The following is a 113,421-nucleotide window of genomic DNA, read 5'->3' as shown; positions in this document are numbered from 1 at the left end:
GTTACTGGGTTATATGGGCTTGGCTGGTTGCTTGGTATAGTTACTGGGTTATATGGGCTTGGCTGGTTGCTGGGTATAGTAACTGCGTTATATGGGCTTGGCTGGTTGCTGGGTATAGTTACTGGGTTATATGGGCTTGGCTGGTTGCTTGGTATAGTTACTGGGTTATATGGGCTTGGCTGGTTGCTGGGTATAGTAACTGCGTTATATGGGCTTGGCTGGTTGCTGGGTATAGTTATTACGTTATATGGGCTTGGCTGGTTGCTGGGTATAGTTACTGGGTTATATGGGCTTGGCTGGTTGCTGGGTATAGTTACTGCGTTATATGGGCTTGGCTGGTTGCTGGGTATAGTAACTGCGTTATATGGGCTTGGCTGGTTGCTGGGTATAGTTACTGCGTTATATGGGCTTGGCTGGTTGCTGGGTATAGTTACTGGGTTATATGGGCTTGGCTGGTTGCTGGGTATAGTTACTGCGTTATATGGGCTTGGCTGGTTGCTGGGTATAGTTACTGGGTTATATGGGCTTGGCTGGTTGCTGGGTATAGTTACTGCGTTATATGGGCTTGGCTGGTTGCTGGGTATAGTTACTGGGTTATATGGGCTTGGCTGGTTGCTGGGTATAGTTACTGCGTTATATGGGCTTGGCTCAGTGGAATTTTGAGTCACTAGGTTATATGGGCCTACAAAATTGGAAGGTAGAGCCGCTTGGTTATATGGGCTTAGCTGATGCTCAGCTTGGAAAAATACTAAATGGATAAAAATGCTGTATGTATATAGAGGGAAGGCATAGAGTTTTTCTGAAGCAATGTCTGTTTGGCCAATGGATTTAAATAAAATGTGATAGGAGAAAGTTAAGACCCCTTGGACAGACTGCAGCCCACTGAAACCTTGCTAGGACACATCCATTGACAGGTCTCTGCTCTGGGCAGGGTTGTCATCTGTCTGGTTTTAAACTAGTTTTTCAAGGGGTTTTCTGGTTTAGTATCTCCTGCCAGGATTTAGATATGCAACAACTGGACAAACCTAGTCGAACGGCCCGATGCATGCCATCATAGCCCCGCTGTGGCTTTTGTACCAGCAACGTTGGCAACCATAGTTCTAAAGTATCAAAAAATAAACTGCTTTTAAGATTTTTGGGGATAATATAGCAAAAGGTTCAGTTTGCTCCAGTTTTAGTAAAGAAGGTTTCCACGTGTTAAACTTATTTTACTAGCTGGCCGGGGGCAGTGACGCAAGGGGCCAGGCCATGACGTAAATGGGGGTGTAACAAGAGGGTGGTGACCAGGGGGAAATCAAGGAAAGGAAAATGTAGAATTGTAGAAGGCTAAGTGACTGTAGCCAAAGCACACTGCTCACTGACTGGTGAAATAAAATCAGGGGATCGCAGCAAAGGGAAAAAGAAAGGAGGAGGATCTCTCGCCTGTATGTACCCCAGGCTGATGCAATTTTCTGCTAATAGAAGCACCAGCCTGGGGTATCAGGTAAGTGATCCTAATCAGTGGGGGGGTGCCTAACATTTTGGTACCCCCCCCCCTCCCCCCAGTGATTCCACCTTTTCTTCTCCTTTAAAATGGCAGCATGTGAATGTGGGATTACGCAGTGGCACGTACTATTTGAAACATATGGGGCACATCCAACCCGGCCCAAGGAAAGTCTCCCATAGGGCTCAATGGCACTCTGCAGCTCCAACCCGGCCCAAGGAAAGTCTCCCATAGGGCTCAATGGCACTCTGCAGCTCCAACCTGGCCCAAGGAAAGTCTCCCATAGGGCTCAATGGCACTCTGCAGCTCCAACCCGGCCCAAGGAAAGTCTCCCATAGGGCTCAATGGCACTCTGCAGCTCCAACCCAGCCCAAGGAAAGTCTCCCATAGGACTCAATGGCACTCTGCAGCTCCAACCCGACCCAAGGAAAGTCTCCCATAGGGCTCAATGGCACTCTGCAGCTCCAACCCGGCCCAAGGCAAGTCTCCCATAGGGCTCAATGGCACTCTGCAGCTCCAACCCGGCCCAAGGAAAGTCTCCCATAGGGCTCAATGGCACTCTGCAGCTCCAACCCGGCCCAAGGCAAGTCTCCCATAGGACTCAATGGCACTCTGCAGCTCCAACCCGGCCCAAGGAAAGTCTCCCATAGGGCTCAATGGCACTCTGCAGCTCCAACCCGGCCCAAGGCAAGTCTCCCATAGGGCTCAATGGCACTCTGCAGCTCCAACCCGGCCCAAGGAAAGCCTCCCATAGGGCTCAATGGCACTCTGCAGCTCCAACCTGGCCCAAGGAAAGTCTCTCATAGGGCTCAATGGCACTCTGCAGCTCCAACCCGGCCCAAGGAAAGTCTCCCATAGGGCTCAATGGCACTCTGCAGCTCCAACCCGGCCCAAGGAAAGTCTCCCATAGGGCTCAATGGCACTCTGCAGCTCCAACCCGGCCCAAGGAAAGTCTCCCATAGGGCTCAATGGCACTCTGCAGCTCCAACCTGGCCCAAGGAAAGCCTCCCATAGGGCTCAATGGCACTCTGCAGCTCCAACCTGGGGAACCCTTGGGAATCATCTTCTTCCCTGCCTCTTTCTGTCGGGGTTCCTCAAGGCTCTGTCCTGGGCCCCTTACTATTTTCTCTCTATACCTCCTCACTTGGCAAATTAATCAATTCTTTTGGCTGTCAGTACCACCTCTATGCTGACGATACTCAGATCTATCTTTCCTCTCCTGATCTCAACCCAGAGCTTCTAACTCACGTCTCTTCCTGCCTGTCCGCTATCTCCGCTTGGATGTCCTGACGTTACCTTAAATTAAACCTCTCTAAAACTGAACTGGTTCTCTTTCCCCCATCCAACGTCCACATTGTTCCCGAGGTATCTATAACGGTTAACAATTCTACCATCACCCCATCTTCCCAGGCCCGATGCCTTGGGGTTATCCTTGATTCTGCCCTGTCCTTCACTCCTCATATCCAATCACTTATCAAATCATGTCACTTTCACCTAAGAAATATCTCCAAAATCCGATCATTTATCACCCAAGATGCTGCCAAAATTCTTATTCACTCTCTTATAATATCTCGCCTGGACTACTGTAACTCCCTATTAATTGGCCTTCCCCTCCAAAGACTGTCCCCTCTCCAGTCCATAATGAATACTGCTGCCAGGCTCATACACCTCTCCAACCGCTCCTCCTCTGCCGTGCCACTCTGCCAATCCCTGCACTGGCTTCCCCTACCATCCAGGATAAAATTCAAACTAATGACTCTCACATTTAAAGCAGTTCATAACTCTGCCCCACCCTACATCTCTGAACTCATCCCTAGGTACCATCCAACCCGCTTGTTACGCTCCTCTACTGACCTGCTCCTCAACTCCTCTCTCATTCCCTCCTCACACGCTCTCGTTCAAGACTTTGCAAGGGCTGCCCCCCTTCTCTGGAATTCGCTCCCACAAACTGTCAGACTTTCTCCCAATCTCTCTGCCTTCAAGAGATCTCTAAAAACACATTTATTTAGAGAAGCTTACCCTAATCTAATTTAGCAATACCCTGTGCCCCACCTCCCACAACTCTGCTCATGCCCATTCCCACACCTTGTGTCTCAACCCTTTCTCCTTGTAGATTGTAAGCTCTTTTGGGCAGGGCTCTATTCATCTCTTGTATCGGTAACTGATTGCTTTATATGTTACTCTGTATGTCCAATGTATGTAACCCACTTATTGTACAGCGCTGCGGGATATGTTGGCGCTTTATAAATAAATGTTAATGTAATGTAATAAAAAATGGCACTCTGCAGCTCCAACTTGGCCTAAGGAAAGTCTCCCATAGGGCTCAATGGCACCCTGCAGCTCCAACCTGGCCCAAGGAAAGTCTCCCATAGGGCTCAATGGCACTCTGCAGCTCCAACCCGGCCCAAGGAAAGTCTCCCATAGGGCTCAATGGCACTCTGCAGCTCCAACCTGGCCCAAGGAAAGTCTCCCATAGGGCTCAATGGCACTCTGCAGCTCCAACCTGGCCCAAGGAAAGTCTCCCATAGGGCTCAATGGCACTCTGCAGCTCCAACCTGGCCCAAGGAAAGTCTCCCATAGGGCTCAATGGCACTCTGCAGCTCCAACCCGGCCCAAGGAAAGTCTCCCATAGGGCTCAATAGCACTCTGCAGCTCCAACCTGGCCCAAGGAAAGCCTCCCATAGGGCTCAATGGCACTCTGCAGCTCCAACCCGGCCCAAGGAAAGTCTCCCATAGGGCTCAATGGCACTCTGCAGCTCCAACCCGGCCCAAGGAAAGTCTCCCATAGGGCTCAATGGCACTCTGCAGCTCCAACCCGGCCCAAGGAAAGTCTCCCATAGGGCTCAATGGCACTCTGCAGCTCCAACCCGGCCCAAGGAAAGTCTCCCATAGGGCTCAATGGCACTCTGCAGCTCCAACCCGGCCCAAGGAAAGTCTCCCATAGGGCTCAATGGCACTCTGCAGCTCCAACCCGGCCCAAGGAAAGTCTCCCATAGGGCTCAATGGCACTCTGCAGCTCCAACCCGGCCCAAGGAAAGTCACCCATAGGGCTCAATGGCACTCTGCAGCTCCAACCTCGAAAACGGAAAAAATACAAATTTTTTCGTATTAGGAATCAATTGTACTTTGATAAATGTGCCCCATACTGTTTATAAAAATACTTTATATAAAACAGTTAAACATTCATGGTAGCAATGTAGCCTCTGGATAAAAGAACAAAGAAGTGCAATCCGATGGTAACATCGGTGACAGACAAAGGGAGAGACAAATCAGACAGGAGATGACGGGTTCGTGCCCAGTCTGGTTTTTACTGGAAAGGTGAAATATGAGTCTTTCTGATAAAACAACAGGGCTGTGATGTTGGTGCTGCACCAACTTGTATTAGAGAGTTCCCACCCCTTCATGCTATGATGTGATTTCAATTACCAAGATATATTCCAACAAATTGGGAACATAACAGTGCCGGAGGTGTTTGGCAAACTGCCGCGCTATGACTTAAATGGGACAACCCATATAGCTTGCTGAGGCTTACCCTTTCCCATAACAACCACTTTAATATAGGGATTAATAGGGGTGGAGTTTGGTCATTGTTTACCAGAACGGGGACCTTTTGGCTTATTTTCATCAAATCATGTCAGCAAATGTGACCAACCTTTAATCCCATTGGGCCACATTTGCCTGTACATTCACTCCCAGCGTGTATATTTAGCATCAAAATCTGCTTTATACACTGCAGGTCAATACCTGTTGGTATGCATTTGGCCCACCATTCTATCAGCACATATATATCATTATCAGCTGCAAGAATAAATGCAGGGTCTTGTTTATTCATTCAGGCAAATACTGAACTATTTGATCAGGTGCCGTATTGCCCAGTTTGGATACCAGTGGACAACTGGCCAAAATGGTCTAAAGCTGGCCATACACGCACCGATAATATCGTACGAAACCCGGTTTCGTACGATATTCGGTGCGTGTATGGCAAGTCAGCGAGTCGACCGATATCGCAGGAAGCTGCTGATATCGGTTGACTCGCCGATCGGCCAGTTAAAAGATTTTGATCGGGCGCCATAGAAGGCGCCTGAGCAAAATCTGCCGTCAGGGCTGAATCGGCAGAAGGAGGTAGAAATCCTATTGTCTCTACCTCCTTATCTGCCGTTTCGGCCCTGAACGGTTAGTGGACGATTGTACGACCGATGGTCGCACAAAAGATCGGAAATCGCCACGTGTGTGGCCACCTTTACACTTGGTTGTTAGGTAGTGCAGTGGGAACCACTGACCTGCACTTTTAGCCACTTAGACACATTACCCAACTATCAACACATTTACCCAAAACCTGACACTGTCGGAAGCAAAACAAGTAATGTAATTTTAATGTAAACCAAACCCCGAACCAGCTCCCAGTGTTTCCCACAAACTTGGATAATCAGGATTATTTTGACTGCCTTGTGGCACTGTACCTGCACCCAAACTAATGCAAAATTCAGTGTCAATTATATGGAGATAATAGAAAAATTAGTGTTAAGTGCCAAGACAAATGAACGATTTCAAATCACTGACATTCAAGTTGTTCCTCCTTTGCTATTCCACAGAACATTGTATGGATAAGGGGAATGCCACTGCCAGCTTCCCCATTGAGCTCCCTAACTGATCGTGCCGAAGAAATGTAAAATGTACATATGCTTGGGGGAGGGGTTGCGTTGGCAGGGGGCCCTGCACCCCCCAGTCCAACCCTGCTTGTGAGCAACCTGATGCTTGCCACCCCCTTTGATGTTGCTCCCAGTGGCCTCAAAGTAGGTTCCCATTTTTACATTTCTGGCTTGGAGACAAGTTGTGGAAGCAGAGAGAAACAGTTTTACTCCAAGCAGAGCCTCCTGCAGTACACACATGGGGCTACCAAATAGCCAATCACAGCCCTTATTTGGCATCCCGAAGGAACATTTTCATGCTTGTGTGCCTCACCAACACTTTTTTTGTGGCTCTTGAGTAAAAAAACACTAAAACAAAATCTATAAAAAGAGACATTTTTGTCCTAAATGTCATTGTACACAAAGCCATTAACAGCCAAGTGTAACACAGGATAAAGCAGCTGTGTATACAACAGCACGACAACTGAAAACCCACTTCGCTACATACAAACATCTTTGGATTCAGTACTCACATACAGTAAAAGTGTGTGATAATAGTTCATACATATCTAGGACTGCAGGGTCTCCACTACTCCACTATGTATTAATGAAGCATAGTCCCCAAAATAAATAATAAAACCATATAATGAACAGCAGAGTCCCCACTATATAAAGTACAAACATATTATGAACTGTACTCACAAATCATGGGTTGCAGAATCTTCACTGTGAATGTTTTTTGTGGGAAAGGCAGTACTATTCTTATTAGACCTGGTTTCAGGTGACAAGGCGATAACACGGTTAATCTTTTCTGTGTGGGAATTTAAGGAATGTTCTAATAGTGAGCAACTGGCTGGCAATGTCATTTCAATGGCAATGTGCAGGCAAATCTTTTTTGATTTCTGCAATCAGATGTCAACAATCTGGAACCATAAGAATGAATGAATTGTACTGTGCCCCACCAATAACTCTTCTCTCAGTGCCGGAGGTCACGTATTCTTCTAGACATGTTAGTCCAATATCTGGCAGCTGGAGAGTCTACCAAACATTTTCATACATGTTCCCAAACTGTCATGATTTTTATGGGGTACTTTTTATTTCTAAATTACACTGTTTACATAGCAAATGATTCACTCTAACATTTAAAGTTACCGTAGTTGAACTGCTTTCAGCTACCCTATTGTTTCTCCTACTCCCATGTAACTGGAGGGGTCCCAAGCTGGACTTGGATTTCTTACTATTGAGTGCTATTCTGATACCTACTGGGAGCTGCTATCTTGCTCCCTTCCCATTGTTCTGCTGATCGGCTGCTGGGAGGGGGGGGAGGGATATCACTCCAACTTGCAGCGCAGCAGTAAAGTGTTATCAGAACACAAGTCACATGGCTGTGGCACCCTGGGAAATGAAGAATATGGCTAGTCTCACGTGGAATTTCAAAACTAAATGTAAAAAAATCTGTGTTTTTAAAAACAGATTACAATGCAGGATTTTGCTAGAGAAGCTCTATTAACTGACGCATTTTGGAAAAAACATGTTTTCCCTTAACAGCATTGCTTTAAAAAGAGAATATTGCCTAGGCTAGACGTGGCATTTTCTCCACCAGCACCAGTATCAGATCATGCTATTAACTTCAAGGTGCCCAGAAGGTACATTTCAAACCAAAAAAACACTACATTTAGTATTTTCAGGCTGAAATCACCCCCATGTGTATGGGAACAGATGCATGAGGCATGGGTGCTATTGGGTAGTACTGGTGTCTTCATGTTTGTTCTTGTTGTTGAAAAAGCCTTGGGATACCAGCCTAAAGGTTTATGTAATCTGCTCCTGACAGTCAAGATCATGCTCCATGTGGCTTCAACCCCTGTGGGAGGTCCTTGTGACATTGGTAGAATCAGCTGGTGTCTTTACATACTGAATGCTTTCTATCCCTCATGTCACATAATTATATAGTTCACTGGGTTGGGTTGAAAAAACACAAATCCATGTTCAGCCCCTTTCTGACCAGTGTAGTCACATATTTCTGCTCTCTCTCCAACTCACTAATATCCTTGTTATTTACTGGAGGACAAAACTGCACCCCATACTCAAGGTGAGGCCTTACCAGAGACCAATAAAGAGGCCAAATTATGTTTCATTCCCTGAGTTAATGGCTTTTTTTAATATAAGTACTTTATTTGCTTCGTTAGCCAATTAACCACACTGCCTAGAGTTACACAGCTAATTATCCACAAAAAAACCCAGATCCTTCTCAGGCCTTAGGGAGGCCCCAACACAATACCATTTACAGTATAACTTTCATTTATGTTATTTCCACCATGCATAACTTTGCACTTATCAATTGAATCTAACTTGCCAGTTTGCTGCCCAGTTTTTCAATTTACTCAAATCTCTCTGCAAAGTGGCAGCATCCTGCATGGAACTCCACTAACCACACTGGTCAAATTAGAAAATGTTCCATTTTTCACTATTTTCTAATTTATCCTTCAGCCAGTTCTCTTAGTGCAAATATTATGTTCCTTAATTTAAAAAGTAACCTTCTGTGTGGTACTGTACAAAGTGCTTTAGCAAGGTCTAAGTCAGGGACCCCCAACCTTTCTTATTTGTGAGCCACAGTCAAATGAGAAAAGACTTGGAGAGCAACACAAGCACCATAAAAGTTCATGGAGGAGCCAAATAAGGGCTGTGATTGGCTATTAGGCAGCCTCTATGCACCCTATCAGCTTACAGGGGGCTTTATTTGGTAGGAAATCTTGTTTTTATTCAACCAAAACTTGCCCCCAAGTCAGGAATTCAAAAATAACTCCCTGGTTTGGGGGCACTGAGAGCAACATCCAAGGGGTTGGGGAGCAACATGTTGCCCCTGAGCCACTGGTTGGGGATCACTGGTCTAAGTAGATCACAGTAAAATTAGGGATTCTTTCTCATTAGGAGGTTATGGTCCCCCTGGATCATTGAGCACTCTTTTTGTTTATTTCAATTCACAAATTGTCCCACCTGCTATTCTGGATAGTAATTGAGGTCAATGGGAAGTACGGCATCTGCTCCCAGAACTTGTAACCATAGCTCAGAGTTTCCCTGATACAAGCATCATCTACACACATAACAGTAAACAGCCACAGCACAAAATCTGTTGGGTGCATAGTCAACTTGACAAAACCCCTCTTAGCTCTTCCAAAAAACACAGCTTGCGTCAAAGTCTCCTTCTGATTGAAATGGTCATTGCAGATATGGTTCCTAGCTGTCCAATTTCTTCAAATCTGGTCAGAAGTTCACTTCTATTCTACTGTACAGTGCTGAGTACATAAGTAGTGCTTTATAAATAAAGATATACAGTACATACACACATTCTTCTACCAATGACAGTAGAAATTTATTTTGTTCTTTGGCCAATAATAACATAATGAATATTTAGGAGGCAATCACTATGGCTTGGGACAGGATCCCAGGAGGACTTGCCTGATAAGAAGGTTGACGAATCTTCTTCTACTTAGCTGGCCTCCACTGGATTCCTACATAAAGAATTACCAGTACCAGCAAATAAGCAGTTTTATACATCCAGGAACCATCAGCCCTATGGAGGTGCATCTCACCACTGGTGCACCAGAATACCATTTTATGGCATCCGGTTGGTATTAAACAGACAATATAATGTGGCCTATCTGAAGAAACAAGGAGGTACCAAAATACTAGAATATTGTTCTTTGCCTTCCCCCTAGGCTAAAGTCTTGACCAAGTGGGTAGTCAAAGAACAATATTCCAGATATTTAAGCCAGTCATGTTCTGGGAATATTGTATGCTCTTTTAAACAGGACCCTTTTCACCTCTTGTGTACAGAACAATATGTTAATATGTTATAATAATATGTTAATACTAATAATAATATATAAATGGTTTATCTGAGCACTAGGGAATTTTAAGGTAAAGAGAAGCTGAGGGGTGGGTACTTACTAGTTACTGACTAGAATAGCAGCACTTGGTCATTAAATAGCTACCCTGGGCTGCAGTAAGCTGTCACTAAGAAAGTAGCAGACTAAATACATCACAGTCAACTACAGGGCTGTAGTAAATACGTCTGTCTGTACTGTGAAAGTCATAAGGGTCGTATGTCAGCCTCACAGCTCCAGAGTAAAAATAGCCCCTAAAGTGTCCAACACTTGCAGAGTAGAGCAAAGACTCAAAGGGTCAAATATAGTTGTGTGGGTCTGATGAGAGAAGATTTGGGGTTCAGAGTATATCCAAGTATCCCCTCCAGCTGGGATTTACAAGTTACAGTTGACCACGTCTGGACGGCTGCCTGTTGGCCAACATTATGTACATTATGTACAATGTCTAAGAAATGACACTAGATTCACAACTGGAAACCCATTTCAGAGAGATGCTCTGTTGACACATTCCATCATTAGTCTTTGTTTTTATGAATAGGAAGAAAAATAATGCTAAGCTAAAGCAGGGGGAGTACAAGAAAAAGCCAGACAAAAAGGGGTATGGAGAAATTAGTGGTCTCTGTCCCACCCCAATCTAACACTGACTATTACTGGGCTGCAGCATGGGTGCTCCATCTTTTATAATGCAGCAACATTCCCAACAGACCAATCAGGAGTAAGCTATGGCTGACTTAGAAACATAGGTATTAAACTGCATAATTGTAGCTGGGAACATTAACCAATCTCGTCTTTTGCTTCCTAACTCGTAGACCACTGTTCAAAGCTAATTGCTGATTGGTTTCTATTGACAGTTGCACTAGGTACAATTTAGCACCTATGTGAGTCTTGCTCTTTCCATGCCGGAGTCGGACTGGGCTGGCAGGACACTGGGAAAAAACCTGGTGGGACCCATCAACTCAGTCCTGCTCCCTGCCCACTCCAAGCCAAGAGCTCTTTCCCAACCCCCCAATCATGGCCCCTACGGTGGCAGCCCCAGTGGGCCCTGGACACCCCAGTACAACACTACACCCCAGTACAACACTGTACCATTGTACCATGACGTGATGGGTCCATGTAGTTCCCTGGTGTCATTTCTAGCTCACAGCCTAATTGATTCCACACTTGTACCAACCCCTTCCCCTTCTTGAAATGACAATTTTTTATTTAATACACTGTTACCCACAGCAATTGTTGCTGATGGCCCCCACAAACAGCAGGGATCTGTCTCGCAGGCCTTTATTTCATTGTTGGCAGCCCACATTTTCTCTAAGTGGTTGTATTGTAACACAGTATAAACTATTAAGTAACCAAAGCAATAAACAGTTGGAAGAGCTGACTGATGCTCCCCTGGCTTCACTTCAGTATAGCAATCAGTTTAGCAATCAGTTGATTGCTTAGGAACACAGTAAATAAAAGAAAAATAAATTTATTGTAGTTATTCCAAATGACAGTGCTCTGGTTGTGTTCATTAGTAAATGGAAATTATAGTGACCAGTTGCTGATTAGAAACTTTTTATGCGGTTACACTCTTGTCTTCCTAAATAAGACAAAGGCGCTCCCATATCTAAAAGAACTTGGTCCTAAAGGTGTTGCTTGGCAAAGTCATTGGGATACCCCATATGGATAAGATTACTTCAATAGCAATTATGGCTTGCCTCACTGATATAAATAACCAATAGATATGTTGATTAAAAAGTTCCCTGTACAGAAAACCCTATGTATAAGCATTTACAGGAAAACAAAATGAACTCAATCCCTACTATGAAAAGGGGTATGTTGTTCATGGCCCCTGTACCCCTTATACCCCTATGCCTTAGGGAAACACCAGAGGATTAGAGGTCAAAGCTCTGCATTTTAATATGTCCCAATGTATATTAATTCCTTATTCTCCATATCGTTTAGGCAGCCTTTTCAGGCCTGTTCCACCAAGTCAGAGTATGCAATATGGCCTCATACATGCAAATATAAAGGCTGTAGAGAGTTAGTTAGATAGATAGATGATACATTCATAGATAGATAGATAGATAGATAGATAGATAGATAGATAGATAGATAGATAGATAGATGATAGATAGATAGATGATAGATAGATAGATAGATAAATGATACATTGATAGATAGATAGATAGATAGATAGATAGATAGATAGATAGATAGATAAATGATACATTCATATATAGATAGATAGATAGATAAATGATACATTCATAGATAGATAGATAGATAGATAGACAAATAGATAGATAGATAGATAGATAATAGATTGACAGACAGATAGATTGATAGATAAATAGATGGATAGATAGATAGATAGATAGATAGATAGATAGACAAATAGATAGATAGATAGATTGACAGACAGATAGATTGATAGATAGATAAATAGATGGATATATAGATAGATAGACAGATAGATGATAGATAGATAGATAGATAGATAGATAGATAGATAGATTGATAGATAAATTGATGGATAGGTAGATAGATAGATAGATAGATAGATAGATAGACAAACAGACAGATAGATAGATGATAGATTGATAGACAAATAGATAGATAGATAGATGATAGATAGATAGATAGATAGATAGATAGATAGATAGATAGATTAATAGATAGATATAGCCAAACAGATAGATAGATAGATAGATAGATAGACAGACAGACAGACAGACAGACAGACAGACAGACAGATAGATAGATAGATAGACAGACAGATAGCATGTTCATATTAGCATTTCAAATAAGTATCCTTTAAAACACAAGATCTATTAAGGAGCTAGAGGGAAATGTATCAGACACCGATAATATGTGTCAAGTCCTATCAGTTTTGACTGCAAGATGGGTTTGGCCTCCGACACTTCCCTGCTCTGTGTGATGTCCCTGGAACTGAATGCTCTCAGTGATGCTGGAGGATGGCCAAACTCTTAGCCTAACACAATCTTACACATGATATTGCCTATAAGAACCATCAGCCTGCTCTCCCTGGCCCCAGGGTATCCTGATATACATAGCAAGGCACATCCTGTACCATCAGCTGATAGAGGTGTTTGCACATTTACCAACCTCTCTCTGTTTGTATTGCAGGGCTGTCAATCGCTAAGGTTTGTGGGTAAGTGGCTATGTGTACCGTCATGTGCCAACGATCATTATTGTTAAGGAAATAGGGATTAACTCTGAACCTCCACTTGTTACACTTAGGTGTTACATAAACTGGAGGGTCCAAAACAGTGGATAGGATGCAGGTTTTGTATTATCTGGGGTGAATGCTTATAGATTACCTTGGATATTAATTCCCAGTTCTATAGTTGGGTCACCAAAAAGGTGTACTAGGCTGATAAGATGGGGAGGTCCCATTACAATGAAGGCCATGGGGGAACCATGAGAGCAGCTATGCAAGGTATATTTTTTAAGAGATGTCCCATTTTCTGGTAAAAAACTGCCAGCACAAAATGAGGGCAGAGGATGATAAAGTGCTGACTGATAGGTTACACTGACTGTGCCGCTGACTGTATTGTGTGCCTGTATTTGTTGTAAGTTACACAGCCAGCAATGATGCAGCGTTGAGCTAGGTCTCCTAGGTCCCACAAGGACCAGACTCATTCTAACAATTTGATGGAAATAGTACTATTGTCCTTGGTTGGGACCTACTGGGAGATCTTCTGGTACTCTGGCTGGTCAGTCTGACCTTGACATAATCTGCTTTCTAATATCTATTCCTCATCTTTTGATTTGTCCATGGTGCCTGGCCTAATTGGGTAGATCCACACAAAACCCATAACCACAAGGATCCACAAACACCATTTTTACCTGCTTGGACCCACTACCAGGTACAACCCATAAACAGTTTTTGCACTACATCCTGGTTACCATAAAGCCAATATTGAAGTCATCCTAAGACCCACTGTCAGGTAAGGCAAACCCAAATCCCCATTAGGTCCCAGTCTAGATGTGCTCTAAAATCACAAGGCAAACTTATAAACAGGAACAAGCCGGGGTCAAAATTCAGTGGAATATTCTGCGCACCAGTGACCATATTAATAACAGCTGAAGACCATGCAGACCAAGACCTGAAAACTCAAGGTCCCTGGTTTAAATCCATGTTACACCTGCCAGCCCACTCTGCTACCTGCATGCCCACTTATCTGCCCGCAACCTGCCCAACATCTCAATTGTTTGTGCGTACATGCAGAAAATTATAGATGGATTTTGCGGGCTGAGAATCCACTCTGAGCTAATATCCTGTTGAAATAAATCCATTTGACTGAGTAGACGTGGAACTTGGCTAGTTTCCGGGCACAACTTGCTTTCAGGCATAAAAGCACCACTTTCACGAATCAAAAACTGAAGCCATTAATCTGACCATGCAGTTTGCTGTAAACTCTTATTTTTCCATTCTGACTGCTAATGAGTCAGTTTAAAGTCTTCTCTGTGTTCTCTGGTATTTTCCATTTGAACTTTACCACTTCCAACTCTTCTGATTTAATACATTGACCTGTGAATTCCCATTTGCTCCAGAAGACATACAATGCCCAGTTTGGAGCTGTCACCAAGTTGCTGTTATACATTGCTGCCACCTCTTGCACTATCTAATGATACTCTTGCAAACATTGCAGAATGTACGAAAAGGGCTTCAGTGAAATAAAATGGCTTATCAGCAATAACCCTTCAATAAACACACCATGTTCTACCCAAGGTTATACAAATTAAATTCCCTGCAAATGGTCATTGTGCCTCTATGGTAGTGATTGTTGGAATGTTTCATCTGAAGTTCCCCTTGGATGTGCAGCCTTTTATACAGGGCCCCCCTTAAGCTCATATACAGGCTGGTATATCCATTCCATGAATATCTAGGACAACAAATGTATTTTTACCAAAATCTTACCCTAACTGACCTTCAAGTTGAATTTTCAGGAATATCTAATATAGCTAGTAATTTCTTCTTAACTGGCCTTCAGGCTAAGCCCGTGGGACCACTGGGAATTAACCTGATGGGTCCTGCTGACCCAGACCTGCTCCCTGCCAGAAGCTATTGGCACGCCACCTGACCTCCCCCTGATCTTGGCCTCAGTGGATAAGTATATAGTATGGGCCGGAAGGAGGTCAAAAGAGTTGCAGCATAAGCTCCCAACTGGAGCAGGGGGCCCTGAGGTGGCAATTTCTGTGGGCCCCACACACCCCAGTCCAATTCTGGGCTGACCCCAAAGGTTGGTAACCACTGGTCTTTGGGACGAACCTGTAGAGGCTTTTAGAACTTACACCAGTGGGTTTCTAAGGTGACAAACATGTAAAAAAAAATAATTGTTACCCCCAACAGTTTTTAGGCATTTCCAGGACAGTATGTAAAAAATATACCCCCCAGACTGTACACATGTTGGACTCACGAACACACCCATCCACCCAGTGTTTTGAGCTCTCTTAGGGAACACAGAGTACTGCAAAAAATGGATTCAATGGCAAGTAAAACTGGTATATTTGAAAATTAAATGTTTTGACCCAACAACTATTTCTCTATATTTTCATTCATGTTTGACCCTATTTCTATTACCAGTGTTCTTGTTCTGTATATTTCTCTCCTAATTCCTAAACCCTTTTCTTCTCTTCTTCCGTCTCTCACCTCCAATCTATTTTCTCTTCCTTCCAAATATACCAAGGGATTAAGCATCAGGGCAGTGTGGGCAGAAGAATGCAGAGACCCTCCCTGACACACACAAGCACAGGCTCTCTGGCAGTGGCAAAGTCTATGGCCAAATATTTGGGCATTGTGTTCATCGGGAAATGTTAGGCTGCTGAGTACAATGCAAAACCATGAATATCAAATATCAATAAAACAATCCAGCAAGGTCCTTGGAGATCACGTTACTGGTATATTTGCTACTACAAAGGATCTGCAGTACTTTTGTGCCTTGTACTCTAGCTCGGTGCAACCAAACTGACACTGCCCAGGTGTTGGCTGGCATTGAGAACAGGGCATATGTGCACCTTCTTACATTCAAACAATACTGGGGTACTATGTTGAACTGACCCCAGAACTCAGTAGACCCCTACCTTCTAGATGCACCATGGGGACCAATGCCCTATATTAGGACCCCAGAATGCAAGGCACCATTTTATTTTATTATTACTATTATTATTATTATTATCAGGTATTTCTAAAGTGTCAACATATTAACATTAATGGGTATATTTACTGAACATACAGGTTTACATAGAAAAAAGACGATAAGTGATACAAGGGGTAAAGAGGGCCCTGCAAAAAAACATTAGCCCATCTTTAGTTAATTGCTGTTAATAACGAATAAAAACATGTTATATAATTATAGCTTGCAGCAAATAAATGTTCAACTTACTAGCTCACTGGTAACCTCGGCCCCCTGGGTTTTATTTGCGTCTTTCCAAAATGTTAAGGGGCCCCAATGTAAAAATTGATGTCAACACCCCTAATTCACCAATACCCAACAATTCTAATACTCCACCCATGATTCACACAAACCACTCCCACTTCCATACCAGCTCCTCTCCTTCTGTGACCCACAACCCTGACTACAGGCCCCTCCTGTATTGCCCTGATGGCAGCCCTACCTATCACAACTATCCCAAGGTTGGTGACATATAGACATACTGAACCAACAAACAGCAAACCGACAAGTCACCTCAGCTAAACAGAGCTACATCAAGAAATGTCAGGAGGTAATTGTACTTCCAAAACCAATATTCTGGAATTTGTGTAAGATGCACTTGTCTCTTGCATTTATATTTTTCCATCTATCTTTTCTTAACACTTCATCCGTCCTTGTATGGGACTTAGAGCTGTGCCTAAAAATCTTGAAATCAGATCACACTCGGTATATAACAAGTATTTTAAATCTTTGGCTAACGCAGTCCTTGGCATTCTGCGGGGCACTCAGGGTAGGGATGGGCAGAGTGGCACACAGAGAGAGGAAAGACCTGCCACATCCTCAGGAATACACTGAAACCCGCTAAACTGAGAGGTGTCAAAAGAGCAACCTTCCCAAAAAAATACATTTTGTTATGCTTGGATGAAGCCAAGCATCTTTCTACTTATCCCCCTGTCCTACAGCCAAAGGGCCATCTGGGCACAAATAATAAACTGGATATTAGGAGCTTTCGCAAAAGCACAGCCAGTCTGTTCTTTTCAAGCTGTAGCTAGGAGAATCCAGTGTCCAAGGGAGGATCCTGGGACTTGTAGTTCTGTTGCAACTAGAGCAGAGACATACAGGCTGGCCATTTCAGATTTGTCCACTCATAAAATTCTCTTATGGCTTCATTCGTTCAACAGTAATTAAAATGTTACGTAGGGTAAGCAAGGTAGGTGTGCTGATGGCTGCAACGTTATGTGCCCACTGTGTAGTACATCCCTCCGGTATACTGAGCTGCCAGTTGAAGGCAGTGTTGGCAAGAGAGCCATTCACTTTGGGCTCACCCCAAACTCTTGCAGGCTGTACCCTATTTCTGAGAAACTTCTTTTTAAAACCAGAAATTTAGGAGGTACCCTAAAAAAACTGACAGATGTTAGGTATGACTAGCTTAATGTGGCATTGGAATAGCTTCGAATAGTGTGACTGTGTGACTGACTACAAAGCAGAACTGCCGTAGTGTCCCACAAAAGATAATTTTGCACCTACTGCCTCCAATGATAATATATCACAGGAATGCCCCCCAAATATTCTGCCACTAAACCACTGCCCATCATTACTACTTAGTCAGGTGTTTTCAAAACCTAAGCATGCAGCAAAATTAACAGATCTGCCCAAATGCCAAGGCTCTTAGTTCCATCTGGACCAGGCAGAACCCTTTGCATGTCACTAAGTGAATGTCAGCCTTATATATCTGTAATCTTATAGGGCGATCACTCAAAAGTGTTGAAATACAGACAATCATTGGCTAGGATTGAACCTTGAAAGTTCAGTTATACGTGGGAAAAAATAGGATGGAGATTCCGTTGCCAAAATACCACAACGCAAATCTATGGTTTTAGCATATGCCTATAAAACGTTTTGGATCAGCACAAGAACAGGACCCATACAGAACCACTGACATCCTCTCAGGCTACATATCAAAGCGGTGATGTAACAATACTAAATGTAAGGGCTGCAAATATTATAAGTTCCACTCGGGTGGTCCTAACCCGGCTCCTCCTTCTACTGTGCATAAATGGTACTTGGAAAGTACTAGATGGCTATGGCTCCTCCTGTTGCAGAAAGAGAATGTCTAAACTTAAATAGCACAAAGTCTAAATTAATTTGATTAAACTCAACAAGGGCCGCTTTATTCTTTGAGTTTTACAAAAGAAGAGTTTCATAACGCTGGGTTATGGCTTTAAGACAAATGTCACCCTAACTGGCATTCAGTCTGAGCATTTACCTCAAATGCCACCCTAACTGGCCCCCTCCAGGACAATTTATGCATCCCTATTAGGGCTTCCCAATGTAAAGTGACCTCTGCTCTAAGGGGAAGGAGGTGGATCCCAGAGAGCAGGAGGGAGGTGCACCCGTTTCATTCTGGTGCCTCCCCAAAACTGAAGGAATCCAAAACAATTTTATCCACTGTGACCCCAGCAACATGTACAAGAGCAGAAAAACAGGGTGATCATTTATCAACAGTGGGCAAATGTGCCCATAAACAGTGACCCATGGCAACCAATCACATAGTTGCATTCATTGTTCTACCTGCAGCTGGCTGAAAAAAGCCAGTCTTTGATTGGTTTCTATGGGTTCTTGTCCATGGGCAGCAACTGATAAATGTGCTCCAGTGAGTGCAATACATACTTGTACTGAGGTTAAGGAGAACACCAGCTCACAAGAGCTAACAATCCTGATATTACAGTTCTGCAGACTGTGGGTTATATGCTTCATCATAACATATTCTTAGGTTATTACCCCCGTCATTTAAGGACCCAGTCTCTGACCCTTCTGCTGTTTTGGAGCTACAACATCAATCACCTATAGAGAACTGTAGTTCCATGTTAGCTAGAGAAAAGCAGCTTTTATCCAATAATTCTAATTATCAGCAAAATGATTTGCATTACTTCTTATGATCCCCAATCATATCAAGCCCCCATCTCCCGGCACTTGGCCAGAGTTTATGTCACAAAGCAAAAGTTCCAGAGGAATAAACAAAACGCTTTTGTAAATAATTCTTGTAAACAAAACACTAAAATCCATTAAAGATGTCTCCTCAAGGCTCTGAATACAGGATGAAAACTCACTGATGGGGCAGCAGAACTATAAAAGACACACCCTCTTATTTTTATAGGGATAATTTGTTTATGCATTGATCATTTATCATTACCTGCCCCAAAGGAGCTGACAATCTAACAATCTAATTGCAAGAATACTCAAGCAAAGGAAATTCAAGCAAACACAGGAGAAATATACAAACTCCTTGGCTTGGATCCCAGAGTTGCAAGGAAGCAGTTCTAACCAATGCACCACCGTTTCATTATTATTATTATTATTATTATTATTATTATTAACATTTATTTATAAAGTGCCAACATATTCCGCAGCGCTGTACAATAAGTGGGTTTCATACATTGGACATACAGAGTAACATATAAAGCAATCAATAACCGATACAAGAGATGAAGAGCCCTGTCCAAAAGAGCTTCCATCCTATGGTTGCCCAACCTGCTGCCCTCCAGCTGTTGCTGAGGTGCAACTCCCTGCCTACGGCTGGCACGGGGGGGGGGGTTACTGGGAGTGGAGTCTCACAAAGTTTCTGTATCCCTGGATTAATACCAATTGCAAATCTTTACCAAATGAATAAAAGTGAAGAGAAGTGAAAAGCAGAGATTCATTTCCAACGAGCAGACAAGTTAAGCACAGTCTCTTTCCGAGGGAGAATATCCCTTTGGTGGCTTTTGTCGGTATATGGGCAGGGTTTCAGGTTTCCACCTTGGCATCCATCGCTGCCATACCAAGTTCCCAGGGATTGTACTGAAGATTCACAAAGTTGGCGGCAACTGAACGTGTCCCAAGATCAAAGCCACCTACCCTCTCTTAGGGTGGGTCACATAGACAGAATAGAGGGAAAATAAAGAAGGGAACTCACCAGATCCTTTGCTGATTGCAGTCCCTTTCTCTCCCTCTCCGGCTGCCTGTCTGTGCCTTACAGATGATGACTTTTTAGACTTGCCTGCCAGCTAGCTGGGGCTAGAGATGGCCAACAGAGGAGGAGGCAGAAGGGGGAGTAGGAGGGGTAATATTAGACAGTGTCAGATGGGGAAAGCAGCTTCACAAGCAGCCAGAGCTCATGGAAAGAGTGCTATGAAGCCAAATGCCTGCAGATCCAGCCTCAGCACTAAGGCGGGATAATATCATGGAGCTCTGCGTTACATCTGTACATGAAGAGAGACTTCCATACGCTTCCCTGCAGGCTTCCTCTTCCTCTGGGAGCTGTTATTGTTAGGAGCTTTTTTTGTACCACAATGGGCGTATTTATCATCGCAGACAATCCGGCAGAATTCCCCAAAAGAAAAACTCTCTGTCGCTCTGATCTCTAATAGTTCTCTAATAGCCAACTCGTCTATTCAGCCTTTGATATATATATTTTCCCCACTTGTCTGTTCATGCCTTGTAGAAACAGTCGCAGATAAAAAGGAAAAATAAAAAAAGCTAAATTCAGTGCAGCAAAAATAAAGTGCTACTTAGAAAGGAGTCTAAATAATACAATCTGCACAACGGGTTGTAACATGAATATTTATTAAGTATTACAGGACTGCCCTAATAACCCCACTGCAGTCCCAGTTGCAGGCAGAGCAAAGAGGCACTCATATATCAAGTTAAGGTGATAGGTAGCCTGCCCCCTACTGGTAATGCCACAGGCCCAGCCTTATGAGCTCTCAGCCTTCAAACTATGGCTAAATAGCTGATACAGCAATGTACAGTTTATATATATATATATATATATATGTATATATATAACTGCTATAAGGTATGGGGACTAGCAATGCAGCGTAACTATAGAGGAAGCAAACCCTGTGGTTGCAGGGGGCCCAGAACGTGGGGTTTGTTTCCTCTATAGTTGAAAATAAATCTCCCACCCCAGCTGCTCTCCTACCTATGGGCAGGGATCGAAGCAGATGGGAGGGGAGCACAGGTGGGGAGGGGGCAGATGCAAGGCCAGGTGGGAGTCCCTGTACACCAGGCTCGTCCAAAGATTTTTCTTTGGGGGGGCTCATACTAGTTACACCACTGCTTGCCCCTGTCAAAGTGTATATATGTATAACTTTATTTATAAAGCGCCACAAGGGTATGCAGCACTGTACAATCTTACAAAATACAAACTTACACAAAGGGTGGACAAGTGTTATAATAAATAAATACAATAAATATATATAAATGCACAGGGAATAAGTGCCATGTGGTATGAGACACAGTAGGAAGGAGGTCCCTGCCCCATACAGCTTACAATCTAAAGTGCACAAAAGATAAGCACGGGGGTGGCATAGGAGAGACCGCCTCAGGCTACACAAGGAGCAAAATATCCCCTGGTCCTAGGGGCATATTTATCCACAGTTCACCACAGTTCACCAGAGTCAGATTCCACCACTCTTCTTTTCTATTTATCAATGGGTGAAAGTGAAAAATACGGTTTCACCCCAAATTTCACCCTAATTGGTCTTTAGTCTGAGCCCCTCCTGCCACTGCTCCAAGCCCCCCCACCCAGAGTGCCGAGCCCTACAGTTTGGAATCCACTGATCGGGTCGGTGGGGCCCATCAGGTTTTTTTTCCAGTGTCCCGACGACCCAGTCCGACCCTGCTTTCAGAACTCCCGCAACCGTAAGCTCCACTGGAGCAGTGTAAGTGTGGGTAGTTGTTACTGATCTGCCTGGGGCTGAGTGCGCAAACATGCCTGGCACTGCCCAGCTATTTCATACAGCAATTCTAAGACTGCAGTAATAAGGAGTAGATAGAGCCTTTAATTATTCCAAGCATCTTGGCAATGGAGCAAAGAGTTCAGGTATTTTCTATGTTCCCTACACAGAGATACACAATCACTAAATGCAATAACATCTATATGCAGTGAATGAGTAGTGTTCGCAGACATGCACCATAAGGATTGTTTCCAGTAAATCTAAATGCACCGCTATGAATGCAGACCTAGTATCTAACAGTCATTCCAGTAATGGGTTCTGTTTATGTGCTGCCGTGATTGTATGAATATTTCAGCAGACAACCATAAAGAAATGACATAGCCATTACAAACAATAATCTCCTAAGGTCAGGATGCAATTGGCACTTTACTATCCAAGAGGGGATTGTAAAAAAATTATAGAAAATATCCAGCAGGCAAAGAATCATTTTACTTTTCTGCAGTAGGTATCCATCTTGTTTCAGCCTCTCTTTCATCCAGGAGGGGAATTTTGGCTGTTACCTGCACCTCTCAGTGCCAACCAGTCAATTGGGAGCTGTAGTGCCGGAGTATAGGGATACCGAGGTAAAAGTGTTAAATGGGTTGTTTATTTTTAAGTTAACGTTTAGTATGTTGCCATTTGGTCTTTTTTTCATTATTTGTGCTTTTTTTAATTATTTAGCTTAGCGTTCAGCAGCTTGGAATTTAAAGGAACAGTAACACCAAAAAATGAAAGTGTATAAAAGTAACTAAAATATAATGTGCTGCTGCCCTGCACTGGTAAAAGTTGTGTGTTTACTTCAGAAAGTCTACTATAGTTTAAATTAATAAGCTGCTATGTAGCCATGTAGGCAGCCATTCAAAGGAGAAAAGGCACAGGCACATAGCAGATAACAGATAAAACACTATTGTATTCTCCAGATCTTATCCGTTATCTGCTATGTAACCTGTGCCTTTTCTCCTTTTTTCCAGCTTGAATGGCTGCCCCCGTGGCTACACAGCAGTTTATTTATATAAATTATAGTAGTGTTACTGTAGCAAACACACCAGTTTTACCAGTGCAGGGCAACAGTGCATTATATTTTTATTACTTTAAAGCTCTTCCATTTGTTGGTGTTACTGTTCCTTTAAGCAGCTATCCAGTTGCTAGGGTCCAAATTACCCTAGCAACCAGGTAGTGGTTAATATGAAAAACTGGAATATGAATAGGCTAGGAAGCCAATAGGAAAAATAAAAAAACAACAATAAAATTGGAGTAATAGTTTGTTGGCTGCCAGTGTCAGTAACCCTCATATGAAACATAAAAAGACCAACTGAAAAGTTGCAATGAATTGGCAAATCTATAACATGCTAAAAATGAACTTAAAGTTGAACTACTGCTGTGAAATTGTCAAATATGTATGTATTTTCCAGCTTGCATGGCTGAGTATATCACTCCACAGACTTCTAATAGACGCAATTAAGCAAGACTTTCTTACTCTTTAAAGGGGCAATTTCATGTAAAATTAACTTTTATCATGATGTCAACAGTGAGAGTCTCAAACAATTTGCAGTCAGATTTTCATTTATTTCTGTGTGTGGGAGAGGGTTTGAGCTATTTGCGTTTCTCTTTTGTCTCTCTCCAGCCTAAAATTAAAAATGCTAAATGCTGACTCCGGCACCAAGAATGGAGCCTAAAGCTGCCCATACACCTCAGATTATAGTCTTCTTCCGACGAACGTTCGGATATCTATCGTACATTTAAATGGAGCAATCTAAAACTAACATTCACACTGAAATCGTAGGAATAAGCCCAAAAAATTACAAATCAGAGAGGATGCAACAGAATAACACTTTCATTTCCAAACTGGAGCATTAGTGGAGAATAAAGGTGGCCATACACGTAGCAATAAAGATATGGAAGTAGAAACAATAGAAATTCAACCTCCACCTGACGATTCAGCCCTAAACGTAGATTTTGCTTGTGCGCCTTCAACGGCGCCCAATCAAAATCTTTTAACCTGCCCAATTGACTAGACGACCAGTATCTGCAGCCTTTGCAATATCGTCCCTCTCGTCAAGCCTCCATACAAGCACCAAATATGGTACGAAATGAGGTTTCGTAAGATAATATTGGTGTGTGTATGGCCGGCTTTACCTGTACAGTATGTTATCACTAGATTTTTTTCTTTTCAGACAATTACACGGTACTTATTAAAGGACAAGGAAAGGCATAATGATTGGGGGGATGCACATTACAGGCCATTATAATCATTAACCTCATACCATGGGTCAGTGTAGCTTTTCACTGAGCCGGCCTTAGTACTGTTGTAGGGAGCATTGCTCTGTTATTTTGATTCTAGTTTCTGTGCTCCCCCATTGTGCATGCACCCCCCCCAGGGCAGGAGAGACGATTACAGGGACCAGAACCAAAATGGCAGAGCTCCCTAAAATAGTACTCCAGGCTTTGGCAGTTTTGACTGATGAGGAGCACTGTCCCAAGGTCTGAGGCTACTGATCAGGGTCACACTGAGCCAGTGGGACATAGGAAAAAAAGCCCAGTGGGCCCTGGCCTTCATGGCAATGTGGACGCTCCCCATCCTTTTTCATCTGATTAAAGGAAGAAGGAAGGAGGCAAAACTCATGTGCTGGCAGGAGATGAAAGGGGGCACTTGAGGTCAGGGTTGGACTGGGCCAGTGGGGCACAAGGAAAAAAACAGGGTTCCCCAGTCTGACCCCACTCAGGGGTGCCTCATATGGTTAAGTCTTTTTGGGATGCAGATACAAGAAAAGAAAAAGAGAAGGAAGGAAGAAAGAAAGAAAGAAAGAAAGAAAGAAAGAAAGAAAGAAAGAAAGAAAGAAAGAAAGAAAGAAAGAAAGAAAGAAAGAAAGAAAGAAAGAAAGAAAGAAAGGGAATTAAACAAAGGAATGTTAGTGGGCCCCAAAAAGGTCCTTTCCCTTGTGCTCACAGCACAGACACTAACAGGCACACTGTATCTATTCATGTTCCAGCCCTGCACATCTGCTGCTCACAATCATGTGTCTCTGACATGTCAAGGGGAAACTGAGAGTGGTGGATCCTCAGTCCAACTGAGGCTTTTGCTTAGCTTCTGAGCGCTAATTCTTGGCCGGTGACCTGAACATTCCACCAAGCATTTGTTTTTGGAAAGGGTGTGAACAGAGGGGGCTTGATGAAAAAAGGACCTTAGTGCTTTGCTGTCGCATTCCTCCATGCTTTAAATATTCATGGCATGACATGCGCACTGGCACATCGACACCCGGGTGGGGGACACTTGGTGACTGATCCACCACAATCAGGTTCTTCTTTGCAGCGTGCCCGAGGTTACTCAAGGCAACATTCTGCATCAGCAATAAGCTGATTAAAAGTGGTGCTAACCTGTTCCCAAGCCAGACATACCTGCAGTGTACAGCCATTTTTCTAAAACAAAATACAACCTGGGACAACCAATGGCATCAAAGGGGTTACCAGCTAAAGGGTGGACCAGGGTTGGCCATAGACTTTCCCAGTGCAGTCTGGATGCCCCATCAGTCCTAATCCTATTTATAAAGGGCTCCTTGTGGGATAAGAAGGTAGCAGCTTCTTTGACACTGAGGAATCAGTGGATTATGCAAAATGGATAGTGAAAGAGTTCACATTTGGGTCCAGTTTTGCTAAAGTGGATGACATTTTGCTATGCTGCCCAAGCAGCCCAGGTCGGGGTCAACAATATTAACTGAATATCTGCCAATTTGGTAGAGACAGTCACTATAACTGCCCCCCCCCCCAGTGTTGTGTTGTTTGTGGCTGAGCCACCATTCATGCTATTCCATTCATTCTCAGACAGTGAGGGCTTTGCTTCATATGCGATTGACAATTATCAGACCGGTCCTGCTCCTTCAATGTGGTTTGGAAAACTGACATATAAACCTAGTTGTTATTATTATTATTAATAATAATAATAATAAAATGAACATTATTTCAACTTTTCCCATGTGATATTTGTTGTGTACCTTCCAAGTCAGTTTTATTTAAAGGGCACAGATACCCATTCATACAGCCTAATGCACAATTGTTTAGAATGCGCCTCTCAGCATTTTTCAATTTTCCTGGGTTTTTTTTTCTATTCCGGCATTTATTTAGATAATGCAATCAAAAAAGAATACACTTTACATATTATATAACAATAACCTAGATTCTGGTAGATTCGGTAGGTTAAATTTTCCTGATTTTTTAGCAGTTTCACACCGCTAATATCATAAATGTGTGACAGGTGTGCCCCTGTTGTTACGTATGGGCGGATGGACTGAACACCAGAAGCTTCAGCTACTCATTCAAGAAAAATATTGCAAGAAGCACTATGAGCACAGTCGCCACCTTGGCTACCTCATTCTTCTGCTAAGGGGGGGGGGGGGGGCAGAAGGGACTGGGGAGGGGGACTGCCAAACAGAAGACCCTGTGGTCCAGACCCCCTCCCCCTAAGATTTCCAGTAGTCCCCATTTACCAAGGTAAGGCCCCATTTCAGGATCTTTGTCCCTGTGTTTATTTTTCTTTTACAACAATGACAATTACAAACATAAATACAAACAAAAGTTGTGACATTTAGGGCATTTTGCATTTGGTGATCTACCCATGATTTAAAGCCTAATTGGTGTAATATATACTTGATTAATACATTTAAATTGTATAAATCTGTCCCTTGTGGCTATAAGGAAGTCATATATATGGTCAGTTGCTTGTTCCCACTGATCATCATTTAATTGAGGAACTATATTATTCCATTTAGTTTTTGCCTTGTCAAATGGGGAGGGTACCACTTTAAAAATAAGCTTGAATAACTTGGTAAGAAGTTTCTGCCCTCCGGGATCCCATAATCTGGCTTCCCAAGAGGCTAAGCCCATCTCAATTATTAAAGAACCGAATTTTGCCTGGAAGGCGTGTCGTACTTGAAGGTATCTATAGAATTGAAGATTTGGCTTCTGGAAGTAGACTTTTAACATCTTCTGCACAGGTAGAATATGAGGATGATATTAAGGACCAAAAAAGAAATTGAGATGTTTGGTTTCAGCAAGTGAGTGGGGCCTAAATGAGTTTTCCATGGAATAAAGAGTTTTAAGGCAAGCAACAAGGGGACAGAGTGATCTGATTTTGCTGACACCATCTTGATGTGACTATCGAGCATATGAGCTGTGTCATTCCTGCAGCCCTGCGGTTGTTCTGGCAGATGGAGATTGGTTTCATTAAACTGAGGAAGAATGAAAGTGGTTTTTCCTCTGATAAATGTTTTGCTCAAATAAAAGCCACAAATATGGTTGCAATATGGGTGTCGCTGCAGTCACAAGGCTGAAGGCATATGATCGGATAACCAAAGGGTGTACGTTTGATTCTCAGATCAACAAGCAGTTGGGCAGAACGGGCAGATTGGGCAGTTGTCTCCCCGATGGAATGTCTTCAGATATAGGCCATCTCAAAGGGAATATTGTCTGCAGCCACTGCTGTCATGGAGAGGAGCAGCTGCTACTTGGAGCTCCATGGAAATAAGTTCATTTTTATATTGGAACAAAGCAGCAAACAATTACACTTATTCTATTACAGGGAAACAAAAGTAAGCACATCTCAAGTCATTGTATTCAAATCTTTTATTATAGAATACATGCCTTTATTAAAGGGGAGCTAAACCACCCCAAGTGATTTTTTACGCCAAAAAACAATGTTTGACTACAGAGAGGAAAAAAAAACTACACAACCCAAAAAATCAGCTAATAAAGTATAAAGACCTGTGGACTAGCGTTAGCTCCACTACACAAGAGTCTGGGCAGGTTGGGCATAGATGTGTGTGTAGGTGTGTAAATATGAGTACAGGTATAGCAACTGTTATCCAGAATGCTCGGGGTCAAGGGAATTCTGGATAAGGGGTCTTTCTGTAATTTGGATCTCCATACCATAAGTCTACTAACAAATCAATAAAATATTAAATAAACCCAAAAGGATTGTTCTGCCCCAATAAGGGGTAATTATATCTTAGTTGGGATCAAGTACAGGTACTGTTTTATTATTACAGAGAAAAGGGAATCATTTAACCATTAAATAAACCCAATAGGGCTGTTCTGCCCCCAATAAGGGGTAATTATATCTTAGTTGGGATCAAGTACAGGTACTGTTTTATTATTACAGAGAAAAGGGAAGCATTTAACCATGAAATGAACCCAATAGGGCTGTTCTGCCCCCAATAAGGGGTAATTATATCTTAGTTGGGATCAAGTACAGGTACTGTTTTATTATTACAGAGAAAAGGGAATCATTTAACCATTAAATAAACCCAATAGGGCTGTTATGCCCCCAATAAGGGGTAATTATATCTTAGTTGGGATCAAGTACAGGTACTGTTTTATTATTACAGAGAAAAGGGAATCATTTAACCATTAAATAAACCCAATAGGGCTGTTCTGCCCCCAATAAGGGGTAATTATATCTTAGTTGGGATCAAGTACAGGTACTGTTTTATTATTACAGAGAAAATGGAAATCAGTTATAAAAATCTTAATTATTTGATTAAAATGGGGTCTATGGACGATGGGCTTTTCGTAATTCGGAGCTTTCTGTATAACGTGTTTCCGGATAACGGATTACTTACCTGTATAAAACAATAATGCCATGAATGTGGAGAAAAATGTATCCGTATATTTGGTGATTAGTGCACCGATATGACTTTTTCAGCTTGGGTACTACAAGAAATAATGTAAACCTAATGGGGGCATTTACTGTCGGATTTTTTTTTCCAATTTGGATTTTTTAGTGTCACAACTTTTTCGAGAATTACTATGCGTTCCAAGCAGCTAAAAATCTGAATCTGACAATTTGCCAGCTAAAACTTGCTAAGATCATGAAGAAGTCAATGGCAGATGACCCTTCTGTTCCCTGGAGTCTTCTTTTGCTTTGAAACTTTGGAAGTTTCGGCTTTTTGATGCTGTTTTTTTGTGCGACAATTAGAAAAAGTCTGAAGCAGTCTTCACGTGACAAGCTGAAAAATTTATTTTTTTCCCCCTTCAGACTTTTTGTAAATGGAAAGACATTCAAGGAAACAAGTTTATTCAAATTTTTTAAATAAAATAAAATGAGAAATGTTAGAGTTTCAGTAACTCTGCCCCTGTGGCCATATTCATGACCTGTTTCAAACACTGGCACCTTGCCTTGACCATAAAGAATCTGAGCACGAGCTCTGGCTGGAAACCCAGATTCATCACGTTGTTTTCAGTTTGTTTTACTCTGCTTCAGATAAAGGGACAAACGGCTTCCAGAACTACTTGGAAAGTATATGGAAAATCTGTCATGGATTCATTTATGAAGGAGATTCAGATGATGTGAATTTACAGTCTATGAAGGGAAATGTAATAAAAGGTGGAAAGTGTGCTACTGGTCAAGTTACATAAAGCGATGGTAAAATGATAGCGACTGTCTAACCTATTGGTAGTAGGTGAGGCTCTCTTTAGTATTAGCATAACCCATGTCTAAATGGACTATGTGCAGCCCTGGCATTTGTATTTTTACCCTTATATTTATATAGCTTATATAGCAGTAACACATTTAGCTGGAATTGAACTCAGGACCATGGGACTGCAGGGCAGCCGTGCTAATGTATATATCTTATGTCTCTTCAGCTGTTGGTGGATGCTGGGAGTCATATTTGAATGTACAGCATCTGAAGGGTGTTTCGGTAATACTTATAACATATTACTGGCATCAAACTACTATACTATCCCTACCTTGCCCTACTATACTTCCTACCACCCACTCTTCCCACCTGCATGGGCCCTCAATGGGTGACCAGTGGCCGTCACCCCTATTTTGACACTCTAAACACACTAATGTATATCATTTGATATGGCAATACAGTGGTGCAGTCAGGGGGCTTAGAAAATCATTGCACTATGGAGGAGGGAATCAAAACATTTCCTGGGTCCCGCTCGTTTGTGTAAAAATATTGGGGCCACTCCCCCTCTTATTCCAATGCTTATGGGTGCAGTGGCTAGCTTAGCATTTCTGCTTTGGAGCTCTAGGGTCCTAGGTAGAATTACCACCTGTTTGCTTTTTACCCAGACAGCCCAGTTTTCAGAAGGATTTCCAAATTATGATAAGCCAATTGCTGATCAACATATCATAACCCTGCCCCTGACTGCATAGACCAGGGGTCCCCAACCTTTCTTACTCGTGAATCACAGTCAAATGTAAAAAGACTTGGGGAGCAACACAAGCACCATAAAAGTTCATGGAGGAGCCAAATAAGGGCTGTGATTGGCTATTAGGCAGCCTCTATGCACACTATCAGCTTACAGGGGCTTTATTTGGTAGTAAGTCTTGTTTTTATTCAACCAAAACTTGCCCCCAAGTCAGGAATTCAAAAATAACTCCCTGGTTTGGGGGCACTGAGAGCAACATCCAAGGGGTTGGGGAGCAACATGTTGCCCCCGAGCCACTGGTTGGAGATCACTGGCATAGACCAAACCCCAAACCTCCACCCACACTCCTGATGCCATGCACCCGCCCCCTACCCAGACTCCCAAGCCGCAAAAAGCGGCCACCCTAGTCATAGGTTTCACTCCTACCAAGGTGCTATCTACAAGGAGATTGTATGTTCTCCCCATGTTTCTTCCCAAACTCCAAAAACATAAAGGCAGGTTAACTGGCTCCTTAGATTCTAAGAACAGGACCCCCACCCATCTGTATGAATATATAAATATATGTATGTAAAAGACAATGTCCATGTTGGCTCGTTATCAATAATAATATTAATATTGGTTTGGATTGCTGCATTGTTGCTTCACATGCTGACTCCGGGACAAAGAGGCAGGAACAAGTTATTGCGGATCTGCCAGTGAGTCTGTGGGTGACTAGGGGTTGCCAAGGCCCAAGTTTTGAGCAAAGTCGTTCCTACACTCATGGCATTCCAGACGACAGCTGGGAGTGCTAAGAATAAAGTGCGCCCCACCCAGCCCAGGGCAGGGCCTGCCTCATGGTCTCTCTTTGATGGGGCTTGTGGGGATGCAGTGCGGTTTATTTTTGTGTGCGGCTTGTGGGAATCTGGTTTCATAAGCTGTTAAAGGCACAGGGAACCTATGTGTCGCTTTCAGCCTAACTGCTCCTCCTGTAACTTACACAAACGCAATTCCTTTAGTATAGTTTAGATAATTTACACAAACCTTGTGTGATAAAGCTTGGCCACTGGTGCATATTTGGGCAAATTGCAATTACAGTGGCTTGCAAAAGTATTCGGCCCCTTTGAACTTTTCCACATTTTGTCACATTACAGCCACAAACATGAATCAATTTTATTGGAATTCCACGTGAAAGACCAATACAAAGTGGTGTACACGTGAGAAATGGAACGAAAATCATACATGATTCCAAACATTTTTTACAAATAAATAACTGCAAAGTGGGGTGTGCGTAATTATTCAGCCCCCTGAATCAATACTTTGTAGAACCACCATTTGCTGCAATTCCAGCTGCCAGGCTTTTAGGGTATGTCTCTACCAGCTTTGCACATCTACAGACTGAAATCCTTGCCCATTCTTCTTTGCAAAACAGCTCCAGCTCAGTCAGATTAGATGGACAGCGTTTGGGAACAGCAGTTTTCAGATCTTGCCACAGATTCTCCATTGGATTTAGATCTGGACTTTGACTGGGCCATTCTAACACATGGATATGTTTTGGTTTAAACCATTCCATTGTTGCCCTGGCTTTATGTTTAGGGTCGTTGTCCTGCTGGAAGGTGAACCTCCGCCCCAGTCTCAAGTCTTTTGCAGACTCCAAGAGGTTTTCTTCCAAGATTTCCCTGTATTTGGCTCCATCCATCTTCCCATCAACTCTGTCCAGCTTCCCTGTCCCTGCTGAAGAGAAGCACCCCCAGAGCATGATGCTGCCCCCCCATATTTGACAGTGGGGATGGTGTGTTCAGAGTGATGTGCAGTGTTAGTTTTCCGCCACACATAGCGTTTTGCATTTTGGCCAAAAAGTTCCATTTTGGTCTCATCTGACCAGAGCACCTTCTTCCACATGTTTGCTGTGTCCCCCACATGGCTTGTGGCAAACTGCAAACGGGACTTCTTATGGTTTTCTGTTAACAATGGCTTTCTTCTTGCCACTCTTCCATAAAGGCCAACTTTGTGCAGTGCGCGACTAATAGTTGCCTATGGACAGATTCCCCCACCTGAGCTGTAGATCTCTGCAGCTCCCCCAGAGTCACCATGGGCCTCTTGGCTGCATTTCTGATCAGCGCTCTCCTTGTTCGGCCTGTGAGTTTAGGTGGACGGCCTTGTCTTGGTAGGTTTACAGTTGTGCCATACTCCTTCCATTTCTGAATGATCGGTGGAACAGTGCTCCGTGGGATGTTCAAGGCTTTGGAAATCTTTTTGTAGCCTAAGCCTGCTTTAAATTTCTCAATAACTTTATCCCTGACCTGTCTGGTGTGTTCTTTGGACTTCATGGTGTTGTTGCTCCCAATATTCTCTTAGACAACCTCTGAGGCCGTCACAGAGCAGCTGTATTTGTACTGACATTAGATTACACACAGGTGCACTCTATTTAGTCATTAGCACTCATCAGGCAATGTCTATGGGCAACTGACTGCACTCAGACCAAAGGGGGCTGAATAATTACGCACACCCCACTTTGCAGTTATTTATTTGTAAAAAATGTTTGGAATCATGTATGATTTTCGTTCCACTTCTCACGTGTACACCACTTTGTATTGGTCTTTCACGTGGAATTCCAATAAAATTGATTCATGTTTGTGGCTGTTATGTGACAAAATGTGGAAAAGTTCAAGGGGGCCGAATACTTTTGCAAGCCACTGTATTTTGGGCAGAGCTCCTGTACTGGATCACAGTCAGTCTGCCTGGAACCATTATTGGCATTATACAAATAATAGACATTCCAAGCCACTATATTTGTATTTGGGATTTAAAGTGATACTGAAACAAAAAAACTACTTTTCAAAATATTAATGTACATAAAAAGTTACATATAGGTCATGTTCATCATTTTTCACTGATAGGGCTGTTTTTCTTAGTAATTGTTACTTTAAGTCCCCAAACCTGACTGTTTTGCCAGCCTGACTGTCCATTTCCAACCTGTCAGTTACAGCTTCTAATGCTAACGGCCTCCTGCTGCACCAATATGGCCGCCCCCTTATAGGGGAACATGGGGGATCAGATAGGGAAATAATTTTATGGCAAAATTATAAAGATTATGCAAAGACAAACTTGTACCCAGGTTCACCTAAACAACAACTTTTCAACTGGACTTCATTATTTATTTTTTATAGCGTATCAATTATTTGACTTATTCTTCTGACTCTTTCCAACTTTCAAATGGGGGGGTCACTGACCCCAGCAGCCAAAAAAACTTGAGGTTACAATTTTATTGTTTTTGTTACATTTAATTACTTATCTTACTATTCAGGCCCTCTTCTATTCATATTTCTGTCTCGCATTCAATCCACTCCCTGATTGCTAAGGTAATTAGGACCCTAGCAACGTGATAGCTGCTGAAATTTCAAACTGGAGAGCTGCTGAACAAAAAGTGAAATCATTAAAAATAATAAAAAGAGCAATTCCAAATTGTCTCAGAATATTACTCTATACATCATTAACTCCTTTAATACTGCTGTATGTACGCCATCTAGTGAAAACAAACTGTAACTGCAGGAGACTACTCCTCGGTTCACTACTTTCTTTCTCAAATATTTTTATTAGTTTTAAAATAGGCAAGCAAAATTCAATGCAGAGGAACAGAGGCAGCTTCATAATTACAAGTTAATTATGAAGTATAATTATCAGTCAGGTACTATGCAAAAGTATGAAGAGAAAAACTATAACCATAAACAGGTTTCTCTCTGTCCATACACTACTTGCTGGGGATTGCTACATTTCCAGGCTCCCACCTTGCAGCCCACTAATGTAACGTAATGTGGTAATGAAGGCAATTGGTAGGCCATTGTTACCAAACAATATAAACTGGGAGTGAAGGTGGTTTACCAGTCTCTGCAGTCCGTGAATTCAATAAACATTCCTTTCACTTTATAGGGCTCATTTACTATTAGCAAGCACAAGTGTTGAGGCTCAAGGCAGGGGTAATACAAATATCACCTGCACTCAGTACTCAACCACATTGCACCTTGCACTGCTTGGACCTTTAATAGCAAATCTAAGGTGCAGCACCCTGCACTCAAGGGAGGTCCATACTTGGTGCCAGGACTCCCAATGTACATGCAGTCACAGGACTGATAGAGGAGCACCTTCCCTTTGAGGAGCAGTTGAATGTGGTGCAATGGGATCCCTATGGCCTGCCATCTTCATGGCAAGGACCTCCTTCCTACTGTGTCCCATACCACTGGCACTTATATATATATATATATTTATTGTATTTATTTATTATATCACTTGTCCTCCCTGTGTGTAATTTTGTATTCTGTAAGATTGTACAGCGCTGCGTACCCTTGTGGCGCTTTATAAATAAAGTTATACATACATACATATATATATATACACATACAGGGCCGCCATCAGAAATCACGGGGCCCCTCACAACAAAATTTTCTGGGCCCCCCTCTTCCCACGCCCCCCAATGGCCCCTCCCCCAGTGACCCCTCCCATCAGTTTCCAAGCAGCATATGCAATAAAATGTCTCTTTAACACAGAACACAAATGAGTTTTAGATTTGTTAAAGGAGAAGGAAAAGCTAAGTCACTTGGGGGTGGCAAAATGTTAGGCACCCCCAAGTGACTTGAATTGCTTACCTTCTACCCCGGGCTGGTGCCCCTGTACGGAGAGAACAGCCCCAGCCCGGGGTAGCAGCGATCGCTTCCTCCTTCGCATAGTGGAACTTTAGCAGAGAAGTCGGCTTTTCACTCTACAGCGCATGCGCCAGACTCTCAGTCAAGGCTTAATGAAGGCGGAAGTAAGAAGCGCTCGCTACAGGTACTGGTGCTGTTTTCTCCTAACAGGGGCACCAGCCCGGGGTACAAGCTAAGCGATTCAAGTCACTTGGGGGTGCTTAACATTTTAGCACCCCCAAGTGACTTAGCCTTTCCTTCCCCTTTAAATCACATTTATTACTATTATTATTAATACAGTACAGGCACTTAGAGGAAATGCTTTCTTCTGATCCCCCCCCCCATGGTCCACCTGCTTTCTCTAACTCCCCCCCCATTATCCACCTGCTTCCTCCGGCTCCCCCCCAGCATGCTCTGACTCCCCCCCATCGTCCACCAGCATCCTCCTGCTTCCCCCCGCATCCAACTGCATCCACCAACCTACCCCGCGTCCAACTGCATCCACCAACTCCCCCCCCCCGCGTCCAAGTGCATCCACCAACTCCCCCCCCGCGTCCAAGTGCATCCACCAACTCCCCCCCCCGCGTCCAACTGCAACCACCCACTCCCCCCACCCCGGGTCGAACTGCATCCACCTGCTTCCCCCCCCCCGCGTCCAACTGCATCCACCTGCTTCCCCCCCCCACGTCCAACTGCATCCACCTGCTTCCCCCCCGCGTCCAACTGCATCCCCCCCCACATCCAACTGCATCCACCTGCTTCCCCCCCCGCGTCCAACTGCATCCACCTGCTTCCCCCCCCCCCGCGTCCAACTGCATCCACCTGCTTCCCCCCCCGCGTCCAACTGCATCCACCTGCTTCCCCCCCCTGCGTCCAACTGCATCCACCTGCTTCCCCCCCAGCGTCCAACTGCATCCACCTGCTTCCCCCACCCCGCGTCCAACTGCACCCACCTTCTTCCCCCCCCCCCCCCGCGTCCACTAGCTTCATCCTGCTCTCCCCCTGCTCCCTCACTCCGGCTCCCCGCTGTGTACTGACTTGCGTCCCTCAGGCTCCAGGCCCCGCTGCATTCTCCAGCTCACCCACCACTGTATCCTCACTTTTATTACTGGCGTCACACGTACACACGGGGCGCAACCAATCAAATTACCTGCCGACCACCAATGTACCAATGATAGGGCCCGTAATTTTTAAAGGGCTAAAAATACTGTATCACGGCCGGGCCCCCTTTAAAGCGAGAAGTGCCCGGGCCCGGGACAACAGTCCCCCCTGTGCCCCCCTGATGGTGGCCCTGTATATACATATATACATATATATATATATATATAAAAGAGTCCACCTTGAAAAAGTTTCCAAAAGGGACCGAAACGTCGGTCGTACGTGCAATTATAATACACTAATATTTGTTTGAACCACAAGACCCTTGGTGCTGGTTGTGTTTGGTATATATATATATATATATATATATATATATATATATAGTCTATCAACAGGCACTAACCTAAAGGTAATCAAAAATGCCCGGGTGCAGTCCAAAAGGAATGTAATAAGGTAGCAAACATACAAGGTAGCGCACTCGCAGGACTTAAGCAACATCAAAATAATTTATTACAAAATCACATCTAACTGCTGCCATTGCAGCCTTTCTCAAAGACACAGTGAAACAGTGAATGTGCACACATAGACACAAAATGGCGCGAAAATAGTGACGTCATCGTGTGAAGTATATGTATATATATATATATGTATACCAATATAGGTAATTAGTGAGTAAAAACAAGCAGTGAAGTATTAAAAACACATTAAGAACAGTGTAAACGCCCAGGAGACAACTAATGGCGAATGGACAGAGAGTGAAATGTCCGGTGTGCACTGAGGCAGAACTATAACTCACCCTCGCCTGCAGGCCTAAGATGGCGGATACTAGGAAAGCTGATATCAGGTGTCACCTCAGGTATTAAACAGGGCGCTGTGTGCAGGGAAGCTGATTTTCTACACAGGGTGTGCCAGTAGCGAAATAATGTTCTATAAATATATGTCTTTAAATCTACATTTTATTTATATATACCTATATCTATATGTATGTGTATATCTGTATATAGTCTTTCCTCTCAACATGCTACTGCTATCAATCTAACACAGACTGTACAACCAACATTCAGCCTTGGCGCTTTCACATGAAAGACGCCCACACTGCCCCTCAGCCAATCGCTTTCCGCTTTTTAGCGTCAGAGAATCCGGAAGTTCCGGTTAAGTACACGCTTGTGGCTATGAATCCCTAAGCAAAGGAGGGTGAGGTTTCATGTTACCGGAAGCTCCGCTGGGAAATGACTTCCTGTCTCCTCCCCTCACAGCACATGTAGGCTGAGGCGCCACATGGCAGGAGCGCTTAATGGAGGAGGAATGGGAGAGCCGGCCTGCTGCTGCTGTTTCACTACTAGCCATGGGACTGGCTACAGAGATATGTTCAGTGTCACCTTGGGCACATTCATAGGTACGTGTCAGAGGGAACTGGAAGGGGCCAGGCTGCTCATTAGATCACTTTCTGTATATACCAGGAATTTGCAGATTCCAAGATGATGATGCTGCTATGGGAATACTTATACATAAAGGGTGGCAGCTCTGCCGTGCAGCATTGTAACTGCAAACTAAAGCATTTTAGATCCATGTCTAAAGTAAATAAAATTTTAATTGCCACACAGCTGGCTGTTTTAGGGTTTCAGTAGTATACCTCCCAACCATCCTGCTTTCGGCGGGACAGTCCCGGTATTTATAGCACTTCCCGCTGTCCCGGATTCATTGCTAGATGTCTTGCTTCTCGGCATTGCCATTTAATTGGTTGCTGTGCCTGCTCTGCTGGGGAATAAAGTCTGCCCCCTTAACTCTTGAATCTCCCCTGCTACCCCAAGCTCACAGCCTAAAGGCCCCCATACACGATATTGGTCCCTTGGACTGATTCGGCAGCTAATCAGCCCATGTATAGGCAGAAACGAGCGGCCTGGCCAACCAATATCTGGCTTGAAATTGGCCAGATATCGACTGGCCAGCATAGAAAATCCAGTCGGATCAGGGACCGCGTCGGCTCGTTGATGCGGTCCCCGAACCGACTGCCCATGGCCGCAAATGTAATCCGATCGTTTGGCCACAGAGCCAAACGATCGGATTATTTTTTTTTAAAGCAACTTGCTACCCGATATCGCCCACCCGTATCGCTCGTTCATAAAATCTAGCAGACATTTAAAAGGGGCCCTTATAAGTCTGGGAACCTTAGGCCTTGTTAATATGGCTAGAAATTCTAGTGGTACATTAATATTGTTTTGCTTTCAGCTGATTAAGAATGGAAGGAAATAACATAAATTTATGTACCACTGGAATTGGCCCTGTTTATTACTTTGGAAAATGCACGGAACTGTTGGCATGTCTGAAGTTGAATATGCCCTTTATCAGTTTCATTTATTAATTTTACTGGCATGTCTGGGGTTAATATGCCCTTCAATTTAATGTAGTCATACTGCCACCTTTGAAGTTAATATGTCCTTTATTCTTTTTGTTTAGTGATTATACTGGCACATCTGGGGCATGTAAAGTGGGTGTGGCATGTGGAGTGTGGTCACAAAGCAGGCGTGGCCAAAAGATTTTTGCCGCACTACCAGCGTCGTATATTTTTGTTCCTCTTAATGAAATGTTGGGAGGTGTGCAGTAGCATCAGTTTAAAGAATTCACCCTCTGCTTTCCTCCATCAGGTCTGCCACAGGTCCTCCAGCCTCACAGGAATAAAGACTGAGCAGAAATGGGGCCCTGCTGACAGGTGTGAGATTTTATTTTTGATACTTCCTTAAAAGCTCCTGTTCTCCAATAATATAATGAAAAATATAAGGAAGAGGGAAGACCTCCTGGTATACATAAACTACAGACTTGCTTATTACTACCGCATATGCTTCCTGTAGTCTTTATCATGTACCAGTAGCGCCTCATCTTATCTGCTGAGGTTGTGCGGATAGAGCTGCATATATAAATGTAAGCTCTGCAAAAGGGTAGAGCATGACTACTGAAACAGCTGTAATTAAAATTTTATTTTGATAAAGCTGCTGTGTCCTGGGGTTTTCAGAAATGTTACCTCTGACTGATATGCAGTGACTTCTGGTTCAGTGATGTTAGCACTGGGCTCTGAATTGTATGACAGACACTTGTGCCCCTCTGTCCTGACATTCAGAGGGCCTGAGGGCCAGAAGGAAGACTGCACATAAGGAGCTGGCATCCTGTTGCGCCATTCCAGCCCTATTTTACTATTTTACCCCAACAACCTATCAATTCATGTGTGGGAGGTGATATTCAGAGTGACACAAAGTTGTGCATGAGTGTTCAGTTAGACACCATAATGGCATCTCCAGAGAAGGGGGTCCTTTTTAGAGCACCATCAAGAGCAGGACTTGGCAGACACATTGCATACTCTTGCAGTGACATCAATATGAGTACCACCTCTTGTAAGTCATCATAAGTGTTCCTTAAAATATTCAGAATGACAGGGGCCATAAACCATGTTCTACAGAGAAAGGTTATGAAGAATACAAAGGGAACTCTACCCTGTAACTGTGAAAGGAAGCGATAATCTGTTAGTGGAAGGGAGAGATTCCTGTTTATCTTTATTGCACTGAAACCTACCATTTTTGTTTCAGGCTACAGCTAAAGAAAATGGCTGTGCAACCTTGTGTCTGCTTTATCTGGTAAGTTCTTATTTTTATATCTTCGTCAATGAGACCCCTGTCCCTATGATGTCAGCACTGGGCTCTGAAGTCTGAGTGACAACTGTGCCCCACTGTGACTTGACATGCAGTGGGACTGAGGGACAGGTTGTCTTCTCTGGGGTGAGGGGAATTGTCTAGTTATTTTGTAAGAGGAATGTGTCCTTTTCTTTAGCAGTTCTGTTATCTGATGTGTAAAGATTTTATTGTTAGAAACGTATTATTTGGTACAGAATATTGGGTAACTTTGAGATTGTCCTTTCTGTTCTGTTAACTTTTTTTTTCTTTTTTTATCTTACCAGACTTGTACACCATTCTCAGGCACATGTTAAGATGGAGGTATGTAGTCGGAAGGACTGAATGTACTAAAGGTCCAAAAAATTCTGTAGATGTGTAACTTCATAAATGGAAACGATTGCAGAAATGATTGTTTGTTTTAATTTGAGCTTCACCCCATGGAAATAAGAAACATTCTAATTATGATCATTCAAAATTCTATAGCGTTACTGAAATAGGTTACTTGCTCAGGAATTTGTCTCTCCATGCAGGGGTTGGAGTCAGATTTTTCATTTTATAAAAGGTAATGGCAAAAAGTCAGTATCTTTGATCATCCATCTGAATTTGGAGCGAGATTTTGATTGACTAGTTTAATGCATTATTGTGGGGATAGGGCACCTCCATTTGTCTGGATGTTGTATTAGATCTGTTTTCAAAACACCCTCACCAGTAATGTGTTAACCATTGAATCAAAATGTGACTGACTTCTGCATGTAGAGAGACAGATTGCTGGGCGGGGGAAGTAAGTTTATTTTTGAGCCCATTAACAGTGGTTCTGCAAGAAATAAAGTACAAAGTTCTTCTCCCTGAGAGCAGTGTGGAGAATGCTGTGAATGTGGTCATTTATCACCAGCCGGGCTCTTGAGCTGCAGAATTCCACTGTCTCACCCCGAGACTGGTTAGCTGCACATCTGGCTTTACTGGGTAATAGTTAATCCCTATGATGTGAGCACTGGGCTCTGAAGCCTCATTTGCTGATACATGTGCCTCTCTGTGACTTTGACATGCAGAGAGACTGAGGGAATGGTGTGCATATAACTTGACTATGTTTAGAGAACTTACTGAATGGGTAGGCTTGCCCTTGTAATCCTGTTTCTCTTAAAGTAGCAACCATTATACCCTGAAATCTTGTCAATCCAGAGGATGTCACATGTTAGAAACGACCCTTTGCCCTATTGTACTAAAATATTTATTCTTTTAAAGGTGCTGTGACCTTTATGTCAAGATGCCCTCTTAATGGGTGAGTACTCAGATGGAGATTAGTGACAATGCACTACACTTACGGTGACCGTGTACTTCAAATAACTCATTGTTAAAGGTTAAACTCAAGCACACCTCTGCCTGTTGTGTTTTACCTGTTCAGTCTATTACACAAACCTTGATATATGCCAGTGTGCATACTTATACTGATTATAAATCACACATCCAAACATTTATTTGAGAACGGAAAGGAAGAGAGAATGTTACTCCAACCAGTTAACTGTGTACTGAAACCTTCCATTGGTGATTTACGGTACAGGTTACAAGCTGGCTACTCAGACTAATGTCTGCTTTATGTTGTACATTGTTTATACAATTTGTACTGTACATAATGTTAAAGTGGACGAGACCCCTGTCCCTGTGATGTCAGCACTGGGCTCTGAAATCTGAGTGACAACTGTGCCCCACTGTGACTTGACATGCAGTGGGACTGAGGGACAGGTCTACTTTGGGCTGGGGGGTAATAATTTGTAGATCCATGTGAGAAATCAGATGAGTCATTGTGAAACACTCAAGGTGTCAAGATGCAGGTTTAGCATTTCTCATTTGCCCCTTCACTAGTCTTGTGCATTGAATTCTGTTGACTTTTCTTTCTCTTGCAGGTATCTCACTAGCCCTCTCACTATCTCTTAGTACACCATTCTTGGACAAATTGAGATGGAGGTATGTAGAAAGAAAACTGAATATATTACATAGGGGGCTAGTAAAAGGCCAGGGAACAGAATTGCTTTGTAACAGTGACTTAAAGAACTGTAGCATTGCTTCGCCAGGCAGTGAGGCAGCTTTAGTTACAGGAAGCCAAACCAGGGGTTGACCATAGAGGTATGTGCTTGTGTCTTTTGCCTACCCCTAGTTTCAGCAGAGTACAAAGGGAGGTTACTGTCCCTGAGGTCAGTGCTTCTCCTACAACATCAATAAGCAGCTTATGTCATAAAGTTCTCATTTTATTATCTGTAGTCTAATATAATTAGCGTTGGCTTGTCTTGTGTGTGCATTGTATGACACAGACTGGTTAGAGGCACAGCTGGTTTACTAGGTGATAGTTCTCGTCCCTGTGATGTGAGCACTGGGCTCTGAAGCTTCATTTGCTGATACACGTGCCTCTCTGTGACTTTGACATGCAGAGAGACTGAGGGAATGATGTCCTTACTTACTGGGTAGGCCTGCCCTTCTGTTTCTCCTTTACTTAGAGAAGCTACTGTTATACCAATCCAGAGCATGTTGTTAGAAATGACCCTTTGCCCTATTGTACTAAACTATTTGTTCTTTTTAAGGCGCAGTGACCTTCATGTCAAGCTGCCCTGTTAACGGGTGAGTTACTAGGGATGGAGATTAGTGCAAAAACACACCATATACATTTATTTTTAGCTTCAGCAGTCAAATTGACATGGGTTAGGCACAGGTAACTTTTTGTAATTCTCAACTTGTGTGTTAAATGTGTACCGTCCAGTACACAACCTTGTGCCAATGTGCAGTGACTTCTGTTCCAATGATGTTAGCACTGGGCTCTGAATCACATCATATGACAGATACATGTGCCCCTCTGTCCTGACATGCAGAGGGTCTGAGGGCCAGAAACACTACACATCTGTATTAAATATCTTGTGCTCGGCTGCTAAGTTGCAGCCCTTCAGTCTCTTCCCCCCCCCCCCCCTGTTAAGTGGCACACATGAGAAATTGTCCTGTTTTTATTTAGCCCCTGCCTAATTACCCCTTTCCTTCTGCAAGTTGCCTTAAAACACTTCTAAAGCAGGCTGTGAAACATTGTTTTTATATATTATCATGTTAGGGTAAAATAGATGAAGTGGATTTAGGCCAGACTTTGGCATTACTATATGCAGGATTTAAAGGCAGTCTTTCTACTTCTACTACTGTGTTTCTCCCAATCTGTTTTTAAAGCATTGTACCTTGTATAAAACTAAGGATAAAAATCTTGTATTTCAGAATGGGACAACTTACAATCTGATGGCATTTTCTCACGTGCACTTTATACCTAGGTAAGTTGTTGCTTGGTTCTGCTGTGTTGAAGCTGCTAAAAGGGATCAGTCCTGTCCCTGTGATGTCAGCACTGGGCTCTGAAATCTGAGTGACAACTGTGCCCCACTGTGACTTGACATGCAGTGGGACTGAGGGACAGGTCTTCTGCTGGGGTGGAATATTATGCGTATGTGTAGATATCACTATTGTGGATAAATCCTAACTTAGATCATGGTAATGTTACATTAATGCAAATCTTATGTTTAATCATGGCTGACATTGGGGTGGGGGAGGTACTACAGGCAGGGGGCACCAAGACTTGGGAAGTGGGTGAGGTTTGTGTGGATCATGGGTGGAAATAATGGGGGTGTGGCCAGGGTCTTGTAGTATGAGGACTGTATTATATGGTGTAAATATGAAGTATCTAGCCATGGAAAATGTGTAACTACACCTCTTACATGTGATATATTATACATCTTTACATCAGAGCAGATGTTTTTGATTGTCACAACCCAATTACAATTTTTTTCCTTGCAGGTTCGGTATGAGGAGTCAGTGTGTTGAAAAGATCATATGTTAAAACAAATGCTTATTAAAAAGAAACAAATGTTGAACTGAGTGCTGTCTGTTTTGGGCCGACGTTAAAATTGAATCAATACATCGCTTCTTTTAGCATTGGGCAAGGGCTGCACAAAGGGATTGCTTATTTTTGGTAATAACCGTACAGATTCTAAATCTCTAGCCAGTTATGCAGCACTTATGATACAGCACAGTAGATAATGTAGAAACACTAGGCAATCGCAATTTTAAATAGGGGGATTTGTAGTTCTTGAATAAAAGTGCCATTGTGGAAGCCCTAGTCAGCCCCATGACTGCACTAGCTAATTTTATTTCCATGCAAATGGCAACGCATGGATTCTGCTATTTTTATTTACAAATAGCTATTTGGTGGTCTCCCTGGCTGTATTGTACAAGGTTTGTAATGGTCCCTTGTCCATCTTTAACCAGGAAAAGTGAATAATCCTAGGACAAGTGACATACCCTATTGAAACTAGTCCCCTGTATGAGTGAGGCGTACTTTAGCCATAGGGTTACCTTGGTAGAGCCCTACCACACAAAGCTGATAAAGAATGTTGGGGGTAGTAAAGCATTCTGATAAATAGCTTATACTGTAAAAAGTGTCTGCATGGCTGCTGCAGGCCAACTATGTGTCTTGAAGGAGAAATTAAATTCTTCATTCTCAACATGACAGCAGTAAACGACCTACCCAGATTCTAGCTTTAGATTCTGATTTTGACGTAGGAAACCAAATAGGACTTAAAGAACAGTAATGCTAAATATGAAAGTGTATAAAAGTAATTTCAGTATACTGAACTGGTGTGTTTGCCGCAGACTAATATAGTTTATATAAATACCTTGCTGTGTAGCCGTGGGGGCAGCCATTCAAAGGAGAAAAGGCACAGGCTACATAGCAGATAACAGATAAAGCACCATTATATTCCACAAAGCTTATCTGTTGTCTGCTTTGTAACCTGTGCCCCTTTTCCAGCTTGAATGGCTGCCCCCATGGCTACACCGCAGCTTATTTATATAAATTATAGTAGGGTTTTTGAGGCAAACACCCCAGCTGTACCAGTGCAGGAATGGCTGCCCCCAGGGCTACACAGCAGGGTATTTATATAAACTTTAGAGGGTTTTGAGGCAAACACACCAGTTTTACCAGAGCGGGCCAGCAGTAAATTATATTTTAGCTATTTTAAAACTTTTTTTTTGGTGTTAGTGTTCTTTTAAAGCCTCTGGAAACTATAAATAATAAAGCAAGTTCTTGTTGGTGACTAAAGTTGTTTTTAAGGCTCATATCTTCCCACAGGCTGTCTGTGTGTTCTCCAGAGACAGAATAGCATCATTGTTAGTGCCAGTCCAAGGATTCCCACAGTGATGGACAAAGCCAGAACAGAGCTGTTCTCAGAACCATTTCTGTACTGCGTTGATGGTCCATCTGCAGATGCACAGAAAAGGGAGTTTGTTTAAAAAAAAAACAAAAAACGTGTGTATATATAATATATATACTGCTTAAGGTGGCCATACATGGGCCAGTATTAACTGCTGATCTGTCCACCCTAGCCTGAGTCAGTAGGTTTTTTCTTTTTTTTTTTTTGGCTTATGTATGGTGATAATGTAGTGGCCTGGCTGAGGATTGGCCAAATATGTGGTGGGTTTAAAAATCCATTGGGCAGGAACGACATGGGTGGGTTTAACTCCACCAAAGTTTAAATGGTTGGAGTGTGTACTGGTAGAAGGCCAATCAGAAGAGACAAGGGACTGGGCAAGGGGAACATGGGGAGGGGAACTGCTGTAACATGGGGAGTGTTGTGCTGTTGGAGCAGCAGTTGGTGGGGAAGGCAACAAGTGAAAGCCTACTGTGTGATGGGTGAGCAGTGTTATGGTGAAGGTGAAATGATGGCATTCAGTTTTGCTGTGGGGTAATAAAACTTCATGGTAAACTTAGGGTATTTGGCATACATTGTAACTTCACCCTGAAGTGCCAGTGCCAGCACTGACCTTTGCTCAGAATTAGACTTGATGCTAGAAGAACATGTTGTATCAGTATGTTAGATAGGTGTGCTATAGCATATATTTTGTATTAATGAGGGTGGCCCTGATAATAATTTCCCTTGTGATATGATCCTTTAGAAATAACTGAATTATGCTGCACTAATGATTCACTGTTTTACCTGAGGTGCACTCTTTTCTCCAGTCCATCGGAATCATGGGTGCCGTTAGCTGAGTGAAGTTTAGGACTGGGCAGGGGGAGGCACACCCAGGCAGCAGCAGTTCATAAGGTTCCCTGCTGGACTCATTTCGGTAGAACATTCTCACACTGTGGGTACTAGGGCACAAAGAGCAAAATACAGGTATTCCAAGTTAAAATCTGATCTGGATCACAACATAATCTGATCACAAGTAAGGAGTAGAACCTATCCATTTGAGCAGCATAGGGACACTCTCCTTGTGGCAGACATTAGCAATGCAAGGTGGGCAACACTTGCCAGTCTCCACCATAGGCAGGGCAAAACTCAATTGAAATGATGTCCCCTACTGGCTACAGCTTCTTACCAACATTACAGTATTGCTTAATATCCAGCCAAAACAATGTAGCTTTGAGGTAGGAAGTTATTTCCTACAGATGGATTACAGGTTATGCACATGTATTCTTCTGCTCCATCTGTACCTTGGTATTGCAGTAAGCCAGTCAAGATATCATATTTAGGCTAAACTGCTGGCTCACCACTGCCACCTACTGTTGGATGTCCTGCTCTTCTAATAGGCGGGAACATGTTCACCCCAATTTTTTTGTTTTTTAATGAAAATGTTAATAAAGCATTAGATACCCCCCCCCCCCCCCCCAGCCCTTACATTTCACTTACCCATCAACTTCCTTGTAAAATTCAAATATGTGACAGGAAGAATAAGGAGGCTGCAAACCATTGTAAACTTTCAGGGCGCCCTGTAATGCTATGAGGGTGCTGTCATGCTAGGATGGACAAAAGGAAAGAAACTGTAAATATTAAGTCCTACAGAGGACATTGTTTATAGCTTGTTGCAATAAAAAGATAAAGCACATAAAATGTGTTATGTCATCTTAATTATGAAACCTTCAGTTTAAATTTACAAAGCAATGGTAAAAAAAAAAATACACAGATCAGACACCTGTCTCCTGGGTTGACTCCCTGTCTGTAGGGCAAGGTGCAAGGAACCTGTACCGGTGGGGTGACTCTAATACATACTCATCCCATGATGCAATGCCTGGGTTACTTTGCATACAGTGTATGGCAGCAGCAGATCATATTGGCAAGGCTTGGATTCTCACCAGAACAAAGGTTTCATGATTAATAAATATCCACACGGGAGACTGATGACTATCAAAATATGCACCAAATGTATTTACATAGAGAAATATTTATAAAAGTATGTAAAAGCAATATGAAAATCAGTGCCAATGTGTTCTACACTCCCCTACCTACCTTACTAAGGTTTTCAGTATGCTCTAAGTCTGAACTATATGCAGGAGATACCTGAAAGCCTAGGGCAAGATGGCAGCGGCAGAACCAATTGCAAATTGTCTCAGAATATCAGTCTACTTTAGTTAATTTCAAGGTCAACAACCCCTTATAGCTAGACATTAAATGGCAATCTTACTAAAAAGCTAAACCTTATGCAAGTGTAATATACTGACGGCGTTTGAGTGAGGGGCATTTACAGACTCACCGCTGAGTACATGAGCATTTTTAGAGGCAAAGACTTGTGCACCACATCCGAGAAGTTCCTCAGCAGAGCATCCACCAAGATTCCTATGGAAGCACATGTTCTGCAGGTTAAATATCAGTCTAAGGGATTCAGGGAAGAGGGGGACAATTTTGGGGTAAGACAAGGAATTTGCCTTTGGCCTAACAAAAGGTATTGCACAATGTAATGATTTGTTTTGATTATGGAGAAAAGCAGCTGTCAGGCTATTTTTTCCAGTTCAAAACCCCCTTAGAGCACAATAGGTTTACAGGAGGGGTCCCCAACCTTTCTTACTCGTGAGCCACAGTCAAATGTAAGAAGACTTGGAGAGCAACACAAGCACCATACAAGTTCATGGAGGAGCCAAATAAGGGCTGTGATTGGCTATTAGGCAGCCTCTATGCACACTATCAGCTTACAGGGGGCTTTATTTGGTAGGAAATCTTGTTTTTATTCAACCAAAACTTGCCCCCAAGTCAGGATTTCAAAAATAACTACCTGGTTTGGGGGCACTGAGAGCAACATCCAAGGGGTTGGGGAGCAACATGTTGCCCCAGAGCCACTGGTTGGGGACCACTGGGTTACATATATAGGACAAAATTGGTGTTTCAGTCATTCAGCCACATTTCCAAGAATATCTAAGGTAGTAAATAAGTTTTACCCCCAATTTTCACACTAAACTGGGATTACGTGTGTATCTAGAACAGCAAATAGGTATTGTCCCCGAGGGTCCCTCTAACAGGCATTCAGGCTGAGCAATCCCTGTCAGTTTTCTAGCCCACAGTTTGGGAACCGCTGAGGTTATGGAAGTCATTTTTTGAGGGGGTTAACAATAAGCAATACAAATTAACAGCATCTGGGGCATGTAAACTACATATGTAATGCACTTTGTAACATTCTCATGTACATGCAAGACCTGCCAGCACTTACTATATGAATTATGCCATAATAGGGCCAGGAACAGTATTTTTCATCAACAAAAGTCAAGGTGGCCGAACAAACTCAGATAATGAATCCTTCTCTATCAGCACCTATAGAACTTGCTCATGCTTTCCTGTTCTTGTTTAACATAGGTTATTGTCATGATCTTCCGTCTCGCCTATCGTCTTTCCAAATTCTCCCATCCTTGGCTTAAACTCCTTCTTGGAAAGAGCTTTGCCCAAAAGGGTGTCCCTGTTATGTGTCCAGGCATAAATACCATGGGCACGTTAGGCATGATGAGCTCACCTCCTGTCAGACGGGCCTTTTCATTGGTCTTGTGCATCTCCACGTGGCTCTTCACATCAAAGGCAGAGATCTCTTCCAGGGTCTTCATGACATCTGCAGTGGCCCATAAGGGAAGGCTAATGTTGTGGGATTTCTGAAGAGACACAGGACTGAATATAGGAATTGTATCTATACAATTTTCGTACCATGGTGATCAGTCATTTAGTCGATCAGACAGGATAGAAAATTTGGTTGAATAACGATAATATCTGCGCAAGTATTGTGTATCTGACGATATCCTTGAGGGGCCTACAATGCACTTTCAGGAAGTCACTTTCGTATGATTGGTGTGTGACAACTATTTCATGTTCACAAGATCCTCCGATTTGATATTATACTACAATTTCAGTCCTAATGTTAGTTTTCGATTGTTGCATTTAAACATACGATTGATATCTGAATGTTGTTCGGAAGAAGACTAAATTCTGAACGTGTATGGGCAGCTTTAGTTATACAGTAACAATAGATAAATCAATGCTTAAGTACACAGTTGGGATAAAGTCCCTGCCCCAAGGAGCTTACAACATACAGATTTTACCTGACCCAAAATATTTTGTCATGCAGCAGCACAGGATTTTGTGGGATTTGGCAAAATCTGATCCTTGGATCAGATGGTGGGTTTTGTTCATGCACCTACATCCAATGGTCAATGTATTACAATGAGAGAAGAGAATCTTTGAGACGCCATCAGACTTTATTTTGTCTCATGTAATTGCAGCATTCCCTTCTGAAAGGCTTGAAAGCTGGCAAATGTTTTACATCTGGTTTTCACATCAGAATTTTATATCAGTTGCATTATTTTTAGACCCATGCAACTACCTCCGACTTGTAGGATGTGATCAGCTGGGACCTCCATGCCCACACCCTCAATCAGTGCATGTGTAGAAGGAAGTGATGTACTGTGTATGCGCCAATCACCATTCAGGTGCCTCCCTTCCCACTGGCACCCGAGGGTCACCCCCCTGTCCTACTTATCGTCATTTCATATATTGGGGCAGGCCTTGTCAATAAGATCTTATTTAATTATAATCACCTAGCTGGCAGTCACCCAATACAGTCCAGAAGGTAAACCTGACATCATCTTGGTAACACCCTAACCTTCCAGCTATAACAACCTATAAAAGGATATTAGCACTACTTTATATTGCTCTTCACTTTCCAACTCACCTTTAACTGAGAAATGCAGTTTTATTTCCTTTCTACTTATCATAGTAACATTATAATTGAGGTTTGAAGAAGACATAGGTTCATCAGGTTCAACATTTTACATGTTGTAAATCAGTCCGTGTCCCTATTGAGCTTACAATGTTCCCAAAACACAGAAGGTTTAGAATCATCAGGAGCCACTTAAAGGTGTTGTTTACCTTTGAGCTAACTTTTAGTATGATGTGGACAGTAATATTCTGAGACAATTTGCAATTGGTCTTCATTTTTTATTATTTTTCTTAATTATTTCAATTTTTGTTCAGCAACATCCAGTTCAGAGTTTCAACAGTTATCTGGTTGCTAGGGTCCAAATTACCTTGGCAACCAGGGAGTGCTTAGAATGAGAAACTGAAATATGAATAGGAGAAGATCTGAATAGAAAAATAAGCTCGAAAATGTAACAATAACAATGAAACTGTAGCTTCACATAGTAATACTTTTTTTTGGCTTCTGGGGTCAGTGACCCCCTTTTGAAAGCTTCAAAGAGTTTGAAGGAGAAGGCAAATAATTAAAAAACTATAAGAAATAAATAATGAAGACCATTTGAAAAGTTGAGAATAGAATTGTCCACAAAAGTTAAACTATAGGTGAACCACCCCTTTTATCTGCCTTTAAGCTTTTGGGGTGTGGGGGGAAATTGGAGACCCCAGGAGACAAGGATGATGGTCAGAATCAAACTCAGAACCCCAGTACTGCAAAGGTTGTGGGCTTGCCTTGGCACTACCATGGCTGCCAGGTCTCCTTACCTGCATTCTCCTGCCTATAGCTGCAACCCATACAGAAATTACCCAATGCGAATTATTAAGCATCCTCACACAGACTATTATCTGCCTATAGTAGACTATAATATCTTACACTGGGCAGTATTTATGCCAAGGCCAGCCGTGACTGCCCCATGTAGCAGTGAACTCTAACCTGGCAGAAGAGTGTGTCATAGACCTTCCAGACCCAACGAGAGATAGTGGTCTCTGCCCTGTAACCTGTGTAGTTGGCTATCCGTTTCATGATGTCCTGTGTATAAAAGCAAAGTACGTAAGGATAAAAAGAACCAAGAACAAAGAAATGGTCATGTTTAATTGCCCTATTTGCTGGAGTGTACAATCCATTTCCACACACTATATTTCCACACACTATATTCTTGGCTATCCTATTACTATAAACAGTGTGGGGCCAGCTTAAAACCAATATTAGTTTCCAGGGGCATGCAGTATATGAGCAATAATAGTATGGATTTTGGTGCTCATAGAAAATATTCATGTAATACACAACAGCCAAAAATAACTTAAAAAATAGCCTATATAAACATAACTTATAAACAGTGCTTAGTGATGTCACTTTGAAACCAAAAATACATTGTAACTTTTGCTTTAACATGTGAGGATATCAGAAGTCATCCAGACCTGTCTAACTACACCGTCAGCCTTATGTCTTTATAGCATTTTAATATCCTAATCATTTATAGTAGGGGATACGTTCTCTTGTCAAACATGCATTCCCTGTATAACTCAGCCTGCAGCCTTGTGTCTTTATATGGTCACAGAACCCCTCAGTGACTTCTAATATCCTTATCATTTACAGTAGGGGTACATTATCCCTTATAATACACGAGTGATACTCAGAGTTCCCTGTATAAATCAGCCTGCAGCCTTGTGCCTTTATATGGTCACAGAGCCCCTCAGTGACTTCTAATATCCTTATCATTTACAGTAGGGGTACATTATCCCTTATAATACATGAGTGATACTCAGAGTTCCCTGTACAACTCAGCCTTGTGCCTTTATATGGTCACAGAACACCTCAGTAACTTGTAATATCCTTATCATTTACAGTAGGGGGTACATTATCCCTTATAATACATGAGTGATACTCAGAGTTCCCTGTATAACTCAGTCTGCAGCCTTGTGCCTTTATATGGGCACAGAACCCCTCAGTGACTTCTAATATCCTTATCATTTACAGTAGGGGTACATTATCCCTTATAATACACGAGTGATACTCAGAGTTCCCTGTATAAATCAGCCTGCAGCCTTGTGCCTTTATATGGGCACAGAACCCCTCAGTGACTTCTAATATCCTTATCATTTACTGTAGGGGGTGCATTATTCGCTATATCAGCACACACCATAAATGACACCACCAATTTGTCATTAAGTTACCTCATTTTTGCAGCACATCTCAATATTTCGCATTGCTTTTAGGCACAAATCCACAATGGCAGCAAGAGACAGGTGACTCACCTTCCAGCTGTTTACTTTGTCCTGATACTCCGGTTGCTGGATCGTCTCCCTCATTAGCTCATAGTACCTGGGGCAGTCTTTGGAGGGGAATTTCAGGAGCTGGAAGTCAGTACATTAGGTCATGTCAGGCTCGGGTGCTGCTGTTGCAGTTTGTCTGTGGTGGAACAATCTGAAAGCTCTGGGGGAGCAGTTTAATGAACAGCCAGGATTGGCAGAAGCACCAACTGGAAATGTGTAGGAATTCACTAAATTTAGGATTTGCCCAGAGTCACGGGAACTTCGGCAAGATTTCCAGTTGTTACCCCGGTCCATTAAACCTCCTATTAAAAAATCCTTTCATTAAACTAAGGACAGATTTTTGGTCACATTTGAAATGTTAACAATAACAGATACTTTCTGGGCATACATGGGAAGAGCTACTTGTTTAGCAAGTTTGCCTGCAGGTGGCTGTTTGCCCATTCAGCAGCAAAGCAACTCAGCAGCTTCTGTCGGCCAGGGTATGGCCAGGTTAAGACCATGTTCCCACATGTTAATATGCAATTTACAATTCTTTGGGGTGTTTCCATATAATTTATTTAACAAATTAACACAATTCTCAGGGCTATAAAGGGAAACTACACCCCCAAACAATGTAGGTCTCTATAAAAATATATTGCATATACAGCTCATATGTAAAGCCCTGCTTCATCTAAATAAACCATTTTCATAACAATATACTTGTTTAGTAGTATGTGCCATTGGGTAATCCTAAATAGAAAACTGCCATTTTAAGAATTAAGGGCTGCCCGCTGGGATCATAGGATTCCCAGTACACACACAAACAAGCCAAGGCACACATACATGCTAGGCCCCATCAGCCAATGAATGGACAGAGTTCTATATTTTACACTACTTCTTTTTACAGTCAGAGCTGCATTATTTCCTGTCAGCTGATCTCTGAGGGAGCACACAGCCCATCACTAAATGGCGGCTCAAGGGAAAGGATGTAAAAGGGCAATATTTACTGATAGATATATTCCAGTTTGGAGAGATTCTTTAGTTGGTCACTTAACATAGTTAACAATACCTAACTATCTGTTGGTTAAGTATTCATTCAGGGGGTATAGTTTTCCTTTAACTGGTGTCAGTTGACAGTCAGTGGTGCCTCCTATTTAACTGAAAAGCAAGCAGTCTTGGGTGTTTATTGGTGGGTTGATTGCTACTACAAGTAGCGGAGATTGGAATTCTGCTTATGCCATGACCCTTACATAAACTGTATCGGTAGAATGAATGGTTAAGTTCTTCAATGACCCCGGGGTATTTACCTTTAACATTAACTTGGCTTGGCAGCTTAGCCATGCAGACTAACATCAAAAAGCATTTTCAGACATTCAGCAAACAAACGTGAAACGCACCCGATCTTGCGAGACAGGAACTGTGTGAACAGGGATTGGCTGCCAGTGTATCTCTGGGTGCCAGAGCTGGGATCCGTTGGGGGGGTACAGCCCAGCTAAGCTTGCTTGGGCACTCATTAGGGTTCGGTCATAGTCAGTGCTGCGAACATAGATCTGAATAGGGTAAAATAATTAATTGGAAAGAAGTACGAAGATTCTAATGACTACAGTTACAGCAAAATAAATCACACATGTATAAGATCCATGAAGTGCCCACTTGTACTGCAGCCTATTAAACGTATGTGTAATTAAACACTTAGGGGCAGATTTACCAAAACACGAGTTCAAATCCCGAATGGGAAAAATTCGGATTGGAAATGAAAATTTCTGAAGATCGCAAATATCACAAAAATGCTTCCAAAAAAAACGTATTAGTCATGATAATATCGTATTGGCGATTCAAAAGTCATGAAATTTTCATACCAAACGATTGTAAACATACATAAAAATACGAAAAATACGAAAAAGCCGTGCAAGCGCCGAAAAAGTCGTGCAAACGTCTAAAAAGTCACGCAAGGTACGAAAAAGTCGCGGAAAATACGATTGGACCGATCGAGCGAACGAACGGTCGGAGCGTTTGTGGATAAGTAAATGTGCCCCTTAGGGGCCCATTCATGAAAGCACGCTTTTTTTTTTATTTTTGCTAATTTTTAGAACTTTTCGTACTGACCACGATCATGGTTTTTGTAAACTTCCACGAAAAAGTCGTATTTTTCACAAAGACTACGACCATTTCGGAATTCATTCAAGCTTTGGTATCTTGACTTTCCTTGGGCCAGGTTGGATCTGTAGAGTGCCATTGAGTCCTATGGGAGGCTTCCAAAATCATGCATTGAAGTTTCAAAGCCAGAAAGGTTTTTGCGCCGTTTACAATTGTTCGGATCTGAAAATTTCTTGACTTTTGGATCACAACCACAATATTTTTGTACGACCAAGAAAGCGGAGTAACCACTTTATTGTGGTTACTCCGAATTGTTTCCAATCGTGCTTTTAACTAGCGAAAATTTGTGCTTTCATGAATGGGCCCCTCAAAGTGTCACATATACCTATTGCTTGCATTTGTGCCTCTGTAATAAGCAATGCATCCTGGCCATATTAACAGCCCAGAAATAGGGGAAGTAGGCCAGCGTGTGTGAATAGGGCGCAGACAGTTCAGCTACAGACATATGACTCCACTCACTGTCACTGGTTTATGGGTCATGAGTGTTCCTATTTCTGCTTAGCAAATGTCAGCAAGTCTTAAACAGTAAATGTGGTTATTAAAAAGCAAACATAGGAAAAAGGGGGAAAATCAATTTTTACGTTTTTGACTATTGGGTTTTCAGGTTGGAAAGCCAACGGAACTCCCAGCAGGAACGTAAAAGCTACTGCCAGAATATTGGAAAATGTAATTTAGGACATTTAAGGCAAATGCAGATTCAAACCTATGATTACGTACCTTAATGTTTATTATAAAATACTGATTCAGACTTTTTTAATCCAGAGTACAAGCCTTTATTGAAGGAAGATTCCAGGTTCAACCCAGCAGTGTTAATTTTTGCCCAGACATAATGCAACACCGCACAGCATCATTATTTATACACCCATGCCTGGCTTGACCCTTTTTGATGACATCAGAGGAGGCGGGGCAGGTGCAAGTGTATAAATAAGTGACAGTAGACAGAAGGAACAACAATCAGAGTGTGCTGACACCTTGGTGGGTTGGGGCCATGGTCAGAGTTCAACCCGCAACCTGGTGGTTGCACCGTGCAACACTATTTACACTTTTACCTTTTAGATGAGTGGAATAGATAGGGCATGTGCTAAACTGGGACATTAAGGGTTACTCCATGTTTGGTCCTAGCAAGGTATATAAATAGTTTAAAGTGAGTTTGTGATGGATATCTATAACTATAAATAGTTTACCAGTGCACAGATATTCCCCTTGCACATTGAACTCCTAATAACAAAACAGTCACAACAAAGGTTTAAGAGACGGTATCAAAACACAGAGTAGCTTCAGTTCCCCTCTTTAGTTTAAGAGTTAACAAGAAAACATAGATCCTGATTAAAACAATAGGCAAAACCATGTTGAGCACAAGCCCTATTCATTTTATTCACATAGAACAAGGGGATATACTGCCCATTTAATACTGTTTATGATTATGAAGTGGGCCAAGAAGACATTTGTGTAAAGGGCCTCAAAGGGAATAGTGGGCTTCTGATGGTAGCCCTGAGCAAATGTTGAGCTGGGCATCAATGAAGCAGTATGTTTAGATGGTTTTGACGATTTTGGCATTACTACCCAACCATTGTTATAAAAATGAGGCACCAAGTTGACATGAAGGGGGCATCAGCAAATCTGGCAGAGACGGGGGTCACTTTTCTGTCCTGATTCCATCCAGATGTGTGCTAAATCAAACAATATCTGACCATGATGACTTTCAGGAAATTGTTCATATAGCAAAAAAAAAAATACAGCCATATTGTGCTGCCGTATATTTTCCATCAGTGTCGGACTGAGATGTCAGGGCCCACCAGAAAACCCTGGACCATGGGCCCACTCTCAAAACTTTAATTCCTCCTCTCCTCCCTCAAGCTCTTTATTATCCTAGTCTCGTTTATCTACATACTATACTTTATTCTTCCATCAATAAAGCTTTCTTGTTCCCATACAGAATTAGGGAATAGTTAGAAGCAAGAGGCCCACCTGGGCCCACCGGGAGTTTTACTGGTATCCTGGTGAGCCAGTCTGACACTGTTTGCCATATAGGGCAGAATAGTGGCATCTGAGGTGGCATTCATTGCAATATGAACACATACAACTAACTAGTGGTCACTGACTGATGGTGTTTTCTGTTGCAGTCCATGAATTAAACCTTTGCTGAAGCAAGAAACATAAAACAACTCCCATATATATCTACAATTATGCAAGGAAGGAATGTTCAGAGCCTACTATCAGCTACAGACTCATATTTCGTTGCCTACAGGAATATAAGTGGGAGAGTAAGCTCATTTATTAATAGGTATATTTCCATTTACTCGGGAGTAAGCATAGCAAAATAAACATGGCAAAACAAGCCATGCACACATATGTAAATATATGGTAAGGACCAGCACTCTCTTGTATTAGGCTTAAAACAACAATAAAATGTATTTTGTCACATATTGCTTGTGTCCAATGCTTTCGGTCCACGTTAGGACCTTTATCAAGGATAACAAATAAATATATATAATGCAGAGATATGTGCTTTACCTCCTGTCTGTTGTATGTGGAACTCAAGAAATGATCATATCTCCTCCTCAGAAAGCGGCCCAGTTCATATTGTTGCCTCACACCCTCCTACAGGTACAAACACAACAGGTATAGTGTTACCTTTAGTATATATATATACTACTTACTAAAAGCACGAGACAGCTTAATAAAGTCTAGAAGTTCTACACATTTTGGTACTTAATGTGTAGTATTCCCTAGTATACCCTAGGTGACAACCGTTTAGCAGTAAAGATGCCCCAGTCGCTCCCCTTTTCCTTTGCTTCTGATTTACAGAACATACTCTGGGCTGCTGTCAGTTACCTGAGCTAAGGAACTCACAATATGCAGTATACATATGATAAAAAATGAGTGATACAAGGGTAATTAGCATTTACTTCAGGTTTCCATTACATGGATGGCAGCTCAGAAACCAGTGCACTCTGAATTTGTCAGCTTTGTAGCATTGGGTACTATGACAGAGGTACTTCATTTCCTGCTTTATGACTGAGCATGTGCAGTGCCACTGACTCAAGAATGGCCCATCAAGATCCAAGATGGGGAGCTCTTTTGGCCAATATTAAAGGCTTGGTGTATTACTGTTATAGGGCTGCTGAACCACTCAATAAGTTCAGTATAACAGCACGTCAAGCTATACTTATTTTTATCATCATCTCCTGTATCTTTGGACCCAGTGGTGGACCCTGTAAATGTTTTTCAGGTAAAATTTCAGGTTTTATGCGTAGGTTTAAACACTACACGTGATCTCTTTAGGTGTTGGATTCCATTAAAATGCTTCATATAAAAATTTGGTTTATTACATGCCTAAGTAATTGAAACTTATTCTCAAAATACATAGGGTTTTTGATTCTGAATATGTTTTAAAGGGGGTTTCCTCTCGGGTATGCTGAGCAAAGTTTGTTAGGGGTAAAACAAATAATTGTTTGTGATTCTGTGCGACTAGAAATAGTGATTGTGGTTTAAATGGGCAGTTCACCTAAACATTTAGTATGTTATAGAAAGTCCTATTCCTAGCAATAATGCAATTGGTCGTTAGTATTTGTTTTTGTTTTTTTTTTATAGTTTTTGAATTATTTGCATTCCTGTTCTACATCTTCCAAGCTTTCAAAAGGGGGCAGACCAAAAACTATTGCTATTCCTTATCTTTCTGTTCAGGCCCTTTCCTATTCATATTCCAGTAAGCCACGGATAACAGCCCAGCTTGGAGGAGGGGCACCATGACCCAGGCTCATCCCTAGCCGGAGCCCCATAGGTGTTTCAATTTAAGGGGAAGGGTTAAGCCTGGGGGGAGGAGTAGTGGGGCCATCTTTAGAGCTAGGCAAGGGGAACCTGCAACCATTTTGTGGAAGCAGGCAGTAAAGCAAAGATCCCCACCTGCCCTCCCTAGAAGGGGGTGGAATTAAGTAAGGGTTTGTTATTTTTTAGTTGTCACAAATGTGGCCAATGAGGGCTGGGGTACACGAGTTATAGTTAGCTAGTTGAGTTGGGACATAGGTAAATTGGAGGCTTAAATTCAGAAGGATATTCGTCACAGCAAGAGGCGGGCCCTTGTCAGTCTGCCGGGTAAATATTTGGGCCGGTGAGAGAGGCTTACCTTGGTGGGATGGTTTAACCCCTAAGGTGGGTGGCCATTGTTGCAGATGGATTACGGGTGAAATATTAAAAGGTGATGGCGGGGGGCTCCAGGTAAGGTGGAGTCTCTTTTGTAAGTAAGGTTGGCGGCCTATCCTCTGGGCTAGGAGGCTTTACGGCTGGAGGATAGTGCTTCAGGTAAGGAGGGGCAGACTGACAGGGGTTCAAGTTATATGGATGTTACATGATGTTATATGTTATATAATATTTACAATGTTTAATATGTTTTGTTATAAATGATGTAAATTATGATATTGTATTTTACTCAATTGTTATGTGCTTGGAATTGTATTGGAAATTAATAAAGCTGTGGCCAGTATCATTCCAAAGGTGATATTGTCACGCATTTTATTGGTTAGAGAGTGTTAGCGTGAGGATGCTGTGGATGATGCCTCGGTCAAGTCTTTCATTCAAACCACTGCCTGGTTGCTAAGGTTCAAGACCCCAGCGACCAGAGAGCTGCTGAAATTCCTAACTGGTGGGCTCTGGAACAAAAAGCTAAATAAATGAAAAATCACAAAAATCAACACCAATTGTAGATTGTAGAATATCAATGTCTAATACTAAAAGATAATTTAAAGGGGAACACCCCCTTATGGCTGTGGCACACAGGGAGATTAGTCGGCGCACAACAAATCTCCCTTGTCACGGGTGACTAATCTCCCCGAAATGCCATCCCACCGAAAATATAAATCGCCGGTGGGATGGCATACGCGGCGGCACAATTTCCCAAAATCTCGGTAGTTGCCTTTAGAGGAAAGTTGTGGGCGACTAATCTCCCCGTGTGTCACAGCCATTAAATGAAATGTGATTATCGCTGCCCTTAGTATATGAGGGTGCAGCTTTCTGATTAACACAAAGTTGCTCATTATTGCAAACCTCAATTTTCTGTTCTTGTACATACACATTAGGAGAGAGTGGGGTAAAATAAAACTTCCTAAGAGTTTAGCCAGAATTTCTGTAGTAATTTTAGTTTTGCAGACATATCAAAATATCCTTTACCTGGGTCAGTTGTTGGAGTCCATTTGGCCATATCTTTTCCTTGTATGGGTCATTTGGGTATGTATCAATGGGAGCACGGTCTCCATGGCGAAAAACCTGAAATCAGAAAAAAAATTATAATTTTACTAATACAACCAGGATTGGTCATTCCATTATACAAGGAGAGAGGCTAAAAGTTGAGTATTACAGTATAATAAGGAGGTGTCTTACTGCCAAGGGTACAGAATACATGTGAAATGGTGACAAACTATATGTTTACATATATAAATGCTGTATAATTGATGTCTACACAAGTGATGGGCAAATGGTTATCCTCTTCCAAATGCCCTTGTACTACAACCTTGTTTTACATTTAGTTAAAGTATAAAATATTTATAGAAGTATTCTTGCCTAAGCTAGTCTGTGGGAAGAGGAGGTTTATGTTTGTGGCAGACAGCTCCATGCGTGATCCTATCACTTTCTCAGCTCTTTAAGCTTTTTAATACTGATTAATACAGAAGGTATTAATAGAACTTACAGTCGTCCCCAACCTATTTTACCTATGAGCCACACTGGGAAATTGGGAGCAACACAAGCATATAAAGTTCCTGGGGTGCCAAATAGGGACTTGTATCAGCTATTTGGTAGCCTCTATATGGAATGGCAGCCTACAGGAGGTTCTGTTTGTCAGTACACCTGGTTTTTATGGAACCAAAACTTGCCTTCAAGCCAGTAATTCAAAAATAAGCAACTGCTTTGGGGCCCCTGGCAACAACATACAAAGGGTTGCTCATAAACCACTGGTTGGGGATCACTGGTCTAAAAGAAGGGGATATGAGACACAAGGTGTGGGGATGTCTATGAAAGCAAAAAAAAAGCAGGAAAACATAGTATGAAGTGTAATTAAGCCTGTGTATAATCTTAAACAGAATTATAAAATACATTTTACTGTATTGCATAGAATGAAGGTTTGTAGATGAAATGTGCTGTGTATCATTAAATATACTCACCAATGGCTATAAATTGTGGGTAACTGTACACAGCAGTATTATTATTATTATTATTATTAACATTTATTTATAAAGTGCCAACATATTCCGCAGCGCAAAGTAACATATAAAGCAATTAATAACCGATACAAGAGGTGAAGAGAGCCCTGCCCAAAAGAGCTTACAATCTACAAGGAGAAAGGGTGAGACACAAGGTGTGGGAAAGGGACATATTATACCCCCCTTACTTACCAGTGTGATGAATCTTAGTTTTTTGGATGAGAAGCTGGGCTGGAACGCCATGATACACACAATGAATACGAGCCACGTATAAGAGCTGAACATGTTTCCTCTGCATTGAGTTAGCTGGGGGTCACCTTATGAGAAAGCCCCTGGGGGTAATATCACTCTACCCACATCTCAGTATCTCTAGGACTCAACTTGCAGGTAAAGAAGGGATGTGAAGGCATAATCTAAGGATGTTTGCTGATTTAACACACAGTAATGCTGCTGATTACACTGTAGGGCATTTCTCCTTAGAAAGCACATATATGAAGGTACTGATTAACAGAAAAATAAATGGTTATGTCAACTAGATTCCTCATTTAATGTTCTTGAGATGGCTGCTCACAAGCTGCTAATGAGGGATGTGAATCATGGCAATTAGGGGGTACTGAGATTACTGTCTAAATTACATGTGTAAGCAAGATAAACACTACACGGAATGGTCAACAGTCGGGTTAGATCCAGAGCATCCTAAGGGCTCTGCGACAAATCTCCCTGTTCCCGGGCGACTAATCTCCACGAAATGCTGAGATTTGACGCGGGCGACTAACAGTCTTTGTATGCACGTATTTATATATTTCTATTTATATACTGATTGGTTACTTCAAGTTGAGATACACAGGCAACCAGAACACACCCTGCTTTGTTCAGTCACCAAACAAAATTGATATTTGACTGAGGTCTCTCCACTGAGCAATTATAGCCAAAGGGATAGGCTTGGGCACAGTACAAAAGGGGCGCTCTCATCAATACAATATTTTTAGCAAAAGTCGGTTTTCCCCAAGGTCTGTTTTAAAGGTGGACATACACTGTAAGGTCTGCTTGCTTGGTGAGGTTGCCAAGCAAGCAGATCTTCTCCCGATATGCCAATCTATCGAGCCAATGTGGTCCCCGTCCCGACGTAAAAATCAAACCTGCCCTTTCAAGATCTGGTCGATTTCAGGCCAGATGACGGTTGGGGAGGCCCGTTGTTGGTGCCCACATAAGGGCAGATAAGCTGTCTAATCGGTCTAAAGGACCAATATCAGCAGCTAAAATCAGCCCATGTATGGCCACCAGTTGTCCCCAAGGTCTGTTCATCAAATGGCTTCTGTTTCATAGTTTCAAGAGTGAGGGCAAGGCCAGAGAATATAATAGCCAGACAAACACTGCTTTCATTAGCAATTACATTTACAAATAACTGTAAAACCACTGAGAATGTGTAAAGGACACCTATCAATTTTTTTGAGTTGCAGATGACCTTTAATGTATACAGGTATGGGACCTGTTATCCAAAATGCTCAGGTTTTCCAGATAAGGGTTTTTCCTGTAATTAGGATCTCCATACCTCTTCTAAAAAAAATCAGTTAAACATGAAATAAACCCAATAGGATTGTTTTGCCCCCAATAAGGATTAATTATATCTTAGTTGGGATCAAATACAGATAGAGTATTTTCGCTGATTTTTTCGGGCGTCCGGACGACTTTTTCGTATGCCGCACAACTTTTTCGTATGCCGCACGACTTTTTCGGACGCTTGCACAAAAAAATCGGAAAGGTTTTACCACTGTTTACAATTGTTTGGTACGAAAATATCGTGACTTTCGGATCGCCAATACGATATTTTCGTGACTAATACGATTTTTTCGTAAGCATTTTCGTGATATTTGCGATCTTCAGAAATTTTCATTTCCAATCCGATTTTTTCCCATTCGTGATTCGGATTCGTGGATTAGTAAATGTGCCCCTATGAGTCAGCTTCCTGCTGATTGGCTCAGATCCACATTCCTAAGGGGGGAGTGAGTTCTTAGCATTCTTGAAGGAGGGGGGAGCAGGAGAGGGGAGAGAGCAGAAAGCTGTGTGTCTCTGGCACATGAATTACAGACACAAGAAATCTTTTTTCAGAGAAGTCAGTGCAGCGTTTCTGTGAGTGCTTATGGCTGTATTTACATAGACCTGATAAAGCTTACTTAGTTTTTACCTTTCTTTCTCCTTTAAGAATTACATTTTCTTTCATTATGCAAAAAACTGTTTTTGGGTAGAGAGACTGAGATAAGCTTAGCACAATTTTACGGCAGTTTTATGTAACTGAATTAAATGTATCACAAATGGAAATATTTAGTAACATAAAAGCATTAATTAAAAATGCATAAAGTATTTGCCAAGGGTTTAATCTTATTATGTCATTGCCTGTTTCTTTTACAGAAGAGCAGCATTATGGCAATAATAAACTGATAGTATAAAATAAACATAAGGAGGAAAGTGATCCAAAGGGACAAAACGGCTTCCATCTGAGGCCAAATGGGAAATTTTCACTGAAACAAACAGGAAATTTCAGTGTATACACAAAGGCATGATGGGATTATACATTCCCCCAGGCTTGCACGTCAGGAGAGACCAAAAACAGATGGACAGTTAATTAAATGCATGACCTGTTGCACAAGATGCACTTATGGAATAGTCCAACTCTGGCTATGAGGCCAAATAACCAAAACTTTGTCAGGACTGGACAACCTGAATCCCTAAACAGAAGTACAACTCCCAGAACTACCAGCCTGCAAGTGCAAATGATACCTGATTGCTAGGGTCACTGACCCTAGCAACCAAATTGTTGGTCTTTCGCACCTTGTCCTTTTGCTTTTTCATTAAGAAAACTACTGTCTGGATTGTAGGATAATAAAGCTGCAGCAAACAGATTGCAGTTCAAACAGTTTAGAGCTTAACATATAAAAACCCACGTTCTATTCATTCCTATGAAATTATTAGAAGAATATTTAGAAATGGTTGAAAGTTAGAATTCATCAATTGATAAATATGCTTCTTTAAATCCCATAGGTATAAATAGAGCATTGGTGAGGTTTTATGTATTAAGCTTTAAACTCACATTTTGTCCTAAATCTGCCACTAAAAGTAAATAATGAATGTTACATAAAAAAGTGAATATGTTTGTCATGCCTCTCTGCATAAAACAAGTTTACATAATTGTAATAATAGACATCCTGTATATATTGCCAGGAGCATTCAGAGCAGCTACTAATCATTTACCAAACATCTAAACCTATTGTATAATTATATTGTATCAAGCCGTTCAGCTCACTGCAGTGTTGATAACAGCAAAAGTATTTAGTGATGCACTGATATATAGAGTAAAGGTGGCCACACACGTGGCGATCTGCGATGGTCGCACGAAAGATCGTCAGACCCGCCACTAACCTTCAGGGCTGAAACGGCAGATATGGAGGTAGAAACAATATGATTTCTACCTCCTTCTGCCGATTCAGCCCTGACGGGAGATTTCGCTCAGGCGCCTTCTATGGCGCCCGATCAAAATCTTTTGACCTGGCCGAGTTTACCGATATCAGCAGCTTCCTGCAATACCGGTCGACTCGCCGACTTGCCATACACGCACCAAATATCGGATATTATCGGTGCGTGTATGGCCAGCTTTAACCATGGCATCCATAAAAGCTTTTAAAACAGTGCAGTAAAGCTGACTGGCTCTGTTTGTGGATTCTTTTTGCAATGTTATTAATAGAGAAATAAGGACTCTATTAAAATTAAAGTGTATAAAAGTAACTAAAATATAATGTGCTGCTGCCCTGCACTGGTAAAATTTGTGTGTTTACTTCAGAAAGTCTACTATAATTTATATAAATAAGCTGCTATGTAGCCATGGAGGCAGCCATTCAAAAGAGAAAAGGCACAGGCACATAGCAGATAACAGATAAAACACTATTGTATTCTACAGAACTTGTCTGTTATCTGCTATGTAACCTGTGCCTTTTCTCCTTTTTTCCAGCTTGAATGGCTGCCCCCGTGGCTACACAGTAGCTTATTATATAAATTATAGTAGTGTTACTGTAGCAAACACACCAGTTTAACCAGTGCAGGGCAACAGTGCATTCTATTTTTATTACTTTAAAGCTCTTTTATTTTTTGGTGTTACTGTTCCTTTAATGCATTGACAAAATTTTAATTCTAAGAAGGACCACTACCACAAATGGTGGGCTTAAACCCTACACTAGAAGTCACCAAACCTTAAGGGCAAAGACACACAGAGCTATTTAGTAACATCTAGTTGTCACAGCTACTAAATGCAAGAAAATCCCCTGCCTAGACAATACTGAGAATTGCCTCTGCTAAAACAAATGTAGGGGCAATTATCAGTACATTATCAGCATTGTCGTCGTGACAAATAGCTGCTACTAGTAGCTCCCTGTGTCTTCACCCTAATATGTATCATAAAGTCAGAAACCAAAATGTTTTGCAGTCTGCACTTTAGAGCTGCTGATTACTAGTTCTCTCTAATAATAGGCCAGTTAATTGGTGGCTGTGCTTGCTTCGGGCTGTTCTTCTCCACTCAGCGCTTTGCTCACCATTACACTATCCTTGAGGGTGGATTTATTTGTGCATTGCAGATGTTTTTGTGGATACAAACATCATAGAAAATGCTGTCTGGTGATATAATGTTTCTTTGGGGCACCATTTGGAAATCACACAACAGGTGAGGAGCTGAAGACCTAGTGACTGCTGGGGGGCCAAAGGAGTATATGAATGCATGCAAAACAGGTGATAGGCCAGATTCCATTTAGTAAAAATAAAGTTATTCCATGCTTTATCACATGAAAACTTATGGAAAGATTCAATTTGTGATGCAGTTCAATTCAGAAAAACAAATCATGTGTTTATCATGTTCACTAAGGTCCATAGGGTGGCCATAAAAATACTTATTTAAAATATTTACTTGCCGAAGTTGCATTTATAAGGGGCAGATTTACTTATGTTCATATTTTTTTTTTTTTGATTCATGTCTTTTTGCAATAAAACTCAAATTTTCACAGAAAAAACACATTTTTTGCCATTTATTAAGCATAAAGACCACGAAAAACACTAATACAAAACTTTGCCATCTAAAAGGAGAAGGAAAATCTCAATCACTGGGGGTGCCAAAATGTAAGGGCACCCCCCAGAGATTATAATCACATAAGGTAAGATCTGCTCATTTGGTGAGGTCGCCAAACGAGCAAATCCTCTTCTGATATGCCCACCTAAGGGGGGGCGACAATGGCGTGCATAGGTGCCGTCAGACCAAGGATCAAAGAGCCAATGCAGTCCCCGAATCCAACAGGAAAATCAAACCTGCCTGATCAACACCTGGCCCATTTACAGCTACAGTAGACATCAATCAGGTAGGCCCATCGGGGGCCCCATACAGGGGCAGATAAGCTTGCAAAATCAGTCTAAAGGAGAACTGACTACTGCTAAACTATTTCATAAGTTAAATGCACACAAAAGGGATAAACAGATTTTCCTTTCAATAAAAAAATTACCAATAACTTTACAAATACTGAAAAAATATAATTAATGGATATTGGAAAGTTGCTTAGAATTAAAACACAGTTTTGGATGGATATTACCTTTATGTGGGAAGGAAGCAAATGCCAATAAAACTACTCACCACCACAACAAAGGTTAAGTTGTCCATCCTCTGAGAAAGACTTGTCAAGATATAAAGGTTAGTGAACGCCAAGGGAAGCCAGAGGAATTCTGTTTCTCTCTTCATGATGGCAGGATTCTGAGCGTGAGTTTCCTGAATGCACATAGACACATGGACAAACATTCTCATTTTACTCGGCACAACTGCTTATCTCACAGAAGGAAATTGGGATAAATCCCTCCCCCAGTTTTGACACTTGTATCCTGCAATAGTACATTATGTTTTGTTACTGTTTGATAGCATCCTTCCTGACTTTCTACATCTGATTGGCTAATGGATACAGAGCATTTGTCATAAAGCAACCTTCCTGACTGTCTGCATCTGATTGGTTGGATACAGTAAATTTGTCAAATAGTTGCCTTCCTGACTCTCTGTATCTGACTGGTTAGTGGGTATGGGATTTGAGTCATATAGCCTTTATCACTTTCTACGCATGATTTTATCATTTTATGTGCCGATATTATATAGCAGAGTTTGATTGTTTAGTAGATAAAGGGCAGGCATTGTATAGAAGCCTTTGACCCTTATGGAATCTGATTGGCTGATGACTATGAGGCAGATTATAGAGAGACAATAGTTTAAAAGTTGTGATGTTTTGTTAGAGGGCAGTCTCATCTAAGTTCATAATATTAGTTATAGGAGGTTGGATCAAGACATTGATATGGCCTATTACTAACAGGTCTGTACTGGGCTCTACAAGTTTAGATCACTGGGTCAAGAATCAAACAACAGATTTGTCAGATGTCAGTCAGCAACCTGATTGGTCAACTGATTGATTAACAAGTAACCTGGCCTATCAGGGTGATTTAGCAAGGATCAGGAAACTTCTAAACTGATTGTTCCCAGGCTCCATATAACCCTCGATCAAGACTCTAAGCAGTGAAAAAATTGAGTTATGCTCACATGTACCAAGTCTGGGGATAAAAAAGCAGGGCTTAGGGACCATAAGTACCAAGGGACAACACAGGTGTCACATGCATTTTGCAGAGCCCCCTTAACACTTAATATAGTGGTTGCAAAGGGATGGCACTTCCTTTTTGGCCTTCAGTCCTCTCTCCATGTGAATGTGTCTGGGGAGCCTAGAGTCAACAAGGCCCAGTAGAGTTCTGCCCTAGAGGGACAACCTTTCTAGTGAAAGTAGGGGAACAGGAACCCCATGAACAAGGTTTAGTCAGATAACAGGACTAGCTTTTGTTATAGCATAGAGGAAACAGACCCTGTGGTTGCGGGGTTGGCGGGGGCGGACGACAGAGGAGCCGGGAATGTGAGAGTGAGGCAAGGTGGGAGGACTGGGGGGGGGGGCTGGTCTAAGTATGCCTCTGGTATGTTCTAGGAATGTAAGATAGAGAAGAGCAGCATGGGTTCCAAGAATGATTGATAGCTGGAGGTAACTCTCTGCAGTACTGCAGTACTCAGGATGCATTCAGGCTATATTCTACTTCCTGAGCCATTTCTGCTGTAGAGCATCCGGGACACTATTGTTAGCAACCTAGGTGCATCCTTAACCTACCAAGCTAATGTCTACAGTGGTGTCACAAGTCTGCTTTTGATTATACATTTATCAGCTTTACTTTTTCCTGATTTTACACCAGTCAGAAAATGGGGATTCTACTGCAGATCACATCGACTGCAATCCCATAGTCCAACTTCTTACTAACCTCATCATAAATCAAATTTGCATGGCATGACTTGTCCTTCATAAAGCCATTCTGAGTACTGCTCAAAATGCCATTCTCCAGACAATAATTTTGAATGTGATCCCTTAACAAGCACTCAAATAACTTGCCCACAACAGATGTGTGACTTACTGGCCTATAATTGCCAGGCTGAGATCCAGCATTGTCAAGCTCACCATCAGGAGAACACTGAACCAAAGCAGTGTGCATGGCAGGGTTGCAAAGAGAAAGCCACTACTACCCTAAAATAGCATTGTTGTCCATCTACAGCACTACTACATGGATAAGTCAGAAGGCTGTAAGAAGAATGCTTTGTAGACAGATAAGAACAAAAACTTTTTGGCTTAAATAGAAAGTGTTATGTTTGGCAAAAGGCAAACACTGCATTCCAGTATCACAGTTTGGGCCTGCTTTGCTGCCGCTGGAGAAGAACAGCTTGACATTATTGATGCAACTATGAATTCTTAATTGTACCAGCAAATTCTGAAGCAAAACTTTTGGTTATCCGTCTGTAAACTCAAGAAAAAGTGGGTCATGCTGCAAAAAAAACAACCCTAAACACACAAGCTGATCTACCAAAGAATGGTTAAAGCAGAGGAAAGGTAATGCTTAGAAATGGCTGAAAACCTGTTTCAGGCTGAAGAATCTTGGGGTCATCTATCATCAGAGTAATGAAGCCAAACACAAAGCAAAGCAACAATGGAGTTCATCAAGCAGGCCTGGACTGGGATTCAAAGCAGCCCTCGCTGACCTTCTAAATAGTGACTGTCTATGGCAGCCCCTTTGGCATTTACCAAAATCCACAAATTGCCAGTCCAGATATGACCAAAAGGTTATGCAATGGCCCAGCCACAGCCCTGATCTCAATAGAACTAAGAATCTAGGGTCCTGTTTGAAATGCTTAAGTGTTATCCAACTAAAGGTGGCCATACACAAATTTTTGCAGGATAACCCAGTCCACTTCAGGTTGACAGCTCTGAGCAGGGTCATGTCACAAAGCGGGAAGATTATAGTTGTTGGATGGAGCACACAGGACTGCTTAGTCAATAAAAATGTCCTTTATTTCATTTCGATTAAAAACATGTAGAAAAAGCAACCCCCCAGCTTAACGCGTTTCATGGCTCATGCCACTTCATCAGAAGCTACTAAAGGAGTCTCTCACTCACCTATCATTTAAATACCCTTTATTAGCCACTCCCTAATTGACTTTTAATTGACTTTAACCACCCAAGTGCCAAATGAATTAGTATAGTGAGATATATAGAATATTTAGAAACACCATCCACACCTATAGTGTATAAAAACATGTAAAAAATATCTAAATCTGGTTGCTCACCTACTGCATAGTTTAATCAATATAGGATATTTATCAGACATATTGGTCATCCGATAGATAACCACAACCCGTCCCTACCAAGAGATTTTAGAGACTACAAGATTCCAAGAAAATTTGGATAAGAAATTATCTGAGAGAGAAGTATATTGGATTTACCACTTAAGAACTATAGAGTCCTTTGGTGGCCTGAACAGGGAATGGGAGGTCTCTTGTTATTACTGAGGCCAATTATTGTACATCAATTACTCCTTGTTTTCTACCGACCATGGTGGGTCAGATGTTTTGTACCAGTATATGTGCCTCTCTCCCCATCACCCCACCCCTCTTTTTCTTGGAATCTTGTGTATTTAATACTTTTCTTATTGAGACTATTGACTGTATGTTTCTATATTATGGATATTTTGTTAATTAACATGTTTATAGAATATAGTTCCAACCCCTAAGTTTGGAGCGAGACATGGTGTAATGGTTTTATATATAGGATTTTTGACGGTGAGTTTTTTATGCCGATCTGGGCCGTCTCATTGGTGGCCGTGTGATGCTTTTGGGTGTCACTAGTCAGCTGAGGTGTGGACCCTTTATGCACAATTAAGTGAGATGGTGGGGGTTAGATATGTATGTATTCACTATTTAGTCTCTAAAATCTCTTGGTAGGGACGGGTTGTGGTTATCTATCGGATGACCAATATGTCTGATAAATATCCTATATTGATTAAACTATGCAGTAGGTGAGCAACCAGATTTAGATATTTTTTACATGTTTTTATACACTATAGGTGTGGATGGTGTTTCTAAATATTCTATATATCTCACTATACTAATTCATTTGGCACTTGGGTGGTTAAAGTCAATTAAAAGTCAATTAGGGAGTGGCTAATAAAGGGTATTTAAATGATAGGTGAGTGAGAGACTCCTTTAGTAGCTTCTGATGAAGTGGCATGAGCCATGAAACGCGTTAAGCTGGGGGGTTGCTTTTTCTACATGTTTTTAATCGAAATGAAATAAAGGACATTTTTATTGACTAAGCAGTCCTGTGTGCTCCATCCAACAACTATAATCTTCTTGCAACTAACTACGTCTGGATCGGGGGCGTTTCTGGATGTGCATGCACGAGTCACTGCTAGCATTGGGATTAAGCCGGTGAGTGCTCCTTAGCTTCATATAAGTATCATGTCACAAAGCGGAAATGACAAAATGGGGTGGTGCGTTGACATCATAGGGAATCGTGCATGCAATTTGACAGCACTTCTTGTAGTGCCCAAGTGCACTGACCAAACTTCCAGTTAGTGGGGATGGATTTCAGTGCCGGAACAATGAGTGAGCCGGCCAGGAGCTTAACTAAAGGATAACAAATACCAGCCTTGCCAGGTGATTTACTGCTAAACCTGTAAAATACTGGTTGGGGGGCAACCCTAAGAGCGGCACCTGCAGGCCCGGATTTGTGGAAAGGCCACAAAGGCCCAGGCCTAGGGCGGCACAAGTTTAGGGGCGGCATGCCGCCCCGCCGCAACAGAATTTTTAAATTTGGCTCCCATACGGAGCAGTCGGGACCTCTCCCCACTGCTCCGTATGGGAGATTAAATGTGCGATTGCGCATTGATCGCGCATGCGCACTCGGGGGGAGAGGGTGCCGCGCGATTGCGCATGTGCACTTGTGGGGGGCGGCCTCGGGGCGCCAAGAACTTAAATCCGGCCCTGAGCACCTGTAAAGTGCTTTTAGCAAGTATCAAAAGTCAGAACTGACAATTTGTGCCTCTATGTTACCCAACCACTTAGATTGTAAGCTCTATGGGGCTCTATCGGACTGGGCCATCGGGGAAAATCCCGGTGGGCCCCGGCGGTCCAGACCCGACCCTCGCTGGCGCTCCCCCTGCCCGACCGTTCCTCCCGACGCTTCAAATTTACGGGCGCTCAGGGGAGAACGTTGGGTGGGGGGTTTAGGGGGGCCCCTGCGGGGGGGGTTTAGGGGCACTGGCGGGAGCCCCAGTGGGCCCTGCACCCCCAAATCCAACCCTGCCTGTGTATTTATACAAATTTATTGTACAGCGCTCCTATCCTTGTAGCGCTTTATAAAGTTATATCTACATATATACAGCCCAATGCTGGTTAATCATTTATAAAATGCAGTTGTAAAAAAAACCCCCAAAAAACTGGAAGGGTCACAATTAATGACTATTGAAACGTCGCCTAGAATTACTTTGGCTTTAATCGTACAAAAAAGTTCCCCTTTAACGTACAGCTGATTTTTCAGCCACTGGGCCTGTAATTGCAGCTGAGGGGAGGGGGCCTGTTTTCAGTCATATCCCACATTATTAAGGGTTTTAGACAGAACATGGAGTTCCCATACAGCGCTGCCAAATGAGAATTTCCTAGTATCGCTAAGAGAACCGCCACTAGAACGAACAGCACGACGCACACATGGGCGACTAAATAAACCGTGACGCACATTAGCCTAACGCTAAAAGTACAGCGTACTCTAACTACGCCACGCCATTGGCTACTGAGGCTGTCGGTCTCAGAATGGGGCCCGCCTTCTTCTACTTTCCAAAGGGGGTCAATGCCCTGGGATTCTGTGATTGGTTATTAGCGCCTGGGAACTTTTAAGCCTTGTGACAGGGGGGCGGGGCCAGGAGCGGAAGTGTCGCGCTGGTTCGCGGAAGAGAGGTCGAAGTTATTGTGGAAGAGTTTGCGAGCGGATGATGGGACGTGGGTTCGGCCCGGGAGTGTGCAGAGGTATTACTGAGAGGCATGGGGAGCTCTGGGAAGCAAGACTAGGCTTTGCAATAACACTTACAGTGTGTCAGTGACTGTCAGACCCAAGGCCCCCAGCTCTTGGTATTTACAACTCCCTGCACCTTGCGCTGGGGAGAAGTGGAACTGGGTGACACACAGGAGCCGAGAGCTAGTTTAGCCTGCGGGTTTGCGGTGAGAAATTGCTTTAAAATTGTTAGACATTGTGCTCTGATGCCTGTATGTAACCTGTAAGGTATGTTCTTATAAACTTAGTGATGTCATCGGTTATAATCGGTCCATAGTGATGTCATCAGTTATATGCAGTGCTAAGTCACCTGTGTATTGTAAAAAAAATAAAAATAAAGTACCTGCCTATTGTAAACAATTAGGGTATTAGGCATGAAGTTGGGGTATAAATTCCCTCACCCTGCAGCCTCATGCCTTCATATGGTTGGAGCGTACTTTGGTGACTTATATTTTGCAATAAGGGATACATTATTCTTTATACATACACAGGGGTTGCCCAGCTTGCAGCCCTTCAGGTGTAGATGAACTGTAACTTGCAGACTCTGGCCGGTGGGTGATGGTTGTCATGGAGATTCTATGACTTGTAGTTGCCTGAGAATTTTTAGTAGTACCTGGAATCCTTGAGTTCTAAATTCCGCACTGACAATACTTTTAATCTATGAAGATTTTGAATGCTGGGGGTAGCTTTGGATCAGTATCTATATGGCATGTATTATTCATCTATGTGCTATATTAAAGGAACAGTAACACCAAAAAATGAAAGTGTATAAAAGTAACTAAAATATAATGTGCTGCTGCCCTGCACTGGTAAAAGTTGTGTGTTTTCTTCAGAAAGTCTACTATAATTTATATAAATAAGCTGCTATGGGGGCAGCCATTCAAAGGAGAAAAGGCACAGGCACATAGCAGATAACAGATAAAACACTATTGTATTCTACAGAACTTATCTGTTATCTGCTATGTAACCTGTGCCTTTTCTCCTTTTTTCCAACTTGAATGGCTGCCCCCGTGGCTACACAGCAGCTTATTATATAAATTATATATAGATTGTAAGCTCTACGGGGCAGGGACCTCCTTCATCTTGTGTTTCTGACTTTTATTGCAACTGCACTTTGTATTTATTGTATTTATTGTTGTACTTTGTATTTATCCATTATCTTTAACCCCCCTGTCTGTATTAATGAATTCTACTGTACAGCGCTGCGTACATAAGTAGCGCTTTATAAATAAAGATATACATACATACATATAAATTATAGTAGTGTTACTGTAGCAAACACACCAGTTTTACCCATGCAGGGCAACAGTGCATTATATATTTATTACTTTAAAGCTTTCATTTTTTAGTGTTACTGTTCCTTTAATGCTGCTACCCATTTTACATACTTATATTCAGTGATATTATAGGCACCCTCTTACTGTTCAACTACAGCTGCTGACAGCTGTGTTAGTGCTGGGTGTTAAAGATCTTTGACAGATAGCTTGGAAGACTTTGGGCATAGAAGAACTTGTACCTTATGATATGGGGGATGTGGGGCAGAACAGTGATGACTGCATCAAAGAGGTTTGTGCTTCCCCTGAAGGATTCTGAAGGGAGATTGATAAATGACACAATTAAGGGTAACATTTCCTCGGTGTAACAATAATACGGTTTTAGCTTTCTGGGTATTATCCAGCAACAAAGCATACGAATTGGCATTGCCTTTAAAGCATTCTTCTAATTAACATTATTAAGGGAATTGGCACAGGGGTGGTTTGATCCCTGCTGTAAGTCCATGCCCTGGACATGTGGGAATCCAAGAGCAGAATCTGATGTAAGAGTGCTGGTGAGTTGGTTTCTTTTAGTCATAATGTTTCCAGAACACTTTCATCAACTGCTTTACTTGTTATGAGCAGTGGTTGTTATATTACTGCCCCCCAGTGCTCAGTATTATTCAGCTAGATCTCAGCTGGTTTCTCTTTCATTATGTTGTTGGGGACAGCTCCCATGATGCATTATAAAATAGCAGTGTTCTGCTTAGTTGAATGTGTCTTTTAAAGAACTACCCCTTCTGTGAATTTATGGGCACCCCGGGCCGGCATTAGACACTGGGCACCCGGGTCCGGCACTGGGCACCGCACCCCGGGCCGGCATTAGGCACTGGGCACCCCGGGCCGGCATTAGGCACTGGGCACCCAATATAACCAACATAACTAACATAAAGCTTTGTTTACAAAAACTTTATTAGTGCAGCATGGAGTATATCATTTCCTCACACAGATAAGTAAGTCATCTGAGTTTTTTTTATCCCTGCTAATCCCTGTTTTTAACCGTGGGCACAGAGTTGTCGCTAGACCACAACACTCGCCATTCTTCAACATGTAATCCACGGTTAAAGCAAACTGGAAGTTTTAGTCCAGCAACGTCTTGGGACCCAAACTCCTATAGTGTATCTACATGTATACTGAGAACTTCTTTCAAAGTGTGCAGTAAATGGACCATTTGTAACTTTCTGTGAGTCAGAGGATGTTGATTTGGTTACCTCTACAGCTGCAGGGAGTTTGTACAGGCCATTGTGTGGCTCTTTGGGGATGTAAATCATGGGGGAGTATAGCAGCTTGCAGTTGGTGACACACAGGCTACTTTCTGACATTCTTACTTCATCGCTGCTGCAGGGAGTGTCTGGTCTGGTCCACAGATTGAATTCAAATTCAAGTTGTCAGACTTTACTTTTGTAATAACTTATTTTTTTTTGTGGTGCGGTGTCATAGAATGTTGTGCAGGTGCGACACAATGAAGCAAGCTAAAGTGGTTTGGGCTTGTGTTATTCTGATTACATCCTACTTCAGGGATCCCCAACCTTTCTTACTCGTGAGCCACAGTCAAATGTAAAAAGACTTGGGGAGCAACACAAGCACCATACAAGTTCATGGAGGAGCCAAATAAGGGCTGTGATTGGCTATTAGGCAGCCTCTATGCACACTATCAGCTTACAGGGGCTTTATTTGGTAGGAAATCTTGTTTTTATTCAACCAAAACTTGCCCCCAAGTCAGGAATTCAAAAATAACTCCCTGGTTGGGAGCCCTGAGAGCAACACCCAAGGGGTTCACTGAGCCACTGGTTGGGGATCACTGCACTACTTATTTCTAATTGTCACATACTGTGCATCACTGTAAGATAGACCCTGTGCTTATTGTAAGGCTAAAGTTACAAGGGGTGTCCACTGGTGCCTCCTATTAACTAGTACATACCACAAGTACTGGCACCTTTTGGGCTGGAGATGCACACAGCAATGGAGAAAACATCCCTAAGCCTTCAGCCAAGCATATGGCACACATGGTGATTTTTAACTTTAAGGGTGAAGACACACAGAGCTACTACTAGCAGCTACTGCTTGTAGCTACAAAAATAGACAATGCTGATGTGTTTTAGCTGAGGCAATTTTCAGTATAGTCTATGGCAGGGTAGTTTTTGGCATTTAGTAGCCGTGACAAGTGGCTGCTGCTAAGTAGCTCCATGTGTCTTCACCCTAAGCAACACAGTTTCGTAGATGTGAAAAAGTGCTTCACGAGTGGCAGGGCTATTGAACCAAATGTGACTGAGGAGTACAGTTCTAGTGTTTGCGGAGTGCAGCAGCATTTCCAGAGTAAAGAAGTGAAAACATTACTCAGGGCATTGCTTTATTCTGTTGCCAGTTTCCACTTGCCCATCCCTGTAGCTTATTTCCTGTGTTATATTAGTTAAGAATTCATCATTCCATGACTGGGAAATACCCAACTGTCTTTCTTTGGGACTTTAAATATTCCTCCCTTAGTGTCAAAAAGGAGAAAATTATATATATATTTCCCTCCTAACTGTCCTGTTTCACACATTAGCAGGATTAAATTTCAATGTTTGAATCTGTATTTGTAGGTAGGCTGAATAGCAGATTGTATGTAGGTTTGTTCATGTTTCGGGCAGTATATTTGCACCTACAAACCAGAAATACAGCCTATACAGTGGTGTGGCTGGCAGCTGTGTTTATCCTTGCCTGTCCCAGTCAAACAGGTGAGCTGGCATTGAGCCTGCCAGAGAAGTCACTCCCGCTGAGGTATATGTGTGCCCTGTGGCATAGGGCCTGGGGTTGCATTGGCCCCAGTGCTGTAGCGGAACCATACAGCTGCCTCTGTAGCGGAACCATACAGCTGCCTCTGTAGCGGAACCATACAGCTGCCTCTGTAGCGGAACCATACAGCTGCCTCTGTAGCGGAACCATACAGCTGCCTCTGTAGCGGAACCATACAGCTGCCTCTGTAGCGGAACCATACAGCTGCCTCTGTAGCGGAACCATACAGCTGCCTCTGTAGCGGAACCATACAGCTGCCTCTGTAGCGGAACCATACAGCTGCCTCTGTAGCGGAACCATACAGCTGCCTCTGGGTTCCAGCCAAGCTGCACCATCCAGATCAGTCATTTATATGGGCAAAATAGCTTCATTGTACTTCCCATAAAGTCACCCTGATCTTTAGTTTGATCACACAACTTTCTTACTGGGAATATCCCTGGGCACACTCAATGGGCAGTCACTTTACCCTGGTCCCCTTCCAGCCACTCCTTTGCTAAACCATTCAGCTGCTGTATTCCCAGCAATGAATAGGTACATTTTGCTAGTTAATAAACGCAATAGGAAATTATAAAAAAAAGGGAAATGAAAGTCTAATAGTATGTTCAGCATTTTCCAACACAAATACATAGATGGACATGTTACATTATAACCTTCTCTGAGGGAACATTGTTCATGAGAGACTGCCATAAAGTAAATCCTTTTCAGTTCCTTAAAGGAAAACTATACCCCCAGAATAAATACTTAATCGACAGTTTATATGTTAAGTGGCCTATTAAAGAATCTCAAACTGGAATATATATATCAGTAAATATTGTCCCTTTTACATTTTTTTTACTTTTCCTTTAGCCGCCATTTAGTGATGGGCTGTGTGCTCCCTCAGAGATCAGCTGACAGGAAATAATGCAGCTCTAACTAACAGGAAGTAGTGTGGGAGTAAAAAGCAGAACTCTGTCCATTCATTGGCTGATGGGGCCTAGCATGTATGTGTGCCTTGGCTTGTTTGTATGCACTGTGAAACCTATGACCCCAGGGGGCGGCCCTTAATTCTTAAAATGGCAGTTTTCTATTTAGGATTACCCAATGGCACATACTACTAAAAAAGTATATTTTAATGAAAATGGGTTATTTAGATGAAGCAGGGCTTTACATATGAGATGTTTATGCAATGTATTTTTATAGAGACCTACATTGTTTGGGGGTATAGTTTCCTTTAATATACGCAGCTATCTGTTCCCCCATGCTATTGAAGGCTGCAGCATTGTCGTTTTTAGAATGACACATATTTGATTAGTCATTACCCCCACACAGATGAAATCACATTTTACTGGATGTTTGCTCAGTGTTTAATACACAGGGGGGGGCTTTGGGGCTCTGTATGAATCAATCCACTTGTTACTGAAACAATGTGCGTGTTTATTAGCTCTGCAGCGTCACGTTGTGCGTTATTATTTTCTACTACTAATGCCCACACGCAGACCAAAGAGCCTACGTGCCAGATTACCACCGCTGTATATTTAATTAATTTTTTTAGCAAATGAAAAGATGCACACACATAGCAAATAGTAACATATTGTGCCAGTGACTTGAATACACAGAGTTAAAAAGCGCCTCGATAATAAAATCATGTTACCAACACACGAGTGGATGATTGTTGGTGTTATCAGCAAGTTGTCTCCAGCAATTCCACATTTATACCACATCTTATATACTTTGCTCCTATATTTATAGTTCTGTAGTGGGGTGACAGACACCTTGCCACACTGAGCTGTTCTATTGGATTCATATTTATATTATGGATACCCAGTGTGGCTCTTCTGTCTCATTTGGGATATCAAGAGATACCTATTATATATTACCATTTGAATTGCAGAAATTGGGAAATGCTATGGGTCCTGGGAATTTTCTGGTTCACGCTTACTTTTCTATGTACTGACTAAGGTTAAGAACACAGAGGATATTTTGCCCCCAGCACGGGCAGTTTCAGTATCTCAGCATTTTCATACTGTTACACAAAACAACTGGTTTAGACACTAATCCCCATATGTAATAAAAGGCACTAAGTTATCCCAGGAGCAGTAACTAATGAGATGTTTGCTTTTAAACAGGTGACCAGTAAATGCTTCCTGCTGATTGGTTGCTATGGGTTACTGCACCTGGGCAAATTGAGTGTTTTATTACATAACATTTATTACAGATAGAGAACTCAGTGCAGCGTTTCTGTGAGTGCTTATGGCTGTATTTACATAGAACTTTCTGATAAAGCTTACTTAGTTTTTACCTTTCTTTCTAGTTTAAACAAGCGGAGGGAGCTTCTAGGGTTGATTACTCAGGTATGGTAAAGCTTTCTGCAGAATAAATATAGTGTTCTAGGTGGCAGTAATGTTGGGAATCTATTGGCAGTAAAATGGAAAAACGATTTCCCTTCTCCTTTAGGATTTCTTGCACCATCAGAACAAGTATTTTTGGACACTATGTTGTCTGCATTGGAAGCATTTATGGAAGGGTGACAAACGTTGTATATTTTCACATATTATTCTCTGCATTTTGGTCAGACCAGGGATTTTTAAGTATGGTCAGGACTAGTGATGTGCAGGTCAGCCCAAAACCCATGGGTCGGGCAGGTTCAGGCCAACATCCACACAAGATTGGCAGGTTGCGGCAGGTTCGGGTTAAGCTCTTTCTTAATGTATCCATCATCTCTTTGTACAATGAAGATATAAACAATATATAGATACAAAACATAACACTTTATTAAGTCTATATATAGATGGCTCATAGCAGCTAAAATGTCCAGACCCGAGGTGGTAGCCTCATAACTGATGTGAAGCCAGTAATACATTGGTGCAATGACTCCTGGAAGGGGGGTGGGCCTAGCGAGTGGCCCTTTGACTTGCTGTTTGGTAATATCAATGTGTCAAAAAGTCAGTTATTTTTTAGGGTTTCTAGGGATGTAGAAGAGAGCATATATATGGTGTCCATATGGCAAAATAAATTGGGGTATATTGTTCTTCCTTGGTTGTTTCTCCTGTCTGGTCCATATGTATGTATGTATGTATGTATAACTTTATTTTTTGTACAATCTTACAAAATTACACACAGGGAGGACAAGTGATATAATAAATAAATACAATAAATATATATAAATGCACAGGGAATAAGTGCCATGTGGTATGAGACACAGTAGGAAGGAAGTCCCTGCCCTGTAGAGCTTGGAATATTTAATGTCATTTTTGTTTAACCCATATGATAGAGTTGATGTCGGGGGGGACCATTGGTGTGATATTGTCTATCAGGCTGCCACTGCCAATTGTTTCACCAAATGTACTTCAGATTTTGTTAATTGTTCACAGAGGTTGGTATGACTGAATAATGCCTGTGTTATTTGCGCCTGGATGGATCTACCAGCGACATGTTCCCAGTACAAGGTGACCTAAAAATAGTTGAATTTTGGGGAATGTCCAAAAGGTGTGTAAAAGCTTAGCTTTTGCAGCAGTATATCTTAGGCAGGTGTCCGAGGGTAGGGAACCCATTTTAAGAATTACTTAAAGGAAAACTATACCCGTGAAGAATTTTGGTCTCTATAAAAGAATATTGTATAAACAAGCTCATACGTAAAGCCCTGCTTCATCTAACAAAAAAAACATTTTCGTAAAAATATAATATTTTAGTAGTATGTGCCATTGGGTAATCCTAAATAGAAAGTTGCCATTTTATTTACTAAGGGCCGCCCCCTGGGATCATAGAATTCACAGTGCACACAAACAAGCCAAGGCACACATACATGCTAGGCCCCATCAGCCAATGAATGGACAGAGTTCTGCCTTTTGCACTGCAATAGGAAAAGTCATTGGGTCATAAAAAATTGATTGTTTAGGGTGGGTTTCCTAGATACCCTCTTAATACAGAGAAATGTACTCCTACAGCAATACCTTATTCTCCAGATTGCCAAGTTAGTGTGTAGACATACACTGATCCCTATAAGAAATTACTGATTAATACAGCAGACTTTATTTTGGGAAATGGTTAAACCTCCGTGACCTTTATTGGTTATTTGCTTGTATAGGAATCTCTTGGTGGGTGCTGCGGGACTGCACAGGGTCGGACTGGGCCACCGGGACACTGAAAAAACCCAGTGGGCCCCGGCCGCCCAGACCCGACCCTTGCAGGCACTCCCCCGGCCAACCGTTCCTCCCCTGACGTGTTAAACTTCTGAGTACTCAGGGGAGGACATCGGGTGGGGGACCCTGCGGGACGGGGAGGTTCAGGGAGGCTCAGCGGGGCCCTTGCGGAGGGGGGCGTTAGGGCCAATGGGGGCACCTGCAGGGCCCTGCACACCCCAGTCCAACCCTAGGGCTGAATCTACATGAATGTGCCCAAGGAAACCTTGTCTCTGAGTTAAGGTGGTCAAAGTCATTTTTGCTCAGGAAATGGCAAGGGATTGTCCGTGGGGCAGGAAATAACAAAGAGTAGTAAGGATGCACAGGAATAGGCATTGGTGCCATTACTGATGAAAACATAGCAACGTGGAGAAGATTTACAGTCTCGTGTTCACAATGTATTTCATGTCATAGGTAACCTTGTTTATTTAGGAACAGTTCAGTGTAAAAATGAAACCGGGTATAATGGACTCTGCAAAATAAAACATATTTGAAATATAGTTAGTTAGGCAAAAGTGTAATCTATAAAGCTGGAGTGAGCAGATGTCTAACGTAATAGCCAGAACACTACTTCCTGCTTTCAGCTCTCTAACCTCTTAGTCGGTGACTTTTGGGGGGGGGGGGCACATGGGAAATTACTGTCAGTTAGTTTGTGAGCACGCAGGAAAGATTCAAATGCAAACTAACTGACCGTTATGTCCCATATGGAATTTCAGCAGTTATCTCATTGCTAGGGTTCAAAGTGCCTTAGCAACCAGAGAGTGGTTTAAATGAGAGACTGGTATATGAATAGGAGGGGGCCTGAATAGAAAAGAAAGTTACAAAAAGTAACCATAACAATAAAATTGTAGCCTTACAGAGCAATAGTCTTTTTGCTGCCGGGGTCAGTGACCCCCATTTGAAAGTTGGAAAGAGTCAGAAGAAGAAGGCAAATAAATAGATAACTATAACAAATAAATAATAAAGGCCAATTAAAAATTTGCTTTGAGTTAGCCATGCTATAACATACTAATAGTTAGCTTAAAGGTGAACCACCCCAAGGGAAATATATACTGTTAATATGAATTCATTTTGTTACAACAGCGTCACCTGCTGGTCAGTTTCAGACCATGATGTTGGGCCAATCTGATGTTCTTCTGGTTAGGGAAGAAACACCAGACCAACTCTTCTGACAATTTCCTCAACTACATCACGGTCAAAAACTGACCAGCAGGTGGCACTGTTGTAACAAAAGTAATTTATATTAACGGTACCTATTTCCCAAATGTAATATCTTCAAATCTTAAAATTTATAAGTTGCAAAAGTGCTTAGAATATCACACTCATCTGTTTTAAAGGTTTACTTATCCTTTAATGAGCTGTCGTCTCAATCTCTATTACTAGGGAACATGGTAGAATGATTGGTTGCTTTACCAGCTATAATGTGTGGAGCCTCTCTCAGACATAGTAGTTTCCTTCATTTGCTCAGCAAAAGCCGGACAGAAGCTCCATTGTTTATGGAACTGTGAAATGATTTATTTAATGCCCCTTTCGCTTCATTCAAGCCAAAGCCCCATTCTACATGACAATAAAAAAGTTCCTGGAGTAGAAGTGCACTCGGTCACTATAGTTCATGTGCCAGTTGTGCAATAGGAGCCCCGCCCCCTGTGGCAGCGATACATGTCGTTGAACGCTGGAATAGATTGCCCCTTGCTTTTCTGGACTTAGCTCCCTGTCTATCAGATAGGAGGATCGCTGCTAAAGAGACAGCAAAGGGACACTCCCGGAACCATGTCAGCTGAAGGATCCACTCATGCCGTTGGTTTGAGGAAATCTGTGTAGGTTACTATAGGTCAGCGCCATAGGAATTTAATTGTGACCATTACATAGTATGTTGGTAATACTCACTATTGTTTCCTGCAGTATAGATCTTTATGGTACGGTTTTGCCCAATGGACTTGGGTTGCACGTTAGCCCAGCTCACTAGCTTTGCACATATCTCAAGACTTGTGGGTGGCTGACGCAATAAGTGCCGAAATGTTGCAATAATGTTAAGGAATGGAGGCTGCTACCCCCCCCCCTCTATATTTTTAATTTATACATTTTTTTCACTATAATACTTCAAGACTGGAACACAGTGTCCCAAGGTCTGCAGGTTACGGGCATAAGAATTCACTTTGCGATAACATTTGGTTATTTTGGGGATTGCTATGTACTTGGCTTGGATAGGCAGGCGCTGCAGTGTTCCATATGTGCCAAGAAAAAGAATCGAAATCTACATAATAACGAAGACGTGGGCACCTTCAAAATTTGGAATGTGACCAAACTGTCAATATCCGTTCAGAGTATTGTGTGGAGTCTTACTAACCTCACTATATACGTTTCCCAGAAGGAATAGCTTGCCATGTTGCTCCTTATTGTAGCACAGATTCTGCAGCATAATCCTTGGCTTCCTTTCTGGTTACTAAACTAGGAATGGTTAGAAACAAAAAAAGAAAAATAATTGGTTTCATGTGTATAATTTCTTTCTGCAATTATGTTTCCAGGGTGTCACGTCGCAGTTCTGCGGGGCTAAATACTCGTGAGAAGATGGATGTCTGTATGCCATGAGAACCTAAAGAGGGCCGCTGTTTACAAAAAGGTCCCAGTGCTGAACATTGTGGTATGTACAGGAGATTACTGTGAATGTATAGCAATGTATGTTACTGCATTTGCCTTTGACTTTCTGTCTTAAAGGAACAGTAACATCTAAAAATGACAATGTAATGTACTGTTGCCCCGCGCTGGTAAAACTGATGTGTTTGTTCATATAAATAGGCTGCTCTGTAGCCATGGGGGCAGCCATTCAGGCACAGGATACATAATAGATAACAGATAACAGATAAACTGTGTAAAATCCCTTTGTATACAACAGAAGATATCTGTTGTCTGCTATGTAGCATATTTGAATGGCTGCCCCCATGGTGCATCAGCAGATGGAGTAGAGAGGAGCCTCATATTCTCCTCACTTCCTACTGTGACAATTATGTGGGCTGTTTTCCCAAACGAATGCAGCAGTTGAATGTGACCAAGCAGCTCTATGGACAGTTGTACATAATCTGTCTTGGCCCAAGGCAGATAGGTGGGATGATATAGGGCAGGGGTGGGCAAACTACGGCCGTTGGTCTTTTTAATCAAGCCCGCTGACTCCGCAAGTCTCATCACGTGAAACTTGGGGACAGTCTGGGGACTGGAGTCAGGCTAGGCTTGATCAATCGATCGCCGCATAGTTGATGCATCTCCTGATACTTTCCCCGGCATCGCCATATCGCCTTTGTTCAAATGACAGGAAGCCATGTTTTTTACAGGTATTTTCTACTAAAGCATTCAAAATAACAAATTGTTTTCAGGATAGGGCAATTATTGGGGAAGGGTAGAATAGATTTTTTAGTTAAAAATTTTTAGTGTTACTTTTCCTTTAATGGCTACAGGGCAGGATTTAGGAAGCTGTGACTCTAGATTAGCTCTGTGCTCATCAGAAGCTTACATCATCTAATACAAAGCTACAGGAATATTTTCATACCCCAAACATGACTGGTTGTTAAAGTGTTTTCTTTCTTATTTTTTTTTTAAACAGTGTTTGGCCAGAAAATGCCTGGAGACTCCTGACCCAATATGTCAGCCACGGCTGTCGATGGCTCTGATGTTTCTCTTGGTAAGCCTTTCTACAACTGACATTTGAAACAAAAAAAAAATGTGTTGTGCCAAAAAAGAAAATAAGTTTATGCAGTAATGCTTGTGGAATTATACATTTATACTGTTTTAGCACTAATTTCTGTGCTGCCATCCCGAGAGTTACATCCTCTCTGTATACTGAGCATCACAACAATCTTCTCAGTGAATGTAGGGCTCTAGCACGTGTGTTAGGGATTAAGTGGGGTGAGTTCACTGGGGATTGCCTTATCCTTCCTTTACTCTGGGCTCAGGGCTTTGGCATTATATACTGCTTATAATGCTTAGGATTGAATGCCTTACATTTATTCTGATTGCTCTGTGCAATAATTGATAGCTCAGTCTAAAATAGTCCTAAATTAAAGAACATATGATAGAACGTGACTAGGGGATCTAAACCAGGCCTGGACTGGAATTCAAAATACGCCCTGAAATTTCAAGTACTTAATCAGCCCCCCCACCAGCCCAATTAATAGTGACTGTGTATTTGCCAGAAGCCACTGATTGGCAGTCCAGACATGATCAATACCCCAAAATATGAATTGGTGTTGACTTGTTTAGAAGGGTCCCCTGAGCGCCTTTACAATCAATTTACTTTCATTCTCTGTTTTTGGTGGTTTCTGAGATATTTGCAGTTTGATACTGCTAGGTAGCCATGGCTTAACAACTGTGTTTGAAGATACAGAGTCAATGATTCTGTCAACCGTAGGGTTGCTGACTCCCAGTTGAGCCGGAAGGCTGGTATTAGCAGTTAAAAAATTGCAAATATCTCAGAAACTGTAGAAAATGAATGTAAATTGCAAGTGTTTAGAGATGCACCCTTCTTGCAACATAATAAAGGATTGCCAGTTTAAAAATGTAAATCCTAACCAGTGGATGTCTGCCTCTATTAATAGATACAATACGCTAAATCAATTTTAATTTCAATTAATTTTGACAGTTAAGGGCTGTGACACATGGGGAGATTAGTCACCGTTAGTGTGCATTAAACAGTGCTCTGCTGATGGAAGCGGAGGTTATGTAATACACTCCCAGGGGCACTGTGGGTTATGAGATGTACTAAAAGAAAGGTGGGCACTGGTTAGGTGGCATTCTATAGGCACTATGATAGGCCACTGTGTGCTGTATCATAAGGGCTATGACAGACGGGGAGATTAGTCGGCGCGACAAATCTCCCCGAAATGCCATCCCAAAGGCTTGTGAATGTAAATCGCCAGTGGGGTGCGCCAACTAATCTCCCCGTCTGTCACAACCCTGATAGGAGCTCAGTGTAGTCTGGGGAACTGTCCGGCCTGTTTAATGCACTCATGGGGTTGTAGACTGAATGAAGTATTATTCTCTGAGAAGTCAATGACACTGCTAGGGTGGGGTAGCAGGGAGGTTTGAAGCTAAATTAGGAATGGGCTTTGCCTGAGTAGTGATCTTGCTGCACATAAAGCCAGAGTGGTACAGGTATAGGACCCATTATCCAGAATGCAAGGAACCAAGGCTATTCTGGATAAGGGTTCTTTCCGAAATTTGGATCTCCAAATCCAGCCGGTGTAGGTTTCTGCCTGTGCATAAAGAATACTGCTGACACCCCGGCTGGACCTTGAGCCCTGCTCTTCATTATATTCTTTCAATTAACCCCAATAAACCGTTGCTGCTGAAATGGAAAGCACCGCGATTTGTGCACTCAGCTTACTGGGAAAATATAGGGGAAAGTTTAAGCTTTATTATGACTTCTCTGTCACAAGTTCAAATGTTGCAAAATAAGCATATTTGTCATCTGTGTGTTGCACACTAATTCTTTTTTTTTTTTTTTTTTTTCCTATTTTTCTTTAGGAAGTAGTTTTTTTTTGTTTGTTTCTTTTAAGTTTGAAAGGGATCTTTAGCCAAATGGTTTTTTCTTTGCATTTTAAAAGAAATTGTCGTTCTAAGCAACTTGCCAATTAGTTACACAACCCATGGTTTTACAGTTATTTGCATGCTTAATTGCCAGGGCCTATTTACCATAACCCTAAGCAATCAGAATATCATCGATAGACATCAGTGTGCCAAGTGAAAGGGACGCTCCTTTTAGCAAAAGTGTCTGTCTGTCTTTCAAATCCACTATCTTTTTAGGGATTTCTTTGTCATCTTTTTTTGGGAATGATTAGTTAGCCCCCGGAGATTGTATCTGTGCATAGGATGTGTAGATTCTGCCCACACTAAGTTCATTGACTTCTCCTGAGGCAGCTCTGGCTGTGGGTGAAACGCGAGGGGTGCTGCTGGTGTCCGGCCACTTTGCCAGTTTTGCTCTGCTGAAATACTACTTTGTACCCTATGCTGGAAAAGAATATTATCATTTTCCATACTGGTGGCTACTAATGGTCCCTGCCCTACATGTGTTCTAGTTGCTGCTGTGTGAGCACATTGAATTGCAACCTGATTAAGGCAAGCAGGAAATCATGGGCCAATAAGAGTTACAAGTGGACATACCTCTCTCTTGGCAGTCAATGTGATCAGTTTGTCTTTTGATGTAATCCATGCTACATCATTCCCATATATTTATATAATGTGAATAGACATATATGTGTCAGATTAATGCACAGTGTCTACTATGACCGACTGACCAAATAAGATCTGCATATCTGGCTGGTAATACATTTTCCATTATCTCTTACCAGATGAGGATTCCTTCCACTCTGTGGATACAGTGCTGCTGGATTCGGCTAGCTCAGCAAAGCTGCAGATAAAAGAAGAGCGGTCGGAATCTCAAGGAAGTTCCTCCCTGCCAAATGAGAATGAGGTGCCGGGAACTGATGGAGAGGGCTCCTCCCAGAGTGCTGGTAAGCATACGTATTGTTAGACAAAATCTGGCTTATAGTGGCCATACACAGGCAGATTCTAGCTGCTGCTATCGGTCCTTTAGACTGATTCAGTAGCTTATCTGCCACAAACGACTGGTCTGGTCAACTGACATGTTGCCTGAATTTGGCCTGATCTCGATTGGGCAAGTTTGATTTTACGTCGGAATGGGGGACCTAATTGGCCCCAGGGGCAAACGACCGAATTAGCCCAATATTGCCCACCTGTAGGTGGGGATATCAGGAGAACAGCAAGCAAGCAGATCTTATCATGTATGGTCACCTTTATAGATTTATTTGATACAGCTTATCTGCCTGCGTATGAGGCTCTCAGACGGGCCTATCAGACCGATATCTAGGCTTATATCGGTTATAAATGTTGATCGGGTAGGTTCGATTTTCCCTTCTGATCGATGTATCCCATCATTGTGATGTGATTGTTAGGTGGAAAGGCTGGGAAAAGGTCTGCTTATTTAGCCACCTCGCCAAACAAGTTTGAAAAACAGTTTAGAACAGTAAATGGTGCTGTTCTTATAATGTATAGCCAGCTCTAGTCTGATGTAAAAAAAAAAAAAAAGGTAGTTTAGCTTCAGCTCAAGTTGTAGGGTAAATACTCCTGGCATCAAATAGAGGGTGGTAAATGCCAAAAAATATATAACTTGTATGGCGAAGAAAAGGTGGAATCACTGGGGGGGTGACAAAATATTAGGCACCCCCCCAGTGATTCCATCTTTCAGTATTGCCATATTGCCTTTCCTGCTTATGCACCTGAGGAAGGCTGTTAGCCGAAACATGTAGTGCAGTGATATCTCAATAAATTACACTGTTGCACTGAAGAACATGTGTACTCTCCAGATTATTTGTTTTGCCTTTCCTGCTTACATGGTTATATAATTTCTTTTAACAGCAGAGGAGCCAGAGCGGAAACGGAAAAAGGGTCCTGCTCCAAAGATGCTGGGGAATGAAGTTTGCAGTGTGTGCGGGGACAAGGCTTCAGGCTTTCATTACAACGTGCTGAGCTGCGAGGGCTGCAAGGGCTTTTTCCGACGCAGCGTCATAAAGAACGCGCAGTACACGTGCAAGAACAATGGCAAGTGCCAGATGGACATGTACATGCGACGGAAGTGCCAGGAGTGTCGGCTCCGCAAGTGCAGAGAGGCAGGAATGCGAGAGCAGTGTGAGTCTGGGAGATTTGGCTCTGTCGGGCGTCCAGTGCTCCAATGTACATTAAAAGTAACCTATAGGTCATGTAGATCATTTTTTGCTGATAGGGCTGGTAAAAAAATAAAAACCAATTGTCTCAGAATATCAGTATCTACAAAGTTAACCTTTGAAGGAGTAGTTCACCTTAAGTTAAGTAAACCTTAAAAAAATGTAACGTAAAATTGGTGGGCTGTACCAATTCCAGGATTTGCTTCTGGATTCGGACAAATCCCATCACTTTTTTGCATTTGTTTAAATTTTTTTGGGATTGGCCAGATTTTTTTGTGGCAGCTTCTCTATTTGGCCGAATTTAAATAATATGGATGAAAATTTTCCCGTCAGCATTTTTTATAATAGAAGTTATTCTCCCTTTTTTTGGCTTATGGTATATAGGGCTAATTCTCCACTGTGGTTTTAGCCGGTGGGGCAGCATCTGATGGCTGTTCAGCCTGTGAATGTATGGCCAGCTTTAGGGTGAAGACACATGGAGGCACTAGTAGCTGCTACTTGTAGTGGCTACTAAAATAGACAGTGCTGTTCATTTACTGATAACAGTCTCAACATGTGTTTTAGCAGAGGAAATTCTCAGTATTGTCTATGGCAGGGGATTTTCTGGCATTCAGTAGCCATGAAAAAGTAGCTGCTACTAGTAGCTCCGTGTGTCTTAACCCTTAAGGTTCCCATACACGGGACGATTCTGGCTGCCGATATCGGTCCCTTAGACCGATTCGGCAGCTAATCGGCCCCTGTATAGGCACTACCAACGGGCCTGCCCGACCGATATCTGGCCTGAGATCGGGCAGGCTAAAAAATCTTGTCGGATCGGGGACCGCATGACTTTTCCTATACCCGTTCTATAGCCTGGATTCTCCCGATATCGCCCACCCGTAGGTGGGGATATCGGGAGTAGATCCGCTCGCTTGGCGACATCGCCAAGCGAGCGGATCGGCCCGTGTATGGGGACCTTTATTCAGACACCCTGATAATAAGCTGAATGTTTATTTGTCCATTCCTATGCTGCTCTCTAGGTGTCCTTTCTGAAGAGCAGATTCGCAGCAAGAAGATTAAGAAACAACAAGAGGACGATGTAACTCGACCTTCATCTGCCTTGGTGCCGCCAAGCCCCTGCATGCTTTCCCAGGAAGTGGTTCAGCTAACGCCACAGCAGGAAAAGATGATCCAGCAGCTGGTATCTGCGCAGCAGCAGTGCAACAAACGCTCTTTCAGCGATCAGCCCAAAGTAACGGTGTGTACCCTATCTACTAGCATATACTGGCATTGTGGGAACAAAAACATTTTTCTCCCCTTTTTTTTCCCCCTGAAATAATGGCATGTGTGTTTTTAATGAATACTCAAAGAATAATGTGTTTTTTCCTCCACACAGCCATGGCCACTTGGAAGTGACCCAAACAGCAGAGAGGCCCGACAGCAGAGATTTGCCCACTTTACAGAGTTAGCAATCATTTCTGTGCAGGAGATTGTTGACTTTGCCAAACAAATACCTGGCTTCCTAGAACTGTCACGAGAGGATCAGATAGCGCTACTGAAGGCATCAACAATAGAGGTAATAATGACTGGCACTTTTGTACCTTCCTTCCACTCACCTTATTCAACATGAGTTCAGTAAATAGGGCTTATGCGTAACATTCTTTTTTTTGCCTATTGTTTTATCCACATAATACCTATGCTTTTTGGATTTCTTGAGCTAAACATGACAATTGGAGATACTCCATGTTTGGTCCTTGCAAGGTAGATAATTCCCAGCGCATAAGGGTGAAGACGCACAGCTACTAGTAGCAGCTACTTGTCACGGCAACAGAAATAGACAATTCTGATCATTTACTGATAACTGTCTCTACATATGTTTTAGCAGAGGAGATCCCTTAGGGTGAAGACACACAGAGCTACTTAGTAGCAGCTACTTGTATCGGCTACTAAACCCCACAAAATACCCTGCCATAGACAATACTAAGAAATGATCTCCGCTAAAACACACGTAGATACAATTATCAGTAAATGATCAGCATTGTCTATTTTAGTAGCTACGACAAGTAGCTGCTGCTTGTAGCCCCATGTACTTTTTATCTGTAAGGCAAAACAATGGGAGAAAGGAGGAGTTTGTATGCTGGTAATATAAATATCTACCTCGCAAGGTGCTGGGAAATCTGTGGCAGTTCCTATTCAAAAGAATGGTATATAAACATAGGCGGATGGTAATTTTTTTTGTTTGGAGAGGCTAAAATGTTGCGTATCTATATGCAATGACCGTTACCCCACTCATATAGAAAAGCATTTTTTACATGCATTTTCCTGCGCTGGATCTTGCATGTGTTTCAGCGCAGGCAGGGGCGATTCTGGACATATCGCCGCCTGAGGCGGCTCCTGGATGCGGGTCCGGGGGCGGTGAGATCGCTAGTGCAGAGAGCGCAATTGCGCTCTCTGCACTAGAAGAGCCGAATTTCCGGTTTAAAAACCGGAAATTCGGCTCTTAAAGTTACCAGGAGCGAGTTTCTCAACTCGCCTAATGGCAGAAGCGCCCCTGAGCGCAGGGGAACTCAAAAAGAAACGCAGGCCTGTATTTCCTATATGACTGTAGTCACTGTGGCACAGGCAAGCGTGGAATGCAGGTGGAATGCAACTTACTGTGTTAGGAGCTTCCCTGTGCCACACAGAGTACAGCCTAATAGGATATATAGGCCTGCATTTCTTCCTGTGCTGAAACACATGAAAGAGCCAGCACAAGGAAACGCAGGGAAAAACACTGTAAGAGCCATGAACAATTTTTTAAAAATGTTGTCACACACATACATTGACAACTTTAAAATACTGAAGTAAAAATGCAGTTTGGAGCAGTTAGGGTGACAGAGTAAAAACATTAATTTTTTGGTGGCATTGGTCCTTTACAGGTGAATTTTTTTTTTTTTTAACGCTGTCTCTCTAAGAACACTTAATATGAGTTCATATTTCTAGCACCCCAAATCCTTTATCACTCCCTATCATTTCCTAGAAAGATTACTCATAAAAAAAAACCTATTCATCTTCAGACAGGGACTATGCTGCCCTGAGGCAGCCTTTCAGATGCCGCCTCCCTCACAGAGGTGTGAAGAGGGGGCCACATTGCTAGTACTGAGTTGAAAATGCCATTTAAAATCTGAATTTCAGTTCTTAAAGCTACGTAGCTTTTTGCTGCCCATAGTAACTTGCAGGCTTATGGCAGCGGCACCCCAGAATATCCAGCTATTGCTGATCTGCAGCTGCTTTCAGTCTTTTACTGCCATTGGCATTGGTCTGATATCTAGTTAGTTAATATCACAAGCATCAGGAATGTGTATCAATTGACTTCTTATTGCCAGTAGAAAGAAACTGATTTTTCCTGTGATAGTTGCTTTCAGCTGCCATAGACAGCTCAGTTCCACTAACTGTGGCAGGGGCAATCAAGGCAGGCAATTTCATAGCTGGTATTATAAATTATTAGAGGATTGGTAAGGGAAAGGTAAATGTAGCCACTGAAAAAGTAACGGCTCTCAAGCTGCCCGCGCAGCTTGCCTGGCCGGGACATTGGTATGTAGGTTAAGTGACTTGTCCAAGGTCACAAGGTGCACCTAGGGTGGAATCGAACCCGAGTCACAGTGGATCACCACACTGAAGGCCGATTCCCTAACCACTAGGCTATCTGAGTCCTCCCACTTGTAGGAGGATCTTTTTGGTCTGTTGTCTTAGATATGACAGTTGGTGCGCCCTAACTGTGTGAAGGAAACATTCAGGGTTAAAGCCGGCTGCTTGCAGCAAGACCTGTATGAGTAGGGGGGCTGTTAAATAAGTAAGGGGGACTGTAAATAAGTAGAGAGAATGAATCTGGAATCTGTGCTGCACTATTCATAACATAAAAACAGACACAACATCTATTTGAAAAGTGTTTGACCTGAAAGCAGGTGCTTGTATGGCTATCCAAGCTAGACCCAATAAAGCCCTATGTGGGTTATATGAGAGACTTTCCATAGAAGGCTGGCTGGCCACTATTATATCATGTATGTTTCCTGCTTTATAAATGCGTATATTGACATTGGTAGATAGTTTAGAAGCAGGATGGGCAAACAGGAACAGAGCTGCCAATCAGTGGGAAGTTCCATAACATAAGAGACTTTTATCAGGGCTGCCATCAGAAACTTTGGGTTATTTATATGGGTCCCCCCATGAACACAAGGATGGCACTGGGCATTGAGTGTGGCAGTGAGTGACACATGGGGAATGGCATATGGGTGAAAAGCCTGTTAAGATCAGCATTACATGAGGGATATATAGGGATAGGAGAGAGGGTGGGGTTAATATATGAAAATAATGAAGAAGGCAGTAACTGACACATAGTGGTTGGATGAGAGTGACATATAGGGAGAGGAGGTGGCACATGAAACACATGAAAGATCCAGCACAGGGAAACACAGAGAAAACACTTGTCTGTACAATTTTTTTTTTTCAATTTTGTCACACACATACTTTGACAACTTTAAAATACTGAAGTAAAAATGCAGTTTGGAGCAGAAAAAAAAACATTCATGTTTTGGTGGCATTGGTCCTTTACAGCTGAATTTTTTTTTTAACTCTATTCAGTTCTAGAACACTTAATATGAGATTAATTCTAAACCAACAGCTGCCTTACAATCAACTCCCGACATTCATTTTTAAGTTCTACAGATTTTTCTGTCAACTCCCAGCCAGTCCAGCCATTATCAGCTTAATATCTCCAGTTCCAAAACTTAAGCCCCCCGCAATAACCAATTCCAGCTGAACATTTCTCCCCTAAGCCTTAACAGAGTTCATATTTCTAGCACCCCAATCCTTTATCACTCCCTATCATTTCCCAGAAAGGTTAATCTAGATAGCCCCAAAAGAATCAGTTTCCACCTCCGACTTAACTCTTGGGTGTACTTCTAATTTATATGAGCTCAACATTAGATCTATTACAGCTATGTAAAACTTTGCCAGCACTCCTACAGTTCCGATATAGTATAAAAATAAATGATATATAAAGGAATATATGTGTGCTTTTCTTACTAATAAGGTAAAGCAGCACCTTCTCCAGCTCTCTGCATTGCTTTCCCTCAGTAATTTCAGCTCCGTGTAGCCTCTGCTGGGCAGGCTAATGTTACACTGGGAAGGAAGGCAGGGAAGAGTAGCAGACTATGAGCAGAAACTAAGGAAGATTGTACTTAGCCTGAAAGGTGGCATACATTAAGGCTGGATTATTATTTGCACCCCTTCACATCACAACGCTCCTTTCCCCACACAGCCCTGCTAGTGATATGCTGTAGTCTGATCTTAACCTGCAGCCTCTTCCACGTTCCGTTTTCAATTACAAACTTGTACAGCATTATTTTGCAAACAAGTTGAGGTAAATTTACAAAGGACTTAGGTTTGGGGAGGCTTAGACTCCCTAAGCCTTCATTAAAATCCGCCTATGTATATAAACAAGGGTAAGGATCTGTGTTTTGCTGGATCCTGCAAGTTGGGCCAATAGAAGTGTTGTGTGTGCCATAGTCCTTTAGACTCTGCTCTTTTTCTGTCCATTTAAAAAGCAAATATTTATGAAACAAGGGGTGCATATGACAAGTTTGATAAGATCTGGGAAAATTGGTATAATCGAGACAATCTGGACGGACGCACAACCTACCCCTTTACACTAAGTATAATTTAGTAATTTATATAAGTATTTACTAATACACGAACGTCCGAAAAGCGTCCGAATGCGTTTTTTTCGTAATGATCGGTACTTTGCGACTTTTTCGTGAATTGTCGCGACTTTTTCGAGCTCTCAATACGAAAGTTGCGATAATTTGCGAAAGTCGTAATGGCTATGAAAAAGTTGCGATAATTCACGAAACTTATAATGGCAATGAAAAAGTTGCGATAATTCACGAAACTTATAATGGCAATGAAAAAGTCGCGACAATTCTCGAAACTTATAATGGCAATGAAAAAGTCGCGACAATTCTCGAAACTTATAATGGCAATGAAAAGGTCGCGACAATTCTCGAAACTTATAATGGCAATGAAAAGGTCGCGACAATTCTCGAAACTTATAATGGCAATGAAAAAGTTGCGACAATTCGCGCAGGTCGTACCGGTTGCGAAAAATTCGCAACAATTTACAGGAAAGTCGTAACGGCGACGAAAAAAACGCAAAAAATACGACAAAGTCGCAAAATGTTCGTTTTCCAATCTGAATTTTTCGGATTCGTGGATTAGTAAATCAGCCCCTTAGTGTGACTGACCCGACAGAACTAAACACACCCACTTACACTGTGACAACTACAACGCCTAGCAATAGTACCCTTGTCTGTATTGGCCTAAACCTGACTCGACACCATTTCAATTTCAATGTCAATATATTATACACTGTTTTGTATTTTGTTTTCTGATGTTGTAAAACCAATAAAAATTAACCTTTAAAAAAAAAAAAAAAGCAAATATTTCACGTTTTCTGGTTATCAACATGAAACATACTTATTTTATCTTACAGATTATGCTGCTGGAAACAGCCAGGCGTTACAATCATGAGACAGAATGTATCACCTTTCTCAAGGATTTCACATACAGCAAAGATGATTTTCACAGAGCAGGTGAGGGGGGTGATACCAGTCCTTGCTTGATCCATCACAGACTTTTTATTTATCTCTCTTAAAAATGCAGCCATGCAGATAAGTATTAGCTGGGGAGAGTACATCTCTATTAACCTTATAGGATAAGTAAACCTTGAAAAAATTCACTGTCAAATTGCTCAGGGTGTTTTTTAAGCACTTTTGCAATTTACATTCATTATTTTTTTTCAGTTTCAGAGCTATTGAAGTTTTTATTAACTGCCAATATAATGAATTTTGTATCAACAGCGCCACCTGCTGGTCAGTTCCTGTAACTGTACAGACAGAGAGATATCCCTTCAGAAGGAAAACAGGGTTCTGATGTTGCTCTGCTCAGGGATGAGATTAGTCGACACCAATTGAGATAGTTGGAAAATGCCATCACAATTTATGTTCTTCACTGTAAGCCTTGGCTTACATAATTTCTTGCACCTCCCCCCCCCCCCACCCCACAGACATCTGGTCAGCTGTCCATTACATCTTCAACAGATCCTTTAGGGCAGTGATCCCCAACAGGTGGCTCAGGGGCAACATGTTGCTCCCCAACCCCTTGGATGTTGCTCTCAGTGCCCCCAAACCAGGTAGTTATTTTTGAATTCCTGACTTGGGGGCAAGTTTTGGTTGAATAAAAACAAGATTTCCTACCAAATAAAGCCCCCTGTAAGCTGATAGGGTGCATAGAGGCTGTCTAATAGCCAATCACAGCCCTTATTTGGCTCCTCCATGAACTTTTATGGTGCTTGTGTTGCTCTCCAAGTCTTTTTACATTTGACTGTGGCTCAGGAGTAAGAAAGGTTGGGGACCCCTGCTTCAGGAGCTACTTAGTAGTAGCTACTTCTCATGGCTACAAAAATAGACAATGCTGATCATTTATTGATAATTGTCTCTACGTGTGTTTTAGCAGAGGCAATTCTCAGTGTTGTCTATGGCAGGGGATTTTCTGGAGTTTAGTATCTGTGACGAGTAGCTGCTACTAAGTAGCTCAGTGTGTTTTCGCCCTTAAACCTCCAGGTTCTGTGTCCGACCCATTTTGTTTGTGCCCTTAGGATTGCAGGTGGAGTTCATAAATCCCATTTTCGAGTTCTCTCGTGGAATGAGGCAGATGCAGCTGGACGACGCAGAGTACGCCCTTCTCATAGCCATCAACATCTTCTCTGCAGACCGACCAAATGTTCAGAATCACCAGCTGGTGGAAAACCTGCAGCTGCCATACGTGGAAGCCTTGCACTCCTACACCCGGATTAAACGGCCTCAGGTAATCCGAGAACTGACCGCTGACTGACGTATCATTGGGCCTGTGGGGATGAATGTCAGCTCCCTTATCTACTGTGGCTCTGCTCTGATATTTCTTCTCCTTCCACAGGACCACCTGATGTTTCCACGTATGTTGATGAAGCTGGTCAGCCTGCGGACACTTAGTAGTGTGCACTCTGAGCAAGTTTTTGCTCTCCGCCTTCAGGATAAAAAACTGCCCCCATTACTTTCCGAAATCTGGGACGTTCACGAGTAGAGCGGCATGGGTGCCGGATAGACTGTCATGGATAACTAGCTAAGCATGCTCGGCGAGGAAAGTATGATTGGCTGCAGATCCAGCCAGCCGCCCAGCAGGGATCCTGTAGGTCGTTCACCAGTGATAAAGAAGATGATGTTTCTACGGATGATCTAAGCCAACCGTCGGGCTGATGACTTGGGGCTCGGTGTAGCCGTGCTGTTTCGGGTCAGTAGGATACAACCCATGGTAGGGATAGAGCGTTGGCTACATTCCCATCGGGCAGAAAGTTTAACAGTAGAGTTCACAGAAGTAGGCAAGAGTTGGCTTTATCCACCATCACCCTTTATGAAGGTTTAAAGGCATTGGCAAGTGACCAACCAACATTTTGTACAGAGTCTTGGCTATTGGACGTACAGTAGGATTTATACTGAGTGACGTGCAACGTTTGGTATCTCGTGTCATGGACAGAATCTGATTCATGTTGCTGCTTCCGTCACATCAGCGTATAATGGGCCTGCCCAGCCTGGCGCCTTCCCTCTGTGTGGCCTCCATCCACTAAACACTATTCAGGCTCTCCAGCTTCCCTCTTCCTTCCCAGGTCTCGCACTTGTCTGTACATTCAGGTTTCCTTACGTTGCACTTAAATTGTGGTCTCTCTTTTAACTTTCATTTCTAGGTTCTTGTATTTGTACTTTGACACTCAAACCAAGCGATAGCAGAGGGGGTCTAGGTTGGGAAAGAGCGATTTACGGAATCATGAAGGAATGTGTGTCTGAGTTTACAGAAACGTATTCCCACTTACTCGCTGCACAGGTAAACATGCTTCCTACTCAGTCCAGCAACGCACACACCACGGTTAGTAGCCAGCTCCAGTGTTGCTTCAAGCATGCATGGTTCACTCTTCCGCGTGCTTTTGAATGTCAGAAATTCATCAATATTTTTTTATACTCCTCCCCCTGTTTAAAGGGGAAGTAAACCCCCTCCCAGTTTTTAAAGGAGAATGAAATCCTTATCCACTTATGCCACCTGCAGAAGCATTCCTTTGGCACCACACAACCCTCCCATCCTAACTGGGCAGCACTCTCCCATGAAAGAGCGGTGCAGTGGGGTTGTTGGCCTGGAATCAGGGTGGTGTAAAGAAATTTCATTCCCCTTTAACATTTTGGCTCAGTACAAGTTATCTCTCTCCCCTCCCCTCATATCTCTTTGCGTACCCCCAATGAAGAACAGTGCAGTAGGGTGCCATGTTTGGCTGTCCCACTTCTGCTCCCAGTTTAGACTGCTGGACTGTGCCCATTGGGACATATTTCAGTGCCCGTGCTAAGCTAGGCGTGGAAGTGACTCGGCCTAAATGGCGCCCACCAATCCTGCTCTGCATTTGGGTGGGCAATCCTGAATAACAGGAGATGGGAGAAGTGCCCTTGGGGAGAAACTTAGCTAAAGAGTTTAAAACCTAGGTGGTGCTTAAGTTGGCCATACTTATTAGCCCAATTGGGCCACCTATGCACAGGGGCAAATCAGGCTGATTTAGTCTTTGGTTCTCAGTACTTTGGACCTGTAGAGATAACAGTGGGGCGCAGGTTATGGTGTGAGCCCCATACTTCCGCTAGTGTCCGTAGGGGCACAGTCAGTGTCTATTAGTGAACCACGTGTGGCCACCTTTCCTACTTCCATCAATTGTTTTGGCAACCTACTAGCTCATCCCAGTAATTCTACTGGAACTTGGATCTTAACAGTAAAATAAACTGGATCCACCAAGGTAGAGAGTGCAAGCAAACAGCCTCTTTGGCACAGGGGCTGAGCATCACGAGACTATCGCCATCTACAGGCAGGAGGACTCATCCTATTGGGGGGGGGGGAGAGCTACTGTATGTCATACCAACATGACTGTGCAATTTACTGTTATATTTATATACAAAGTGAAAATATAGTTTCAAGAAATTCAATGTTTGGTTTTCTTACCACGACTTCATGTCAAGAGAATGTTTCTCTGAACTGATTGTTAGCGACGAGAGAATAATGGATGTCAATGACTGGGACGGATCACTGTCGCCATAATAACGATTCCTTTTCCTAATTAATCTCTAAATTGGAATAGACAGAAAATTAAAGAAAACCATGCTGACAATCATATGCATACGGATCTTTGTTATTTCTCCTGTTGTGATGGAATCCTGGGAAGGTCTGGTCATGTGACAATAAGGAGTCGCCTCTGGAGTCAGTGGTACGGTGGGGGCTTTATCCAGGAACAGGGGCGGAAATATCTATAGTGAGAACATTTGGGATTACCCGGGTGTGTATGTTAAAAAGATATGCTGTGACCATGTATTTTGTGTATATAAACAATACTGGGGGATATTGCTTTGCTTTGCATTTGTTGAGGGAGCCATGATAGTCTGTCTGACTTCCTTACACTACTTATTCAGCGTTATTTTGGCCCCTCTCTCTCCTTGTTCCGTGATAAGTAAACTTTAGAAAAACAATGTAAAATTGCTCTTTTATTATTTATTTTTTCAGTTCCAGAGTTATATAAGTAATCAACTGCCAATATAATGGATTTTGTACCAACAGCACCACCTGCTGGTCAGTTCCTGCAACTGTACAGAGATATACCTTCAGAAGGGAAACAGAGGTTCTGATGTTGCTCAGCAGGTGGCGCTGTTATAAAATTCATTATATTGGCAGTTAATAAAACATATAACTCTGAAACTTAAAAAAACAATGTAAATTGCAAGAATGTTACATTGGTTTTTTTTTAAGGTTTACTTATGCTTTAAAATGATAGATTCTGAATTCCCTCTGCTTTCCATGGTGGGCAACACACAGATTCTCTGGAAAGCAGATGGACTTTAAATCCCAGAATCCATGACTTCACAGAGGAAGGTGAGTTTGGCCACGCACACACAGGCTGCCCAAATGACCACATACATGTGTATTTACCCTTAATATTTAGCATTGGGGTATCAGAGATTGGGCTGGACTGTGACTTGGAGTGATAAGAGGCAGGACTGGGCCGAGGCAGTGTATCAGAGGGAAAGAACAGAGGCGTTACACCGGGCCGGGGCAGTGTATCAGAGGGCAAGAACAGAGGCGTTACACCGGGCCGGGGCAGTGTATCAGAGGGCAAGAACAGAGGCGTTACACCGGGCCGGGGCAGTGTATCAGGGCAAGAACAGAGGCGTTACGCCAGGGCAGTGTATCAGGGCAAGAACAGAGGCGTTACACCGGGCCGGGGCAGTGTATCAGAGGGCAAGAACAGAGGCGTTACACCGGGCCGGGGCAGTGTATCAGAGGGCAAGAACAGAGGCGTTACACCGGGCCGGGGCAGTGTATCAGGGCAAGAACAGAGGCGTTACACCGGGCCGGGGCAGTGTATCAGAGGGAAAGAACAGAGGCGTTACACCGGGCCGGGGCAGTGTATCAGGGCAAGAACAGAGGCGTTGCACCGGGCCGGGGCAGTGTATCAGGGCAAGAACAGAGGCGTTACGCCAGGGCAGTGTATCAGGGCAAGAACAGAGGCGTTACACCGGGCCGGGGCAGTGTATCAGAGGGCAAGAACAGAGGCGTTACACCGGGCCGGGGCAGTGTATCAGAGGGCAAGAACAGAGGCGTTACACCGGGCCGGGGCAGTGTATCAGGGCAAGAACAGAGGCGTTACACCGGGCCGGGGCAGTGTATCAGAGGGAAAGAACAGAGGCGTTACACCGGGCCGGGGCAGTGTATCAGGGCAAGAACAGAGGCGTTGCACCGGGCCGGGGCAGTGTATCAGGGCAAGAAGAGAGGCGTTACACCGGGCCGGGGCAGTGTATCAGGGCAAGAACAGAGGCGTTACACCGGGCCGGGGCAGTGTATCAGGGCAAGAACAGAGGCGTTACACCGGGCCGGGGCAGTGTATCAGGGCAAGAACAGGCCAAGGACAACAAGCTTGCACTTCATGTGACTGCTGAGTAATCCCATGCACCAGAGCCAGACAGCACTGCTCCCCGGATATCCTGCTGCTTTGCTTGGGTAAACAAAGGTGGGTGCTTGCGGGCTACAAACTCGGCTGTCTGTCTGTATGTATGTGTGAAATACACCTGGTGGCTCTAGTACTGATAAATGCAAGGATATTCCAATGTAGAGTTTTATTTTGGTTTTCTAAAGACCTATTTGTGTGGTCGGCAGGTGCAATCAGAGGAAACTGCCCCAGGGGCCCGGGTGCAGATTGTCTGGGCCTGTACTGAGCAGTAGCCATTAATCTGCACTCTACAGCAGCTCAGGCATTAAATGAGCCCCATCTAGCTAGTGCTACTATTGGGTTATATATCCATATCCTCCTATTCTTCACTCTTGGAGGCCCCCTTGCCCCAGTTGGTATTTCTTTTGAGCCCTTACCCCTGGCTCCCACCATAAGCAAAAGGCTCATCCTTTCCAAACAGGGACCTATATGATGGTCTGACTCATTAGCACAAGTGTTGGATGAACAAAGCACCTCTGCCCTCTTATCTCTTGCAGCCACTATGGAATGCAGGCATTTAAAGGGAAAGTATAGCCCTACAGACTTTTTCAGCCTGTGCCAAATAAATACAAACTTATGCTGAAAAAAACATTACATTAAACATGAAAATGTATTTTCTATTTTTATTATAAAGCAGTAACAGCATTATTTTGCTTTCACACTTCCTATCTTACTATTTTGACTAAACAGAGATAGTGAGCACTGTATAAACAACCCCCTCCCTTCAACCTTATAACTGTTTTGTTAGCAGAAGATGATTATGTGGGCACTGGGAATTTAATTTTCTGCATGGAGACATTGAATTGCTTCAGTTTACCCGTTTAGTTTAAGAAATAACAAAAAACAGTTTTTTTTTTTCTTATCACACTGCCGGCACATTGGGGAAACTGGACTAGTGTTGCTGCCTGCTACGTGCTGTCTGGTTTTATGGGCCGACAGTACAAAATATAGCGTATGACTGGGCAACACTTGCTTTTGGCTTTTTGTTATGGTGTGGGCTCTCAGATTATACTGTGTATGGACACAATATGGTCACTGTCGGTGATGATAGACTGATGCACTTCTGGGGTCAGTGAGGTTTTGAGATATTATGAGGTTAGTGGGTTGCACAGAATCAGTGTCGATGTTAGTTCCGGTTACTTATTGGGGGCAGGTTATAGTCATCACAATTCATCAAATAACTAATTATTGCTTAGGCTGACTGTAGGGAAACCAGGGTCCGGCTGCTCTTTGCACCTCATGTCAGAATCTGGGGCGAGGTACACAGCAAGGTGCCCTGTTCTTCCTATCTGCCATAGGGCAGGCAGTTAGTACCGGGTCCCACTGTGGCCTGAGACTGCCAGCACTCCCTAACTTTGCCTTACTGGCACACAATTTAGGGGGTAACTTACCTCTAGTTTGGTTCATGTGTATCTGTACAGTAAGGAGATAGCAGTTAGAGTGTGTGTGTGTGTGTATGTATATATGTATGTATGTATATATGTGTATATATATATATATATATATATATATATATATATATATATATATATACACATACATATATATATACACATACATATATATATACACATACATATATATATATACACATACATATATATACACATACATATATATATATACACATACATATATATATATACACATACATATATATATATACACATACATATATATATATACACATACATATATATATACACATACATATATATATACACATACATATATATATACACATACACATACATATATATATACACATACATATATATATACACATACATATATATATACACATACACATATATATATATATATACACATACATATATATATATATATACACATACATATATATATACACATACATATATATATATATACACATACATATATATATACATATATACATATATATATATATATATACATATATATATACATATATATATACATATACATATATATATACATATATATATACATATACATATATATATACATATACAGTGGTGTGAAAAACTATTTGCCCCCTTCCTGATTTCTTATTCTTTTGCATGTTTGTCACACTTAAATGTTTCTGCTCATCAAAAACCATTAACTATTAGTCAAAGATAACATAATTGAACACAAAATGCAGTTTTAAAATGAAGGTTTACGTTATTAAGGGAGAAAAAAAACTCCAAATCTACATGGCCCTGTGTGAAAAAGTGATTGCCCCCCTTGTTAAAAAATAACTTAACTGTGGTTTATCAATTTAAATTTTCAATTTCAATATCAATTTCTGTAGTCACCCCCAGGCCTGATTACTGCCACACCTGTTTCAATCAAGAAATCACTTAAATAGGAGCTACCTGACACAGAGAAGTAGCCCAAAAGCACCTCAAAAGCTAGACATCATGCCAAGATCCAAAGAAATTCAGGAACAAATGAGAACAAAAGTAATTGAGATCTATCAGTCTGGTAAAGGTTATAAAGCCATTTCTAAAGCTTTGGGACTCCAGCGAACCACAGTGAGAGCCATTATCCACAAATGGCAAAAACATGGAACAGTGGTGAACCTTCCCAGGAGTGGCCGGCCGACCAAAATTACCCCAAGAGCGCAGAGACAACTCATCCGAGAGGCCACAAAAGACCCCAGGACAACATCTAAAGAACTGCAGGCCTCACTTGGCTCAATTAAGGTCAGTGTTCACGACTCCACCATAAGAAAGAGACTGGGCAAAAACGGCCTGCATGGCAGATTTCCAAGGCACAAACCACTTTTAAGCAAAAAGAACATTAAGGCTCGTCTCAATTTTGCTAAAAAACATCTCAATGATTGCCAAGACTTTTGGGAAAATACCTTGTGGACCGACAAGACAAAAGTTGAACTTTTTGGAAGGTGCGTGTCCCGTTACATCTGGCGTAAAAGTAACACAGCATTTCAGAAAAAGAACATCATACCAACAGTAAAATATGGTGGTGGTAGTGTGATGGTCTGGGGTTGTTTTGCTGCTTCAGGACCTGGAAGGCTTGCTGTGATAGATGGAACCATGAATTCTACTGTCTACCAAAAAATCCTGAAGGAGAATGTCCGGCCATCTGTTCGTCAACTCAAGCTGAAGCGATCTTGGGTGCTGCAGCAGGACAATGACCCAAAACACACCAGCAAATCCACCTCTGAATGGCTGAAGAAAAACAAAATGAAGACTTTGGAGTGGCCTAGTCAAAGTCCTGACCTGAATCCTATTGAGATGTTGTGGCATGACCTTAAAAAGGCGGTTCATGCTAGAAAACCCTCAAATAAAGCTGAATTACAACAATTCTACAAAGATGAGTGGGCCAAAATTCCTCCAGAGCGCTGTAAAAGACTCGTTGCAAGTTATCGCAAACGCTTGATTGCAGTTATTGCTGCTAAGGGTGGCCCAACCAGTTATTAGGTTCAGGGGGCAATTACTTTTTCACACAGGGCCATGTAGGTTTGGATTTTTTTTCTCCCTAAATAATAAAAACCCTCATTTAAAAACTGCATTTTGTGTTTACTTGTGTTATCTTTGACTAATAGTTAAATGTGTTTGATGATCAGAAACATTTTGTGTGACAAACATCCAAAAGAATAAGAAATCAGGAAGGGGGCAAATAGTTTTTCACACCACTGTATATATATACATATATATATACATATATATATATATATATATACATATACATATATACATATACATATATACATATACACATATACATATATATATATCAGGGATCCCCAACCTTTCTTACTCGTGAGCCACAATCAAATATAAAAAGACTTGGGGAGCAACACAAGCACCATAAAAGTTCATGGAGGAGCCAAATAAGGGCTAAGATTGGCTATTAGGCAGCCTCTATGCACCCTATCAGCTTACAGGAGGCTTTATTTGGTAGGAAATCTTGTTTTTATTCAACCAAAACTTGCCCCCAAGTCAGGAATTCAAAAATAACTCCCTGGTTTGGGGGCACTGGGAGCAACATCCAAGGGGTTGGGGAGCAACATGTTGCCCTTGAGCCACTGGTTGGGGATCACTGATATATATATATACAGTGGTGTGAAAAACTATTTGCCCCCTTCCTGATTTCTTATTCTTTTGCATGTTTGTCACACAAAATGTTTCTGATCATCAAACACATTTAACTATTAGTCAAAGGTAACACAAGTGAACACAAAATGCAGTTTTTAAATGAGGGTTTTTATTATTTAGGGAGAAAAAAAATCCAAACCTACATGGCCCTGTGTGAAAAAGTAATTGCCCCCTGAACCTAATAACTGGTTGGGCCACCCTTAGCAGCAATAACTGCAATCAAGCGTTTGCGATAACTTGCAACGAGTCTTTTACAGCGCTCTGGAGGAATTTTGGCCCACTCATCTTTGTAGAATTGTTGTAATTCAGCTTTATTTGAGGGTTTTCTAGCATGAACCGCCTTTTTAAGGTCATGCCACAACATCTCAATAGGATTCAGGTCAGGACTTTGACTAGGCCACTCCAAAGTCTTCATTTTGTTTTTCTTCAGCCATTCAGAGGTGGATTTGCTGGTGTGTTTTGGGTCATTGTCCTGCTGCAGCACCCAAGATCGCTTCAGCTTGAGTTGACGAACAGATGGCCGGACATTCTCCTTCAGGATTTTTTGGTAGACAGTAGAATTCATGGTTCCATCTATCACAGCAAGCCTTCCAGGTCCTGAAGCAGCAAAACAACCCCAGACCATCACACTACCGCCACCATATTTTACTGTTGGTATGGTGTTCTTTTTCTGAAATGCTGTGTTACTTTTACGCCAGATGTAACGGGACACGCACCTTCCAAAAAGTTCAACTTTTGTCTCGTCGGTCCACAAGGTATTTTCTCAAAAGTCTTGGCAATCATTGAGATGTTTTTTAGCAAAATTGAGACGAGCCATAATGTTCTTTTTGCTTAAAAGTGGTTTGCGCCTTGGAAATCTGCCATGCAGGCCGTTTTTGCCCAGTCTCTTTCTTATGGTGGAGTCGTGAACACTGACCTTAATTGAGGCAAGTGAGGCCTGCAGTTCTTTAGATGTTGTCCTGGGGTCTTTTGTGGCCTCTCGGATGAGTTGTCTCTGCGCTCTTGGGGTAATTTTGGTCGGCCGGCCACTCCTGGGAAGGTTCACCACTGTTCCATGTTTTTGCCATTTGTGGATAATGGCTCTCACTGTGGTTCGCTGGAGTCCCAAAGCTTTAGAAATGGCTTTATAACCTTTACCAGACTGATAGATCTTAATTACTTTTGTTCTCATTTGTTCCTGAATTTCTTTGGATCTTGGCATGATGTCTAGCTTTTGAGGTGCTTTTGGTCTACTTCTCTGTGTCAGGTAGCTCCTATTTAAGTGATTTCTTGATTGAAACAGGTGTGGCAGTAATCAGGCCTGGGGGTGACTACAGAAATTGAAAATTGAAATTGATAAACCACAGTTAAGTTATTTTTTAACAAGGGGGGCAATCACTTTTTCACACAGGGCCATGTAGATTTGGAGTTTTTTTTCTCCCTTAATAACGTAAACCTTCATTTTAAAACTGCATTTTGTGTTCAATTATGTTATCTTTGACTAATAGTTAACGGTTTTTGATGAGCAGAAACATTTAAGTGTGACAAACATGCAAAAGAATAAGAAATCAGGAAGGGAGCAAATAGTTTTTCACACCACTGTAATATATATATATATATATATATATATATATATATATATATATATACATATACACACACATACACACACACACACACGCGCGCGCGTGCTCTATCAATCCAAATGGTGTCCGCACTCCAAGGCTCAATATTCTGCGGGGTGCTAGCCAAAATTATGTCTGTATAGAAAATAATCATCTGTGGCCAGCACACCCTTCAATGTTTCATCAAACTTGAGAAAGGTCATAATAAGGACCGAAACGTTGGTTTTAACAATATATCTACAATAAAAAAATTTTGATGAAACATTGAAGGGTGTTCTGGCAACAGATGATTATTTTCTATATATATATATATATAATATATAAACTTCCAAGTAAATGCCGGCACTCACGTATAGATAAGTTGCTGTTGCCTGGGTGCAGGTCCAAATAATGTTGAAGGTGCTTGAGAGAAGCACTCACAGGACTTATACAAACAAATTATTTTATTAAAGAGGAGACTAACGTTTCGGCTAGCACTCTAGCCTTTTTCAAGCCGAAACGTTAGTCTCCTCTTTAATAAAATAATTTGTTTGTATAAGTCCTGTGAGTGCTGACCCTCTCTCAAGCACCTTACATATATATATATATATATATATAATATATCCTGCAGTGCCAAATAGAGCAGGGGGCCCTTCACATAGAAGGGCCCACAGATCACAATATGCAGGTTGAGTATTAGCAGGAAGCGGATATAGTAAAGAAGAGTGGAGCAAACAGAACAGAATAGTAACAGTAAACATTTTCTATCACTACTTACTGCCATGCAACAGCCAAAGGTCCATAGGTAGGGCCCCAAAATATTTGTGTTGCCCAGACCCCCTGTGAATAAGGTCTGCCCTCATATTGCTGTTTTGGGGAATATCTTACCCATAGAATATCAACACCTGAATGAGCTTTTGCCGCCATTATGTAAAAGTGGCATCTAATGCTGTTGTTCCAAGAAAGTCCTGCAGAGGGTGCTACTGATTTAGATTTCATCACTCTTTAAAGTGGCAACAATAACACAAGGAGGAAGGCCAAGGCCACATTAAAAATAAATACGGTAAAAGGGGGGAAAAAAGGCACAAAGAAATGGCTTATCTTTAATAACCGAGTTACAGCCAATGGTTATATATTAACACGACACTATATGTTTAAATAGGATTACAGTCACTTTATTTTGATATGACTTTTTTCAGTAAAAGAGGGAACCTTATATAGCGGCATATTTGTTGTGGCAACTAAACTTTCTTTGTCCTTCATTTATAGACCGCAGGCAATGAAACCCTTTATATATAGCAAATTAATGCTGGCATTGCATTTCCTCTATAGGGGAAGCTAATGTTGGCACTCTGCTATTTAAAGGGGTTGTTCACCTTTACAATAACTTTTGGTAACTTGCAGAGAGTGCTATTCTGGAACAATTTGGAGTTTGTCTTCATTTTTTTTTTTTTTTACTATTTGTGGCTTTTGAATTATTTAGCTTTATATTCAGCATTCAGCAATTTTCTAGTTTGGAATTTCAGCAGCTATCTGGTTGCCAGGGTCCAAATTACCATAGCAACCAGGCAGTGGTTACAATGAGAAACTGGAATATAAATTGGAGAGGGTGTGGATAGAAAAGTAAGTAATAAAGAGTAACAATAAAATTGTAGCCCCAAAGACCAATAGTGTTTTGGCTGCTGGGGAAAGTGAGTAATTAAAAAATTGGCAAAAAAACTAATAATCAAGACCAACTGAAAAGTACTGGCCATTCTATAACATACTAAAAAAAAGTGAACTTAATGGTGAACCAGAGATTTCTGACGCAGTGGAAGGATTATGTGATATGGCTTTGGCACAAATAAAAGCTCCCCCGACCCAAACACTTGGGGAAAGTCCGAGGCTGCTGGGTAAGTCCCACATTGGCACCGAATGCTGAATCCTAAAAAGGTCCCATTGCATCATGAGCCATTAAGCTTCAAGGGGAAATAATGGTGATCCTGACAAAGAGGTGATTTTATTCAACATGACATCACCGGGGTGGGGCAAGGTGACCAAGTGGGAAACCCCAGGGAGCACCAATGTATTACTGATTTACTGTACCAAGGTGGCACCAAGAATGTCTATCATTGATGGGAATTTTCCTTTATGTAATGAAGCACCACAATTTGGTCTTTTTCTGCCTAAATGCCCCCTAACCTTCCCAGTGTTGCCCCTCCAGCCCCTGAAAGAGCAGCTATGGTCAGTCGCACTGGGCTGGGGTTGTACAGTTATTCCATAGGGTGGGCTACAAACAGTCCAGGCCAAGGGGCTTTGGCACCCAAGGGGAAGACCCCAATCTGCCCCATACCCCTTGGTCCCACACCTACAGTGCCAACAACTGTTCTGAAGCCAAGGCTAATTTTCCGAGCTGTGGTCCCCCAATCAAAGCCTTCTATCCATTAACATATACTGGGGGGGTTCCTGCCATTCAAAGTGTAGGTGATTGTATTCCCTTCCAGGCAGCACTCTCATTAGCTCCAAACTCACTTTGTCCCTGTGATAAGTACTGCTCAGTATCCTTATGTACAGCAGTGGGCCCTATGTGAATATTAGTTATAGATTAGCAGGACTGAACTAACCTAACATACTTCACCAATATTCCTCATTTAAAGAGGAACCTGATAAACCCATAATTTGGCATGTCCCACAGGGGAATTCACTACATTTTCTATGGAAACCTTTCTGTTATATGTATATAGCCTATTCCAAATAAAATAAAGGTATGGCTGACCCGCCTATGCAAATGTGTATCATTCCATTTATAAAGATATTATTATTATTCTTGGGAAATACATTTAAGGAAATAATGATAATAGCAGGTGTTATTATAAATCCCCTTTTGATAAAGGTAATGATATTTGAAATATTCTTTGCCTATTGTTTTGATTTAAAAAAAAATCTGCTTTTTTGCTATTTTTTGAGCTAAACAGGGCAAATAGGGGACCTAAAGCTGCTCCATGTCTGGTACATGCGAGGGAGGCAATTTCCAGTACACAACCCTTCCTTTCACCCTTTGTTGTGGCTGTTTCCAAGTACCTGGTGGCCCAGCTTTGATGGCACAGGGTCCTTTCCATCTAAGCACCTCACCTATAGGAAAAACACTTAGTGATTAATCCACTGGGGGGGGGGGGGGGGGGCACTAACTTACCAGCTTTTCTCAGGGATCCCTGGTGCCTAACTAGACTAGGTAAGATGGCGCTTCGTCAGTAAACTGCTTTGAGTGCCGGCCTGGAGAAAAAAGGGGTTGTTCACCTTTTAATTCACTTTTAGTATGTTGTTCAGGGTGCTATTCACAAACAATTTGCAGTTGATCTTCATTTTTCTATGATTTGTGCTTTTTGGAGTATTTAGTATTTATTTTTGGAGTATTCAGCAACTCTCCAGTTTGGAATTTGAGCAGCTATATGGTTGCTAGGGTCCATATCACCCCAGCAACCAGGCAATGGTGCGACACAGGCATATGAATAGGAAAGATACGCAATACAAAGTAACAATAAAATTGTAGTCTCAAAGGACAATAGCTTTTTGACTGCCGGGGTCAGTGACCCCCCTTTTAAAAGTTGGAAAGAGTCAGAAGTGGAAAGCAAATAAATTTAAAATGAAAAAATAATAAAGACCAGCTGAAAAGTTGCTAAGTAAATATCCATTCTATAACACACTAAAGTTAACCTTTAAAATTCCAATTTGCTAAGCACCCCCCCCCCCCCAGTTAATTAGATTTTCCTTTATAATTCTTGTCATAATAAAACTGAGCAGTATTTCTCTGGTTTCTGTGTGTAAGTGGTTTAATCCATGTCACTTGTCCCATAATAATAATAATAATAATAATAATATTTCAGACAGTGGCAACCCATATATGCCAGGGAGTGAGGAACATTAGTGACGCAGTGTAAGAGTGAGCCAGTAGAGGGCAGTGTTTGGCTGCTGGCGGTGCTACCCACAGAGCGTGCTGCGTGGTTTGCATGACAGAGGAGACAGCAATCGCTGTGCCGGGGGCTCTGATAATATCAGCAAGTTACAGTAACTGTGATAATGGCTTTTGCACACCTACAGCTCACTCCGCTGAAATATCTCAACGTCTGTAGCGAAATCTCCTCTTAACCCTTTACTGTCACAGATGGCAGAATAAGGGGCACTGGGCTGTTGGGGAGCGGCCGGCACGCACGCATTTGAGCGATGTATTTATAAAGCTAAAAACAATGACAGCAAAACCACTTACCTTGAAAAAGAGAATGTAATTCACTGGGTATAATACAAATGCATTCATACAGACAGTTACGTTTCAGCAGAATGGTTCAGATCTTAATTAATAAGTAAACAATTAAAAAAACTGAATGCAAAAAGTTTCAGAGCTATTTAAGTTTTCAGAAGCCTCCGATGCCCTTTCCCATCTCTCCCTGAGCAGAGCAACATCAGAACCCTTCTTTGTTTCCCTTATGAAGGGATATCTCTCTGTACAGTTACAAGAACTGACCAGTAGGTGGCGCTGTTGTGACAAAATTTATTATATTGGAAGTTCATAAAAACTTAAATAGCTCTGAAACTGAAAAAAAAAAAATAATGCAAGTAAATTACAAAAGTGCTTATAACCTAAGCAATGTTAGATTACATTTTTTACGATTCACTTATCCTTTCCCCTTATAGCTAGTCCCTAATCCTTACCCTGGAGTGATGTCTGCGCGTGGGACTTCCAGCTCTCCACTAGCTCCCATTCAGAATGCACAACTCAACGCAAATAGGGGTGCCAGCTGGCCGGTATTTCACAAGGCTGGAGTCCGAATGACAAATTTAGAGGCAATGTTTTCACCTTGCCCCCCTTTTAAAAACTTTAGAAAATTTCCCCTCTCTCCTCGTGGCCAAATAATACCCACTCCATAGGTTTCCAGGGAATGATGACAGTTACTAATGCTGGGGGTGGACATTGCAGCAAGACCTGGGACAATTTGCAATTGGTCTTCATTTTTTAATATTTGCGTTTTTATTATTTCACTTTTTGTTCAGCAGCTTTCCAGTTTGGAATTTCAGCAGATATGTGGTTACTAGGGCTCAATTTAACCTAGTAACAAGATAGTGGCTTGAAAGAAAGAAAGGTATATGAATAGAGAAGGGCATAAATAAAAAGATAAGTAATAAAAAGTAACAATAACATTGTAGCCTCACAGAGCAGTAGTTTTTTGGCTGCCGAGGTCAGTGACCCCCTATTTCAAAGCTGGAAAGAATAAGAAGAGGAAGGTAAATATTTCAGAAACTACAAAAAATAAAGACCAATTGACAAGTTGTTAGGAATAAGCTATTATATACTTAAAGTTAACTTGAAGGTGAACCACCCCTTAACATTTCCCTATAACAATAAGGGCAGCATTGGTTAGTGCTGCTGTGTTGCAGAGCAGGGGCCATGAGTTCAATCCCACCCTGGGCATTTTCTCCAAGGCACTGTGGGTGCCTCTGTGGGTTTCCGTCCACCCATTAAAAACATACAGGCAGGTTAATTGAGTCCTGATGAAACTGAACCTAGTGTGTGTGTGAATGGGATAGGGGCCGTAGATTGTAAGCTCCGCTGGGGCAGGGACTGATGGTAATGGGATAGGGACCTTACTGGGACAGGGACTGATGGGAATGGAATAGGGACCTTAGATTGTAAGCTCCGCTGGGGCAGGGACTGATGGGAATGTGATAGGGACCTTAGATTGTAAGCTCCACTTGGGCAGGGGCTGATGGGAATGTGATAGGGACCTTAGATTGTAAGCTCCACTGGGGCAGGGACTGATGGGAATGTGATAGGGACCTTAGATTGTAAGCTCCACTGGGGCAGGGGCTGATGGGAATGTGATAGGGACCTTAGATTGTAAGCTCCACTGGGGCAGGGACTGATGGGAATGTGATAGGAACCTTAGATTGTAAGCTCCCCTGGGGCAGGGACTGATGGGAATGTGATAGGGACCTTAGATTGTAAGCTCCTCTGGGACAGGGACTGATGGGAATGGGATAGGGACCTTAGATTGTAAGCTCACTGGGGCAGGGACTGATGGGAATGGGATAGGGACGTTAGATTGTAAGCTCCACTGGGACAGGGACTGATGGGAATGTGATAGGGACCTTAGATTGTAAGCTCCACTGGGGCAGGGACTGATTGGAATGTGATAGGGACCTTAGATTGTAAGCTCCACTGGGGCAGGGGCTGATGGGAATGTGATAGGGACCTTAGATTGTAAGCTCCACTGGGGCAGGGACTGATGGGAATGTGATAGGGACCTTAGATTGTAAGCTCCACTGGGGCAGGGACTGATGGGAATGTGATAGGGACCTTAGATTGTAAGCTCCACTGGGGCAGGGACTGATGGGAATGTGATAGGGACCTTAGATTGTAAGCTCACTGGGGCAGGGGTTGATGGGAATGTGATAGGGACCTTAGATTGTAAGTTCCACTGGGGCAGGGACTGATGGGAATGGAATAGGGACCTTAGATTGTAAGCTCACTGGGGCAGGGACTGATGGTAATGTGATAGGGACCTTAGATTGTAAGCTCCACTGGGACAGGGACTGATGGGAATGTGATAGGGACCTTAGATTGTAAGCTCCACTGGGGCAGGGACTGATGGGAATGTGATAGGGACCTTAGATTGTAAACTCCACTGGGGCAGGGACTGATGGGAATGTGATAGGGACCTTAGATTGTAAGCTCACTGGGGCAGGGGCTGATGGGAATGTGATAGGGACCTTAGATTGTAAGTTCCACTGGGGCAGGGACTGATGGGAATGGGATAGGGACCTTAGATTGTAAGCTCACTGGGGCAGGGGCTGATGGGAATGTGATAGGGACCTTAGATTGTAAGCTCCACTGGAGCAGGGACTGATGGGAATGTGATAGGGACCTTAGACTGTAAGCTCCACTGGGGCAGGGGCTGATAGGAATGTGATAGGGACCTTAGACTGTAAGCTCCACTGGGGCAGGGACTGATGGGAATGGGATAGGGACCTTAGACTGTAAGCTCCACTGGGGCAGGGACTGATGGGAATGGGATAGGGGCCTTAGATTGTAAGCTCACTGGGGCAGGGACTGATGGGAATGTGATAGGGACCTTAGATTGTAAGCTCACTGGGGCAGGGACTGATGGGAATGGGATAGGGACCTTAGATTGTAAGCTCCACTGGGGCAGGGACTGATGGGAATGGGATAGGGACCTTAGATTGTAAGCTCACTGGGGCAGGGACTGATGGGAATGGGATAGGGACCTTAGATTGTAAGCTCCGCTGGGGCAGGGACTGAAGGGAATAATAATCCTTCTCTGTAAAGCACACACACAACCTCTGTATTAGTCTCCCAACACAGAAAAGGAAGTTGTGGCCAATCAGTAATGACAAAAAACACACAATATGATAAATATGCAAATATGCAATAAAAGCTGAGATCTCTGTAACCCAATCAATACGGTGGGAGATGTTTGCAGAGAGCAGAACGATACAATTAATATTACAATAAAGAACAGGAGGGCAGTTAAAAAGCTGGAGGGGAAAACCAGAAACAGAAATCCCCAAATCTACTCTTGTTCATTCAATACCCTGGGCTATTCATAGTTATTCAGCTATAAAGTCTTATCTGGAATAATGTGCTTTTGTTTTGGAAGAATTAATTGGGCTACTTCCACCTTGTAAATACAAATCCTGATCTTCCTTATACCTAAGAAAGGCTACATGTCCAAACCTTGTAAAGGATAAGTAAACCTTAACAAAACATATTGTAAAATTGCTCAGGGTGCTTTTATAAGCACTTTTAAAATTTACATTATTTTTCAGTTTCAAAGTTTAACCGCCAGTTTAATGACTTTGGTCACAACAGCGCCACCTACTGGTCAGTTCATATAACTGTACAGACAAAGAGATATCCCTTCAGAAGGAAAACAGAGGAGGGTTCTGATGTTGCTCTGCTCAGGAAAGAGATCAGAAGTTCATAAACATCAGAACCCTCCTCTGTTTTCCTTCTGAAGGGATATCTCTTTGTACAGTTATAGGAACTGGCCAACAGGTGGCGCTGTTGTTACAAAATCC

General features: G+C 42.3%; 2 protein-coding genes, 1 long non-coding RNA gene and 5 other non-coding genes across 9 annotated transcripts; 7 read left to right on the top strand and 1 right to left on the bottom strand.

Annotated features, from left to right (window-relative positions):
* The first annotated feature begins 37,024 nt into the window (after positions 1-37,024).
* LOC101734953 lies at positions 37,025-43,371 on the top strand. Its single transcript, XR_001171368.3, has 9 exons — positions 37,025-37,215; positions 38,465-38,529; positions 39,398-39,445; positions 39,766-39,802; positions 40,724-40,760; positions 41,383-41,443; positions 42,055-42,091; positions 42,725-42,777; positions 43,295-43,371. It is a non-coding gene; the product is annotated as an uncharacterized LOC101734953 (long non-coding RNA).
* On the top strand, positions 38,862-38,950 carry LOC116412527. The gene has a single exon (XR_004223772.1). It is a non-coding gene; the product is annotated as a small nucleolar RNA SNORD88 (small nucleolar RNA).
* On the top strand, positions 39,483-39,571 carry LOC116412525. The gene has a single exon (XR_004223770.1). It is a non-coding gene; the product is annotated as a small nucleolar RNA SNORD88 (small nucleolar RNA).
* Positions 40,453-40,546, top strand: LOC116412526. Its single transcript, XR_004223771.1, has one exon. It is a non-coding gene; the product is annotated as a small nucleolar RNA SNORD88 (small nucleolar RNA).
* Positions 41,133-41,221, top strand: LOC116412524. The gene has a single exon (XR_004223769.1). It is a non-coding gene; the product is annotated as a small nucleolar RNA SNORD88 (small nucleolar RNA).
* LOC116412523 lies at positions 42,829-42,917 on the top strand. Its single transcript, XR_004223768.1, has one exon. It is a non-coding gene; the product is annotated as a small nucleolar RNA SNORD88 (small nucleolar RNA).
* Positions 43,372-44,582: 1,211 nt separating the features above from the next.
* Positions 44,583-71,364, bottom strand: acp4 (acid phosphatase 4). Its single transcript, XM_012967547.3, has 12 exons — positions 71,290-71,364; positions 65,764-65,895; positions 59,074-59,169; positions 56,422-56,508; positions 53,148-53,300; positions 51,754-51,852; positions 50,432-50,527; positions 48,272-48,404; positions 47,027-47,109; positions 46,186-46,292; positions 45,493-45,647; positions 44,583-44,756 (listed from the first exon to the last, which is right to left on the bottom strand). The coding sequence occupies exons 2-12, from the start codon at positions 65,866-65,868 to the stop codon at positions 44,605-44,607; spliced, it is 1,266 nt and encodes a 421-aa protein (XP_012823001.2). The 5' UTR covers positions 65,869-65,895; positions 71,290-71,364; the 3' UTR covers positions 44,583-44,604.
* Positions 71,365-71,472: 108 nt separating this feature from the next.
* Positions 71,473-97,798, top strand: nr1h2 (nuclear receptor subfamily 1 group H member 2). Of its 2 annotated transcripts, none has more exon segments than NM_001079385.1 (10): positions 71,473-71,547; positions 82,343-82,458; positions 83,413-83,490; positions 86,156-86,317; positions 87,243-87,512; positions 88,567-88,784; positions 88,923-89,102; positions 94,056-94,155; positions 95,220-95,428; positions 95,537-97,607. In NM_001079385.1, coding segments are annotated over 8 exon segments (1,326 nt in total). In that variant the 5' UTR covers positions 71,473-71,547; positions 82,343-82,458; positions 83,413-83,450; the 3' UTR covers positions 95,684-97,607.
* The last annotated feature ends 15,623 nt before the right edge of the window (positions 97,799-113,421 follow it).

This window comes from Xenopus tropicalis, chromosome 7 (assembly GCF_000004195.4).
Source record: "Xenopus tropicalis strain Nigerian chromosome 7, UCB_Xtro_10.0, whole genome shotgun sequence".
Lineage (NCBI taxonomy): Eukaryota > Metazoa > Chordata > Amphibia > Anura > Pipidae > Xenopus > Xenopus tropicalis.
The sequence above is the reverse complement of the archived record's forward strand: the minus strand, read 5'-3'. Positions and strand labels throughout refer to the sequence as shown.

What these genes read in the sequence shown, in the direction of transcription:
- nr1h2 (XM_012966763.3), top strand. Translation starts at nt 83,451, where the DNA reads ATGTCAGCCACGGCTGTCGATGGCTCTGATGTTTCTCTTG. An exon ending in GCGATCAGCCCAAAGTAACG is followed by an intron (nt 88,785 to 88,922) that starts GTGTGTACCCTA and finishes TCCTCCACACAG; the next exon opens with CCATGGCCACTTGGAAGTGA. An exon ending in CCCGGATTAAACGGCCTCAG is followed by an intron (nt 95,429 to 95,536) that starts GTAATCCGAGAA and finishes CTCCTTCCACAG; the next exon opens with GACCACCTGATGTTTCCACG.
- acp4 (XM_012967547.3), bottom strand. Translation starts at nt 65,868, where the DNA reads ATGAAGAGAGAAACAGAATTCCTCTGGCTTCCCTTGGCGTTCACTAAC. An exon ending in ATGACACACTCTTCTGCCAG is followed by an intron (nt 48,405 to 50,431) that starts GTTAGAGTTCAC and finishes GTGTCTCTTCAG; the next exon opens with AAATCCCACAACATTAGCCT. An exon ending in AAAGGCCCGTCTGACAGGAG is followed by an intron (nt 47,110 to 48,271) that starts GTGAGCTCATCA and finishes GTGCTTCCATAG; the next exon opens with GAATCTTGGTGGATGCTCTG.